General features: G+C 31.4%; 2 protein-coding genes and 2 long non-coding RNA genes across 10 annotated transcripts; 2 read left to right on the top strand and 2 right to left on the bottom strand.

Moving 5' to 3' along the window:
* The first annotated feature begins 34,024 nt into the window (after positions 1 to 34,024).
* On the top strand, positions 34,025 to 69,125 carry LOC142332230 (low-density lipoprotein receptor-related protein 5-like). 4 transcript variants are annotated; one of them, XR_012758230.1, is made up of 5 exons: positions 34,046 to 34,279; positions 44,568 to 44,782; positions 53,794 to 54,019; positions 62,609 to 62,737; positions 63,164 to 63,297. XR_012758230.1 is itself a non-coding variant. In XM_075378524.1 (5 exons), the coding sequence occupies exons 2-5, from the start codon at positions 48,696 to 48,698 to the stop codon at positions 67,574 to 67,576; spliced, it is 1,362 nt and encodes a 453-aa protein (XP_075234639.1). In that variant the 5' UTR covers positions 34,048 to 34,279; positions 48,621 to 48,695; the 3' UTR covers positions 67,577 to 69,125. The 4 variants fall into 4 exon arrangements, 3 of the variants coding, with proteins under 3 accessions (XP_075234640.1, XP_075234639.1, XP_075234638.1); XM_075378524.1 differs by lacking the exons at positions 44,568 to 44,782; positions 53,794 to 54,019 and adding exons at positions 48,621 to 48,821; positions 66,605 to 69,125 and having other exon boundaries at positions 34,048 to 34,279; positions 63,164 to 63,298; XM_075378523.1 differs by lacking the exons at positions 34,046 to 34,279; positions 53,794 to 54,019 and adding exons at positions 48,621 to 48,821; positions 66,605 to 69,125 and having other exon boundaries at positions 44,645 to 44,782; positions 63,164 to 63,298.
* On the bottom strand, positions 64,133 to 74,507 carry LOC142332231 (uncharacterized). The gene is made up of 3 exons (XR_012758231.1): positions 74,344 to 74,507; positions 73,627 to 73,704; positions 64,133 to 65,225 (listed from the first exon to the last, which is right to left on the bottom strand). It is a non-coding gene; the product is annotated as an uncharacterized LOC142332231 (long non-coding RNA).
* Positions 74,508 to 93,693: 19,186 nt separating this feature from the next.
* LOC142332239 (uncharacterized) lies at positions 93,694 to 104,074 on the top strand. Its single transcript, XR_012758232.1, has 3 exons — positions 93,694 to 93,857; positions 94,497 to 94,574; positions 102,978 to 104,074. It is a non-coding gene; the product is annotated as an uncharacterized LOC142332239 (long non-coding RNA).
* On the bottom strand, positions 99,077 to 134,155 carry LOC142332238 (low-density lipoprotein receptor-like). 4 transcript variants are annotated; one of them, XM_075378540.1, is made up of 5 exons: positions 133,922 to 134,153; positions 119,381 to 119,581; positions 105,466 to 105,594; positions 104,905 to 105,039; positions 99,077 to 101,598 (listed from the first exon to the last, which is right to left on the bottom strand). In XM_075378540.1, exons 2-5 carry the CDS (start codon positions 119,504 to 119,506, stop codon positions 100,627 to 100,629), a joined length of 1,362 nt encoding a protein of 453 aa, XP_075234655.1. In that variant the 5' UTR covers positions 119,507 to 119,581; positions 133,922 to 134,153; the 3' UTR covers positions 99,077 to 100,626. The 4 variants fall into 4 exon arrangements, with proteins under 4 accessions (XP_075234655.1, XP_075234654.1, XP_075234657.1 ...); XM_075378539.1 differs by lacking the exon at positions 133,922 to 134,153 and adding an exon at positions 123,420 to 123,557; XM_075378542.1 differs by lacking the exons at positions 99,077 to 101,598; positions 119,381 to 119,581 and adding exons at positions 114,183 to 114,408; positions 123,420 to 123,634 and having other exon boundaries at positions 104,906 to 105,039; positions 133,922 to 134,155.
* Between the last annotated feature and the right edge of the window lie 10,024 nt (positions 134,156 to 144,179).

Raw genomic sequence — 144,179 nt, 5'->3', positions numbered from 1 at the left:
ATGCATTGTATAAACATAGAGAGAATGGCTTTTTCAGATATGCCAAAGAGAATCTTAGTAACTAGAACAGATAATTGTAGTTATTGTTGAAAAGTAAATTAACTAATTTTGAAAAAGATTTACATAAATTCCTCCTTCCATTATTAAATACCAAATATTTTGAATACTTTTATTTAGAAAATTACTAATGAACATATACTAAATTTGTTAAATTGCATTTTTATACATTGAAAAATATCTATTTCATAAAAATAATCTATAATTACTTTAAAAAAATTAAAAAGTAATTTTAATATTGTTCCACCACTTTCCTAAAAAGCTGGAACCAGTCTATCAGTCTTCAATTAACGACTTGTATATATTAACCCAATCTCTGACAAATGTCCCATAGTGTGTTACAAAACCGGCAGCATCCCAAGGCAAGATGGTTTGTTTTCTCATTTATTTAATACCTTGAATGCCTAGTAGAGTACAGCAGTTACGTTATATCGATAGGTTACATTTCATTTTAGATATTTTTCACACATACGATAGATTTATCTAACAAATTTCCCTTTTATAACCCTATTCTTTGTAACCTTGTAAGTTTGGTTATGTCCGCCATATGTCATTGTTATTGTCTACTTCGTGCATGTTTGTGTTTGGTTATTCTACTTATCTGTAATATTACAGATAAAAATAACGTAGTGAACTTACGTTCTACTTACCAAGATTTATGGTTTCTGTGGGGAAAAGTAAGTGATAATTAAAAACTACTAATTTTTTGTTACTTTAGAGTCAATTACATCGTATTGCAGCAAGAGTTTTGAGACTTGTTGCCAGGTGAATTGTGCTACTTACATTATATGTTATGTGTGATCTGTTGGATATCACATTGATATTGTTGGATATATCACATTGTTGCAGGGGATTTATCATGTAAGTTATTTGTATGTCTGTTACGTTAAGTGATATATCCATAATGGTTGTAGGTGACTTGACTTGAATTTTAAGTTATTCTTGAAATTGATGTAGCCATCTTCAAGTATAACTAGGGAAAGTGAGGAGTGTAGTTGTTTCCCAATGATTTTTCTGAACCAAATGTGTGATTGCTTAAAAGCATGCCAGGTCTATTAAAATGCAGGCAGTAAGTATTAAGCCATACAAATGACACTTTCATTCTGTTCATTACGGAACTGACTACAGTGAATATTGTACTCTCAGAGTACAAAATATTGCTAATGGTGCATCTTTTACATCAGGTCGTTTATATATGTCTCGCTTAAAAGAAAAACTGGGATAGATAATATAAAGAAACTAATTAATTACTCCTTTTTATAGCTATTATACTTACTCCTCACTATATTATATTACTCCTTTTAAGCTGGAAGCTTAAATATAAATTAATCAATGTATTATTTATATATTATATTCAGTTTATGAAATAAATTATTGTAATACAAAACTAACTTCCTTGACACAATAACAAAAGAGAAGTTAGCTTCAGAATCAATGAATTGCTAAGGAGGATTTATAGAATTCAAAATTCTTCTAATTTTTATTATTGTTTACCACTTGATTTGACCCATGTGTTTTGCCTATATGTTTGTTTAATTATAACTACAAGGCCAAAAAAAAAGCGTATATATGATCCTAAGTGGATAAACAGTATTTTCAGTATCGATTTATTTTTATCAAAAATAGTTGTGTTTTAAGATCTGCTACGAAATTGAATGAATGAATTATAGTAGTAAAATTTATTTTATAATTATTGTTAAAATTATTTTAGTATTTTAAAATACTATATTTAGTATTTTAAATATTTTAAAATTTAGTATTTTAAAATTATTTTTAAGTATTTTCAGTATCGATTTATTTTTATCAAAAATAGTTGTGTTTTAAGATCTGCTACGAAATTGAATGAATGAATTATAGTAGTAAAATTTATTTTATAATTATTGTTACTGTTCTTATATATTGTTTATAAACATTTAAGAAAAAAATGGACGATTTCTTTACGGGCAGTATGTTCGATCAAGTAAGCATGTTCTCAGCTGAGGGGGACAGACACACATACAAATGCCCTTCAGTAGGGTAGAATTAATGGAGAAGAAAGATATTAATCCAAGTAACTTAAATGAAAATTAAACCGAGTAACTTAAATGTTAATTTCATTCAATGTGTAATGATATAAATTCAATAATTTGTGTGATTCTATGTAATTATTTATTGACAGGTTCATGCAGTTGATCCTAGTAATCAAAGAGGTATCGATATATTAGCTGCTTTATTAGCAAATTTCAGAAATGGAAAGACTGATACCTGTTTCTTGGACTCATGAGGAACATGGTCTCCAGGCATGGACTGCTCTATCATATTTATTATATGTAAATAATAATTTATCACGCGCTGCATATTTAGCACAAAAAAGGTAATGGAAACAAATCAACAGTTTATTCATTATTAGCATTTATTTGATATATATGTTTATTTATATATGTTTATTCATTTTAAATATATATGTTTTTTTTTATAGATTTATAGATTAGCTTAACCCTATCACTGGTAATGTACTACTTTTGACTGGCAAGCAGTTTTTAAGCAAAAAATAACCTATTGAAACAGTAATAAAATTATTTTTAATGAACCGTCAGTTTTAACTCATTTTATGTCATTTCAATTACAAAAATATAGGCTGTAATTAAACATAAAAACCAATTTACTTAGCTTTTGCAACAAAATCAGTAGTAAAGTCACACTCAAATTTCCTTTTTTTTATAACTACAGAAAAAATTCATTTTTATAATCCATAAAAAAGTTTAAATAACTTATAATTATATTATAATTTCCAGGCTATACAAAACACCTTATATCCACATGCGTTAATATAGAAACTTGAAGGAAAAAAAACATAATTAGCATATTTACATAACTATATTTATGTTTGGCCTAATTTATCCTTCGTTCCCTATTTATCACGGTCTGTTTCAATGCATCTGTTCTTTTATCATATGTTTTATTGTCAATATCTCATCATCATTTAAAAATCCCATTCTTAAAACTTATAAAATAAATTATAATTCAGTAAAACATACAATAAATGTCACTGAAAAGTAGAATAACCAAACACAAACATGCACGAAGTAGACAATAACAATGACATATGGCGGACATAACCAAACTTACAAGGTTACAAAGAATAGGGTTATAAAAGGGAAATTTCTTAGATAAATCTATCGTATGTGTGAAAAATATCTAAAATGAAATGTAACCTATCGATATAAAGTAACTGCTGTACTCTACTAGGCATTCAAGGTATTAAATAAATGAGAAAACAAACCATCTCGCCTTGGGATGCTGCCGGTTTTGTAACACACTATGGGACATTTGTCAGAGATTGGGTTAATATATACAAGTCGTTATTTGAAGACTGATAGACTGGTTCCAGCTTTTTAGGAAAGTGGTGGAACAATATTAAAATTACTTTTTAATTTTTTAAAAGTAATTATAGATTATTTTTATGAAATAGATATTTTTCTATGTATAAAAATGCAATTTAACAAATTTAGTATATGTTCATTAGTAATTTTCTAAATAAAAGTATTCAAAATATTTGGTATTTAATAATCGAAGGAGGAATTTATGTAAATCTTTTTCAAAATTAGTTAATTTACTTTTCAACAATAACTACAATTATCTGTTCTAGTTACTAAGATTATCTTTGGCGTATCTGAAAAAGCCATTCTCTCTATGTTTATACAATGCATCTCTGATACAATCAAATTTGGGCTGTAGGCCAATGATGAAAAATTATAGCAAAATTAGTTTATCATAATATCCCAAGTGATTGATCATTTTTCTCTGTACAGTTAGATGCTTACTATTTCTTAAAGTAAGCCAGCCTGTGTGGCGTGAGTGGTAGGATCTCAGCCTTTCATCCCGGTCAGGCATGGCACTTTCACATGCTACACGCTACAAAATTGCCATTTCACCTCATTCTCTGAAGAAATACCTAATGGTGGTGTTCATGGAGGCTAAAGTAAAAAAATCTTAAAGAAAGCCTAGTTACATGTGTAAAAAGGTTTTAAAATTACCTAACATATTATTCAAATGAATTTTATAGCATAGCTTATATATCACTTCTGGTGGTTAAAAAAAAAATATTTTATATGTAATACTACTAAATGTCAGGAAAAGATTTTTGAAAGTGTATGTTTGGAGTGTCGGTTTATATGGAAGTGAAACTTGGACAATCGGAGTATCTGAGAAGAAAAGATTAGAAGCTTTTGAAATGCGGTGCTATAGGAGAATGTTAAAAATCAGATGGGTGGATAGAGTGACAAATGAAGAGGTATTGCGGCAAATAGATGAAGAAAGAAGCATTTGGAAAAATATAGTTAAAAGAAGAGACAGACTTATAGGCCACATACTAAGGCAACCTGGAATAGTCGCTTTAATATTGGAAGGACAGGTAGAAGGGAAAAATTGTGTAGGCAGGCCACGTTTGGAATATGTAAAACAAATTGTTAGGGATGTAGGATGTAGATGTACTGAAATGAAACGACTAGCACTAGATAGGGAATCTTGGAGAGCTGCATCAAACCAGTCAAATAACTGAAGACAAAAAAAAACTACATTCTTACTTGCAAGCTAAAATACATTAAAGTAAATATATTTATAAAACAATCATTCAGTTAAATTGCTTAGTAAACTATCGTATAGCTAAGTGTTGTTTTAAATAAAACTTTTTTATCTTACATTATTGGCAAATTTTATATTTTACATTCTAAAAACTGGTCCACTGTTGGTAAAATTTTCATACTTTTAATTTAAACCATGAAGCATCCCGTGGATTATTTGTTTTGCTTAGGTTGATTTTTCCCCCTTTAAATCTGAGTGTTGCCATTGTGAATCTCCAAATTGTAAATTGATCTCAAGATCATAAATCATTGAACATTTTTCACGAATTTCATTTTTAAAGCATGACATATAGATGGGTGAATCATGGGAGCCTGATAATGGTTAACGAACTGAATCAGTAATCGGTAATCAGAATGGCTGTGACCTTGCATACCATGTCATTTCAGTAACAATAGAGCAGTAGATTGCTGAATACTGTTTGTTTATAGTGGAAACATATTTTAAAATTAGTGACTATAGTGATTACTAAATGATTATTCCATTAGCATTTCAATATTCCATGTTATGGTGCTGTTCCTAGCTGCAATATGATAAAGTCATGGGTAAAAAAAACTCTCAATTACTGTTTCTGCTATGAAAAACAAACCACCAGCTCCTGTTCGTTCCATTAGAACTCCTCCAAACGATGTCAGAATCAGCCAGCTAATGAAGTGGAGCCCTCAGGGATCAATGCATGCTGTATCCCTTCGTTTATCCCACTGCATTGATAAAACTGTTTTACATTAGGATTTGAAATTTCATCCTTATAAAATGATAATGGTGCAAAATCTAATTGAGTATGATAAAAATGAGAAAATTGGGTGACATATTGTGCAAAATTGATTAACTTGCTTACCAGTGAAATGGCGCTGCTGATGGGTGATGAAGTGCATTTTCATTTATCGGGCAGAGTGAACAAACAAATTTTTCATTATCGGTCTGATAAAAATCCTAACAGCTTCGTATACATCCTCTGAACAACCCATGTGTAACCATCTGGTGATCTCTGGCAAGCTTTTGGAATCATAGAGAATTATTTCTTTAAATAGGAACTAGGAACTACAAGTGGTGACAGTCAATCTAACTGATATCTAGTGATGTTACAAGATCTACTTGCTCTTGAACTGCTTTGTTGTATGATCGACTTGAATGCAGTGTGAAGCAATTGACCGTATTGCCGTATTCCTTGTAAATAAATTTACAAGCCATAGTAAATTTAATAGTAGGTTATTGTAAGCTTTATTTTAAGTTTTATTTATTGCTATTAAAAGTGCAGTATTTATTTACCTTAGGTTGGCGATGAGAATAAATTCTCTACACAAATAAATATCCATTCATTCACTCATACTCTATTGGCATACATTATTTAATTTGTCATATAAGTTTAACTATTATGGTGTCTCCCTGTTCAAAAATAGTCATATTAAATTGAATAATTAGTATATGTATCTTTACACAAACAACAATCCCCTAACAATCTAACAATGCCCTGGGAAATAATGGTTTTCATCAGGTTGTCATTACTATGATAATTTTCTCCTTAATTGAATATTTTATGATGATTTAATAATTTTACTATATTTATTTCTATGCCAAATTTGCATGTTTTTTGTTGCTTATTTAACAACTATATTTATAAGAAACATTATCTGCTTATTAAAATCCAAGTTTCTAATTTGTTACCTTATTAAAATCATCATAAAATGAATATAAATAAGATCCAATCGGTATACTTTACTTTTTAAGAAAAAGTGGCCTTTTATATTTTAATATTTAGTTCTTATTAAAACAGCTTCATTAATGTTGTGTGTGTTTTTTTAATTTATTTATATCTGTTTATGATATTACTTTGTAGATTTAGTTTATACTTTGTAAATGTTTGTACTTAATCACAGGCTAGGTCTGTGAATCTACTGGATGTACATTTAGAAAGTATTCTAAGTGTCTTACTGATTCTACATTTCGTGGTCATATTGTTTTAATTCTTATATAGCAACTACATTGAATATAATACTGTACCAAGCTATAGCATTATTCTTCTTTATAATACCATATCTACACACATGTAGATACAAAATATGAAGTACACATACATAAGTATGGATCATGCATCACAAATATGTAGTGTATATATATACTCTTAAGTAATGATATATATCCATGCATGATCCTTAAGTAATTTGTTAATAATTAAATTCAATAACCAATAATGCTTTTCCTCAAAGCTTGTATCAAAACCAAATTAGGACTACCAATTTAGTCGATTAAAAAAATACTTCAAAAAATGTTATCTGCTTTGGCCAAACCACCTAAGTCTTATTTCTCTGTATTCTCTTTCACGCCTGCAGAAAATAAATAATGTCCCAATCACATTATTTATGCAAACATGTTGCCCAACCCTAATTTAATATAATATTATAAAAAAGGTCTATAACGATTGGACAAACTAACATGCACAATCCAGTGTCATTTCTTTCACTCACTCTCCAGTAAAGCATTTAGTCGGGCTTACCAGTGTTCTTTATATCTTAAACCATTCTTCAAATAAAAATCATGTTTTTTGAAAGGTGTAGGTAGCCACTCCTCAAACCAACTGACCCGTTTTTGTTATATTCTCATTTAATCTACTAAACTTTAAAGAAAAAATTGCTGAAAAGGATACAATCCTTCTGCATTCTTTTACTCTCTTTTCAGCAAAACAGAGATTTAATATTAAAGTGACAACTTTTTCCATGCATATTTTCAGCAAATTTTGCCATGATAGTACTATCATATCACAGCGTCATATTATGTAAAATATAATTTGATGATTCTTTTTCAATGGGCAAATCATGCATTTAAGATATAATGATTCTGTTCTATTATACTTTGTAATTAACAAGAATAATTGTTTTTGAAACACAACATTAAAGAACTAGTCTTGCATTTGGAAAAAAATTAGTTTTCATTTTATTCTTAGAATCCCTGTCAAGTTTTTTTTTTTAACCATAACTGATACATTAACTGTAAGAAAAACCCCATAACTTTTTTATCAGGTTTCTGAATTATTCTCATTCTTCTTCACCTGACAGATTTTGTTGTACTCATTATGTTATAAAAGCGGGGTAGGTATAAATTATTTAATTCTCTTCATAATAAAGAAAAAATAATCTTGATTAGATTAATAAATAAAATTGAAATAAGAAGTGAAATTATATAATAAACTATAGTAACCTGATGTATATTGGCTCTTAATGAACCTGTTGTAGTGGAAGTAAATCACAAAGAAACTTGTGAATAACATGAAAAGATGAATAAACAAATGACTTTAATAAAATGAAAGTATAATAAAATGAGTTAAATGAAAGAAATTACAAAAATAACTGGAAGTAATTGTACTAAAAATCATTCAGTTAGTAAGATTTAGCTTAATGATATTAAGCTAAAGATTAGTATTTTGTATTAAAAGTGATGATGGTGTGTTTGCAGATAAAAATGAGATTTGTTTAGGTAAAGAATAAAAAATAATTCATATTTGCTCTTTATCAAAATATAATTGCTGTGGACATCCTCTTACTGGTCTTTGTAAGAATAACTAAATTTGGCTTAGGGCAGATTGGCTTAGATTTTCTAATTTTATTGAGTCCGGGCTTGAAGTCTTTTCTCAAAGCCTGGACAAGCTCCCATTGGATGACCTGGCAGAAAATTTTACTTCTGTGGTGGTAGCAGCTGCTGATAGTTCCATTCCCCAGGGCTGTGGCCGGGAACATGTAGCAGGCTGGTGGACTCGGTTTGACTGTGATGAAGTGGTCTGTGTGTCAACTCAGGAGAGCTGTACAATATGAAGGCGATCCTGGTTGGTGCATGGCTCTACTAGCAAATTATCGCAGAGAGAGAGCCAGGTACTATCATTATATTAGGTTCTCTAAGCTTAATTCCTGGGGCTCATTTGTTCAGAAGCAAGCAAATAAGGACCCCTGTGATGTTGTGTACAGAGTCCTTGGACATAATCATAGGAAGGAAGTCCTTTCAGCTTAGGATGGTGTTGTGATGGACAAAGATCATGTTCTCCACTTTGTTAAATGAATTACTTCCTGATGACACTGAGGCTGGTCAAATTTTATATCACCAACATGTTCAGCAAGGAATCGCTGAGTTCCATACTGAGGTACAGTCTCTTGAGATTACCAAGGCGGAGGTTCATCAGGTGGTCTGTAGTATGGCACAACATAAACCTCCTAGATATGATTGTATCACAGTAGAACTCCTTGTTCACTCATTGCCCATGATTCTCAGTTCCGTGACTAGGGTTTTTAATAGGATGCTTTCTACTGGATATTTCCCAGCATGTTGTAAGCATGGAGAATTGATATTGTTTTTTAAAGGTAACAAGGACCCTTCTTTTAGTTCTTATCAGCCTTTGATGCTCTTGCGTGTAATTGGAAAGGTTTTTGGGAAAGTTTTGTATCTCCTTATTATTAGTAGGTTAACTACTGAGCACTTATTGATGGACAGCCAATATAGCTTCCGGCCCAGCAAGAGCACAGAAGACACCATATTGAAGGTAATGAATATTGCTTCTTCCAGTGTATGTAGGTATGTGTTAGGTGTTTTACTGGTTATATCCAGGGCATTTAATAACTTATGGTGTCCCTCTGCCGTTTCAAATGCAGAAACGTAGTTGTATGTAGAATGAAATAAAAGATTATCTCAAGTTATATTAGTCATCGAACTGTCTCCCTCCATGATAGCAGCTCGGAAGTAGGGAAGACCCTATCTAAAGGGTGCCTGCAGGGCAGTGTATTGAGTCCCCTTCTTTGGATAATTGAGTTTGATTCTATGTTACAGTTGAGGTTGCCACATTATTGCTTATGCAGATGATGGGCTATTGCTGGTTGAGGGGGGACTCGTGGAACACGATAAAACTCCAAGCTGCTCGTACATGTGAGATTCTGAGGTTGTGGAGTCTCTAGCATAAGAAGAGTTTTGGTCCAGAAAAGACCACGATGATGTTGAAGGGTCGGCTGGCCAATTCACGCTGAACATGGGTTTCAGTAGCCAGCCTTCCCATTAGGTATGTTCCGCTCAGAAACACTTGAGTGTAATCCTTGATGAGAACTTCAATTCAAGGAACACCTTCAATATATTGCCAAGAAGGGCGTTGCTGCCATTTTGGAATTCACAGAGTTATCTATCCCGATTGGGGGTTGAATTTCTGTACCATGCGTATCCTCTTCAAGGGTGTAAGTGAGACTATTATGTTATACACTTTAGGTGTTATAGGAACATTCTTTTGAGAGACCTGCATCTCCTTCTGTTGGCTGTTGTCAGTGGTTACATGACTGTGTCATGGGAGGCAGTCTGTGTTATTGTTGGCATTAAGCTGATAGATATTCTTGCCGTAGAATGTAAGGAATGTTATATTTCCAAACAGGATGGTCTCCTTACTTTGGAACATATGCAGGAAATTGAAGACCAGGGTTACATCTTGGCAGGCCAGGTGGGACAACTCGAAGGTCTATGCCCGGATTGCAGGGTTGATGATACGAAGAACCATGTCCTCTATATCTGTCCTCGTTATGAGGCTGAGCTTACCATAGTAGTTAGAGAACTTGAGAGTGAATTTCTTTCTGGATCTCCGAGTTAATTGGAAGGTTCGTGGAGAATGGTCAATAGAGGTTGGTTTCCTTCTATTACATAAATCAGCTGAAGTTGTTTGAAGGGAGTAGGATCCTGAATGGCTAGGGTTACGGCTGAGACATTTGATTGGCCGGAGGTAGGCATTTTGGCAACGAGCCTTGGTTAATTCAAAAGCAGTGATTATTGAAGTTGAGTGGTGAAGCCACTGTCAGTATGAGGGGGGGGGGGGTGACTACACTACTGAGGGTATGGTTGCAGTCCTGAGATGTGGTACTCTCTTGCCAATAGCACTCTTCAAATGTCACACAGTTAATTTAGAGCAATAGTTGTTAAAGTTGGGTGGTAGTGCCACTGTCGTTGGTGGGTGGGGGTGACTGCGCTACCGAGGGTATGGTATGCCACACCTCACAGCAAGCAGCTGTGAGGTGTGGCATTGTCTTGCCAAGGGCGGTCTTCAGGTATGATGTTTATTGTAGGTGATGGGATGTAGGTCTGAATTTGTTGTTACGTATAACACATTTTGAACGGTATGAGTTTAGCATTGTATTGAGTCGTTACTTTGTCGATTGTCGATGTATATTCTAGACTAACTCCCTCCGTTTGCTGTTTCATACTCAGCTTTACTTCACTATAAATTATTAACTTTTAAAATTATAAATATTCCATTAATATATTCATATGAAATATTTTTATATAAAAATTTAACTACACTATATATACTGAAATTCTATTAAAAAACCACCTAGTACAGAATATTAAGATGAGATGCATCTTACCTTAATTCTTCATGAAAGTATGCTCATTACTAGGTGGTGTATTTAATCAAATTTAAATGTTATTTAACAATATGTATCTTAAAAAGATTAATTTCAGTAAAATAGTAATAAATATATATATATATATTAATTTTTTAAACATGTTATCCTGTGAGTTGAATTAGCATTTACAAATCACCAGATATACACATATAAAGCCTTTACTAATCCTTTAGATTCATCATCAGTTATTAGAAATACTATAATTAACATTAGCATTGAGATACTTTGTCAATATGTCATGATTAATTAAAATTATTAGTCAGAAGTTAAAATTCTATTATACAGGCCTACCAATTTAACAAATTATCTGCTCAAAATTTATATAGGTAAAACTGATAGATCATTTAAAGCAAGATTTTCAGAACATGTAAGACCATTTAAAAATAAAAACAAAATTTTTCAAATATGGCAGATCACTTGATTTCAAATTGACATAAAATTAGAGTTAGTAAATAATCTTAAAATATTAGAAATTCGTAATGTTAAAAACAAATTGGAACATTTGAAGAAATATATTTATAAATATAAAAATTAGAATTTTAACATCAGACTAATAATTTTAATCAATCTTGACATGGTTGACAAAGTATTTCAATACTAATGTTGGTATTTTTAATAACTGATGATGAATCTAAAGGATTTGAAAAGGCCTTATTAGATTGAAGGTAAGATCAGTCATGCTTTATATGTAGTTTTTAAATACTATATATATATAACTGACCAGTTCTCATTAATAGAACATATTTTTATTTGGCTGTTGTTTATGATGGTGTCAAAAAAATGTAATTGTTTTGATTATTATAGGTGCTGTTTATATATGTACCGAAGACAAATTTCCTTCTCCAAGACTACAACAGTTGTTTACTACATTTCCATTAAGTACACATGAAGATAAAACAAAATTGGGTGATAATGTTTTCATAGAACACATTGCAGACGTTGTTAGTATATTTATGTTTCAAATCCATTAGTAATACATAGATAACATTATTTTTATATTCTGTAATAAGTTCTTACACTAAAATGTTTCCTAAACTGTATTCCCTAACAGTAAATCACAGTATCACAAAAGATTTAACTTTACATCCCAATAGTTGCAGTCAAAGTTACTGAACTCTTGTTAGAAGTAAAAAAAAAACTGAAAGTTTTATTTAATTGCTTGTGGAATGATTAAGTAATATAAAAATATAGTAGTCAAAAGAGGAGTAGAACTCCTTGTCTTCATTGTAAGATGTTGTCCAAACATTACATAAAATTTTTATGTATTTAACTTTTATATCTCTTAATCTTCTGAGAAATGTATTCTCAGAGAGTATGCTACCCATAAAATATATATATCTGCTTAAAGTATTATAAATTCTTTAAAACACAATTTAGCTGTATTACAATTTTATAAATAGATACATATATATATATATAGTATAAATCTATAATTAGACTAGAATTTTCATTTTATAATGAATGTTATTAGATCAATTTTTTCAATATTGTTACCAGGATGGTTTAAAACAGTGTGTAATGACTCAGTTGCCACATTTACTTACTCGGCAATCTATTGGTCTTGTAGTAATTGATTCAATTACAGCTGTATTTCGTGCTGATTATGATCAACATGATATGCTACAAGGGCAAAAGATCTTCGTACTGTCGGTCTGCAGCTCCATTCATTGGCAAATCAATTCCATGTATCTGTATTATGTGTTAACCAGGTAAGATTGCTAAAAATATGTATATTTAAAGCTACTAACAGCTTTTAATGACCAGATGATCAAAACATATAAAATTTCTGTAGTAACATTATAAAATAATTTCCTTAGAATATTGTAATTTCTTAATCTGTTTATAATTCACTATTAGCATTCTTCTCAGTCACCATAACTGAGCTCAATATATAATATGTCAGTGCTTCACGTGAATTTATATGCATTTCTACATACTTTTTTCAAACGTTATTTTAATTATTCTGTTATAAATATCAAACAATTTACTCATTCCTCTTTTACTTCTAATCAATTTTCATGAAACCACATTGCATATTCTGCTCCTTAAATCATTAAGAATAAACTGTACAATTGGGCTGCAATGTGTTTAACTTGTCAGATAAATATTAGATTTTTTACTAATAGTTCTCAAGCTTGTCAGTTTATCAATTTTTTTGACCGATTTGGAATAAGAATGTAGAAATCTAAATCATTTGAGAATAAAAAGAAATGATTTAGTTAATGGGAATACTTCAGTAACATGTCCGATCTGTAGGCTAAACCTGGATAGATTATGATGTATAATTCATAATTTTAATCATCTCCAAGATAAATACTTTGCTACCTGACCAGTCATAGAATTTCAAGAAATCCATGGTTCTGTAGATCTTAGCTTCCTGACAGTTGGCATTTGCAGTTAAATGAATGATATTGATAGAAATTTAATTTTCTCTAAAGTTTTAGCTGGATATTTATGAAAAGATTCCTTTTACTTTTTCTAAAATACTAAAAGGAAACAGATTTTCTGCTACTTAACTTAATAATAGTAACTCATCTTTTAATTTGATTAAAGGTATAAATTAAATTGCTTAAACAGCTTTTCACATTTAGTTTTTAGTGTGGATTTTTCATGACCAATAGCATAGATTAAGAAGACAGCAGGAGATTTCACACATGTAGAATGAGGCATGATTAAAAGTACAATGTTTATACTGAGGACATAAATTACTAAAATTTCCTTTTCCTTCACTTTTTTTTACAAATAAAGTGAAGGAAATATTTATCACTGTAAGTTATAACAGTGATGAATATACAAGCAGTTGTAAAAGCCAATAATGTTGATTGTTGCTATTGTGAATATTAGTCAGATCAGGTGACTTTTATGCTAAATGGCTATACTTCAAGTATAATAATCGTAATATTTTCAGTTTTATTAAGTAAGAAAACCTGCTTGGTTTCTTGTGTATATTAGGTCATATTTAAACCTGAATTATAAGACTAGTTAACAAATAAAATAAAGACTTGAAAAATACTCTGTTGTATCAGATTTAAAATTGAAAATAGATTACATAATAGAATTATAATTATACATCACCAACATCTTAATTATTTACACAGGAAAAATATATGTTTATCACTACTTGGTTAAATAAGTAAAAAATAATGACGGAAGAAAAATCTAAATGAGCTTAAAAGTAGTACAACCACCTGCAAGTGCAGTAAAGCTGTCAAATAATTCTACGCCTTTACAGGGCTACTTACCACTGAATTTAAGAAATTGATTAGCAATATTGAACAATGAAAAATTTTGATAATATTGCAATCAAATCGTATTTTACTCCCTTCAACCCAACGAGTTTGATTTATATCCCCAACAAGAAAGAGTCAAGATTGATTATAAAGTTCAGTAAGCTTCTAAAGAAATAAATAAATGCATTTTGATTAAAAGGAAATATTTTTATGACGCTGTAGGAATTCAATCATCATAAATAATGTATTTTCCTTCGACCAGGCATGTAGTTTTATTTTATGAAAATCACCTGGATCGCAAAGGTAATTTTATACAAGTTTTTACTCTAGATGCCTGTACACAATAGTCTGTGTAATCACAAGTACAGGCAATAAACAACATGCAAATTTTACAAATAACACATAGAAACTAAGATAGATCTCAATATATATGGATCATTCAATAATTAAAGAGACAAATGACTAGAAAAGCTATTATTTGTCAATGACAATGAAACTAATATTTCTTTTCAGCATATCTGACTACACTTAGACACTTGTCCCATCTTTATGTGAACTTTCTTATTCCAGTTGTAAAGAATTGTTCACCTTGGTGTATAAACTGTTCTTATATCATGGAACTGTAAAGATGTGGCAACACCTCCCCATCCAACTTTTGAGCTTCCCATGTCTGTTCAGTGGTTTGGGAATGGGCGTAATTATGCCTTTTGAGAGAGAACCAAGACATTTTCTCCATGTTGCAGATTCACTTTACTTTATAGTGTCACAGTAGTTCTCACTTTTCTGCCAAATAATCACAATAAATTGGACCTCTTCATACTCCCAAAGCACCATTAGCATAATTTAACTGGGTGATATGTTGGTTTTGAATTTTTTCCTGGCAGACAAACTCTGATGCAAAATGATGAATCTAAGTTTCAAGATAAATTATTGTGGGATTTAAGAAAGAATTACCTTGCTCTAAAGACATTTAAGACATAAATGTGAATTCAGATATCGCTATGATTTTGAGTCAACTGTCCTAAAATCCACCTTGAACATAGTTTGGGGTAAATTCAGCTTATTATGGATAATGAAGTGGATAGTGGTGATAATTACATTAAAAATTTCAACAATTTCCCAAATTTTTATGAGTTTGTCCTTGCGAATAAGATCATTATTAGAATTTTTGTAAAACATCAGTAAAACTTCCACTATGATGAAATCGGTTATATCTGTCTACAAGATTTAAACTGTTCAATCCTCTTATTAAAAATGTTTAACAGTTAATACTCTTTTTATTATCTATAAGTGAATTTCTGTTTGTTTCAGCTTCAAATGAAGCAGACATTTTCAAGAAAGCAAAAGAGGTTATAATAATAAATATCCTTTTCTAACAGCCAGTATTTTCTACATCAGCGTGGCCAACTTTTACATCAAAGTTGGCCCCACTGACATAGAAAATATCTGTTTATATCAAATTGCAATTAATTCTGTTACAGTTTTTCTGCTGTTGCCATTTATTTCTAATAATTGAATGGCCCTTATACTATAGCAATATGAAATTTACAAAGCCACAAGATCTGAAATAAAGTGAACTTAAGATAGATCAAATACATTATTCAGTTACATTCAGATGTGCTTTCTAATCCCTTTAAACTAGATACTATTTACTATACCAGTAGTAATTTCAGTGAAGATGTTTCTAATTAGATTTGAAAAGGCTTTAAAAGATAATTTCCAGTATTTTGGAAGCAAGTTATAGAATATTTTATAATTTTAGTCTTATTTCATTTCATCATGCTCTTCAGTGGATCTCCTTTTTAAAATAAATTGATAATAAAAATTGTTTATTTCACAGGTTAGTTCTCTCATCCAACAAGACAACAATTGTAGATCAATATTAGTACCAGCATTAGGACTTGCATGGTTCAATTTAGTAATTCAAGGTGAAACTGACAACAGAGCTTTACATGTCATTTTTTCACCCGAATTACCACAAACTTCATGCCCTTATAAAATAAGTGCTAGTGAGATTTCAGGAAGTGAAACAATTTAAAATTCATTTTTTTTATTATTTCTCTCCATTTATATTTTTGAAATTCATTTTTGTACATTTTTATTATTAAAAAGATAATAAAGATATTCCAAAATATTAAGAATAGGAGGAAAATTCTTTACTTATGGTATGGATTTTATTTTATTGATTTCTGATAATAATTATGAAAGTGGTGTGATCAACTAAACATCACAGGTGTGTTACATTAATCCTGTCATGACACATTAGACCAAAAGTTGTAGATAAGTTCTTATTTTACATTACACAGGATTTTTTTAAATTAATATCTTTATTATATTGAACGAACTGCTAACAGTGGAAGTACCTCTGAAATGCATAAACAAGAATGATTCAATAAGATAAGAATATCTTCCATCAAGTCTACTATATTGGCAAATAATTTGAATTTTATATACATACATTATTATTTATTTATGTACAACATATATTGTTTTATATATATATATATATAATGGTTATATCAACTGATATTATTTACTTTAAATATTTAACTGTTTTTAATTATTAGTTATTGTTTATTATTATCAATGTTGCAGCAATGTTTAAAGTTCGTTACTGTATGCATTATGAATGTAAAATGCAATAAAATTGTTCATGCAATGCATTTTACTTGGTTTTTTTGATTACATGATTTTTCCATCAATGCAACTTTGAATGCTTATAACTCAATAATAAAGGCATTAAAAGAAAAATGGGTTTTACCAGTTTTTCTTTTAAAATGTTTAATGAAAATCATGTCTTATGTCATATTTTAAAAAAAAATTAAGTTCGATTCAATTAGGCTGATAAAAATTAAAAACCCACCATAATGGTTTTTTTAACTAGGTAGAACCCAATTTCAATTTCTTTCTGCCTTCAAATACCTCTCAGACATGCAGTATAAAGCTGTTTCCATACTTAAATATCACCTGTATACACATGAGGCATGTATTTTCAGTAAGTACAGTTTTGATAAAAAAAATAACAAGCAAATTTTTTTTGAAAATATTCATATTCACCTGAAGTATCTACAATTCTACATAATTTCTGCCTACATTAAGGCACTTGTGTTGAGTGATCAATTTCTGCTTTCCAGCTTTATAGTAATCTACCACCTGAGAAGATAACTACTGCTGAACGGCTGTTTTGACACTAATCATCGTCGTGTCATTGACTGCTGAGGTGCTGCTTTAAATGCAGGAACTAGTGATAGTCACTGGGCACCAGGTCAGGACTATATATGGGTGATTAGTTTGTTGCCAGTCAAATGATGCAGTGAGATCTTGGATGACATAAGCCACATGTGGCTGAGTATTGTCATGAAGCACCACGATTCCCATATATTTCGGTTTATCCAGGTCTCACAATATGTATTATCATTATTTATCATTTTACCCGAAGGCAAAAAATCAACAAGCATTTTACAATCAGTGGCATTGTGTATAGTATACACATTTTAAACAAACAGTAAACAGTAAATAAATACTAACAATCACATAATGGCATGTATAGCAAGCCAACAGATGTAGTTACTCAAGGCACATGCTTGAAACAGCAACAGCTGTGCTGCAGCAGTTTTATATCGAAATGGTACTTACTTAAAAAACATACTTTGCATGCATTCATACAATATGTATCATATATCAGTATTGAATGATTAAGGCTTCTTGTGAAGTTTCAGATTTGTGCATTTAGTTACTTGTTTGTGGCAATTGAGTAATTCAAAGTATTGAATTTTCTGAAAAATGGATAAATTGAAGTTTGAGCTGTTATAAAGTACTTTCTTTTGAAAAGTTGAATCCCAACAGACATACAAAAATTGTGATAGTACTTTAAAGGATTCTTCTGCTTTTTTTACAGTAAAAAGTGGGCTGCTGAATTTAAACATGGTCATAAATCCGTTCAACATAATGAATGCTTGGGGTGCCCAAAAACTGCTATAACCAATGAAATCAAAAATTTTTTTATAACAGTAGATGAAAGATGGACTCACCATCAAATGCCAGAGACCAAACACTGGATGGGAGCAGGTGTTAGTGCACCAAAGAAAGCAAAACTGTTCCATCTGCAGGAAAAATCATGACTACATGTTTTCTTTTTGGATCTCATGGTGCTGGAAAAGGCAGGTCCATCACCAGGGAGTATTTCACTTCAGTTCTGGACCAATTAAATTGTCCTATTCAGGCTAAGTCCAGATCTGGGCAAAAAGAAAATGCTCTTTCACTGTAATAATGCACACACAGGTGTTGGGTTGTTGCTGCAAGTGCTTTCCCAGTGATTATTTTCTCTTCTCAGTTATTTTTGTCTTAGTTTGCAGTGTTGAAGAAATCATATTATACTGAGAGTATTAAAACATAGATAGTCAATCTAAATGTATAGAATTGCAAGATGACTATATTGAAATTTTAAACAATTCTGAAAAATCTTGTGTTTTCTTTGTCGGGTCGAGAACTTTCCAAATGGCCTTTGTAACTAGTTGAATGAACATCTCAGGTAGTAGCATTCTGAAAACCAATGTCATGTTAAATAAACTTATGTTACTATTTTGTCATCAAAAGCCAAATTAAGAGCTTTAGATTTTACAATTGGCAAGTATTTATTATAAGTTGATCATAAAGAGCACCTAACTGTAATTAGTATGCCCATTACCTGACAACTGATATAAACAAATTCATTATCTTGATCCCAAGAGTAAATTGGGAAAAAACTTAAAAGTGACTACTGAAGAAAGAGCCCCTCATGTTTTATTCAGTATATTGTGTTATTTTATTTCTTATAAAGATCTCAGGACCTCCTAAAATGTTAAAAAAAAACCTTTTTTCATATAAAAACCACTACTTATGGCAGGAAATTCATGAATCAAATGTTAACAACCACTAAGCAGTGGTACAATTGTTACAATATATTACCAACGTTTGTGAGAAACACACTACACTTTATCTACAATTCTATCAACTAAATTCTTAACACATGGCCAATTCGTAAATAATCACAGTAAGATTAAAAGTGCAGTTTATTTCATGGATCTGTTAAGAAGGATTGTAACTTTTCTACAATAGCAATAAAGTCCAGTAGAAAATTTTAAAATAAACTATAACCTATAACCTAATTCAAGGTTAAAGACATCTTGTAAGTTTTATATAATCGATTTTTGAAATTATTTGTCAAATCTGAACAGATAAGAAAGGTAAACAAAAATTGAAATGGCATATTTATCAGGAATTACTAAAATACAAAAATGTTTTCTATGTGCAGGCAACATTAATAAATTATATTATAAGAATATGCACAATATTTTAAATAATTTACAAATTTTACTAAGTTACTAAATGATATAGTATTCATTTATACAACAAATACTTTTTAATAAATTAACTTTCATAATTTGCATATAAATTACTCAATATTAAATAATACCAGTTTATTTTAAACTAATTTTAATTTCATTTCTAGATGAAATTAATACACTGTTTGGCCCATTGTGTGTTTACCATCCCAACGATTTTCAAATTAAAAATGAATACATAATTATTTAAAATAAAAAGTTACTTAAAATTGAACATACTTATTCAGCCCAATGATTCAAATTGGAATTATTGCTTTTTGAATTAATATCTCTGTTAGTAATGATAATTTGTTGGATACTCTGTCATTCCCTCCACTAGTGAAATAACATTCACTAGCTTTAAAATTTTTCTAGCCTAGAACATCTGTGTCTAAAGGTTAATTTCTGTCTGTTGTAGGTATGTTTTGCCAGTATTGAAATATCATATATAGCATGAAACAATTTTTTCTTGTTACAATAATTTATTTTGGCCATTACTTGAATAAGTTTAACGATATATACTTATTACAAACAAAAAACATTTTTGTGATTTCAACTGGAATCATCAGGCACCAGCTACAACTCATACTATTAGATTTGTATTAGGAATTTGAGGATTTATTTTATTTACATGTAATAGTTCCTCTGTCATTTTTAGAAAAATAGTTAAATTAAAAACAATTTTAAATTTGTGGTAGATTGTAATTTATAATAATAAAAAAAACTGAACTGTAGTTTGCTGTAAAATATTTTTAATTTTAAAAGAATGCCATCACTAAAAATAATGGTTAATTTTCTTGGCTCTTCATAAGTATAAAGAAAAAAATTTTTTGCCTGATAATTTGAAATAATGATTTTTCAAGAGTAAATCATATTATACTGAGAGTATTAAAACATTGATAGTCTATCTAAATGTACAAAATTGTAAGATGACTGTATTGAAACTTAAAAATTTTTTTAATTTTTGAAGTTTGCTCTAGAGAAAAAAAATTTGTACATTTATACACATCAGGACACAAGTGGTGCATTACCTGATTCTTAAATAATTATACACTACAACTGTATTTATGAATGAATAATTTTTATGTTATAATATTACATTTCAGTAAATTTAAAATAAATTCTATTTTTTATGTCTAATTATCATTTCTCCCTCTATGAATCATGAGACCTTGCTGGTGGAGAGGGGGCTTGAGTGCTCAGTGATACAGAGCAGCTGGACTTAAGGTGCAACCATATCGGAGAGGTTTCTGTTGAGAGCCAGACTAAGGAATGATTCCTGAAAGAGGGCAGCAGTTCTTTCAGTAGTTATTAAGGACATAGGTTAGGAGGACTTAAACGGCCATATCAATATCACTCAATCTTTCGAGTACTGCGCAGCTCAAAGCAATAAAAAACTACGGCTGTTTTTTTTCCAAGAAAATCTAGCTTTCTGCATCTTCATGTACCAAAAATAGAGGAGCCTTCCTTGGTAAAATATTCCAGAGGTAAACTAGTCCCCTGTTTGGATCTCCGGGTGAGGACTACTAAGGAAGGGATCACCGGAAAATTAAAAAATAACATTCTACGAGTTGGAGCATGGAATGTTAGAAAGATTGGTAGGTTAGAATATTTAAAGAGGGAAATGGATAGGTTAAATGTAAATTAGTGAGGTTTGGTGGGAATAAGAAAATGACTTTTGGTCAGTTGATTTTAGAATAATTAACTCAGTATCAAATAATGGGCAGGCAAGAGTAGGTTTTTGTAATGAACAAGAAGATAGAGAAAAGAGTGTAGTATTTCAAAAAGCTTAGCGTTAAGACTCATTGTAATAAGGATAAAATCAAAACCTAAGCCGACAATGATTGTTAACATCTATATGCCTACAAGTGCCCATAATGATGAGGTAGAGTGTGTATATGAAGAAATTGATAGACCAGTTAAATACATAAAAGGGAATGAAAGAAAATTTAATAATAATTGGAGATTGGAATGCAAGCATTGGAAAAGATAAGGAAGAAAATATTGTGGGTGAATACGGGCTGGGCAAAAGGAATGAAAGAGGGGACCAACTTATTGAGTTTCGAACAAAGTATAATTTAGCAGTTGCCAATAAAATTCATTTTTCAGGAATTAGAAGATGCTGATTTGATTGCTCATATGAATTTTTGTCAAGAAATGTTGCAGAATTTAAATGGTGATGAAAACTTAATCCATATGTTTCTGTTGGATGAAGCTTATTTTCACTTGAATGGCTATACAAATGTACAGAATAATTGATATTAGTGCCCTGAAAACTTATTTCTGATACATGACAATCTATTTCCTGTGTGGGAGTCTGAAATTACCAGTTGTTATCAGGTTGAGTCTCGAAGAAAGTTACAACTTTAAAATTTGTTTGAAAAATGTCTGATTAAATGCAATGGTAAACTATATTAAGTTTATATATTGTGCATGTGTTTCTTCAGATAAACTTGTCTGAGCACTTTCAATCACCTTCCCCCCCCCCCCCCCACCGTATATATATATACACAAACCATCCCAAATTTCATTTAAATCGTTTCATCCAGTCTCGAGATATCAACCAAAACCAGGTCGATAAATATACATTTCTGGAATTCAGAAATGTAATTTTTCTGTTAAAATTGTGTTTTTTGATTAGAAGGGATCATGAATTGTCTGCAAATTAACCTGACATGCAGAAAATTGACCCAATTAGAATACTTTCCTTTTTGTAGTACATTATAAACTATAAAGGTGGGAAAGTAATAACATGGCTATTGTTGGTTTTATATATATATATATACTGTTGGTATTAATTTTGGATCAAAAGTTATTTAAATTACAATTCATTTTTTCAAGGAAAAAAGAGCAATTTGGTGAAAAAATTTAAAAGCTTAGTTATTCATTTGATATTAAGGAGAGAGTAGTGAAAATTTGATGATATATTATCAGCCAATAAATGTCATCCACTAAGCAGTGTTCAGGTGCACATCATGCTTTCTGTGCTAAATCACTTTATAAAAATAATGACCTCAAAATAGGATCAATAATCTGCATAATGGGTGGATATTGTCTGTTCAAGTAATTAACTTATGGGTTAAAAAGTTTGAGGAAACTAGTCCACATCAAATTTAAAACATAAAAGTAGCAAAAAAAGTTGGAATGTCAGAAAACATTGATAAGAGTTTGAATGTTGTGATATGTATGCAAAATGTTCTGATTAAACATGCATTATATCAGTGAATCATCGAATCTTACATAAGGACTTAATTTTTCATTCCTATGAAATTCATTACTCAGAGATTAAAAGAAGCATCTTTTAATTCTTGATTTGGTTGCTCGTAAATGTTTTGTCAAGAAATGCTGCAGCATTTAGATGAAGAAATCTTAATCCACCATTCTGTCATATGAAGCTCATTTTCACTTGAATGGCTTTGTAAATAAGCAGAATTGTTGATATTGGAGCACTGAAAACCCACTTCAGATACATAAGAAACTGTTGAGTAGTACAAAGGTCACAGTGATGTGCACTTTTGTTTTCTGGCATTATTGGACCATCTCTTTTTCCTTGAAAAATAAACTATTAGAGAAACACTGCAACACATTACACAAGCATGGTCACAACATTTTTGAGGTAAGAATTAGTTCAGTTTCCACAAATTACCTGGTTCCAGAAAGATGATGCCACAAGTCATAGCACTGTTTTAAGAAAATTTTTTCAAATCATATCTTCAAAAATAGGGACAATGCCTGCTAGATTGTAAGAAATATTCACGTTAAAATAAAACCTTACTTAACTACAGAAGTTTTAAATTCTCCTGCAACACTGACTTATCCTTTATAAAAGAAATATTTTATTAACATTTAAGTGATTTTTGGATCCCAGTATCCAAACTCCCAATGATTCTAATTTGAATTACTAATTTTATCTTTTATTACAAAAAGAAAATCTCAGAATAAAAACTAGGTTTATTTAGGGCAAAATAAATAGATTATTCATTCTGGAAAGGGTTAAAACAATAAGTAGAATTAGTTGCATTTACAAATGCATTAAATATACACCAATGAAATTATCATCACAGATAAATCTGTAACAGTGTTTCTTGCTTCATTATAGCATGCCAGTTGCTACTTTTTTTTTTTTAAAGTTGTTGATGTCCAGTATTTTTACATTTCTGGATTGTTAATATATTCTAATAAATATACTTTTAAAACGCACAACAAAATTTAAGATTAATATTTCATCTTTTAAAAAATGTAATAACTTAGTAATGCATAATTTGATTATTTATTGATATTGCATTATGTGATATCTTAGCTAGATATTCTTATTTTCTTTCTATAAAACTTCACTACATAATCAACTAACTTTTCTTTCTAATGTACTCATTTTGTGTATTAGTAAACAAAATTAATTCATATGCATATGGCGTTAAATTCAACCATATAGATTTCTAATACGTTCACAATTATAGTTTACATTTTATTGTTAAACATTTTTAACTGGCTTTATAACTTGATTCAATTCACTCGGCTCTTTTAGTTAAAAGTAACCAAAACGTACTCTTAATATTACCTAATGTCTGATAAAAAAATATGTATTTATCGTTTACACTGAATGCTTTCTATCAAGTAACTGTTCATAAGCTGCAATTTAATGTAACAAATAGTGATCTTTTAATATTGAAATGAATTCTGTAGAATTACTAAGAGATGAATATTTAACTTCTAGACTCATGATCATTTTTATAAATAAAATAATACAATATGTCAGTGTAACAAGCATTCAAATCGCTTGTATTTTGTAATCTAATTCTAGTCATTAATTTTTTTTTTTAGACCGACTAGTAAATGATTGAACACAAAAGTCATATGCAACTGATAACATTTGATTTTACTTGAGTAGCAAAAACCAGACACTAGATTAGAAGACTGATTCACATTATGAGTTGAAATATCAATTTTAGGTTTGATATGGCACCTGAGTAACAAACAAGCATATAAAAGGTTATTTTGGTCATGGTCTTTAGATTAATAAGGTGTTGAGATAATAACTTCATTTATTTTATTCAGAGTGTCAGGGCTAAAGGTATCTAAAAGTAATGGCTTATATTTAGAAAACCAGTTGCCATAATCTCTTAACAGAAAATATCTCCAAGATTTCTTCTGTAAACTCAGAAGTGGAATAGCACATGTACAATAGTACATGAGTACAGTAAATGTAACACATGAACAGGCAAGCTGACACAATGCAGTTGTAGTCAGTTGAGAAGTAGAGCCCACAACAGAAGCTTCAGTGCACCCTTTGGTTACTGGAGTCTCAATCAGTTACGTGTGCAATGATGTGTACAAACTGAATGGAATATCATCAACCTTCCAACATCCAACCAAGTCTATTCATTAGTGGGATACAACTTTAAGAGAGATTGAAGCCTTCGTTTCACAAACCGGAAATCATACAAAAGTTTCAGTAAGTGGTAAGACTGTAGATTGTGTTGCATTGCATTCACTGCCAGTCCTAGAAAGTCAATTAGGCAGGTTACTTACAAACTGAAAATTCCTCATTCCATTGTTCACAACATTATCATCAGCAGTTCCAGTTGTGACGCTATCAGTTTGCTGCAGAGGTAATCCACTGTCGAAGACAATCCTAATTATCTTTATAAGTGGTTATTTAGTGGCCTTTCATACGTGAGGGGAAGTTAACAGGCACAGTTGTCAAATTTGTGTTATAAAAACCACCATACAGTAACTGAAAATGAAAAGGAGATTACAGAAGTCAATGTCTGGTTAGGACTGCACAAAAATGGTGTTATTGGTCCATTTTTTTTTTCATGAAGCCCTCTGTGACAGGACACATGTACCTCGATATGCTTGAGAACTTTACTGTCCCTCAGATTCCTGCAGACTTCAGTTTCCAACAAGATGGTGTTCCACCAGTTTCATCAAGATTTTACTATGTTCTTCAACAACACTTTCTCTGTATGTTGGATCAGATGAGGAGGTCAAACTGCATGGCCACCTAGATCTCCGGTAACACTTCTTTGGATTTTGTTGCTTAGAGATTTATTAAAAGTTGTGTGTGCCAAAGAAAAGTTTGAGATTTGAACGATTTAAAGAGAATTCTTCAAATCTTTTATAGAGAATTGTTGAAGCTGTAATAATGCCACAGATGCTTCTTAACAACTTGAAAGAATTAGATTATCGTCTAGTCTGCCAAGCCGCAAAAATTATATTAACTGATCTCTTAATATAAGCTGTTATTTTTGGATACCTCTAACTTGATCACCCAGTATAAAGAGAAGTCTATATTGTAATTAACTACTGTATTACATTCATCAATCAGTCTACCTTGACATTACTGGTTTCCATAATTGGTTCTCATGTACTAAATTAAAATTTCCAGTTTTAAATTTCAAATTATAATAATTAATGATAAAGTTCATTATTTTTATAACAGAGATGTCAATTATTATGGATTATCCATTAATATAATTCCTACTGATTTTTTTATTTAATTAAAAAGTTCTAGATAGCCCTACTTTTATTATGGACTTCACAGCTACATTAATGTTAATAAACTGCTTAATAATGAATAAGTGGCATAGTCTAAGCAAGAACTTCACAAGAGATGATCCTGGAAGTTTTTTTAGAACATAAATTGATGTCTTATTTGTATAAGATACATCTTAACCCAATGATGTCATATTTAAATTCCCTGGCAGTATGTTGGAGAACACAGTAATACATAAAAAATCAACCAATAAATATTTTTCTCTGAAAATGTCCCACAGTTTCAATTATATTTGTTTTTCTCTCTGTTAGCCTTCTATATAAATATGGAAAAAATTCCAATTATCTTAAAACAGTGTGTGACCTTGGTCCAACAATGGTTCACACATGTCATTCACAACGTTAGTACTGGCAGGAAGAGGTACTGAGGTAGTACTAGCATATCATCACCTAAATAAATTTTGAAACATAAACAATAGCTTAAACTAGATTCACAAATTTTGTAAAATTTTATTCCAAATCTTGTCGTTTAGATCTACTACATTGCAAAAATGAAAGGCGACCTCTGAATTTCATTAGACTTTCATCCAAACCTATTTTCTGAGAAGGGAGATGTAATTTGGAAAATTTTGTATGGTAGGCTTAATTTTTTTTTAGTTTATAATTTTCATTGTTGTTGCTAGTGAAATGCAAAAAACTTGAAAATAGATTGAATCTCTCTCTGCTCATTGTTTCGCGAAATATGGGTGTGTCAATGCATCTATTTTTACTACGAAACAATTGGATATGCGATTTTTACACTTACAACATCAAAATAACATATATCATAGTTTGAAACCATTTATTATCATCTTTCTGTTTCTTAATGTGATTGTTCAGTTGCTTCGTAGCATATTTAGCTTCGTCACAAATTTTATTAAACAAAGGTTCCATATATTCTGAAAAAATTTTTAATTCTGAAGGTGGATCTGACTCAAACTTATTCAATATATCTTCATAAACGCCACTATGTTTAGTAAAAGAATATATAATGGAGTTATTTTGAGTTTTTATCCAATTCCAATCACTTTGTTTTTTCTATACAATACTCCTTGCCAGATTATACTATCTGAAGAGAATACAGCTAGAAAATCAAACTTAGTTTATGGTTTCAAATGGTATTGCCAACAGCTCTTCTATGAATGCTAACATTATTCATGTACAGTTAAAAAACATAAAATAATACATTTTACAATAAACAACATACAGGTGAATTACGTCGCATATATGGTAAAACAATACTTAAAGTTAACATATAATTGGACAGGATTTACAAAGGAAGATATAGGTTCCAAGTTAATATTAAATGCATACATATATAAAATGATATAATAAAGGAATTTATGTAATCAGTTTAACTGTATATAGTGATAACTCTTTATTACTCAAATTAACTGAGAAAACAGATTAATTATATAGACAAAAACTCTGATAAAGACTTAAATAATTAAACATACTGCTTTAATAAATAAGGAAATTAGAATTTTTTGCTTATAGAACTACTCTGCAGTACATATTTTCTTACTGTATGCCAATTAAATGTGCTTAAAATAAAGACAGTATAATTTAATTATGTAAATCCAAATGGTTGAAACTAAAAAGGTGGAGACCCAATTTTATTGTTATTTTTGTAATTTGATAGTGTTAATGATTATTTTTGTACATTTTATAATAGAGGTATAAGATGACTGATTACAAATCTGTGGTAAAAAAAAAGAAAATAATCACTATTAAAACAAAATTAGAGAAGATAGAAACAATATATACAAAAAATGATGTAGCAAATGAATTGGGGGCTTGTAAAATTTAACTAGTACAACAATAAAAAACCAACTCAATTTTTAATTTTTGCAGAAAAATGCTACTTTCAAAATTTTATAAAATTTATTAGAAAATATTGAACATCTTTAAAGAAGGTGGTACTCAAAAACATATCTGTACTACATATTTTTTTAATTTATAAAATATATTAAACTAGCACCAGTTTCTACATCCAATATAAACCATGCTGATGATCAAAACTTTTCATAATAAGTAAAGTATGATTCTCAACACAGATATTGTAAATTTAATAAATCTAAAAAATTTTTAAATAATGTTATAGTTGTCATGGGAAAGAAACCTAAGCATCGCAACAACTTATTCAATGGTGATATCATTTTTATTGGATTCTGTGGTTTTCAAAATATTTTAAGTAAGAAACCCTTCAGACTTCAACATAGGAGAAACCAGAAAACAAATTACAAGAGAGTATGTGGTCAGGAATATAGCAGAACTAATAATGTGGTCAGAATATAGCAGAATCAATAACATTTGAGGAATCTGAATAAAGAATTAAAAACATAAATAGAGACCTGTAATATGACTGACTACCTTTCCACCTCCAAGAGATAAATTCAGATGGTGGAAATAACTTATAAAAATGAAGCATGTCAATATTAGCAGAATCAGTCAAAGAATCACAAGATGTTGGTTTAAATAGTAATGATCCACTTGATAAAATTTTATAAATACCTTTCTTTTTCCTGTTTAGCCTCTGGGAATTATTGTTCAAATATTACTTCAGAGGATGGATGAGGATAATATGTACGAGTGTAAATGAAGTGTAGTTTTGTACAGTCTCAGGTCGACCATTTCTGAGATGTGTGGTTAATTGAAACCCAACCACCAAAGAACACCAGTATCCACGATCTAGTATTCAAATCCGTGTAAAATTCAAAACCTTTAGATGGACTTGAACACTGGAACTCTCGATTTCCAAATCAGCTGATTTGGGAAGATGCATTCACCACTAGACCAGCCCGATGGGCAAGTTTATAAATACTGCATGACTGTAAAACTACCTTCTACGCCACGATTAACAGTGAAAGAATTATCAGAAGTTTTGAGACTCATTAAAAAGTTTGTAACTGTTGTTCCAAATAATCCTGCACATGATCCAAGTATGAAAAATAATAGACTATTTTAAAATGATATAAAATTAAACTTTGTGAACTACAACAAACAGTAGAGCATTAAAAACCAGACCATTTATTTTAAAACCCGAAAGTTTTTTTATAATTTCAATTCTAATAAAAGTAATAATTTTATTATTCAGCAATATTTAACTCAATATAATTTAGTATTTTGTATTATTAACTTTATTCAGTTATAATAAATAAACTAAATGATTAGCACATCACATTCTAAATAACATCCTAAAATTCTTGTTTCCTATGAACCAAACTGACGTCGAATATTAAAAATTAGGTCTCTCATAGGAAAATTATCAAGTAATTAAAAACACATAAATCAGGGGATGCCTGCATGTTTAGAAATATAGCATTAATATAATGTTCATAATCATTACAACCAAAATAAGCATCAGAAAAAGCAATCACTCAAGCTTATTAATTGTGAAAACTAGTAGTTCAGTACCTGAAAACAAAATATAATAATTTATAGAAATGACAATTAATTTTAGATGCATTTAATAAAACCCTTTATTGTTCACTAATATAACCATTTGGTATAAATATATTTATTTTCAAAATTATTCAATTATTTAATGTTTATTATTTTTTTTATAACAGTCAATAAAATCTATTATTAATTGACACATTCAGAAAATTAATTAAATAACATTGTTTAAATTACAATGATTTTATTCAATTATTACATATAAATACGACTTAAAAAGAAATTAAATGCAGAAATTTAAAAAAAACTCAATTTAGTAATTATCTCATTCATAACATTTAAAAATAATACTGTCCATTATTTACAGATGACAAAATTAATTGAGACTTACATAATCTGACATGGTAAAGAGCAAAGAACTAAAAAGAGGAGAATAAGATTTGGTATAAACACAATCAGAAATAAGGAAAATGGCTTCTCTAGGGAAAAAAGATTACTAAAAAACAATAATGTAAAAATGACAAATTAAATAACAGTTAAATTAAAAGATAAGATGAAATGAAGTAGATTGCACTGGAAATTGATATTCTTTCTTTTAACCATAATTGCTGATACAGTTACTTATGCTTAACATACATCTAACCTCACTAACAGATTCTTAAGACAATAAACTGCATCAGCTTACAACCTGATAGTTCTGTAATGAGTGGATGTCTCAGGGATTAGCATTCTGGAAATTGAAAGGTGTAAAGCAAGTTAAAAGTCAATGCCCTAAGCCACATTTAACCGCTTCCCAGCCTCTGATATAATCATGCTGTCATAAAATGTTCCAATATAGTATTAAGCTGTTACCTTTTGGCCAAATTGTTTCTCTCAAAAATGACATCAGGCTGTGTGTTCATAGTTCCTCTTAATCACTGTTCAGAAGTGATGTATTGACTATCAACAGAAATAATATTTTTTTAAATTTTACATCATTACAGTAAAATAGTGTTGACATATTAAACGTTTTAAAACGCGTGCCACTTTCATAATAGGATAAAATGTGATACCACAATTGTTAAAAAATAACTTTGACTTCTATTTTTATGTTTTGATAAATTTTTATTTTAAAAAGAAATGTTCTGTTTATCTTACATTTAGTGAAAAAGTAGTTTGTTATATTTTGTAAACTAAAATTACCAGAAACCAATATTTGTGGACTTATAGTGTTTACATTTGTTTTAGATATAGAAAATTTTTTAATTAATAATTTATGGAAAAATTGAAATTTTGAGTGGAATAAAATGAAAACTGGAAAGGAATTAATAATCAAATTTTTACTAAAAAATTAAAACACAGAGTACACTTTTCCTGCATGTTGTTAGCATTTATTAGTGGCTAATGACAATAAGATGCAACTTAATTTATTTAAAAAGAACTCACTACTGTTAAGAGTTTTCTGGAGTTACAAAAAAAAAAATATTTGAAATTGCATTATTACAACTCAGTACAGAGGGTTGTAGGAGAAATAACTGTCACTTTTTGGCCGTCAAATTTCTCTAAAATTGTATTAAAATAAAGTTAAGACAGCTACTCAACAAGTGATTTTTAAAACATTAAAAATCCCAAGCGACACCAAAAAGGATATATCTTTCAGTCAACACACTTTTACCTGTCAGTAAGAAAAAATTACCCTGTAAACATTAACATTGATCACAAATAACTATTGAAAAAATTAATGAGCAATAAGAATTAATCATAGCGAGTTACTTTATCTCGATCTCATACAAATTAAAATCTATTGTTTACTTTTTTTAGATAATATTCTATTAATGACTGTCTCAGTTAGCCAAGAAGGAAGAATATCTTCATATAATCTGATAAAAAAATAGATCATTTCTGATGACGACAGAAAATAGGCCAATATCAGGGTTAAACTTCAGTATCTGTTAAATAATGACAATTCATAATTAAAACGGAATGAAAATAATACAAATAAATTTAGAAGAAAAAAATTGGTTTAAAAACACACCAAACAACTCATTCACATGTCCTATTTGTCAACTTCAAATACATTTTAATGCATTTTTTTTTTTTTTTTTTATAGTTTTACCTGTGTGATTTTAGGTAATAAATAAAACTGCATAACAATATTAACACATTTATTTTTGGAATTGTCATTTCATTTAATTTCTGGATTGTCCCTCCCACAATCATCTAATTATATTCCTACTTTGGAATACTCCAATCTGAAACCAGTATGAAGCTGGCTGGACATGGCAAAGATACACCAGTTGGAATCAGTGGTATTATTAAAAGGATGCCAACAGATTAATGTCAGAAGGGAATATTATTAGTAGTATCAGCACTTTTTAACTTAAGTCTTATTCTTGAGTAAAATAAAAGTAAACAACACATTTATGTATGCCTACATAAACTTTACCATCTACTTATACTACATGTGTCAGGCATGTTTTTCAGTAAAACAAAAGGAAAGTAATGGTATATGTGCAGTATTATGGACGACTATAAATAAAAGAACAAGAATTTCATAAAGTAGTAAACGAAACCGTTATAAAAGTAATTGCATTTTTTATGAAATACATGGCACTTTAAATTCAAGTGAAGATATAATTAAATTACTGCCAGATTTACAAAATGAGATAATTACAAAAATGAGAATGATAATTCATAAATTTTCACAATCAGATGTATTAAAATTTGTTTAAACTTCATGAATATTACTTTTCAGTTATGTGACATAATCTTACATATTTTAGTGGAGTAAGAACTCTCGTGGCGATAAAGGATGTAACTTATTGCTCCGCTGTGTTGGTGCTTTTTTTTTCTTTTTGTAGGATGAGAACTGAAGGTGGTAATTTTATTGGTTATCTCTATATGATTATTGTGTTTTAGTTTACGGACAAATTTTTTGTGTTTGATCTTATTGCCATAGGCAATAAGGACGATAGTTGACATTACTTTGCTGTGCAGACACAGACAAGTAGTCTGGACGGTAAACAAACACTTAGAAAAATCACTCGCCTCTTATAATAGAAAAATTGAAGAAATTTTTCTAAGCCCTCGTCCATTCAGAAAGGTGATTACTTTTCCTCTGTTTCTCCTCTCCTATCACCGCTATCCCCAAACTCCTTCAGTTTTATGGAAACATAAGCCCTTCCCTTTTGGTTGACTTTTTTTTTAGAAGGCAGATAGTGTTTTGGAAAAACAAAGCTATAACACAGCAATACTCTGATTTTTATTAAGGGTGCAGGAAGGAGGCTATAGACTTACTGGAGCTTAATTCACCGGGTTAGTCTAGTGGTAAATGTGTCTTCCAAAATTAGCTAGTTTGGAAGTTAAGAGTTCCAACACTGAAACTAGTAAATGCAGTTACTTTTATACGGCTTGAATACTTGATCATGGATACCAGTGTTCTTTGGTGGTTGGGTTTCAATTAACCACACAGCTTTGAAATGGTTGAACTGAGACCATACAAGACTACACTAATATATATCATCCTCTTCTTTTTTTTTTCTGTTTAGCCTCCGGTAACTACCGTTTAGATAATTCTTCAGAGGATGATATGTATGAGTGTAAATGAAGTGTAGTCTTGTACAATCTCAGTTCGACCATTCGTGAGATGTGTGGTTAATTGAAACCCAACCACCAAAGAACACCGGTATCCACGATCTAGTATTCAAATCCATGTAAAAATAACTGGCTTTACTAGGACTTGAATGCTGTAACTCTCGACTTCCAAATCAGCTGATTTGGGAAGACGCGTTAACCACTAGACCAACACAGTGGGTTAATAGTGTGTAATAGGGTTAATAGGAGTGTAATTTATATAGGATCCATGTATGTTTGTTCCACAGTAGCAGCTGAAAAATTGAACCAATTTAGATGTATGACCCCAAGTTGGAATCATTTTACCAGGAGTCATAGGTTATATATATACACACGTTTCAAAAAATTATACTATATACAAAATTATCATTCACACGCTCTTTAATTAACCTATATTAAAGAATTGTTAGTTGTTTTTTTTGAACAATCGTTTTATTTAATATTTTTGGTACTGCAAATAATTCAGAGGAAGTTTATTTTTGAATAATTTAATTTTAACCACCGTTAGGTATTGCCAATGTATCTTTCCAAATTTATCTTATGCTTCGTAATTGATAGTAGTTTAATGGTATGTTTAGTGGTGGCAAATTTAGTAACTTATTTTAATTTTAATTTAATTTTTTTTTCCAAATTTAAGTATAATTTTTCAGATATACCTAAATTACAGCTTTGGTATCACAGTTACTGATTTTTATTCCTCCGAAAGATTATCTTGCGCGTATTTTAGTATTATCTCTGAATAATATACAATATTTTTATAATTTCTAATACTGACTTCCAGAGAGCTATTTTACGTTAAAAAGAATTAATATTTCATTTTTTGAATTTGCAGCTAGAATTATTATTGCAGCTTCAAGTGAGCACTGGATGTGAATGTTTAGTGATAGTTTGAGTTTATCGTTCGCTTGTTATTTTGCTTATTTTGTTAACTACAAAAAGTCCTCAAACACCAAATATTTAGTTTAAAAACTGCAACTCGTCCAGGAAGATATGAAAAAAGCACGTGCTAATATAGAAGGAAGTGCTGGTTTATTTTTAAGTTCAGGTAACATTTGTAGGTTATGCCAAATTTCAAACAATGTTTTTCTAATTTAACATACACACATTTAATCATATTAATATGTCGATAAGTTTAACCCACTGTTTTTGATATTACTGTAGTTGTATATAAGAATATTTTACCTACAAACCAAAAGCTTGATCGTAGGTAGGGTTATCACATTGTATTTAGAGAAAAAAAGAATAAAAACTATCTTCTTGCACACCCAGATTTCTTCAGTTATCTCTTCCAGTACTCCCCCCACACAGATACCTACAGAACACAATATTTACACCAATCATGTATATTATCATAATATTTAATATTGACTACTCTATCATTTAAACTAAATCACCATTGAATACAGTGCTTCCATCTCTAAAGTAGGAAATCCATTCTTTTTAAGTTAAATTTAAATTAAAGTTACAGGTACTTCTTACACTACTTAGCAGGGAGTTAAAGAACTTAGGTGTTAAAGATTTTTGAAACGGTGCACAATAAGGCCTTGGAAGAGTAACATTTACAGCACATGTCTGCCTAGTTATATAATAGCGTTCCCCTTTAGCTATCACCACCCTGTTTTTACCACTTCATTGAAAAAGGTTAGAAGATCTTATAAACAAAGAAATCCAATGCAAAATACAGATATTTACTGAAAATAAAGGGAAAGAATGTTTACCTACTTGCACCACACATTACCAGTACACTAGCATTTTGTAAAATTATAATCAAATCAAGAGAGCCAAAATGTTGATCTGTAGCAATGCAATCCAACCCATAGTTTAATTTTGAATGAATTAGAGAAATGATTTGTCAAACATCCATAGAAAAAATATTTTTTAATATATGTAAACAAATATTTCTTATAAACTACTATCAACCATCAACCCCTAGTATTTAATAGAATTTACCCAAGATATTACTGAAACTGGCATTGTAGTTGTATAAGAGCACAGTCAACACTGGTATGTTAATGGAGCTAATAACCTGGAAGCATATTATAAAGAAGAAATTAGATATTTGATTTTTAACGCATTCCAGATCAATCTAAAACCTATCACTATTCTTAACATCTGCAATAAATATTAGCTTTCTCTTACCATAAAATTTATGTGAAATAGGTCATTAACAAATTATAAATAGAATAGGTTCTTAATAACTGGGCCCTGGGGAATATTCAATTAACCTGAAAGTTATTGCTCACACTGTCGCGCATAATTATGGAAAATAGGAAAATAATTCTTGAAATTTTGTCGCATCTGGGAATTACCTTTCAAGTATTACTTCAGATGATGTATGTATGAGTGTAAATGAAATGTAATTTTATGCAGTCTCAGTTCTACGATTCCTGAGATGTGTGGTTAGTTGAAACCCTACCACCAAAAGTGGTAGCGTTTTGACCTTTTGTACAGAGGTCCGTCCCGGTCAGGTATGGCATTTTCACACACGCTACAAATCATTTATCTCATCCTCTGAAGAAATACCTAATGTTGTACCCATTAGACCCTAACTTTGGACCACCAACACTGCTATCCACGGTCTAGTATTCAAATCCCTATAAAAGTAACTGCCTTTACTAGGACTTGATCGCTGGAACTGTGGAATTGCCAAATCAGCTGATTTGGGAAGACTCGTTCACCATTAGACCAACCCAGTGGGTTGAGATGGAAAACCTAAGCTAAACAAACTCAACTTTACTAAATTAGAATTAAATATTCTTTTGTTAAGTAAAATTTCAAAAGTGGAATGACATAAGGAAGGTATCAAAAGTAAACTTTTGCTTTTTTTCAAAATCAGAGGGCTAGTGTTAAAAATCAATTTTGGAATAGGAAAAAAATTCTTGAAATTTTATCTTGGTCAGAATTGGAATTTTTCATATTCAAATTTTCTCATTTGTAGCTGTAGTAGGAAGACATTCTGTAAGCTTAAGGAAATAAATAAAAACTATTTGTTTGATCGACTGTATGGTTGGTGGTAAATAATATTATTTATCAACGTTTAGAAAGCTCATTTTTGAGGGATTATAGATGGATGGTTTCAAACTTCTTGCTACCTATGGTGTCCAGTCACAGTACTCTATCCCCTCGAAAGTTCTGTTAGCAGTGTCAACAACTCTACATCAGATACCCCTTGTAGAAATAGTGAATATTATATGTTAACTTTTTGTAAACTTTACTAAAGTGGTTTTGATCGACTGAAGAAATGTAATTGATCTTGAAAAACATATGTGTAAAAAAGAGTAAATTTAACTTAATCCATTTTGATTCTGTTTAAGTTCTGCAATGAAGGAATAGTGGGAATAAGTTAAAACATTTTTACTGTTAGGATTCCTGTAAGGGAAGATGACAAACAGTCCTGGCTAAGACGATAAAATATCCAGACCTTGTAAGGAAATACCTTTGTGGGTTGATCATTTCTTTTCTTCATTTGTAGCGTTTAATTAATTTTTTTTCTGGATAAGAGGACAATAGGAATAAGGTTACCTGCAGCACTGCATTATTTGGAGACAGTTGGTGAAATTGTTTCCTGAATGATTAGAAAATTGACTCTGGCAGTGAGATAATAACTAGAAATCATAAAACAGATTTACATCCCAACCCCTGTAGGGGAAGACGCCCATCTTGTTACAATTCCAGTCACCATACCTCCTCCCCTTGTCTTAATGTAGGTAGGAGTCTGTCATACGATTTCTGGTCATGGTACTATGTTGTAGTGTAATTTTTCTATATTGAGGACTTCTTTTCGTATACGGGCCATATTAGTTTCTGTGAAAGGTCTGACCTTATTGATTCTATACTTGATTGTTGGTTTTTCATTTGGTTCTTGATATTATCTCTCAGATATTCTTTTTGACTATCAGTTTATTCTTTATGATTGGTATTATTTCAGCCGTTGTAGGTCCAAGGTTTGAATTCCGGTTAGGCATGTCAATTTTTATTCGCTGTTACATACCATTTTCATATCCCACATATAAGCTTCATGCTTATGGGGCGAAAGCATAAAATAATAAATATAGAAATTAACATACTAAAGGTCTGGATGAGTTTTAACAAAGCCTTATTTTACTACCTGCAATTTTTAATGAATCATGTATTTGCACTAAATACTTGGTGTTTTGGGGGTGGCTATAATTTTTCAGATTCTACTTGCAAAATTAAACAAAATATATACTTAGGAAAAGTGGCAGAAACGTTGCAATTTCGCCTTCATTCTCACTGTCGATGACTCTAAGAAATACCATTTACATATCCACCATAAATAGGAGAGTGTCGGACTAGCACTGTCTGCAATTTAGTTAAATCACATTAATATTTTGAAAACGTCTTGTTAAAACTTTTTAAAAATTAGGATTCTAAATACCTTCGCAAATTACAAAATGGCGGCCATGTTTATTGTTATCTCTGTAAACATTAACCCTAATGTAATATAAAATATTAACCCTTTTCTTTTGAACAACATGACCTAGCATAAACAATACTTGATAGTATTTTGAAAAAATTCCCAAATTGGGTCAAGATAGTATAAAATAGTAAATAATACTTTATCCATAAGTATAGGTGAGGGTACAGATGACCCTCAAATCCGCTAACCTGATGATAGAACCCATCGTGTAACGTTTTTAAATTACAACCACTTAAATTTTTTTCATCATTCACGGAACAATTAAGAAATAAGTTGTTGGACCTGTATTTGATACCTAAGACGAATGTCATTTCATATTGAACCAGATGTGAAATAAATAAATGACGTTCTAAATGACAAAATGAAATTACATTACAGAAGAATCAAATACTGACCCTCAACATTACTCAAGCAGAACTGAGGCGACCTAATTTGTGAGTTGTGAACCCAGGAATTTGCACGTTTCAACAAATACTATGTCAAAAAAGGGATTTATTCTCGGGTCACCAAAGTGGCTTTACAAAATGTTACACTGGCCAAAAAATGTTTTTACCATCTCTACTCATAAAACTAGGCCTGATGAAGAATTTTGCTAAAACATCATATGCTTTATGATTATTTAATATTACTTATTGATATTTTTTAAATATGAAATATTTAACAAGTTAACAGGTCACTTATTTAGCATAACAATTTAGTGATTTTTCAGTTCCATTTACTAGGTAGAACTTTCGAATAAACAAAATGTTGATTCAGCAGCCTTTTTTCTACAAGGTAGTGCTAATTGGTCTTTGAGTTTGATATATTCAACATGAAAGTTTTTTAAAAGGTACATTTATTACTGATTTTTTATGAAAGTCTTAACATATAGATCAGGAAGAGCTATGTGACAAATTTCATCCAGTTTATCTGGAATAGTTTGAGAAAAAGATACCTTAAATTTACGGTAATGCAAATTTACAGTAATTTGAAAAATCTGTTACTGATTTGAGTGAAGCATGATATCATTATTAAATTTACAATTCAAATGAAGACCTTCATCATACTTAGGTCTACTAACACTTCATTAAAAAGGCCTCTTTTTACATTTCCTTTTATAGTTTCTTTCACTAGAGAGTAGTCTAATGCACACCGCATACACCGAAGTGCAATTCTCAGTTGATCTATTTTTTCAGTCCCAAGATTTTTTTTGTCTTCAGTCATTTGACTGGTTTGATGCAGCTCTCCAAGATTCCCTATCTAGTGGAATCTCAGTATACCCCTTACATCCTACATCCCTAACAATTTGTTTTACTTATTTTATTTTATTTAATTTGTTTTACATATTCCAAACATGGCCTGCCTAAACAATTTTTTCCTTCTACCTGTCCTTCCACTGTTATAGCGACTATTCCAGGATGCCTTAGTATGTGGCCTATAACTCTTTCTCTTCTTTTAACTATATTTTTTCCAAATGCTTCTTTCTTCATCTATTTGCCGCAATACCTCTTCATTTGTCACTTTATCCACCCATCTGATTTTTAAAATTATCCTATAGCACCGCATTTCAAAAGCTTCTAATTTTTTCTTCTCAGATACTTCGATTGTCCAAGCTTCACTTCCATATAAAGCGACACTCCAAACATATACTTCCAACATTTTTTTCCTGACATTTAAATAAATTTTTGATGTAAACAAATTATATTTCTGACTGAAGGCTCGTTTCGCTTGTGCTATTCGGCATTTTATATCGTTCCTGCTTCGTCCATCTTTAGTAATTCTACTTCCCAAATAACAAAATTCTTCTACCTTCATAATCTTTTCTCCTCCTATTTTCACATTCAGTGGTCCATCTTTGTTATTTCTAATACATTTCATTACTTTTGCTTTGTTCTTGTTTATTTTCATGCGATAGTTCTTGCATAGGACTTCATCTATGCCATTCATTGTTTCTTCTAAATCCTTTTTACTCTCGGCTAGAATTACTATATCATCAGCAAATCGTAGCATCTTTATCTTTTCACCTTGTACTGTTACTCCGAATCTAAATTGTTCTTTAACGTCATTAACTGCTAGTTCCATGTAAAGATTAAAAAGTAATGGGGATAGGGAACATCCTTGTCAGACTCCCTTTCTTATTACAGCTTCTTTCTTATGGTCTTCAATTATTACTGTTGCTGTTTGGTTCCTGTACATGTTAGCAATATTTTTAAAATGCTGAACATTTTATTCCAGTCTACGTTATCGGATGCCTTTTCTAGGTCTATAAACGCCAAGTATGTTGGTTTGTTTTTCTTTAATCTTCCTTCTACTATTAATCTGAGGCCTAAAATTGCTTCCCTTTTCCCTATACTTTTCCTGAAACCAAATTGGTCTTCTCCTAACACTTCTTCCACTCTCCTCTCAATTCTTCTGTATAGAATTCTAGTTAAGATTTTTGATGCATGACTAACTAAACTAGACTAACTAAACTAATTGTTCTGTATTCTTCACATTTATCTGCGCCCCTGCTTTCTTTGGTATCATGACTATAACACTTTTTTTGAAGTCTGACGGAACTTCACCTTTTTCATAAATATTACACACCAGTTTGTATAATCTATCAATCGCTTCCTCACCTGCACTGTGAAGTAGTTCTACAGGTATTCCGTCTATTCCAGGAGCGTTTCTGCCATTTAAATCTTTTAATGCTCTCTTAAATTCAGATCTCAGTAATGTTTCTCCCATTTCATCCTCCTCAACTTCCTCTTCTTCCTCTATAACACCATTTTCTAATTCATTTCATCCGTATAACTCTTCAATATATTCCACCCATCTATCGACTTTATCTTTCGTATTATATATTGGTTTACCATCTTTGTTTAACACATTATTAGATTTTAATTTATGTATCCCAAAATTTTCATTAACTTTCCTGTATGCTCCGTCTATTTTACCAATGTTCATTTCTCTTTCCATTTCTGAACGCTTTTCTTTAATCCATTCTTCTTTCGCTAGTTTGCACTTGCTGTTTATAGCATTTCTTAATTGTCGATAGTTCCTTTTACTTTCTTCATCACTAGCATTCTTATATTTCGTACGTTCATCCATCAGCTGCAATATATCGTCTGAAATCCAAGGTTTTCTACCAGTTCTCTTTGTTCCACCTAAGTTCGCTTCTGCTGATTTAAGAATTTCCTTTTTAACATTCTCTGATTCTTCTTCTTCATTTTCTACCTTATCTTTTTTACTCAGACCTCTTGCGAAGTCCTCCTCAAATATCTTGTTTACCTCCTCTTCCTCAAGCTTCTCTAAATTCCACCGATTCATCTGACACCTTTTCTTCAGGCTTTTAAACCCCAATCTACATTTCATTATCACCAAATTATGGTCGCTATCAATGTCTGCTCCAGGGTAAGTCTTGCAGTCAATAAGTTGATTTCTAAATATTTGCTTAACCATGATATAATCTATCTGATACCTTGCAGTATCGCCTGGCTTTTTCCATGTGTATATTCTTCTATTATGATTTTTAAATTGGGTGTTGGCAATTACTAAATTATACTTCGTGCAAAACTCTATAAGTCTGTCCCCTCTTTCATTACTTTTGCCTAGCCCGTATTCACCCACTATATTTCCTTTTTTGCCTTTTCCAATGCTTGCATTCCAGTCTCCAACTATTATTAAATTTTCATCTCCTTTTACGTGTTTAATTGCTTCATCAATCTCTTTGTATACTCACTACCTCATCATCATCATGGGCGCTTGTAGGCATATAGACGTTAACAATCGTTGTTGGCTTAGGTTTTGATTTTATCCTTATTACAATGATTCTATCGCAATGCGTTTTGAAATACTCTACTCTCTTCCCTATCTTCTTGTTCATTATGAAACCTACTCCTGCCTTCCCATTATTTGAAGCTGAGTTAATTATTCTGAAATCACCTGGCCAAAAGTCGCCTTTCTCTTCCCACTGAATCTCACTAATTCCTACTACATCCACATTTATCCTATCCATTTCCCTTTTTAAATTTTCTAGCCTACCAACCTTTTTCAAACTTCTAACATTCTACGCTCCGACTCCTAGAATGTTATTTTTTAATTTTCTGGTGACCCCTTCCTTAGTAGTCCCCACCCGGAGACGTGGGGATGTAGTCCCAAGATATACAGTTTATATATAGACAGACTCCCAACACCATTTTCAATATATCACTACAAAAACTGAGTATGACCTCCCGTTTTCCATCAAATGCAGTAGAAATTTCATTGTATCCACCTTCTTCAATAGCTTCAGCAGCAGCCTGCTTCATTCAAATTTGAGAAACACTTTCTATGGCTGGACCCATAATTTCAGGAGGTGCTAAACCAATCATACAACATTCTACTTGCAGAGCTACTACTCTTCTATTAATATGCAGGGTATATGCTAATTGTAACACTAGTTTTATAATATTTTTACTCTCAAAATTACAAAACAGTTTGTGTACCACAATTTTTGCACAAAATTTTAAATGAAACAGCTAGGCCAAATCAAGTAGTAAATTCGCTTAGGCAATATTTACAAACAAGAATTAAACATTGCTCTAAGCAAACTATCTAGTTAGTTGGTTTCACATCTTTAGGATCGAAACAGAATATCTTCATCTCTGTTCAATCAAAGACAAACCAGTGAACGTCATGACAAACTATGAACATTTTCTTCTGCCTGCTGCAGTAATGAGTATGAGGCATTTTACTTTTCATAATCTAGTTAATCCTAATCTCTTGAGGATATTTGCTTCATTAAACTCGGAGCCCAAATGAAATGAGTCTTTTTAATAAAAAATAAATAAAAATTGTGCATAACCTAACATTTCAGTGGTAAACTGAAAGTTTCTGAGTATGTATTCCGAAATAATCGGTCACGATTAACTTACACCTCTTAGATTTGTTTCATTGTTCGTGGAACAAATAATACTAGTTAGTTCATCTGTATATTTGATACACAAGTTGAATGTCATTTCATTGTAAGCCAGACATGTATGTCAGAGTCAATAAATAATTCAAAACTAATGACAGAACAACTCTTGTTAATTTTAAGTTTGTGTGTGTTTTAAGTAGTGAAGTATTCAGTAGCAGTTTTGAGGATATTTGTATCCCTCAACTGTGAATTAGTTCAGTAGGTTTTGAGTCTTATTCAGCCCGTTAGACCATATGGTTGAATAATGGCTTTGTTATGATGAAATGAAAGTAAGTAATCCAAGGGACCAGTTAGGCTGCTTAACCCGGGAAATTTTCCTACAAAGATTATATATGTAGTTTTACCTTCTTTATGAAGTTGAAATAAATTACAAATTATCCTTGATGAATTTTATAACTTATATAAAATAACTTAATTCAGTTATGTGGTATTATAGTTATGATATTTTTTTTGCTCGTGTTAAAATTTGGCTGATACCACAGGCAATTTTTTGTTCATAGGCCTTCACACAGTAACCAAATTAAGAAACTATTGGAACAAAAAATGACCCATGTGAATTATCTTCCACTAATGATGGGTTCTACAAATGACAAAACTGGGAACAGACTGCAAAATTCATCATCGTACAATTTAGACGCATAATTTTTTGTCAATTCAATTAAAATATATAAAATGTGCCAAAGATTTCTATACATTGAGCTATTATATATATGCTTGTAAGGAGACACTTATGAAAGGAGACATTTAAGAAACTCATAGAACCATATTTAAATTTTGGTCACACATTAGCAGCAGACAACCAGTATAATAGCGTAGGTCAGGCAGAAAAATTAAGGAATGTACACACTGCAGGAATCTGAGAAGTAATAGGGTAGTTATGTTGTACAGATATTACCGAAGTATTTGCACTGTAAATTTGTACACATGTGGTAGCCTTGAAATGGAAGGCTGCAAAAAAGGTCGTACAACAAACCTTCCAGTACCATCTACAAAGCATGGAGAAGAAATATTTGATGTAATTAAGCGTGGTGGTAGTATGAAAAACCGTGAACCTGAATTTGTTGTATATTTGTTATTTACAACAAAGGGGCAGGATTTTCAAATATTAATATCCTCAAAAGTTTGATGTATAAGAAAATTATGGGTCCAGCGATAGAAGTTGTTGCTCAAATTTTAATGAAGCAAAAATTTTAATTCAGAATTTTGAAAATTTTCAAAGCAGAAATTTCAAATTTCAGTAATTTTCAAATGGCAGAATTTTCTCATTATCTGTGCTGCTCAGTTAATTGTACAGAAAGGTAGCCTTCGATATGATAATTGGAATATGTGTTGTAAATGCATACTCATTGTTTGAGGTCACCCACAGAAAAAGCCAGAATCTGTAAATTTTGAACGTCTGATAAAATCATATTTTATAAAAATATTGTAAAAACAGCGAATATTTATTTTCATGTCAGTGTGGTTAGACTAAATTGTCTTTGGAAATAGACAGAAAACTTTTACACTTGCAGTTACAGTTCTGGGAAGTATTGTATCCTATTTCCCAGCTTAAATTAGATATAAAACCACCAACATTTTTCCTTAATTTGGATTCCAGAAATTACAGTAGGACCTTTATTAGAAGAGTTGAAATCCGGGTGAAATTTTTTGCTAGCCATAACTCGAAAACAAAGCATTTCCAAACCTATGTTTATATGAACTTTTTTCATTAGTTTCACCAGTAGAACATGTCCTTAAGTTTCTCCATTTCTTTGTGGGAATTCTGTATAAAATAGATTTATTTTAAAAGAAATTCTTTTAAACGTTCTAAAAATTAATCATGCTGTAATAAATACCATTCATCCTGAATTTCATATTCGTTTAAGTTCTATTTTGGAAGAATGAAACACCACTCTCTTTATTCACAGGTTTTAACTCTCAAAAAATAATAATTAAATGACCTAACTTTTAACATAACTATTCATTTTTGTATAGGTAATGGAGGTTGTGATCAACTCTGCTTTTCATTCCCACCTGATTATTCATTAAGTACATTCCAATTCAAATGTGATTGCGCTATCGGACAGTTAGTAAATAATGTTGGACATAAATGTGAAAACGTTGATGAATATTTGTTATTCACCACTAGAACTGAAATACGTGCTATAAATCTGGATCCAAAATCAACTAGTGTACCTATCAGACCAGTTGTAAGTATATTTTATTCATTTTTGAGATTGATGTTTATAAATTGTTACTATTTTTATTTGTCATTTTCAATTAATTTTGTTTACTTCAGGTTGTAACATTTTCCATATAACTTTTTCATGCTTTGTTTAAAGGAAAGAGTAATATAATCATAAACATTTCTGGTATTGACATTTTGCATGGTTTATGCAGTTTTGTCATCCCTAAATCTTTTCAATTAAATTAAAAAAAAAAACAATTATTCATGCATAATAATAAATTTTTGGTTCTTAGTTCTAGGAACCAATGGATCAATTTGGATAAAAATCTCTTGTACATGTTTCTTACCATAGATGGTCTTATTGCATTTGAGTACAATAATTGAAATTCTTCTATTGAATGGTTGATTTATTTGCCTGATATTCTGGAATTTTCTAAATATCTAATGTTGCATTGTTGATACAAAGCTCACAGGCAGCTGGATCCCTTGGTTGTGTCATAAATATTATTTTACTTGTTATATTTATGGATCACCAAGCAAAGGTGTGTTAATTAACATCTGGCAACAGATGTACACTAAAAGACAGTATTGACAAGTCATTAGTGTTAAAATATAACTGGTCCAGCCAAGTCTCAAACATTCTACCTCCTGGAAGGAAGACAAGTTAATCCATTTCACCACCTCAGTACACTGTGTTGTTAACCTAAGGTAATAAAAATTGTACTATTAATAATATTGAAAAAGAAAAATCTAGAAGGAACTAAAAGGGATTCTTTTCTTAGAATAGCAGGTCCATTTAACAATTTGTTCCTTGTAATACAGACAATGGCATCACCAAAAGCTTTTGTTCGACCAGAAGAATTACCAGATCGGGAAAAGAATTTATAGAAAAATGTAAGGGCACGGACAATGAAAATTATTACACTACAACAATTAAAGGGACGAGTCAGGTACTGATTTTGTAGGCCAGGGAATATAAATACTGCCAGGGATCAGCAGATAGAATCAGTAGTACTGTGAGGCCACATTCGGTGCAGTTGTGATAACACTGACAGTATTCCAATGTGCGCAGGAGTTGTTCGTTGTGTTATTGGTAACAGAAATGAAAATGACAGTATTATATTCATTCATATAGGGTAGTTTTTTTATTAAGGGTAAAAGTAATAATGGTTGCTGAAAGTGAATGGTATGAACTTTAGACTTTTCTATTGTTTTCTAGTTGTTAATGCAATATTAGCTTCTAGCAGTCATTATAACATATGTAGTAAATTTGACTTTATTTTGGTATTTATTTATTATTATTTATTTGTCTTTTGGATAATAAATTGTATTTGCAAAAAATTTTACATTGTTACTCTATCCTTGATGAACCATAAACACGCGACAATATTTTCATGAAAAAAAAAAATATGTAACTTTCTTTACATTGGTTAATTTAAAATAAGAATAAATTTGGTTTTTATACATTTTTATTTTCACTATTAAAGTAAGGCTACTGACTGCTAAGAATGCCAAAGATAGCTACAAATTAGATAACAAGCTAATGTTGTCATGAAAATAGAAGAGAAGAAAATAGAGCTACGTGACTATCCTTCTCTAGTAGGAGTTTGAGGCTTGGTTGAATCAGGTGTATCTAAACACTAATGATTCATTGTTTTTGTATCCAACCAACATTATTTTCTTGGGTTCTAATTAATAATAAATTCTTAAATTCTTATCTGGTGACTCATAGATGTAAAAAGCTACATGAACAAGGGCTGATGCTTCTTATAGGCCCAATCAAGAAAAATGTACAAGGTATCTGGATGCTAACAATATAGCATACAAATCAATCAGTCTTGATTGGATGGAGTCTTGTACAATAGAAATCATTCTGATTTCTATGTTGAATTTTAAATCCAATTCGCCAATATTAATTTTAATTGAATCTGGATGCCATTGTTAGCACTCTTTAATATTTTAGTTGTTGTAGTTCGGTAAATGGAACAGTTGTAATCAGCCAGCTCATGTGACTCCCTCCAGAAGGGAGAGTGCTTTGCTTCCTCCAAACATTAGGGTTCCTGGAAGATGTATTCCTGTTAGGCTAAAAGACGATAGCACCAAAAGGACTTCAAGGGATGAACTAAAGGGGAATCATTCTGGGAGTATGAAGCTATATGCGCTTAGTCTCCCATGATCAGCCCCAGTCAGTGGAATACACAAGGGGGAGTTACCAGGTTTGAACCCGCCCCCTTGAAGGTTCAAGTACTTTTCAATATTATGCCTATATAAAATAAAAATACTATAAACTTACACATATATATTGGAACATCTTTTTAAAAATCCATTGCATTCTCTCCTCTAATTTCTCACTGTCAGAGTAACAAAATCTATTAACATAAGATCCCATTCCTTCTTCAATAATGTAATCCCTGTACTTGGAGCTGCGTCACATACAGTACATCACTTAACATATGACACAGTAGCCGTCATTCAGCATTCTGAAAAGGCGGCAGTGCTGTCACTGGCATGGTTGGTGTCAAAGCGTATACCCCTCCTGGTCTACTGAAAGAGAGGGAAGATCATCAAAGAGAGGGAAGATTAATAAGAAGGTATGATTATAATACCAACCTTGTATTAAAATTAGGCTGACACCATATAAACTTACTTGTAAAACATATTGTTAGGACAGCTCTGCAGTGGCAGCAGTGCATATATGAAATATTGTGCATTGTCAAATGGTATTCACTCATTAGTTTGAGTTCAAATTTTGTTGTGGAATGTTTGTTTAACATTGTGTGCATTTCACACTTCATATTTTTAAATAGAAACTTCACATTATCGTTCCGTGTTCTTTAATATATTTAAGTGACCTCAAAGTTCAATTTTACAATTTTTTAGGAAAAGTGGCATGCCAGTAGTGATTCTTGTAATGTTAGTGAAAATTTCACATTGCCAAATATTTCTTCGCTGACGCAACATGTCGATGCTGTCGCAAACATTCTTCTCAAAACTAGTTTCACACCCTCTTGTGTAAACTTGGCTGGTATTGAATGTACATTGACATCACTCAATAATGTTAACATGCTCGCTGAATCATTTAGAAGTGATAAGTGTATTGTTCTGGTTCTGGAAGCTTCAACATCTTCAAGTTCCAGTGGACTACACACTTATGATATTAGTGTTTACGTGTTTCTTGTCTAATGAACAAGAAACTGGATGTTTGAGCAATATCTGGGAACCAAATCCAGGGTTTGTTTTTCCAACAAAAGGAAAGAGAAATCTGCGATTTTTGTTTAAATGGCTTTACTGCTGGAAGTGTCTTACATATTCTGAATTTAAGGGAGGGAGTTTTTGTAAATTTTGTGCACTTTTTGCTCCAAGAAATGGTGTTGCATCTAGCATGCAACCCTTAGGTAAACTTTGTAGTGAGAAATTTAACAACTGGAAGGATGCCATCATCGATTTTCAGAACATGAGAAGTGTCTGTCTTTGACAAAGAAAGTTTGGAGGTAGCCGGTACTTTGACTGAAATTTCATGTGAGACGAAAAAAATGATAAACCTTTATCAACTGCAAAAAGTGCAGCTTTAGTACACGTAAATAGTAATAAAAATAAATATTAAAATACATATAAACGTTTTTATAAGTAATTCAAAGTTTGTCCAAGTTGCATGAAATGTGTTTTGGATAATTATTTATGAAATATTTACAAAATGGTCATATCTATCATACAAAAATTATATAAGCTTTTGCATTCAGTTTAGAAATTTTTATTTAGATTTATATATCTATTCGTTCTGTAATATTTTATAAGTATTTGAATTAGATAACTTGAATTAAAAGCATGAATTATTAATGAAACTAAACAATGGTTTTTAGGTTATTATACTGGATTGATTATGGTCATATCCACGTATCGGTAAAGCATATCTTGATGGCAGTCACTGGCAACCTATGGTTACATCTGGTATTGGTACACCTCGTGATTTAACTGTTGATATGTTAACACATGATGTTTACTGGGTTGATGTAAAACTGGATAACATACAAAAAGTTTCATTCAATGGACAAAATAGACAGGTAATATAATATAAAGAAAGATCTATGCTAATAACCTATTGAATCCAAAATTACAAGTTGTTTGAAACAGTTCACAAAAGATGTTGTACATGGTTCCCAGTAAAAATACAGCAAAAAAATCCCATCAGACTAAAAGCAAAGTACTGACCATTATATTTTAGAATGGCAATTTTATCAAAAGATTTTATATAAAAGAATATCTGGTATTCTATAGTCATTATGTGGAGATACACATATTATCTAGTAAATGTTTACCTTTTTATAAATATTTACAAAAAATGGTTCTTTGAAACAGTTTTTAATATTTTTCATTTTTAAAATTTAGGTAAGAAATTATATCATCATATAATGATAATTATTATTTCAAATTTTTACTCTTTCTGTTTAAATGCCTTATATAATTTGATGTTCTACACACTTTCTGGTATTGTAATAATCATAAACTGTTGAAACAATGAACAATTTATACCTACACTACTATTACTACTATTACTTAAGCCACCGGGTTGGACTAGTGGTTCAAATCATCGCAAATCAGCTGATTTCAAAGTCAAGAGTTCTAAGATTCAAATCCTAATAAAGGCAGTTACTTTTATACAGATTTGAATACTAGATCGTGGATATCAGTGTTCTTTGGTGGTTGGGTTTCAATTAACCACACATCTCAGGAACAATCGACCTAAGACTGTACAAGACTACACTTCATTTATATTCATACATATCATCCTCATTCATCCTCTGAAGTAATACCTTACGGTGGTTCCGGAGGTTAAACAGAAAAAAGAAAAAAAGAACTACTTCTGTTACCTAATCTTTTATATTGGAAGATGAGAGTTTGCGTTATTTTCTTTTTTTTTTTTGTCTTCAGTCATTTGACTGGTTTGATGCAGCTCTCCAAGATTCCCTATCTAGTGCTAGTCGTTTCATTTCAGTATACCCTCTACATCCTACATCCCCAACAATTTGTTTTACATACTCCAAATGTGGCCTGCCTACACAATTTTTCCCTTCTACCTGTCCTTCCAATATTAAAGCGACTATTCCAGGATGCCTTAGTATGAGGCCTATAAGTCTGTTTCTTCTTTTAACTATATTTTTCCAAATGCTACTTTCTTCATCTATTTGCCGCAATACCTCTTCATTTGTCACTTTATCCACCCATCTGATTTTTAACATTCTCCTATAGCACCACATTTCAAAAGCTTCTAATCTTTTCTTCTCAGATACTCCGATCGTCCAAGTTTCACTTCCATATAAAGCGACACTCCAAACATACACTTTCAAAAATCTTTTCCTGACATTTAAATTCATTTTTGATGTAAACAAATTATATTTCTTACTGAAGGCTCGTTTAGCTTGTGCTATTCGGCATTTTATATCGCTCCTGCTTCGTCCATCTTTAGTAATTTTACTTCCCAAATAACAAAATTCTTCTACCTCCATAATCTTTTCTCCTCCTATTTTCACATTCAGTGGTCCATCTTTGTTATTTCTACTACATTTCATTACTTTTGTTTTGTTCTTGTTTATTTTCATGCGATAGTTTTTGCGTAGGACTTCATCTATGCCGTTCATTGTTTCTTCTAAATCCTTTTTACTCTCGGCTAGAATTACTATAACATCGGCAAATCGTAGCATCTTTATCTTTTCACCTTGTACTGTTACTCCGAATCTAAATTGTTCTTTAACATCATTAACTGCTAGTTCCATGTAAAGATTAAAAAGTAACGGCGATAGGGAACATCCTTGTCGGACTCCCTTTCTTATTAGGGCTTCTTTCTTATGTTCTTCAATTGTTATTGTTGCTATTTGGTTCCTGTACATGTTAGCAATTGTTCTTCTATCTCTGTATTTGAACCCTAATTTTTTTAAAATGCTGAACATTTTATTCCAGTCTACGTTATCGAAAGCCTTTTCTAGGTCTATAAACGCCAAGTATGTTGGTTTGTTTTTCTTTAATCTTCCTTCTACTATTAATCTGAGGCCTAAAATTGCTTCCCTTGTCCCTATACTTTTCCTGAAACCAAATTGGTCTTCTCCTAACACTTATTCCACTCTCCTCTCAATTCTTCTGTATAAAATTCTAGTTAAGATTTTTGATGCATGACTAGTTAAACTAATTGTTCTGTATTCTTCACATTTATCTGCCCCTGCTTTCTTTGGTATCATAACTATAACACTTTTTTTGAAGTCTGATGGAAATTCCCCATTTTCATAAATATTACACACCAGTTTGTATAATCTATCAATCGCTTCCTCACCTGCACTGCGCAGTAATTCTACAGGTATTCCGTCTATTCCAGGAGCCTTTCTGCCATTTAAATCTTTTAATGCTCTCTTAAATTCAGATCTCAGTATTGTTTCTCCCATTTCATCCTCCTCAACTTCCTCTTCTTCCTCTATAACACCATTTTCTAATTCATTTCCTCCGTATAACTCTTCAATATATTCCACCCATCTATCGACTTTACCTTTCGTATTATATATTGGTGTACCATCTTTGTTTAACACATTATTACATTTTAATTTATGTACCCCAAAATTTTCCTTAACTTTCCTGTATGCTCCGTCTATTTTACCAATGTTCATTTCTCTTTCCACTTCTGAACACTTTTCTTTAATCCACTCTTCTTTCGCCAGTTTGCACTTCCTGTTTATAGCATTTCTTAATTGCCGATAGTTCCTTTTACTTTCTTCATCACTAGCATTCTTATATTTTCTACGTTCATCCATCAGCTGCAATATATCGTCTGAAACCCAAGGTTTTCTACCAGTTCTCTTTATTCCGCCTAAGTTTGCTTCTGCTGATTTAAGAATTTCCTTTTTAACATTCTCCCATTCTTCTTCTACATTTTCTACCTTATCTTTTTTACTCAGACCTCTTGCGATGTCCTCCTCAAAAATCTTCTTTACCTTCTCTTCCTCAAGCTTCTCTAAATTCCACCGATTCATCTGACACCTTTTCTTCAGGTTTTTAAACCCCAATCTACATTTCATTATCACCAAATTATGGTCGCTATCAATGTCTGCTCCAGGGTAAGTTTTGCAGTCCAGGAGTTGATTTCTAAATCTTTGCTTAACCATGATATAATCTATCTGATACCTTGCAGTATCGTCTGGCTTTTTCCAAGTGTATATTCTTCTATTATGATTTTTAAATTGGGTGTTGGCAATTACTAAATTATACTTCGTGCAAAACTCTATAAGTCTGTCCCCTCTTTCATTCCTTTTGCCCAGCCCGTATTCACCCACTATATTTCCTTCCTTGCCTTCTCCAATGCTTGCATTCCAATCTCCAACTATTATTAAATTTTCATCTCCTTTTACGTGTTTAATTGCTTCATCAATCTCTTCGTATACACACTCTACCTCATCATCATCATGGGCGCTTGTAGGCATATAGACGTTAACAATCGTTGTCGGTTTAGGTTTTGATTTTATCCTTATTACAATGATTCTATCGCTATGGGTTTTGAAATACTCCACTCTCCTCCCTATCTTCTTGTTCATCACGAAACCTACTCCTGCCTGCCCATTATTTGAAGCTGAGTTAATTACTCTAAAATCACCTGACCAAAAGTCGCCTTCCTCTTCCCACCGAACCTCACTAATTCTCCTACTATATCCACATTTGTCCTACCCATTTCCCTTTTTAAATTTTCTAGCCTACCAACCTTTTTTAAGCTTCTAACATTCCACGCTCCGACTCGTAGAATGTTATTTTTTAATTTTCTGGTGACCCCTTCCTTAGTAGTCCCCACCCGGAGATCCGAACGGGGGACTATTTTACCTCCGGAATATTTTACCAAGGAAGGCGCCTCCATTATTGTTATGTGAAAATGCAGAGAGCCACATTTTCTTGGAAAAAAAGCAGCTGTAGTTTTCCATTGCTTTCAGCTGCGCAGTACTCAGAGGACTGAGTGATGTTGATACGGCCGTTTAAGTCGTCCGGACTCACGCCCCTAACAACTACTGAAAGAGCTGCTGACCTCTTTCAGGAATCATTCCTTAGTCTGGCTCTCAACAGATACCTCTCCGATATGGTTGCACCTTCGGTCCAGCTACTCTGTATCCCTGAGCACTCAAGCCCCCTCACCAACGGCAAGGTCTCATGATTCATAGAGGAGGATTATTGCGTTATTAGCAGTTATAATTGTGTTAAAAATAAATTAAAAATTCCCTTTTATTCAAACAATATTAATGCACTGATGAGGTTTTAAGAGTATTTTGAAAAAGCTAAATTTGTTGGATATTCATTTCATATTTATTATACATTTTCAAATATTTAGAAAAAAAATGCATGAATTTTTTATTATTATTATTTGCTGATTATACTTATTTATTATTTTTTCATAGCTGCTCACTATTAATTTATAAAATTAATATTTTATTAATATTTAATAAAATTTATTAATATTTATTATTTTTATCCACTAATGTGGATTATTACTACCTCTGTTTTTTGTCTATAATTTTGAACTGTGTGATGGTGCTTTCAGATTTTTCCATCTGATTTCCTTTAACAAATGATAAAGCAGTTCCTTTTTGATATTGAAATGCAAAAATACTATACCTGATGTAATTTATGTGATGTTTAATTATGTTATGACCTGACTAAAGTTTTTGTTTATTTATGTCTGCTGATCCTTTAAGGTACAAGTTAAAAATACTATTCCTTTTAATTGGTTTTAATTTCCCTTGTTACCAGTGTTCAATGGATTCTCTTCACGGTACTATCTAAGGTAAAATCAGGCTATTTAAATTTACAATCCTTTGAGAATTTAATTTAAAAGAAAAAAATAAAATAAATTAGCTGTTATTGTCTACAGCTCTTTTAAAAACCTAATTATATAATGTTATTGTGATTCTAGACCTAATATTTAAGTAAATATATGTAAAATTTGTTTACTGATAGAAGGAAATTTGAAGTAGTGATATATTTTTTAAATTTGAGTCTTTGTTTATATTTTAGATAATTAGAAGAAATCTCCCAAATCGTATGGGGGTAGCAGTTCATAGAGGTGAAGTATACTGGGTTGATAGAAATCTACAGACTGTGTTTAAAGCATCTAAAATAATAGAAGAAAATGCAACTTTACCAACACAAGTAAGATCAGGATTACAACGTCTTCGTGATATTGCAATTTATGACATTAGTAATCAACCAACTGATGAAAATAATCCATACAGACGATTAGGTAATTAAATCTGTCAACTGTTTTATAGCTCTTAAATATTATATTTTTTATTTTTATATATACTTAAAATATACCTGATGTCTGATTAAAAGAAGTATTTATTTAATAGAGAATCTAAATTGCTCACAAAGTAAGTAATAGAAGCTCTTATACTAACATAAAAGTAAAGGTTCGAGAACTGCGTGAAATTCTGTGTAATATTAATAAGTCATTAATAACTTATATAAGTGTCCCAGGAAGAAATGGAGAAACTTTCAGGACATATTCTAATGGTGAAAATAATGAAAAAAGATTCATATAAACATAGGTTTGGAGACATTTTGTTTTCGAGTTACGGCTAGGGAAAGATTTCACTTGGATTTCAGCTCTTCTAATAAAAAGAAGCGCTACTGTAATTTTTAGGACCCTAAATAAGGAGTAAAGTTGCTGGTTTCTTAAGTAATTTCAGCTGGGGAATTGGAAATGTAAAATAAGTCCGAGAACTGCAACTCCATTACTTTTTAAGATTCAGACACAAAATTTGGTGTTGAAAAACAAGTTTTTTTTACGTTTGTAGTAAAGCTTTGTTAAATGACTTATAAATGCAGAATATTTAGTAACAAAACTTGTAGAGATTTAATTTTGAGTGAATTAATGTAAATACAACCAATAAAACTTAGATAAAAACATTAAAGATTTCTTTTGAAATCATCTGAAAAATCAAATAAAATCGGTTCTAGAATTGTATCTTCAGTAGCTTTTGAGAAATCTACAGTGAAAATCAATAAATTCTGGTAAAAAAAAACTTTTTTTTTATGTTTGACATACAATAGTTAGTTAACACAAAAAACTTTGAAACAAAACTTGTAGAGAATTTAATTCTAAAAAACATGATGTAAGATAACTTATACATGCTTCCCACAGGCAGGAAATATAAAATTAGTCAGGAATACTCAAGAATTTTTAGAAAAATATCAGGAAAAAATTTCAGAGAATTGGATTTTTGTTACCAAATTAAGATTGTGTTAATTATCTATTGATAATTAACACAATCTTAATTTTATTTAAATTTTAATTTAATTTTTAGTTATGCCAAAATATATTTGATATACTTTCCTGGCATTGGGAAGTGGTGATCCCATCGCCCAGCACATTGCAACTACATGCTTCAAGCAACCATTAACATGTTCTGTTCTCTTACTTTCATACCCCAATTATCCTTTATATTAAAGGTGGAATATTCCAAATTGCAGTTAATTTTTTCACCAGTGAAATTTTAACAAAAAGTTATTGAAAAATTTATATGTTGTTTTCTTGAATTTCTCCCAAACCACCCTGAAATTTTTTTGTGTTTTGGTTATTAATTGCTTATAAATTTTTCTTAAAAGACTATTTAATCAACAGTGGTTAGATATAAACTTACACCTAGAATTCAGTCGGTTGAGAAGAGGTAGACATATGTATCATGCTTTCTGCAATGTGTGTAAAAAACATCTTCGGACTGGGCAATATGGGCCAAAAGGCATTGTCTTCGCACAATAAAGAAAAGCAGTATAATGAAATAATTAAGATAAGGAATTCCAGCCTTCACTGAAAACATTTTTATCTCCCAGTGGTACTTCAACTCGGTGGACTAAAATTTTGATCATCTGTTGTGAGAACAGTGGTCGTGATACATCTGTGTGTCCTTTGCCTGGATCTTCTGATCAGAGTTATAGCATTTCAGCAGCAAATTATATATTTGAATCTTAGATTTCATATACACAAAATGACAACAAAGTTACTTTTTTTTCTTAAAAAGACTATGTTTCTAAGGCCTAGATTAAGTGGGTTCTCAATGTTGTATAAAATAAGTTATCCTTAAATTCGTGTGAAGATATTTGTGCATCTTTTAAAATTGTATTTCCTGATATTTGTACAGCATCAAAATTTTAGCTTGGAGCTACTAAATACTCTTATGTCATTAATTGGCACCAAACTGTGATTGCATTCTGCAAATAGGTACACATTCGTGCATCGATCTGTCGTGTTCAGCATTCTTACTGTCGTAAACGGCATGTTTCCAAAAACATTTTTGGAAGCGATCACAGACTGGTTGTTATCTTGGTTGATAGTAAGGATTTGCCTCAGATGGGTGGTTGGGTAAGCAGACTGGATCGGATACAAAGATACAATTAGCCATTTCAGTTGAAGTGGTGATGCGATCCACCAACTTTCCAATTTTGCACACCTGATATTTGACAGTGCAAGTGAATATAATAGCAGGTGCCTTGACTTTCCAGATGGTAGAAGAACAGAAATTGGTGGAACAAAGAATGCAGAAGTGCATTAAAGGATCGTTGCAGGGCTTTATGTAATTTCAATCATGGCCTATGATAGAAGTGCTTTGCGCCTACCACAGTGTGAAAGCTGTGCGCTATCGAATGTTGCAGTGTGCTAAATAGAAATCATGGCTAAATTATGTCAATACCATTTTTCGGACAACTCAATCATTGTTGTTTGGAGAAAAGTATAGGCCATGTGTGGGTCAGGACAGTCACCACTGTTGAACTGAAAAGCAATGGCATCCTCGTTATAGCATCAATTGATGTGGTGACATTTTTAATTACTCTTTTAGGTCAGTTTCACTTAACATCATCATACTGTCCTGAGTTTATGAGGTATAAGTTGCAGGTAAAAAGTGTGCCTTTTATTATCGGAGAATCGCATAATGTGTTAAATGTCCTTTTTCTTTTCAATACCTGAGGTATGCCTTGAATATTTTTCATGATACTTCCACTGCAAATGGTAATATCATGTTTAGTATAACTTATCTAACCTCCTGTTTACTATTTGTCTATTTACAATAAAATATTCTCTGACCAGGTGTTTCCCACTTCTTGATCAGAAGCATTGGTGATTCCTGTACTAAAACCTGGTAAAGATAAATTTTGTTTTTCAGGTTGCCATCTTATATCCTTGACCAGTACCCTGTGCAAGTTGATGAACAATAAACCAACATCTAGTCTGGTACCTTGAGATAAACACCCTAATTGCCCCTGAACAATGTAGTTTCCGGCAAGGTAGCTATCGATCATTTAGTTGCCCAGGAATCTGTTATTCAAAACATCTTTCTACTTTGCCATCACCTGGTTGCTGTATTTTTTGATGTCCAAAAGAAGTATGACATGGCTTGGAGGAGAGGAATCCTAAATACATTGTGTGAATGAAGTATACAAGGAAATCTTGAATTTATCAGTGGTTTCATCAGTAGTCAGCCCTTTTGAGTTGAAATATGATATCCGAAAGTTTCACACTAGAAAACTGAATACTACAGGGAAGTGTCCGAAGTGTTACTTTTATTTGCCGTAGCTATAAATATTAAAACAAAAAGTATGAAAACTAGTCATGTGTTCTTTATTTGTTGATGATTTTTCAGTTTACATAGCATCTAGAACTTTTTATCTATTAGCGAGAGACTTTCTTTTCCTGTTTAGCCTCTGGGAATTACTGTACAGGTATTACTTCAGAGGATGATATGTATGAGGGTAAATGAAGTGGGTAGTCTCAGTTTGACCATTCCTGAGTTGTGCGGTTAATTGAAACCCAACCACCAAAGAACACTCGTATCCATGATCTAGTATTCAAATCTGTATAAAAGTAACTGCCTTTACTAGGGCTTGAATGCTGGAGCTGTCCCAAATCAGCTGAATTGGGAAGACATGTTCATCACTAGACCAACCCAATGGGTACTAGTGAGAGACTGCTCTTAAAATAAAATAACCCATTTAGAATCGTGGCGTAAAATGACTGGATTTGCGTTTTCTCTGGAGAAGATGAAATACATCTGCTTTTCATGTTTGAGGAAAAATACTGACTCTCAACTGTTTGCATGGTGAACCAGTTGAAATATATACAGAGGTTAGATTTTTAGGAATGTGGTTTGACCAATGACTAATGCGTGTAATATATTTAAAGGAGCTGAAAGTAGAATTTAAAAAAATGATAGACATGCAGAGAGAGTTTTATCTAATACTCAATGGGGAGTTGATTGAGTATGCATGTTGCGCTTCTACTGTGTTCTAGTCCATTCCTGCTTGGAGTACGGCAGTGTTGCTTATTCATACACTTGATCCACCGCTGTTAGAATGCTAGATGTAGTTTATCATTCATTCATCTGTCTTGCTACAGGTGCATTTTATTCAAACCCTGTGGAAAATGGTGAGATGACTTTGGAAGACAAACCAAATGATCTACACTTACGTAGCAATGAAGTCATCTAACTTTTGATGCAGTGTTCTCTAACACACACATCTGAATCAATACGAGGAACAGTCGAGATCTACTGCTGGTTTTATTTTACTTTTGGGTTTTTAATATTTATTTACATACTATATGAATTTCCTAACAGGGAATGAAAATTACACTTTGTTGTGTGCCCAGGAAAAAAGAAAATGGAAAGGATTCCAGAAAACAAAAAATCTTTCACTACAGTAACCCATTCCATCAAGGCATTTTAGAAAAACACAACACAGGGAAGGAAACTTAATGAACCAAAGAATGAACAGTTTAAAACTGACAACAGTAGATTCGTGTTATAATGTACATAACCAATAATGGTGCTAATAGAAGCAACCATTGATCATGAAAAATCATGATAATGAAGTTTCTATCAAAGGTTTATGAGATAACAAAATTAGTCATCTCATTTCACAAAACTTGAGTGTGAGTGTGCTGTGCTGAAGCAGTCAAGACGAAAGAAGGCATCGCACACAGAACACTTTGTTGTCACACTGACAGTTTTTGCTGAGCTTTTTTTATCTTTGCCTCTTTACTTTACAGCAGCCACTGCACCTCCGTCTTGCTGTTGACTTCTTAGCTCTTCATTGATCAGCCTAGGTACTGATGCAGTCTTTTGTACATCCAACTTGACTGATCCAGTTACCTGTACACCATGATCAAACATCTGTAGGAAATGAACCCTCTCTTCTGTTTTGTTACTGTTTCATCTTTGTCATGTTGAAATCATAACAGGGATGTGTTATCCCTGTTTTTTTCCATTTCAAAACTATATATATATATATATTTTTTTTCTTTTTTAACCTCCGGGTCTACTGTTAGGCATTACTTCAGAGTATGAGATGAATGATTTATATTGTGTATGAAAATACCATGCTTGACGGGATTTGAACCCGGGACCTCTGGATGAAAGGCCGAGATGCTACCACTCACTCCACAGAGGCCGGCTTGCTATTGAACATTGGACTGTAACTACTTTACCTTTTTTCAGTTTGGTCTGTTACTTGTTTTGGATTTAGCATTTTCATTGACCCTTAAGGTACCAACATGTGTACATCAGTCAAGTACCTGAGAAGCCAACAATACACTTATGTAAAAATTGTTAACGATAAATTGTTCCTCCAGCTCAAGTAATGGTCTAGCAAGCTTCAACACATAATTTTCTGCATTCCCTTTGCCTGAAATTGCTTCTTTTCCAGCATTTATCATGAGATTCCATGTGTAGCTACAGACAAGGCATAATTTGAAAAGTTTCACCCCATGGTGATGTCTTTTGCTTGTATTGATTAAAACAAGCTGTACTGTGAAAGGAATTATTTTCACATCTCTTCCTGGGAATTCATTACATTTTGAATGTTTGGGAGAAGCTAGTCAATGAGTTGTTGAACTTTGTACAGTCTGTCACCTTCTGGTGCATTCTCATTATTTGAACCATGAAGTACTCTCAGAAGAATCTCGAATCTGTTGTGAGGCATTAGCTTACTATCCTGGTTAGAATATAACAGACTTGTAGAATATAACAGACCTTTTTATCAAGACCCATCCAAAAAATTATCCCAAAGAAATTTTCATTTTATTTATATTGGTTGTATTGAATCTTTTGGTCTGCATAACAATTTGTTTTGTTGACTAATAAATTGTAAATGGTATAATTGATGAAAGTGTATTACACTATTCTTGGGGGTTTGCGTCTGTACTTTTGCTGTTATTTCATCATTAACTAACAATGAAAAGGCATTTGGAAAAAATAACTGGTTTTCAGCAGCAGGTCCCCATAAAATGTCATCTTATATATAAGTTATTAACTGCAGTTAGATTAGATTAATTGTCTCACTGTTATCATTGTCTAGTGCATTGTTGAAAACATTGGAGCGTTGGAGGCTCCAATGATGCATACTTGTCTACTTCAAAATACTCTATTTGATCAGGAATACAATAAATCTTGAGTATTGCTGCCATTACTTATATCAGCTGAATTACCAACAGAATCAGACAAATTCATATTTCTATCATAACTTTCCTCTGAATCACTCTAATTGTTTGTCCTTTCATTTATATCTGGTTTGTCAAATTTTGATCCGTATTCAGAGTTTTCATCAGAATCGGTGCCAAATTAGTATTATCACTAAAATCATTTAAAAATAAATCACTTAATACGCAAGGTGATTACAAATTGCACAGCAATCTCTTGGAAGATGATTATATCGCCAAAAATATGAAAAAAGTTCATAAAAACATAGGTCACAAAACTGTTCATTTGTGAGATTTGCCTCACAAACATTTTGCTGTACTTTCTGCTTCCTTTGTGAAATTAAACTGTACAAAAATTTTTGTGCTTCCTTATGGTGTTTGATGTAAGAAATTAGGTAATTGTAATACACCTCTCTTTCACTTAGTTTTTAAGAAGAATGCGGTAAAACATGAAACATTTTTATCAGAAAGTACACTTGTTTTAGGTTTGGAATAAAATAACTTTGTTAATTTACCAATAAATAAAGAAAGATTTCTAGTTAACTTTGCAGAGAATTTGCGTCTGAGAAAATTTATGTAAATAATGTCTATTAAATTTAAATACAAATCTGAAAAGTTCAACTTTAATTAGAAACAAAACACACAGTCTTGATTGGGAAAGTGATTTGATGTTAAATAGAACAATTTTCAGCAATGTTTGGACAACATAATGTAAATGAAAACAAATAGAAAACTTATCAATAACAGAAAAAAAGAATAAAAAATAGATTTCAAAAAATAAAAACCACATATTTTTTGGTTTTTTTCTAAAAATTATTGAAAACTTGCTAAATTTGCCAACGTTTCTTCAAAGCAGTTGTTTAATGTGACCGCCATTCTGTTCAACGCATAATTCAGCTCAACAAATCCATACTAGTCGGGCATGTTTAATATCATCATCATTATTACTCCCAATAGTAGCTCCTGCTTCTATCTCTATACACAGAGCTCAAGTCGATTTGAAGTAACTGAATATCAGCTAGATTTGTAATAAGCTTAAACAATTTCATATCATCCGCAAATAATAAAAAAATTGCAAATAGCTTATAATTAAATTTGTTAGATATTTTTCTTATGTGTGTGGTGTGGTGGGCGTTCTCCCCCTCCCTTGTTTATGTGTGTTGCTCGCTCAGTGTAGTTGAGTTGGATTCATGTAGTGGACATAACATCATTGGTTATAATCACAGTTTCTTTTGTGTAATGGTGTACAATAGTGTCAGTCTATACAATCAAAATGTCAATCAGTGTCAGTTTCATTCAAAATGTGTATTTTATTATACAGTCCACTTAACCGACTTATAACCAGCATCCAAGACTAAACTCATTTATAAATAGTAGGAAATTTGTTGAAGCCAAATGCATGCCTTGTCTTACTCCAGATCTAACATAAATAGGCTTAGAAATGAAATTATCAATTTTAACTCAGAGAATTCTGTTTGTACAAAATGAATGTATCTAAGACAATAATTTATTATTAAATCCACACGCTGCAAGTTTTCTAATTAATTTTATATTAACTATATCAAACGCATAATGAAAATCTTTATAGATTGCATGAATATAAGATCATTTAGCGCATCAACAATATCTTCCATATGTGCACATAAATTCTATTTGCGTAGATTTACTTTGTAAAAAACCATTTCTTTTAGAACTATAAATTTCTGTACGCAAGATCTAATTTTCATACAAACTTAACTTATCTAAGAGTTTGGCAAAAACATTCCATTTGCTGATAGGACAATAATTATTGATATCTGAATGTCACCACCAATAAATAACTATTATTTGGAATCAAACTTTCTTTTAGTAAATCCTGAATCTTACAAAATTAATATTTTTATTGTCTGGCATGTATTTATCCGATGTAAGAGTAGAATTCAAAATCTTAGGTAATGTTATCTCTAAAGGTAAATGATATTTATCGTGATAAAAAATTTCATCATAAGCAATATTAACACTAATGTCAGTAAGATTAAATCAAGAGAATTACCGCGACAGTTTAACAGCTTATTTGATTGTAAAAGATAACAATTTGTAGAAAAATTTGAGGTGAATAGCAGTATTTTTAAATTTGGATAACATTAAGCAAAAGAAACATTTTCTAGGTTTTCCTATACAAAACCTGACACATTAGTCACCTAATAATAGTAATAATTTAACTATGGCTGTACTGTTAATATATGTGGTAAGTGAATTGGAAATACAATTTATCTTTGTAACATAAATTATCCAAAAATCATAAACATAATTACTTTGTAGCATTCATTTTTTGTTTTTGTGTTGCAGCAAAAAGATTCATTTTTTGTTTTTGTGTTGCAGCAAAAAGATTTAGTACAACTTAAAGAGGAACCGCTTGATGTTATTAATGATGATATTCCAAAAGATCCTTTAGCAATTGAAGAGACCAATTTAGTTAAATCAGAAAATTTAAAAGTTGAAAATGACGAGGTAAGGGTTTAGATTTTTCATACAGTGGAACCCAATTATCCAGATGGACCTTTGCAAGGCAAAATCTGGATAATTTAGAAAGGTTTTATCATATATATTGAACTAATCATTCTATTTTTTAATGGGTAACATTCTAAGTAAAAAAAAAAATAAAATATTTCAGTAAATTTAAAAAGAAACGTACATATTACAAACATATACATTACATAATTAAAAAGAACATACATACATAAATAAATGTAGAATCAAACTAGAATAGAATAGGTTTTGAAAGTTCCAGCAGAATCGTGCGTGTGCGCAATTGCATGCATGTTTCTATTATTAATTTATTTTGTGATGTGTGATTTTTATATAATGGTATTATTAAGTTTATCAGAATAAAAAAAAAAAAATTATTAACTGTATATAATTTTCACATTTTTCAAGGAATCTGAGATCTCATTGAATAATGAAGTTTCAACACCGTTTAATTTTAATATGAAAACGAATGAACTTCAAATAAATGATAAGCATTTACACACGGTGAACACAGAAGAACAGATCAGATTTGATCCAGGTCATGTAAGTGTTTAAGAATTTTTTTTTTTAATTCTATTTAGTTCTGTTTAATTAATTCATACTTAACTAAGGTGTGTGAATAATAAATGGTCAATGTGTGAGAGCAAAAGTGTTGTTTTGAAACTTCAGTGATAACTAAAATGTGTGCATTTTTATCTTGTTCATCGAATTAACATTTTAATAAGCTTTGGGTGATTTGTTGTTAATTGCATTTGGTTATTGTATTTGAATATTTATTAAAAATTTGTTAAGCAATTTAAAACAGACCCCGATACATACTAAACATCTTCAGTTAGTGACAGAGACTCTAAGTCTCAGTTAGTGACAGAGACTCTAAGTCTCTGTCACTAACTGAAATGTTTGGATGATTTCCAATTTGTGAAACCAAGCTTCAGTCTCCATTAACACGTCCGTTCAGTGCTAATGGGGTATCAAGAAACCGATCAATGTGGCTCTTTTTTTTTAAATTCACTTCTTTCAGACCTTTATCAATGCTAATATTGGTTTTTTTTAAATTTAGTAATGCTTTTTTGGCCAGAAAATGACGAAATATTTAAGACACCGTAGTGAAGTTGCCCGCCACAGAATACAGACCTAACATCATCCTTTCTTCTGTTATATAGTCTGCTATTATTTGTAAATAATATTTATTGCATTGAAATAATTTATATTCTTTATCAAAATAATAGGCCTGTTTATTAAATATAAATTATTGTTATATTTTCATTTGTTTTATTCATACTGCACAATCTACAGTAATAAAAGCATATTAGATATGAATTTTATAGACAAAACTGAGTGTAAATTGTTATACTGGGTGAGATGTAAATTAAAAACACAAATATCAGAATTGATTGTTATTAATTTTATTATAATCAAACAGTATTAATATTTTATCAAATGCAATTATAATACAGCACAGTACTGAAAAAGCAGTCCAAAGGAATAACATAAACAGTAGTAAATATAATACAATACTAAAATGGAAATAATAACAATAAGAAATTTTAATTAAATGTAAACTAGCCAATTAGGCTAGTTTACATATAGTAGATTTCAAATAAGGAGATTTCAAAACAAAAAGCTGATTGCGAAGGACACAACGAACAATAACATTGGGATTCTCTGTGGTTTTCTATCAGATTCATTCTTTTTTATTTTCTGTGGAATATGAATTTGGGTCTTGCCAGTCCCTCTAAAACTGCTGTTTCTGGCTTTATTTTCTGTTGGTTAATGTAAATTAATTTTTCATTAAAACGTCCCAAAATTTTAACAATGTCATTTTCTTGTTAGGCCTATATGTTTTATACAGTAGATATGCGTTATTCATAATCACATGAATAGCAACTTTTGCATACCATCACAAAGTTTTTCTTTCCAGGGACTAGTAAGCCACGAGTTGATCTGCTTGATCAATTCTGTCCATACTTTGTTATATTTTGCGATAGCCTTGGGCTTAGCTTTTTGTTTTCCAGATCTGATTTTGACTGTTGTTATTTGTGTACTGTGTTGAAAAGAAATCATTATTATCTGGCATTGTCGAACCACTTAAATACACAGATAGCTTTTTTGGTGTAACCTTGCTCAGTTTCTCTCCTTGAAATTTTTTTATTAATATGAACTGGATTTCCTTTACGGTTTGGCTTCAGGGTCCCCGTTATTTAAAGTTTTCTTCCCAACAATTCATCAGAGGTACACTATTATAAAAATTATTCGTTTATACACTGTGCCCTACATCTAAATAATCCTGGAGCAGGTGTTTTACTCTACCTTTTCTACATGGCCCTTATCACCTGTTATCTTTGATACCTGAATTCATTAGGAAATTAAACACTTCTTCTGATTACAAGATTTTTTCTTGTGCGGTAATGGACAGGTTTCTTTTATTTATTCCTGAAGGGCCTGGGAGCTCAGAATTGTCATCATATTTCTAAAAAAAGAAGTTGAAATAATCAGGAATGTTAACAAGGAAATAATCTTATATATTTTTATAAGAAATGATTACAAAAAATGATTTTATAAAAAAAAGCATTTTATGAATTCAAAGAAAAATATGTAAAAGTGATAAATCAATTAACATAAAGGAATATTTTCAAAGAAATTGAAATCATGTACATGCTTATGTGATATAAAAATAAGAACTATTCTCATTATGTGACAGATTTTTTAAATTTAATTTTTTATTAGTTTCAAAACAGTGTATATGTGATTATGTGGAGTTATGTATTAAAATTGTTTAGTATTAATACTAAAATAAACATTGAAAAAATACAATCAGGAGATGAACTTACCCTTTTTGATGTTATTGCTGGGGTGATTTTCAATGAAGAGCTTATTATATTCAATATTCCTATGTTCTACTTATATTAAATTCTAATAGAAAAAAATTAAAAAAGTAAAAACTATAACAAAAATGGTTAGAAAATTTAAAGATCTGTAAAAAACCTTATTTAAGAAAGGAATTGTAAACTAAGCCGTGAATACGCAAGTCAAACCTTCCTTGAGGTAATAATGAATTAATTGTTGCTGATAAGTATTGGTGTTTGTTCAGCCCTGTAGCTGAACCCATGATGATGTCAGTGAGAACGTCTCGCTGACGTTCCAAGGTTAAAAGGACTGATTCCAAGGAACACGGATAACATATCTGTGTTCCTTGGAATATGAATAATCTTGGATGTAGGAGACTGCGTCAAGGCGTTGAACATGTGTAACCATGTGAAACGCCACTGACCAAAACGCATACTAAACTTTTTATTAAGGGGTCCACACCTTAACTGATTATAATTGGATTGGAGTCAGCATGTCTGCACATGCATATTCAGCTGAAAGAGAATACTGAACAAATCTTGGAGATATCCTGTCATTTGAGCGTACATTTAAGAAATTACAATGACTAAATATAAACCATTAGTTTTGGATACCTTTAGACCAGAAAATGTACATGTACATATGTATGGAAAATGTACATATTTAAAAATATGTGGGTTTGTAAATCTGATCAACATGGATATAGAACTAATAAATATATTTATGTGCTGTTATAATTTGCTAAATAGTTTTGCTGGTTTTCTTAAAATAAGGATATGATAATAATTTCAGCCAAGTGTATAAACATACTACAAGAGATGTAAAGTTCCTTATTTTAATGATGATTAATATTCAAAACCATGTTGATTATGAATATAGTATATTTAGTTGCTTATAGTTTATTAGTGGCTTTTTACAAGATATAACACTTAATGTTGTAATTGATATATTACATTAATTCATAATTATCTTTTAATTATTAGTTATTTTTAATTTTTACAGGTTACTATTGATGAAGAAATCATCAAGGGAAGTACCAAGAAAAATTATATTTGTAACTTTTGTCAAAAGTCATTTAATTTCAAAAGCGGTTTAAAGAGACATCTTATTATTCATTCAAAAGAGAAAAATTATGTTTGTAACATTTGTCTGAAGTCATTTAATCTAAGTTCTACATTAAAAGTACATTTAAATATTCATACTAAGGAGAAAAATTATATTTGCGACTTTTGTCAGAAGTCATTTAATTTCAGAAGCGGTTTAATCAGACATCTTATTATTGATTCAGATGACAAAAATTATGTTTGTAATTTTTGTCAGAAGTCTTTTAAACAAAGTTCTGATTTAAAAATGCATTTAAATATTCATACTAAGGAGAAAAATTATGTTTGTAACTTCTGTCAAAAGATTTTTAACTGTTATTCTAATTTAAAGGTTCATATTAATTTACACACCAAAGAGAAAAATCATGTTTGTAACCTCTGTCAAAAGTCATATAATCGTAAATATGATTTAGAGAGACATTTTAAGACTCATAAAAACGAGAAAAATTATGTTTGTAACTTTTGTCAGAAATCTTTTAATGAAAATTATACTTTAAAAGTACATTTAAATATTCATACTAAGGAGGATAATTTTATTTGTAACTTTTGTCAAAAATCATTTAATTGTAAAAACCATTTAAAGAGACATCTTAATATCCATTCAAAAGAAAAAAGTTACATTTGTAACTTTTGTCAGAAGTCCTTTAATCAAAGTTCTACTTTGAAATCACATTTGAATATTCATACAAAAGAAAGAGAATATGTTTGTAATTTCTGCCAAAAGGTTTTTAATCATCGTTCAAGTTTAAGGTTGCATATTAATTTACACACCAAAGAGAGAAATTATGTATGTAAATTTTGTCAAAAGTCTTTTAGTCGCATCTATGATTTAAAAAAACACATTAATATCCACACTAAAGAAAAAAATTAATGTTTGTAATCTTTTTAAAAAATCTTTTAACGAGAGTTACATCGTAAAAAGACATCTTAATGATATCATATTAGAAAATCGTGACCTTTAAAAAAGTGTAAAATATGCATAAACTAAAACAAGTATAACCAAATTTATATAATGTTTTTAATTTAACGTTATCTCATTTTTGTATATATTACAACTTTGCAAGGAGGTTTCTACCTTGTACGCCTCGAAGACAATTTAAAAAAAAATATATTAAAAAAGTAATAAAAATGTGCAATTAATTTTATATCTAATTGATATATATATTTATTGAGTAAAAATAATACTATTAAGTTTTTTGACCAACACAAAAAGGTAAGGAAAACTGATCAGTCAAGGTATCGCTAAACGTGATAATGGTAGGTAGTCAGTGGTGTAAGGGATAATTATTGAAGTATTATCTGAAATTAAAAATCGAGCAGTTTTGCATTAAAAATCGATTTACCTTTTGTATGTAATGTTTACCTTTTCGATTAAAAATCGAACAGGTAAACATCAACAAATAAAATACATTAGAATGGAATAAAAAAAACTATTTTTTGGCTTATAGTGATTTTAACCTGTAGGACCATTGTTAGGTATTGCATCAGAGGATGAGATGAAATGGCAATTTTGTGTAACGTGTGAAAAATATTACGCCTGATTGGGTTTCAAACCCAGGAATCCAGATGAAAGGCCAAGACACTACCACCCCAAGCCACAGAGGCCGGTCAAGGCTACAAACTACTTGAATAGAATTTTTTAATTTGTATTACTACATTAAAAAAAAAATTAGATTTATATATTATTCTAGTTATAATATGCAGGTGATATTTATGAACCAAAAATATCTTATCTTGCAACCATGCCAATATGATAATTTGTAGGCGGTGAGAAATTCCACGAGTTCAGAAAAAGTGCTATATAGAAATGTGTGTAAAGTTCACAAGTGAGACATGTTGTAAAAATCTTAAGTTGCATGTGTTTTTCCTGAACATGGTTTTCTCAGTCAGATTCTCAAATACATTTTCACAAATAACGCTGATCTTGAATCTAAAGCACATTCTGATTTTGTGTTAAAGTTTACTTAACATCACATGTCTAACCATTTTAGTAATGTTTTCAAATATTAAAACCAGACAAGAAATATATAATCTGATATTTGTGCCTGTTATCAATATTAACCTCAAAATCTGTATTAGTTTTTAATTTTTTACAAATACACTTGAAAATAAAGTAAATATTTTGAAATTTATGTCTCAAATTATTTAAATAGTCCTATTACATTTTCTGTATATATTCTGTAATATATTCTGTTCGCAATAGAAAAAGGTTTTGGAAAGTGTAAGAGTTGCAAACCTTAAACAATATAGGGCAGCGACTTGAGATGCCAGGTCTCTCACTGTGCTCTGAAATTCTGTACTACTTTAAGTTGTTATAACTGAGCAAATATAATTTATGCTTGAAAATTTACAAAGATATTTTTGAAAATATATACCGCCAAAATGTAAAAAAAAACTTTTTTTTACTTGCGAAGGTAAAAGCCTCTAAAAAAATTAAGAATCTTTTAAATGAAAAATCTACTTTGTTGTCACTTGTATTTGTGATAGATTTTTTAAATCAATCTTTTTATTTTTATATATAAATAAAAAGATTCTATATATATATATAAATAAAAAGATTCATATTGTTTACGCCATGCATAAAGTTCTGTTATTTCCAATGAATTCAAAGCTAGGGTTGGGTCATGTTGTTTGTTACAGGCATGATAAATTTTACTATGTTTCGTATTTTGGGCTTGTCATTTGTACCTGTTTGATTATTTGTTCTCGTGTTTGACACTTCTGGTGCCGGCCAGACTGTCTGCTTCTGTCATCCTTAGTGACCGTGTGTATTCATTTCTCGAATTATTTATGGCTACTTTTCACACACCCGTTATTCATTCGTTCCCATACTAATACATGCACACATCTCTTGTTTTTTACACACACTCTCTCCTGTCCACTACCTAGGTTTGGTTTCCCCCTCTTTTCTTTCACGCCATCTTTTCGGCAGAGTAGATCCAACATTCCTCCTGTACAGTCGCCTATGGCCATTCTCTCTCAAACTTTATGATAATATTTTTCATCGCATTCATACCCGCATAAACGTTGCAGTATTTCTCTGTCAAAATATTCTCTAGCTCTACTCGGCAGTGTCTCGTAATTTCACCGATCTCTATGATTTGTTTTTGCCTCGTTTCTTCGTTAAGTTTTTCTTCAAATTCTACATTACGTCTCTGTGGAAAATGTTTCAATCACTACAAGCTGCCAATTCTATCGACGCCGAATCTACTCGAGCTGCTGATTACATTTCATCGATGCAGAATTTCTCCAAACTCGCTGCTACATATTTGGGACGCCACGTCCTGCTCAACCTCTAAAACACGTCTCACCCCTGTATTCCTGATACACCACTGCAGGCTACGCCCAGGATTACTGTATGTATTCATTTACCTTCATTCACGAGTTCGTCTCTTGCTAATATTTGTATGCTACAGGCAAGTTCAATTTTCATTATTTATTACGTTAAACAGTTCTTTTATCATTAAAATTTGTGGAACATTCAGTTCATCATACAAAAATTCAAATTTGTATTTCATGTTTAGTTTAAAACCCCATTTATTCACTTAAGTGCAGTCACAACAGGTGACTTATATAAGGTTGTGTCCTTGTTCAGCTGCAACCTACTTTACGTGCTTAATTATTTCAATTTGTTGTTATGGTAATTAACTGTATAATTTAATCTTGTAACTTGTTAATCACCGAGATTAATCCTTTTCTATTCATGAACTGTATTCATAATACTTCTCTAAATTAACCTAAAGCAAATTACTCATGATGTGCAGTTATGTTTTAGGACTTTGTAATTTTATATTTTCAAGAATGCTTATTTACCAAAATGAACTCTATTTATATTATTACTTACTTTAATGTGATTATATTGTAATTAACTCTTTTTTTATACTGAAATTATTGTAATTTATTTTTCTACGTTAATGACATCTGTTCATTGCTAATTTTTCAATATTACAGCATATGACAGTAATGTAATAGTTTTCCAGTCATACTATGTTTATTGATGTTTTGTTTTTCTACGTATATAGTTGAAAATAAGGTGTTTTATGTTCTCTTGTTTTCAGGCTTTGTTACATTGTGTATTTAAAAAATGTATATTCATGTATTTTTGCATTTAACATCATTGTTCATGTTGATTCAGCTGATATTTTAAGTATCATTAAGTTATGTTAATTTCATAATTTCTCTTTATGTTTTAAGGTTATGATTTTAACATAAGTTCATTTGTTTTATTTCCAATTAAAGTCCAATCTCTTTTGGCAAATACTAGCTGTGTGTTTTTTGTTAACTTTACCCAACACAAATTCTTTTTTTTACTGATGAATTAATTCACCACAGAAGCTTACAAAGAAGGTTGTGCATGGGAATATGAAAGTGGAAATTTGTAATGTATGAAATGTAATAAAGGCAAAACAATCTACTCCTTGTAACCTAAACTTATTGTTTCTACCACATTTAATAATCTTGTTACCTTGTTTTTTGTTTTTTTTTTGTTTATTTTAATGGCTCTAATAATTCCAAATAAATTTAATTTTAGAAAAGGCATTGGAAATTGATTGTTCAGTTAAAACATTTATTCTCATTTCTACCCGCAGAATCATATACCTCTTTGAATTTGCAAGAATTGCATAATTCTTGCATTTCACCATTCTATCTCAGATAATTAATTCTACACAAACTATTTGTTCCGCACAAGATCTTCCCTTTCTAAACCACCCTGATATATAAGTTACTAAAAGAAAAGAAATTCCTCTGTATTTATTTAAATAATATTTTCTCCTTTTTTGGGTAGAGGATGAATTAGGAGGACAGACTGCCATTTTTGTGTGATTTTTTTCTGTCTTGTAAATGTTTTCAAATAATTTTTCTAATAGATCATACTTTATAAGCTGCACAGTTATTGAATCCTCACCTGAAGCTGTTTATATGTGCCAGTGAAAGGAAAAGTGATGAAAGTCATGCTTACATGGTTTTGAGATATATAGTCCTTTATAAGAAATGATACTATAAATAAAAAAATTGTTTTGGAATATTGTTATTTATTTTAAATATTTCCAAACTAATGGTTTTATCTTGTTAATTTTTTTAAATTTGAATTTTCTTTAATGTAAAACTAAGTTGCACCACATGTACTTGTGGTGCAACACATGTACGTGTAACAACACTGCAGGAAAAATAACTTACATATTAAATTTTAGAATAACGTACTATAATCAAATAAAGTTAACGTAAACAAATATAAAATACTTCTAATCAGTAATTAAACATAAAAGGGGACCTTCTGCTGTATCCCAGTCCTAATCTGCCATGAACTGGTGGTATGAAATGTAAACTTTTTTTTTTGCTTGCTGATGGGACGATGTTAAGTTCTAAGTTAGTGCTATCTTTAATGTTTCAGTTTTAATGGCAACAATCGCTAAACATGATTGTAAATGTTTAACGATGCAGGAACCTATTTTCTTGAGACCCTCTTGAGGCTACTTGTTCATCTCAGACATACGAGGTGTGATCAAAAAATACGGTGAATAAATTTTTATAGCGGCAACTGCCGACGCTACATCCATATGTTGTAATTTGTCCAATAGCTTGATCAACTGAGACAGGCAGGGACAAGTTGTAACATTCGAGCTTGCCAGTCAACTGCCAGAGCCGCTAGAGTGAGGTTGTGTTTATCGTGTCAGTCACGCAACATGGATTTTGAACAACGCATTAACATTAAGTTTTGTTTTAAGTTGCAAAAGAGTGCCGAAGAAGCTCACGAAATGTTAAGAGTCAGTGTACGGCGATAATGTGGTAACTTTGAAAACTGTGTACAAGTGGTATGACCGATTTAAAAACGGAAATGAGTCTGTTGAAGACGAGCAGCGTGCAGGACGTCCAGTAACCTCAAAAACAGTTGAAAATGTGCAAAAAGTGGAAACAATGGTTCGTTCAAACAGACAAATGACTATTCGAGAGCTATCAGAAGACCTTAACATCTCGTACAGATCCGTTCAAAGCATTTTAACTAATGAATTGCAAATGAGACGAGCGAGTGCAAAATTTGTTCCCAGACTTCTGAGTGATGAACAGAAGGAAAATCATGTGTCAATTTGCACGGAGTTGAAGGGTCATCTTCATGCAGATCCGGACTTCATGGCCAAAATTGTAACTGGAGATGAAAGTTGGGTCTATGGCTACGACCCTGAGACCAAAATGCAGAGTTCCCAATAGAAAACCAGTTCATCTCCTTGCCCTAAAAATGCACATCAGTCAAAATTCAACATCAAGGTCATGCTCGTTGTTTTTTCGATGGTGAGGGCATAGTGCGATCAGAGTTCGTTCCAAGGGGAACAACTGTAAACTCTGAATTTTATAAGGGTGTACTGCAACGTTTACGAAACGACATATGAAGAAAGCGACCAGAAAAATGGACCAATGGCTTCCTTCTTCACCACGACAACGTGCTGTGTCACTCAGTGGCGTATAAGCCACTGAGCATATTACAAGTGTAATATGTTCTTTGTGTACATAATGCATCAACTGAATTTTCAGTGTCTGGCTGGAATTGTCTATTTGAATTATGAGCTCTCGTATAGTGTGACGGAAAACAAGGAAAAAAAGAAGCAATGTGACCAGCCATCAGATATTTGAAATGCTTCTAAAAAATGTTTTTTACAAAAATTTATATTGTCATGGAGATTCCGTTTAGTACCTCTACTACCATCTCTTAGACAATGCATTTTTGGCACAGTTTGACGACAAATTTCAGTAATGTAAGCAGTTTGAGCTTGAAAATTTCTCATTTTGTAAAATGCATTGAACATGGAATTTCTCTGCACTTCAGTAATTTTCTCACCATACTTTAATTTATGCAGGCATGGTGAATTAAAAAATATTTTATCACAATAATTTTCCTTTAAGTAAAATACTCTTTATCAGAATTACATTTTCGCTTACGCTGTTATTTGACATTTATATCGCTTTGCTGCTTTTGGATCTTCACATTCAGATAATCTACATTATCTGTAACAAAAATTGTTAACATAAAGGCTGTTAGAATTTTTATTTAAATAAATAAATTTTAGTAAAATTAAAATACAGTAGTTTGGGTATAAAGATTAATTTATAAGATTGACACATTAGCACTTGATTTATTCCATAATAAAGACAGTACACAGATGCTCAAAATATTTTAAAGCTGTTACTAGCTCAAAATACTGGTGTAATAAAAAAATATTTTAAAATTAATAGTTTTAGCATGTTATTGAAACTTTTTTCTTTTAAACTCTTATCATATCTTCATTGACACAAACGGGTGGGGCCAATTTGTCCTAGTCTACAGAAATATAGCCTACTTTTATGGTTATAATAATATTACTGTAAAACTATTATCTTTATTAATATACTGTTCATTATGAGAATCTGTTTTGCAGTTTATTTTGCCATTTGAAGTGCAGTTGCGTAGTAATTTAACCTATTTTGTTTAACATTAGCCAGGAAAATCTTTGAGGTCGACTGCATTAACGCATTCACAAGTTAAATAATTATTTTAGAGCTACAAACTTTTTACTCACATTGTATAACAAAACATATTGGATTGTAAAGCAAAGTGCTTACAGTTTGTGAATAAGTTAGTGTCAAAATATTTTATTAAAAACTTACCTGAATTGTTATTTTCTGATTATTTATATTCTGAGCCAGAATCTTGAAGAATAGAAGGTTCAGACTCGCTACTGTCCATAAGATCTTATACTATATGTTTATCAGTTTAGGCAGGATGGGCGAGTGGGGTTTGTTGTACTATCTGACTAGATGACATCATCCGATTACTATCACACATCTGTATATAAAATGCAAACACAACAGACAGTACAGTACAGTGACTAGTAGTCACAGTAGTTTGTGAGGAAAAAACTTTCAGCTCATGTGTTAATAAAATACCAATTATATGTTCAGATTTTATAATCTGTACAATTTAATACATCAAAATAATAAATAAAAAATGGGGATTAGATATTTTATCTCTTACAAGTTGTGTAATACATACTTTTTTCAGCTAAAGTGCTGACTGTTATAGGTCTTCCTTGTTATTGTTATGAATAGCTGCTCATGTGTAGTACTCAAATACATTATGTTGCTATTTAGTTGATTTTACAGTAGAATAATGACGTGCACAAAACAGTTTGATTGAAAACAAACAATTTCACGTATAATTGAAATATTAATTATATAATAGTATATTTATTCATTCTAAAATGCTTGTGCTTATCATATTTCTCTATAATCACTCTTATTTTCTACATTTTCAATTTTGGTGGTATTTTTCTTTACCATGTCTCTTTTCATGAGTTATCTTTAAAGTTTTATTGTACAGGTGATTCAAACAAACGGGAAATTTACAAATTAAATGTTAATGAAAAATTTTTTTTAGAAAATGAATTTTATTTCATGTAATTGTACAAATGTTGCCATTTTAGGATACATACATTTTAGTTTATTTTTTTAAGATGACATCTTCCAGGTGACCTCCTCTTCTACGTAAACACTCACGAAGTCTCTTCGTTAAATTGTTCGTGGTTTGACGTAACATCTCAACTGGAATTTGCCTTCAGTTCTTATGTTGTAGCAGATCTACTGTGGAACACTTTGCTTTTAAGGTGACCCCACAAAAAGTAATCGCAAGCTGAGAGATCAGGCGATCTGGGAGGCCATCTAATGTCACCGTTTCGTGAAGTGACACGTTGTCCAAACAATCGGCGTACAGCTGCCATCGATATTCATGCAGTATGTGATGTTGCTCCGTCTTGTTGAAACAAGGCTGTGTTAAGAATCGGTAGAAGTCTCTTTTGTTGTTCCACAACAAAGGTTTCAAGCATGGCTACGTAACGAGCCGACGTCACTGTAATCGCAAGACCGTTGTCATCCTCAAAAAAATAAGGGCCTATAACACTGTAAGATGACATAGCACACCACACGGTCACTTTCTGGCTGTGCAACGGACGCTGGTGTAGCTGCGTAGGATTTTCTTGTGCCCGGTATCTGAAATTTTGCTTGTTAACAAATCCACTGAGGTGGAAATGCGCTTCGTCTGACATCCACAGTTCATGAACAAACTCTTGGTTATCATTTATCTTCTGAAGCATTACATTACAGAATTGTGCTCGCACAACTGCATCGTTCGGTTTCAGTTCCTGAATGATCTGCAACTTGTATGAATGTAATTGCAAGTCCTTCACTAACATTCTTCGAACACTTGAACTGTGCAATTGTAAAGATGCTGAGAGACGACGGATTCACCGACTTCGTGTGACAGCATCTTGCAAAGCTTGAAAATTCTGTGGTGAACGGACGGTTTACTCACGGCCTGGAGGTTTCTTTTCTCATGTGCTGATGGAACACGGTCGTGCCATCCCAGATTAAAATGGCGGTGAAATTCTCTACGCGCTCCCTCCACACTGTCATTGTTTTTGTAAAACGCTTTGATAGCAAATGCACATTGCGCACCACTCCAAGGATCCATGACAACTAAATGGCAGATTAGGTTAGAGAGGCTGGCGCCACTTATCAAGTGGTACCAATCGCCCACGGTTACCAATACAACTTTCAAAATTCCCGTTTCTTTGAATCACCTGTATATATAAACGTTTGAACTGACGGTGGTTCTGGGGTCTCGGATATGTGAAATGCAAAGATATGTCGAAAGTTTCCTGAAATCGAATTATGGTACCCATTACAATAGGTAACTTTCTTATGAAATCTACCTTAAAAATAATTCTGTTACTTCATTATATTTCTGTTGCCATGGTGACAGAAATGTAATGAAGTAAAAGTACCAATTTTTTTCTTAAATTATTATCTTTAATTCACAACTTCATGCCCAAGGGTGCTAAAGCCTCGATCTATGGTTAACTGATACTTAGGGAAGATCATGAACAGCTTCACTTTTAATGTGTTTGTCTGTTATCACATCTCCCCTTTTATCTAAGGATGGTGTGCTTGACTTTGATTCTATATTCTTTTTTAAATATAACAAAGAATATATTCTTTGTTTTCACCCTTTCTCTTTTGTTTTCTAAGCCAGGAATAATCTTAATGTTTTAAAAAATTTCCTGCAGTTTTTTTTTATTTTCCTACAAGGTGAATCTACTTTAATAATAATCATAGATTTTCTACTTTACTACACCCTTACATCAACCAGTTTTACTTTGCTGTTATTTTCATTTTATTAATTATATTTCTAAAGAGCTGATATAGTTTCCTACCTCCATTTTTATACTTTTTATAGCATGCTGTATCTTTTATTAGCCAAGGTTTTTGACAAAATGTTACATTTCTACTTAAAAATTTCTCTTTTAATTTCGTTTTAAACTGATCAATTAATTTTTAGTTGAATAAACATTTGTATTTAGTTCTGTATACATGATTTGATTGTATTTTCACCTCTTGTTATTCTCTTTTAGTCTTTTTGTATTCTATTTCTTAGTCACTTTTTTTATCTTCTAAAAACTGGTAGTCTACAGTTTCTTATAATTAAATTATGGTCAGAATCAATATCTGCTCTTGGGTACACTTTACAATCTTAGGGATTTAGTTTCAAAATCCCTGCATAACCCTTGCTACATCTCTTGATTCAAAAATGTTTTTCTTTTATGATTTTTAAAAATGCTGCTCAAAAACATTAGTTTATTTTAATACAAAATTCTGAAGACTTAAATCCTCATTTATTTCTCTGATCTAACCCATACTCCCCAAGCATTTTCTCTTGTACTTTTTCTGCTATAACATTCTAATCTAGTAATATTAAATTACCATCCAATGAAGTGCCTTATACATATTTAATTAGCTCATCTACCTTTTACTGGATCCTTTAAGCATAATTCCTGGTGCTCATTTGGTTCAGGAGCAAGGAAATAAAGCTTACTCTTGGGGTGTTGTGTACAGAGTCCTTGGACATGAATGAGCATAGGAAGGAAGTCCTTTTATCATCAGCTCTTTTGGCTCAGAATAGTGTTGTGATGGATAACCCACATCGGGTTGGTCTAGTGGTGAACGCGTCTTCCCAAATCAGCTGATTTGGAAGACGAGAGTTCCAGCGTTCGTCCTAGTAAAGCCAGTTATTTTTACACGGATTTGAATACTAGATCGTGGATACCGATGTTCTTTGGTGGTTGGGTTTCAATTAACCACACATCTCAGGAATGGTCGAACTGAGAATGTACAAGACTAGACTTCATTTACACTCATACATATCATCCTCATTCATCCTCTGAAGAATTATCTAAACGGTAGTTACCGGAGGTTAAACAGGAAAAAAGAGTGTTGTGATGGACAAAGGTCATGTCCTCCACATTTTGTTAAATGATAAGCTTCCTGATGATACTTAGGCTGGTAAGACTTTGTATCACCAACATGTCTAGCGAGAAATCGCTGAGTTCCATACTGAAGTACAGTCTCTTGAGATTACTGTGGCGGAGGTTTGTAAGGTGGTCTGTAATATGGCAAAATATAAAGCCCCCAGGTGTGATTGTATCATGGTGGAACTCCATGTTTGCTTGTTGCCCATGATTCTTGGTCCCATGATTGGGTTTTTAATAGGATGGTTTCTGCCGGATATGTCCCAGCATGTTGGAAGCATGAAGAATTGATATTGTTTATTAAAGGTGGCAACAAGGACCCTATTAGTTCTTCTTATTGGCCTTTGACACTCTTGCCTGTAATTGGAAAGGTCTTTGAAAAAGTTTTGTATCTCCATAGTAGGTTAACTACTGATCAATTATTGATGGACAGCCAATATGGCTTCTGGCTCGGCATGAACATGGAGGATGTCATATTGAAGGTGATGAATATTGCTTTCTACAGTGCCTTAATGTAGGTATGTGTTTTTCAGAAAAGATGTAATTTTTAAAGAATTTTTTTTTTTTATTTGCTACAGTATATTTAATATCTTTCAAAAAACAGCAAAAATTTAATTTCTAATATTAAAAAGTAATAAAAACTTGTTGAAATGTTTCACCCATTACAAATAATAAGTCATATACAAGGAGAATTAAAGAAAATTAATTATCACATAATTCATGTTTAATGTAATAATATTTCATTTTATTCATATCTCCAATTTATAAAAAAGTAGCATTTGATGTATAAAATAAAAAATAATTTGATAATTTTGCACAAAGCTAGACAAAACAAACCTTTAATGGTATCACTCACTAAAATTTAGCTAAATCGAGATAGTAGTAATTAACCAAAACATATTCACATAACTGATCAGAATGTTCAACACTACAATTATCCAATTCAGCTTGCACATCACGAAGTTCTGGGCGGGAGAGAATTAATCCGTGGTGGACAAGAGAGTTTTCTGATGTGAAGCAGTCTGTGAATCGTCTTAGGAAATTTCTCAGGGTGACCTGAGCGACTAGTAGAACTCACTTCTGAGTGTAGGGATTTGAGGACCCAGTATTTTCGTATGATTCGAACATCAAAATAGGGTGGTCCTTGGTGTTCTCTTGTGCAGGATCAGAGAAAAAAGGTTCCCTGGGTTGTCGGATTTTGGGTTTGCTCCCTCGACCTGGCAAGGGGCACTGACTGACATGACAAAAATATTGCGCACTCAGTTGAATGATTTACTGCTAGATGATGATGTGGAGGTGAGTGTCAGTATTATCTGCGTGAGGTCGCTTCTTTTCATTTGGGTGTAGCTTCTTTGAATATTACTGAGCCTTTGGTGAGGCAGGTTGTTTGCAATTTTGCAAGTCATAAGGCTACTGGTTATGACAGGATCACTGTGGAACTCCTTGTTCCACAGTGGGTGTAAGTGTAGATGTAATGATGAAGGTTCTGAATAGAATGTTTTTTGCTGGTTATTTTCCGGTTTGTTGGTTCAATAAGAGGTGTTATTAAGCTTCACTTTAAAGGTGGTGACAAGGATCCTATTGTCAGTTTGTCGTACAGATCTCTGATGCTTCTTCCAGTGCTTGGTAAGGTGTTTGAGTAGGTGCTGTATGTGGAGGGTTGGTTTCGCGAAATCTCTTGATGGAAGACCAGTATGGCTTTCGACCGGGAAAAGGTACAGAGAATGCAGTTTTAAAAGCGATTGACATCATTACCAACTCCGATTCTCCGTATGTCCTGGATATATTCGGGGCATTTAACAACTTGTGGTGGCCTTGTATAAATTACAACGGTGGGCGTGTTCACGTGACGAGATCGGGGTGCTACAAAACTACTTTTGTAACTGATATGTATTGCTTTGTGATTGTGACACTGAGGCAAGTAAGATGCTGTCAACAGGATGTCCCCAAGGAAGTGTGCTGGACCCTCTGCTTTGGGTTGAGGAGTTTGACTCTCTCATGCGGTTGAGGTTGCCCAGTGGATGTCGTGTCATTATCGCTTATGCCGATGATGGTCTTCTACTGATTAAAGGAGACTCACGGAACGGGATCGAATTCCGGGCAACTCAAGCATGTAGAGTTCTAGAGGTATGGAGCAATCAACACAAAATTGTATTTAGCCCAGAGAAGATTACCATGATGCTGCTAAAGGGCCGTTTGGTCGTTACGCAGCGAGCCCGTGTTTCGATGATCGGCCACTCTATTCGTTATCTTTCGTTGCAATAATATTTTGGTATAATCACGGATGAGAATTTCAGATTCAAGGACCATTTCAGAGTGTCACTAAGAAGGCCTGTGATGCCTTCTTCTGCAATAGAAGGGTGATCCATCTCGGTTGGGTCTAGATTTTAAAACAATGAAAATTTTTATAAAGGTGTATGCGAGGTGATTATGCTTTATGCAGCACCTGTTTGGACAAACAGAACAAGGCATTTGGTTTGTATGTATTATGGCGCTAATTTAAAAAAGTGTCAAGGAATTAATTAAGTATTTGGACATAACTGTTTCTTCATTTTAGCACATTTTGATGTTGGTTCAGTTTTTTTAAAAATAATTATTTTGTAGTTTTCTGTGTCTGATTAAAAAGCTATTGATGAATCGCTAGAAGCTGAAACATTAGGAAAACTCCCCTGGGAATGTTATTCCGGTAGACATCAATAATTATGGTGGCCTGTTGCATAACGTACAAGTGTAGAGGGTTCAAAAGTTATGTTAAACTGTGGTTTAGTTAACAGCTCTATGGGAATTGTGAAGAAATTCAAATGGCCTGCCCTATAGAGGTACCAACTGGAAAGGGGTGAGTTACCAAAAACTATGCTAATAAAATTTAATGATGAACCAGTAGGTACAAATATAAAAGATGTAGGTGGATTGTACCTATTACACCAGTAAGTACAACATTTCAATCTACTAAAGGATAGGGAGATGTAGAAAGACATATGCTGCCTTTAATTTTATGTTTAACTGTAACAGTGTACAAATTGCAAGGTACAAAATTAAATAGAGAAGCTTAGATAGTTTAACTTTGAGTGATTTAGATCAGAGTCCTTAATAGCCCACATGATGAAAAGGTTTTTGCTGAGATGGAAACATTAGAAACTTTGCACAGGATTGAATAATATCTACACTTCACTCATGCTATCGATATGTTGATTACTAATGATATGTCAATAGTGTTATGATTATTATGAAGAAATTTAGATGTCTAACCTTGCGAGAGGCCGTAAAAGTTCATGTACTGTGATGCACGTATACAGAATTATAAGATTCCCCCTGTCACTACCAATGCTGTATATTATATATAATGTATATTGATTGGATCTGAAAGGATTTGTCAAGACATGTCGATTTTTGATAATTTTATTAACGGTGCTACATATCTTGTTTAGAAACTCACATTTCCTGGCCTACAGAATACCATAAAACATCGTCTAATGTGATGCATACATATAGAATATCAAGATTTCCACTGTTCCTACTTGTCCACCAGATGGCAAAAAAAATATTTTTATCAATTTTCAAACCAATTTTTTGGGTCTAAAAAGTTTTTCCATCATCTTAGTACAATCGCAAAAAGCAGCTGTGTTGATTGCAACAAGATTTATTTGAATCAGATTAAAAGGAAGAAAGTTACACGTGAACAAACACAAAAAAAATATAGAGGTCAAATACATAACCTTCTTTTTTGAAATCTGTTAATAATGAATAATATATGAAAAATGTTAAAAAGATTCAAAAACTTATATTTAAATCAATAATTTAAAAAGAAATCTTTTAAAAATTATTCAAAGAAATTTCGGTTTTTAAGGAAGGGAAAAATTTTTAAATGGCATATTTACTTCCTTGTACAAAGTAAAGGAAGTATTGCGATGGCAAAAAATTGTGGTTTTCAGATTTTCACAGAAATATCCATCCCTGAATCCATTTTGAGTAGTTTTGGCATGACGTCTGTACGTACATATGTATGTATCTCGCATAACTCAAAAACAATTAGCCGTAGGATGTTGAAATTTTGGATTTAGGACTAGATGTTACAATAACATCTAGTTATGCACCTCCCATTTTGATTGCAATCATGGTGTATTTTTCTTAACTGCAATAATAAGCCCTCATGAAAGTTTTTCAATGATATATCATAAGTAGTTTATATTTTCATTGGTTCCAGAGTTATAGCCAAATAAAATTTTAATTAATAAAATATTCGGATCTTACAAGGGCAAGGCACATTAGTTTGAATTCGACTTCATCTCCTTTTTTTTTTAATTTAAATATATTGATTTATTAATAATTATTAACCTCCAGTTGTAAAAAAATTGTTACAATAAATAATTATTCAATAATAAAAAAAAATGAAAAAATATCAGAAGTTATTAATGAAATGAAACTTCATGTACTTTTCATTCTTTTTAAGCGTGTATATGTAATTTAATAGGCATACTAGGAAGTCATGTGCTGTCCTCATCAGATATTTTTTAAATAAGCATATAGGCATGTACTGACTTTAATAAAAAGTTGAGTTGTAGTTGAAAATTTTGAGAACATAGACCCTGAAGAAACTATCTTCCCCACCCACTGCAGATACTGACCCAAACTTAGCCCAAGACTTACCCCATTATCACTTGTCTGATGTGCCAAATTTCATCAAAACCTGTTTAACCAATCAAACGTTATTAAGCTTCAAACATGTAAACATATGTGAATACTTGAAGCAACTGCTTTTGTTCAGTGCTGCTTGGGGACTCCTAGGGTCAAGGGACCCACATGGCTGCATAGCTCACTTTGCTCCCCATTCCCAATTTTCCAGGGGAACTGGCATCCTGGACACCCACAGCTTGCTTCAGTCACCATTCCCTTCTACCCAGACAACTCTGCCCCGCTATTTTATTGCCATGGTGGCGGAAGTATAATAATGAAGTAAAAGGATTAATCTAATTTTCCTTAATGAATATCTTTAATTCACAACTTCATATTCCTTGAGGGCGAAGAAATAATGAAAATTTTAAATATATTAACCTCTAAGGGTGCTAGGACCTTGGCTTAAAACCTTCCTGGAATAACACAAATGTGTTCTGCAAATCTGAAAGTAGTCGGTTGGTGGTTCTCATGTGATGCAACAAAAACACAAACACACAAATTTTATATGTATGTACACACACACATACATTTGCAAATAACTGTGATGTGTTAGATCGAGAATATATCAGATGTATACATAAGTTATCCTTCAAACTACTAACAAATACCGATTAAAATTTTGAAAATCAGATGATTGTTTGCAGAGATATGAGAGCACCCATTGCATCTCCTAAATCCGTGCCCCAGAGACACCTGATTGTTACCAGTTGATAGTGATGATTGGGCTACCCACCCACAAGGTGCTGGCATACTTCATCGCTAGCCTCATACCCAGTCCCCATGGGAAACCCATTATTTTTAAACAAATTTTTTTAATTTATTTAATGTAAATTTTATTTTTATTATTTTTATAATATTATCCGATTCATTAAAGTTTGTGCTTTAACCAGCAAATCTCCACTGCTATATTTTTTTTTCAAGATGAAATATATCTAAAACCTTCTCAGGTATTCCAAGAAACATGGCTAAAACTTTGGTTGAAATTAATCAAGTAGTTTTTTTTGTTTAACCCGAACAAACTAAAACCTTCATCCTCTTTACACAATAGTGTAGATAAAATCTTAATTATTTTATTTACTTTATTTATTTTCATAGCTTTTTCAACACTTAGCATTGAAACTGCTACGGAAAGAGTTGATCATCTTTACATATATATATATATATATATATATATATATATATATATATAAATCGTTAGAATTTTCCTGAATTGCTACAATTGTTTGATTTTTACATACCTGGTCATTTAAGAGGTAATAATTATTATTTTTACTTGCCCAGGGTTGTAATTTGCCGTTCAAATATTAGTTTTCAATCATAATTTTCTAATCAACAAAGCGTATGATTTGATATTTATAATTAATTTATATTTTGTTGATTTAAAATCGACAAATGTTTTGGGGTGTGAAGAGTTACTTTATACTGTTACTTAACATTATTTATTTTATTGTTATAATTTCATTTTTTCAATGGGTTTTTTCCCATACATTAAGAAAAAATTGATTTTAATAATGTTTCAAAATGAACAGTATTTAGATTTAAATAATACGCAACATAAATTTACATTAAAAATATTCAATTTAATTTTTCAGATTCAATAATCTCTAGTAAAATCAAATCAGAAGTAAAGAAGTTTCAAAAGAATATTAAAGATGATTCCAAGTCCTTCAAAACATAACATTAAGGTGTGTTACGATAATATTGTTGAAGTAATTGTTGATGATGATGTTGAAATATTGGAAAGGAATACGAATGAGATCAAAAGGATAATGACAAATTTTAAATTATATTATTTATTTTATAAGAGAAAAAGTAAAGAAATGTTGATAATATTATTGGATTATTTTGATGTTAAAAATATATGATATTTCCAATAATTTACCATAGATTATTACTGCTGCTATAAGGGTTGATATGGATATCAAAATGATACAACGATTGATTGACAGAGGTGGAAATATTAATCATACAGATGTAAAACATGTTTCACCATTATTGTAATCTATAAAAAGTAAAAGAAATGTAAATTTCATAAAAGAAATATTAGAAATGGGTGCATATGTTAATGAAATATGTGATCATGCAGGAAACTCAATATTACAAATAGCAGCAAGTAATTTTTGTTACGGTGATGATTTCAAAGTTATTAAATTGTTGACAGATTCAGGTGCAGATGTCAATGCTGAGAATTTTTGTCGTGAACTACCTTTATTGAAATTGCCATTGGATGCATGTGAAGATTTGTGGTTAGAACTTATAAAGGGAAGACTACATATCTATCAATACACAATAGATTATTCGTTACGCGACGCGTTTTTAACTAACGTAGTATCAAAAACAAGTAGAATTGAACAATTTTTAGATATACTTTATGATAATTGATTCCTTATAGATACAGTGAATAAAATATGTAATCGTCTTCTATATTTGGTACTGCATAATAATTGTTGTACCGATTGTTTTATAGAAATCATTAATAATGGTGCAGATGTTAATGAAATGAAATACCATGATGAAATGTTAAACTTTTCGGCAGATAAAAATCATTGTACTAAACCATTATTAATAGCTTTACAGCTCAATAGAGATAAGGAAATTATATCAGCACTTCTTGATAACGGTGCAGATGTTAATGCGATTGATGGACACGGATTAACACCATTAGTATATGCAATAAATAACAATTATAAAGTAGAAATAATCAATAAATTGATAAATTTAGTTGCAGATGTCAATAAATGTGATTTTAATGGAGTTACTCCTTTACTGTGTGCTATTAAGAAATAATTAGTAATGAGGTTATCGGTAGATTAATTAATACAGGAGCCGATGTAAATGCAATGGATATTAATGGCAGAACAAGTTTATGTTATGCTGTTATGTATTGTAATGATGAAGATGTAATTAATGTACTTATTAATAAAGGAGCTGATTTTAGTAAAATAAGTGATAGTTATGATCAGTTATGGTTCAATATAGAAGTTGTGAAGAAAAGCGATGATAGATTTATGGCTGAACTTATTACTAATAGATGCAGGGATATAAAAACAGGTGTATTTGGTCAAACATTTTTAATGTACGCAATAGAATTAAATATGAATAAAAATATTATTTTTAATATCATACGTAATGGGGGCCGACATTAATGCCACAGATAACAAAGGATATTCAGCTCTAATTTACTCTATAAAGTATGAATGTGATATCGATGTAGTTATTAAGCTAATAGAACATGGAGCTGATGTTAATGTAATCGATAAAAATGGATTAACACCTTTAAAGCATGCTGTTCATTCTCATATGTTTAAAGAAATAATACAAATACTTATTGATAATGGTGTGAATATAAACACTCATAATGAAAATGATAATACACTTTTATTGTATATATTGGAACATGTTAAATATAATAAAGAACATGTGAGTTTTGTGATTCAGAAAGGTGCTGATGTAAATATTTGTGACAATAATGGTTTAACACCAATAATGTATGCCATATTATTTGGTGAAAAAACTATTAAAATACAGATTATATCTACATTAATTGAAAATGGTGCCTATACAGATATTATTGATGAAGATGGTCTTACAGCTTTACACCATGCATTTTTTCAAAGGGACTATCATAATGAGGAGATTCTGGTTTTACTATTACATAATGGAGCAAATGTTCTTAAATATTTGGCAAATCTTTGTGAAGGCGAAATACCTTTAATTTACGCTCTAGATTATAGTGTTAAAATTGTAATTGAACTTTTATATGGTAAAGAAGATATTAATGAGAATGATGTTGAAAATCATACATCATTTTTGTGTAAATTATTTTCTTCTTCTGTTGAACTTGCCTTTTTGCTTGTCTGTGATCATAAGGATTTAGTAAAGAAAGATAAGCCACTGATTCTCAATATTTTTAGAAAAGCTCTGGAAATTTACGTTAAAAAATTATTTTATAGCGACTTGGATATTAATGATTTGGATGAATTCCATCGAAGAGAATTTATGTACATGGTAAATTACAAAGGAATTGTTAAATTGTACAGAGCAGTTTTAGAGAAAAATGGTTATGGCGAATTGACAGATTTTGATTTGAATACACCACTTCATTTAGGTTCTTCACAAGATGAAATCAATACGTTAATTATATATGCTAATGTTGATGTTACTGCAAGAAATAAGTATGGAGTAATAACGTGTGACCATGTGTTATAATCCAATTACGGCATGTATCGAAATGCAGAAGTACCATTTATAAAACATTTACTTATAGTTCTTCCTGAAGAATTGGATAGATACACTGAAGTAAAAGTAGATTATACTGATTTTATTAGTGATTGTAATGCTGAATTAAATAAGATGCAATCAGTGAATATAGTGGATAATTTATCTTTTTTTAAATTTTGTTGTAAATTGTCTGAATATGAGATGAATCTAATAGCAAAATCTGATAATTTTGTGTTTATAATGATGAGAAAATTAAACAACTATTTCCAATTTATTATGATATAATTATTATGAAAATGAAGAAATGTTTGATCGATTTAAGGAAAAGACATTTAATAAATGCTTTAGCGGGATTAATTATATCAAATAGAATTATTAAATCGTATGACCCTAAAAAATATGAAGCTGAATTGGATAATTGTAGCGTTGAACATTCTGATCAATTATGTGAATGTGTTTTTCTTAATTATGATGTATTATATTGTGTTTCTAAATATTTATATGTTAGACATGTTGTTAATTTATTGCTTCCTTCATTATAGTTTTGATATGAAATAGTTATTCTATTGTAAGGAGTATAATTCAAGTAACGACTGATATTGTAGATTTGTTTTTTTGGTTTTGATTTCTGAGGACTGGACAGTAAGATACCACTATTTCTATGTAGCTAAATTTTAGTGAATCTCATACAATTAATGGTTTGTTTTGTTTAACTTTCTGCAACATTATTAGATTATTTGTTAAATATCATCTTATTTTCTTTGACCACATTGTATATGACTTATTATTTGTAATGGATGTACATTTTATTATTATTATACATTACATTTTTCTACTTGTTTACTGGTAGACATTAAATATTCTTTCCTAAATAAAAAAATTTAAAAAACATTGTTTAATGATTACATTTTTCCTGCGTTACATTTTAATTGATTATCATTTTTTCAGATTTATGAATTACTACATTGGGTGTTTTCCTTTATAAAGATTTTCAATTACCTTTAAACAAGTACATTTTGTGTTGTAATTTCACCAAAGTAACAAATATATTTTTCATCAAGTTACAATGTACCTTGGATCATTTTAGCTTCATCAAACTATATTTGGTGAAATTTTCATAATTATCAAAATTATAGTAAGAAATATCTACTTTAGTGGCCAATTAAAAGTAAATATCCTTTACTAGATAATAAGGCAATTGGACCAAGCAGCATAAGTTGCATGTAAAATCATTTAATAGTTGTAAAATTACCTCAAGAGATTAAAGATATCAGTGTGATTTGGTACTCTACTTCTAGTTATTAATAAAATATATTTTTATATTCACTTGTAACAAAAATTATTTTTACAACTACAAGTTTGTTAGACTCATTAATTAATAAAAACTATTATATTTTTAATAAAATGTTGCGTTTATTGTGCAACTTTATTTTGATCTATTTTTCGTATCGATAACACTGTGGAACAATGATTTTGCTTCCTGCAAAACTCTACAATTGAAATACTTAAAACATAACGGCAAAATGCCTAAAATCCTTAAATTTTATTCCCATCACCCTCAGTTTTCATGAAATACATTTTTATAGATGTTTTTTGTAACTCATACCTTGATGCACAATGATGCTTCACAAAATGTTGTAGATAAATAATAAAAAGCAATACTGGTTATACATAAGCTTCATTATTGGTAATTTTCATAATATTTTGGAGTGATAGATAAAAATAACAACTTCATCAGGAGTGAATATAGTAAAGTTGAATGCCCCAGTATTTCAACATGTCATCTCAAAAGTGTGTGAGTAACAGCAATGTTTTTTGTTATATTTGTAGACAATTTACATTGAAATCTCAGGAGGACAATATTTTCATTAATTTAGAAAGCTTATAAACTTAAATTTGGTAGTCCAGTTAAGAGAGTAAGATAAACTATAGCTCCAGTATTGTTTACCTTTTGCAACTGACCTTGGAGCTGGAAAAAGAAGTTTAATGCCTTTTGCTGTGCCTGTGAATTGGAGGGAACACTATGATCGATTTTCAGACTGTTACTTTTGTCTCACACAGGTTGCTGATCATGCGAGGTGTGTGAGAAAAGTAATGAGACTGACTTTTTACTTACCAAAGTTTTTATTTTTTTTCTAACAACAATATTATCCCCTTCAAAGTAGTTCCCTTGGGCAGCTATACACCGGCAGAGTCGTTGTTTCCACTCCTGGTAGCAGCGCTGGAAGGCTTCAACTGATAGGGCTTTTAATTGGTCACTGTCTTTTGAATGTTCTCCAGAGTTCCAAAATGACTTCCTTTTAAGACATGTTTCAATTTCGGGAAAAAGTCACAAGGACAGGTGAATAGTGGGGTTTGAGGAACTACGGTTCCTACGAATGCATTTTGAAATCAAAAACTCCGTGATGGAAATGGCCGTGTGACACGGGGCATTTTCATGATGAAGCATCCACTTGTCTGCAATGTCTGGTCTCAAGTGAATCACTCTTTCCTGAATCTTTCAGACATCTTTGTAAAACACTTGGTTGACAGTTTGTCCTGGAGGAACAAATTCTTTATGCATGATACCCCTACTGTGAAAAAAGAAAATCTGCATGGTTTTGATCTTTGATTTGCTCATATGACTTTTTTCAGTCGAGGAGATGATGGAGTGTGCCACTCTTCGCTTTGCCACTTTGTTTGAGGATCGTACTTAAATATCCGGGATTCATCACCTGTAATCACACGAATGAAGAATTCTTGGTCATTGTCAATCCTCTCAAGAAGATCAATGCACATGTTTCTTCGATTGTCCTTCTGTTCCATTGTGTGGTTTTTTTCGGCACCAATTTCGCACAAACCTTTCGCGTGTCCAAATCGTCTGTCATAATTTGATGTATGGTGAAAGTGTTTAAATTTAACTCTTCACTCATCATCTTTATTGTTAAACAACAGTCTGATCTCACAAGAACCCTCACACGGTCAAAGTTTTCGTCAGATTTTGAAGTTGAAGATCACCCTGAGCGATGTTGATCTTCAACTTGTTGTCCCCTTCCAAAAATGATTTGTGCCAGCGGAAAACTTGTGCTCTTGATAAGCAATGTTCCCCATAGGTCTGTTTCAACTTTTCAATGTTCATATTCGCGGATTCCTCAAGTTTAACACAAAACTTGATTACACAACATCGCTCTAAATTCTGATGCTCCATTTTCATAACACAACTTTACTGATGGCGCTGTCAAAAATAATGTGTTGGCTGAATGGAGTTGAAACTAATACTGAGCATTTGGAAGGAATGAACAAACCGGTGAATGAACAAACAGCATTGCCAGATCGCTTGCAGTGTTACCAATTATATTACTTTTCTCACACACCTCGTATATCTAAATACAAAAAACCACATACCCAAGAATTCCATCAGCTTTGAGACTTGTATCACATGATGAAAAGGCCAACAGAAGATAATCTTAGAAGTAAAGGATCAGAAAATTTACAAACAGATCAAGTTGCTGAAAATGCTGAGGACTATTTGCCACCCACCTAATTTTTCAAATGGACTGAAAGAAAACAGAGCTTCTAGCTTCCAGACTATAGTAATGGCATCTACTGCAGGAAAATGTCAAAACATCTGTTTGCCACAATCAAAAAAAACATTTACTAACATTTGTTTCTTAAAAGGATAAAATGATCCTTTTCCACAGATATTGATATATCTGATATCAGATATTATGAAATATCTGAGATGTGAACATAAACCAGAACAATGGCAACTGTTTATAGATGCTTCCAAGGCAGTTTTGAAAGGAATTCTATTACTAGATTAGAATGTTATAGCAGAAAAAGTACAAGAGAAAATGCTTGGGGAGTATGGGCTAGATCAGAGAAATAAATGAGGATTTAAGTCTTCAGAATTTTGTATTAAAATAAACTAATGTTTTTGAGTAGCATTTTTAAAAATCATAAAAGAAAAACATTTTTGAATCAAGAGATGTAGCAAGGGTTATGCAGGGATTTTGAAACTAAATCCCTAAGATTGTAAAGTGTACCCAAGAGCAGATATTGATTCTGACCATAATTTAATTATAAGAGACTGTAGACTACCAGTTTTTAGAAGATAAAAAAAAGTGACTAAGAAATAGAATACAAAAAGACTAAAAGAGAATAACAAGAAGTGAAAATACAATCAAATCATGTATACAGAACTAAATACAAATGTTGATCAACTAAAAATTAATTGATCAGTTTAAAACGAAATTAAAAGAGAAATTTTTAAGTAGAAATGTAACATTTTGTCAAAAACCTTGGCTAATAAAAGATACAGCATGCTATAAAAAGTATAAAAATGGAGGTAGGAAACTATATCAGCTCTTTAGAAATATAATTAATAAAATGAAAATAACAGCAAAGTAAAACTGGTTGATGTAAGGGTGTAGTAAAGTAGAAAATCTATGATTATTATTAAAGTAGATTCACCTTGTAGGAAAATAAAAAAAAACTGCAGGAAATTTTTTAAAACATTAAGATTATTCCTGGCTTAGAAAACAAAAGAGAAAGGGTGAAAACAAAGAATATATTCTTTGTTATATTTAAAAAAGAATATAGAATCAAAGTCAAGCACACCATCCTTAGATAAAAGGGAAGATATGATAACAGACAAACACATTAAAAGTGAAGCTGTTCATGATCTTCCCTAAGTATCAGTTAACCATAGATCGAGGCTTTAGCACCCTTGGGCATGAAGTTGTGAATTAAAGATAATAATTTAAGAAAAAAATTGGTACTTTTACTTCATTACATTTCTGTCACCATGGCAACAGAAATATAATGAAGTAACAGAATTATTTTTAAGGTAGATTTCATAAGAAAGTTACCTATTGTAATGGGTACCATAATTCGATTTCAGGAAACTTTCGACATATCTTTGCATTTCACATACCCGAGACCCCAGAACCACCGTCAGTTCAAACGTTTATATATACAGGTGATTCAAAGAAACGGGAATTTTGAAAGTTGTATTGATAACCGTGGGCGATTGGTACCACTTGATAAGTGGCGCCAGCCTCTCTAACCTAATCTGCCATTTAGTTGTCATGGATCCTTGGAGTGGTGCGCAATGTGCATTTGCTATCAAAGCGTTTTACAAAAACAATGACAGTGTGGAGGGAGCGCGTAGAGAATTTCACCGCCATTTTAATCTGGGATGGCACGACCGTGTTCCATCAGCACATGAGAAAAGAAACCTCCAGGCCGTGAGTAAACCGTCCGTTCACCACAGAATTTTCAAGCTTTGCAAGATGCTGTCACACGAAGTCGGTGAATCCGTCGTCTCTCAGCATCTTTACAATTGCACAGTTCAAGTGTTCGAAGAATGTTAGTGAAGGACTTGCAATTACATTCATACAAGTTGCAGATCATTCAGGAACTGAAACCGAACGATGCAGTTGTGCGAGCACAATTCTGTAATGTAATGCTTCAGAAGATAAATGATAACCAAGAGTTTGTTCATGAACTGTGGATGTCAGACGAAGCGCATTTCCACCTCAGTGGATTTGTTAACAAGCAAAATTTCAGATACCGGGCACAAGAAAATCCTACGCAGCTACACCAGCGTCCGTTGCACAGCCAGAAAGTGACCGTGTGGTGTGCTATGTCATCTTACAGTGTTATAGGCCCTTATTTTTTTGAGGATGACAACGGTCTTGCGATTACAGTGATGTCGGCTCGTTACGTAGCCATGCTTGAAACCTTTGTTGTGGAACAACAAAAGAGACTTCTACCGATTCTTAACACAGCCTTGTTTCAACAAGACGGAGCAACATCACATACTGCATGAATATCGATGGCAGCTGTACGCCGATTGTTTGGACAACGTGTCACTTCACGAAACGGTGACATTAGATGGCCTCCCAGATCGCCTGATCTCTCAGCTTGCGATTACTTTTTGTGGGGTCACCTTAAAAGCAAAGTGTTCCACAGTAGATCTGCTACAACATAAGAACTGAAGGCAAATTCCAGTTGAGATGTTACGTCAAACCACGAACAATTTAACGAAGAGACTTCGTGAGTGTTTACGTAGAAGAGGAGGTCACCTGGAAGATGTCATCTTAAAAAAATAAACTAAAATGTATGTATCCTAAAATGGCAACATTTGTACAATTACATGAAATAAAATTCATTTTCTAAAAAAAATTTTTCATTAACATTTAATTTGTAAATTTCCCGTTTGTTTGAATCACCTGTACAATAAAACTTTAAAGATAACTCATGAAAAGAGACATGGTAAAGAAAAATACCACCAAAATTGAAAATGTAGAAAATAAGAGTGATTATAGAGAAATATGATAAGCACAAGCATTTTAGAATGAATAAATATACTATTATATAATTAATATTTCAATTATACGTGAAATTGTTTGTTTTCAATCAAACTGTTTTGTGCACGTCATTATTCTACTGTAAAATCAACTAAATAGCAACATAATGTATTTGAGTACTACACATGAGCAGCTATTCATAACAATAACAAGGAAGACCTATAACAGTCAGCACTTTAGCTGAAAAAAGTATGTATTACACAACTTGTAAGAGATAAAATATCTAATCCCCATTTTTTATTTATTATTTTGATGTATTAAATTGTACAGATTATAAAATCTGAACATATAATTGGTATTTTATTAACACATGAGCTGAAAGTTTTTTCCTCACAAACTACTGTGACTACTAGTCACTGTACTGTACTGTCTGTTGTGTTTGCATTTTATATACAGATGTGTGATAGTAATCGGATGATGTCATCTAGTCAGATAGTACAACAAACCCCACTCGCCCATCCTGCCTAAACTGATAAACATATAGTATAAGATCTTATGGACAGTAGCGAGTCTGAACCTTCTATTCTTCAAGATTCTGGCTCAGAATATAAATAATCAGAAAATAACAATTCAGGTAAGTTTTTAATAAAATATTTTGACACTAACTTATTCACAAACTGTAAGCACTTTGCTTTACAATCCAATATGTTTTGTTATACAATGTGAGTAAAAAGTTTGTAGCTCTAAAATAATTATTTAACTTGTGAATGCGTTAATGCAGTCGACCTCAAAGATTTTCCTGGCTAATGTTAAACAAAATAGGTTAAATTACTACGCAACTGCACTTCAAATGGCAAAATAAACTGCAAAACAGATTCTCATAATGAACAGTATATTAATAAAGATAATAGTTTTACAGTAATATTATTATAACCATAAAAGTAGGCTATATTTCTGTAGACTAGGACAAATTGGCCCCACCCGTTTGTGTCAATGAAGATATGATAAGAGTTTAAAAGAAAAAAGTTTCAATAACATGCTAAAACTATTAATTTTAAAATATTTTTTTATTACACCAGTATTTTGAGCTAGTAACAGCTTTAAAATATTTTGAGCATCTGTGTACTGTCTTTATTATGGAATAAATCAAGTGCTAATGTGTCAATCTTATAAATTAATCTTTATACCCAAACTACTGTATTTTAATTTTACTAAAATTTATTTATTTAAATAAAAATTCTAACAGCCTTTATGTTAACAATTTTTGTTACAGATAATGTAGATTATCTGAATGTGAAGATCCAAAAGCAGCAAAGCGATATAAATGTCAAATAACAGCGTAAGCGAAAATGTAATTCTGATAAAGAGTATTTTACTTAAAGGAAAATTATTGTGATAAAATATTTTTTAATTCACCATGCCTGCATAAATTAAAGTATGGTGAGAAAATTACTGAAGTGCAGAGAAATTCCATGTTCAATGCATTTTACAAAATGAGAAATTTTCAAGCTCAAACTGCTTACATTACTGAAATTTGTCGTCAAACTGTGCCAAAAATGCATTGTCTAAGAGATGGTAGTAGAGGTACTAAACGGAATCTCCATGACAATATAAATTTTTGTAAAAAACATTTTTTAGAAGCATTTCAAATATCTGATGGCTGGTCACATTGCTTCTTTTTTTCCTTGTTTTCCGTCACACTATACGAGAGCTCATAATTCAAATAGACAATTCCAGCCAGACACTGAAAATTCAGTTGATGCATTATGTACACAAAGAACATATTACACTTGTAATATGCTCAGTGGCTTATACGCCACTGAGTGACACAGCACGTTGTCGTGGTGAAGAAGGAAGCCATTGGTCCATTTTTCTGGTCGCTTTCTTCATATGTCGTTTCGTAAACGTTGCAGTACACCCTTATAAAATTCAGAGTTTACAGTTGTTCCCCTTGGAACGAACTCTGATCGCACTATGCCCTCACCATCGAAAAAACAACGAGCATGACCTTGATGTTGAATTTTGACTGATGTGCATTTTTAGGGCAAGGAGATGAACTGGTTTTCTATTGGGAACTCTGCATTTTGGTCTCAGGGTCGTAGCCATAGACCCAACTTTCATCTCCAGTTACAATTTTGGCCATGAAGTCCGGATCTGCATGAAGATGACCCTTCAACTCCGTGCAAATTGACACATGATTTTCCTTCTGTTCATCACTCAGAAGTCTGGGAACAAATTTTGCACTCGCTCGTCTCATTTGCAATTCATTAGTTAAAATGCTTTGAACGGATCTGTACGAGATGTTAAGGTCTTCTGATAGCTCTCGAATAGTCATTTGTCTGTTTGAACGAACCATTGTTTCCACTTTTTGCACATTTTCAACTGTTTTTGAGGTTACTGGACGTCCTGCACGCTGCTCGTCTTCAACAGACTCATTTCCGTTTTTAAATCGGTCATACCACTTGTACACAGTTTTCAAAGTTACCACATTATCGCCGTACACTGACTCTTAACATTTCGTGAGCTTCTTCGGCACTCTTTTGCAACTTAAAACAAAACTTAATGTTAATGCGTTGTTCAAAATCCATGTTGCGTGACTGACACGATAAACACAACCTCACTCTAGCGGCTCTGGCAGTTGACTGGCAAGCTCGAATGTTACAACTTGTCCCTGCCTGTCTCAGTTGATCAAGCTATTGGACAAATTACAACATATGGATGTAGCGTCGGCAGTTGCCGCTATAAAAATTTATTCACCGTATTTTTTGATCACACCTCGTATGTCTGAGATGAACAAGTAGCCTCAAGAGGGTCTCAAGAAAATAGGTTCCTGCATCGTTAAACATTTACAATCATGTTTAGCGATTGTTGCCATTAAAACTGAAACATTAAAGATAGCACTAACTTAGAACTTAACATCGTCCCATCAGCAAGCAAAAAAAAAAGTTTACATTTCATACCACCAGTTCATGGCAGATTAGGACTGGGATACAGCAGAAGGTCCCCTTTTATGTTTAATTACTGATTAGAAGTATTTTATATTTGTTTACGTTAACTTTATTTGATTATAGTACATTATTCTAAAATTTAATATGTAAGTTATTTTTCCTGCAGTGTTGTTACACGTACATGTGTTGCACCACAAGTACATGTGGTGCAACTTAGTTTTACATTAAAGAAAATTCAAATTTAAAAAAATTAACAAGATAAAACCATTAGTTTGGAAATATTTAAAATAAATAACAATATTCCAAAACAATTTTTTTATTTATAGTATCATTTCTTATAAAGGACTATATATCTCAAAACCATGTAAGCATGACTTTCATCACTTTTCCTTTCACTGGCACATATAAACAGCTTCAGGTGAGGATTCAATAACTGTGCAGCTTATAAAGTATGATCTATTAGAAAAATTATTTGAAAACATTTACAAGACAGAAAAAAATCACACAAAAATGGCAGTCTGTCCTCCTAATTCATCCTCTACCCAAAAAAGGAGAAAATATTATTTAAATAAATACAGAGGAATTTCTTTTCTTTTAGTAACTTATATATCAGGGTGGTTTAGAAAGGGAAGATCTTGTGCGGAACAAATAGTTTGTGTAGAATTAATTATCTGAGATAGAATGGTGAAATGCAAGAATTATGCAATTCTTGCAAATTCAAAGAGGTATATGATTCTGCGGGTAGAAATGAGAATAAATGTTTTAACTGAACAATCAATTTCCAATGCCTTTTCTAAAATTAAATTTATTTGGAATTATTAGAGCCATTAAAATAAACAAAAAAAAAAACAAAAAACAAGGTAACAAGATTATTAAATGTGGTAGAAACAATAAGTTTAGGTTACAAGGAGTAGATTGTTTTGCCTTTATTACATTTCATACATTACAAATTTCCACTTTCATATTCCCATGCACAACCTTCTTTGTAAGCTTCTGTGGTGAATTAATTCATCAGTAAAAAAAAGAATTTGTGTTGGGTAAAGTTAACAAAAAACACACAGCTAGTATTTGCCAAAAGAGATTGGACTTTAATTGGAAATAAAACAAATGAACTTATGTTAAAATCATAACCTTAAAACATAAAGAGAAATTATGAAATTAACATAACTTAATGATACTTAAAATATCAGCTGAATCAACATGAACAATGATGTTAAATGCAAAAATACATGAATATACATTTTTTAAATACACAATGTAACAAAGCCTGAAAACAAGAGAACATAAAACACCTTATTTTCAACTATATACGTAGAAAAACAAAACATCAATAAACATAGTATGACTGGAAAACTATTACATTACTGTCATATGCTGTAATATTGAAAAATTAGCAATGAACAGATGTCATTAACGTAGAAAAATAAATTACAATAATTTCAGTATAAAAAAAGAGTTAATTACAATATAATCACATTAAAGTAAGTAATAATATAAATAGAGTTCATTTTGGTAAATAAGCATTCTTGAAAATATAAAATTACAAAGTCCTAAAACATAACTGCACATCATGAGTAATTTGCTTTAGGTTAATTTAGAGAAGTATTATGAATACAGTTCATGAATAGAAAAGGATTAATCTCGGTGATTAACAAGTTACAAGATTAAATTATACAGTTAATTACCATAACAACAAATTGAAATAATTAAGCACGTAAAGTAGGTTGCAGCTGAACAAGGACACAACCTTATATAAGTCACCTGTTGTGACTGCACTTAAGTGAATAAATGGGGTTTTAAACTAAACATGAAATACAAATTTGAATTTTTGTATGATGAACTGAATGTTCCACAAATTTTAATGATAAAAGAACTGTTTAACGTAATAAATAATGAAAATTGAACTTGCCTGTAGCATACAAATATTAGCAAGAGACGAACTCGTGAATGAAGGTAAATGAATACATACAGTAATCCTGGGCGTAGCCTGCAGTGGTGTATCAGGAATACAGGGGTGAGACGTGTTTTAGAGGTTGAGCAGGACGTGGCGTCCCAAATATGTAGCAGCGAGTTTGGAGAAATTCTGCATCGATGAAATGTAATCAGCAGCTCGAGTAGATTCGGCGTCGATAGAATTGGCAGCTTGTAGTGATTGAAACATTTTCCACAGAGACGTAATGTAGAATTTGAAGAAAAACTTAACGAAGAAACGAGGCAAAAACAAATCATAGAGATCGGTGAAATTACGAGACACTGCCGAGTAGAGCTAGAGAATATTTTGACAGAGAAATACTGCAACGTTTATGCGGGTATGAATGCGATGAAAAATATTATCATAAAGTTTGAGAGAGAATGGCCATAGGCGACTGTACAGGAGGAATGTTGGATCTACTCTGCCGAAAAGATGGCGTGAAAGAAAAGAGGGGGAAACCAAACCTAGGTAGTGGACAGGAGAGAGTGTGTGTAAAAAACAAGAGATGTGTGCATGTATTAGTATGGGAACGAATGAATAACGGGTGTGTGAAAAGTAGCCATAAATAATTCGAGAAATGAATACACACGGTCACTAAGGATGACAGAAGCAGACAGTCTGGCCGGCACCAGAAGTGTCAAACACGAGAACAAATAATCAAACAGGTACAAATGACAAGCCCAAAATACGAAACATAGTAAAATTTATCATGCCTGTAACAAACAACATGACCCAACCCTAGCTTTGAATTCATTGGAAATAACAGAACTTTATGCATGGCGTAAACAATATGAATCTTTTTATTTATATATATATATAGAATCTTTTTATTTATATATAAAAATAAAAAGATTGATTTAAAAAATCTATCACAAATACAAGTGACAACAAAGTAGATTTTTCATTTAAAAGATTCTTAATTTTTTTAGAGGCTTTTACCTTCGCAAGTAAAAAAAAGTTTTTTTTTACATTTTGGCGGTATATATTTTCAAAAATATCTTTGTAAATTTTCAAGCATAAATTATATTTGCTCAGTTATAACAACTTAAAGTAGTACAGAATTTCAGAGCACAGTGAGAGACCTGGCATCTCAAGTCGCTGCCCTATATTGTTTAAGGTTTGCAACTCTTACACTTTCCAAAACCTTTTTCTATTGCGAACAGAATATATTACAGAATATATACAGAAAATGTAATAGGACTATTTAAATAATTTGAGACATAAATTTCAAAATATTTACTTTATTTTCAAGTGTATTTGTAAAAAATTAAAAACTAATACAGATTTTGAGGTTAATATTGATAACAGGCACAAATATCAGATTATATATTTCTTGTCTGGTTTTAATATTTGAAAACATTACTAAAATGGTTAGACATGTGATGTTAAGTAAACTTTAACACAAAATCAGAATGTGCTTTAGATTCAAGATCAGCGTTATTTGTGAAAAATGTATTTGAGAATCTGACTGAGAAAACCATGTTCAGGAAAAACACATGCAACTTAAGATTTTTACAACATGTCTCACTTGTGAACTTTACACACATTTCTATATAGCACTTTTTCTGAACTCGTGGAATTTCTCACCGCCTACAAATTATCATATTGGCATGGTTGCAAGATAAGATATTTTTGGTTCATAAATATCACCTGCATATTATAACTAGAATAATATATAAATCTAATTTTTTTTTTAATGTAGTAATACAAATTAAAAAATTCTATTCAAGTAGTTTGTAGCCTTGACCGGCCTCTGTGGCTTGGGGTGGTAGTGTCTTGGCCTTTCATCTGGATTCCTGGGTTTGAAACCCAATCAGGCGTAATATTTTTCACACGTTACACAAAATTGCCATTTCATCTCATCCTCTGATGCAATACCTAACAATGGTCCTACAGGTTAAAATCACTATAAGCCAAAAAATAGTTTTTTTTATTCCATTCTAATGTATTTTATTTGTTGATGTTTACCTGTTCGATTTTTAATCGAAAAGGTAAACATTACATACAAAAGGTAAATCGATTTTTAATGCAAAACTGCTCGATTTTTAATTTCAGATAATACTTCAATAATTATCCCTTACACCACTGACTACCTACCATTATCACGTTTAGCGATACCTTGACTGATCAGTTTTCCTTACCTTTTTGTGTTGGTCAAAAAACTTAATAGTATTATTTTTACTCAATAAATATATATATCAATTAGATATAAAATTAATTGCACATTTTTATTACTTTTTTAATATATTTTTTTTTAAATTGTCTTCGAGGCGTACAAGGTAGAAACCTCCTTGCAAAGTTGTAATATATACAAAAATGAGATAACGTTAAATTAAAAACATTATATAAATTTGGTTATACTTGTTTTAGTTTATGCATATTTTACACTTTTTTAAAGGTCACGATTTTCTAATATGATATCATTAAGATGTCTTTTTACGATGTAACTCTCGTTAAAAGATTTTTTAAAAAGATTACAAACATTAATTTTTTTCTTTAGTGTGGATATTAATGTGTTTTTTTAAATCATAGATGCGACTAAAAGACTTTTGACAAAATTTACATACATAATTTCTCTCTTTGGTGTGTAAATTAATATGCAACCTTAAACTTGAACGATGATTAAAAACCTTTTGGCAGAAATTACAAACATATTCTCTTTCTTTTGTATGAATATTCAAATGTGATTTCAAAGTAGAACTTTGATTAAAGGACTTCTGACAAAAGTTACAAATGTAACTTTTTTCTTTTGAATGGATATTAAGATGTCTCTTTAAATGGTTTTTACAATTAAATGATTTTTGACAAAAGTTACAAATAAAATTATCCTCCTTAGTATGAATATTTAAATGTACTTTTAAAGTATAATTTTCATTAAAAGATTTCTGACAAAAGTTACAAACATAATTTTTCTCGTTTTTATGAGTCTTAAAATGTCTCTCTAAATCATATTTACGATTATATGACTTTTGACAGAGGTTACAAACATGATTTTTCTCTTTGGTGTGTAAATTAATATGAACCTTTAAATTAGAATAACAGTTAAAAATCTTTTGACAGAAGTTACAAACATAATTTTTCTCCTTAGTATGAATATTTAAATGCATTTTTAAATCAGAACTTTGTTTAAAAGACTTCTGACAAAAATTACAAACATAATTTTTGTCATCTGAATCAATAATAAGATGTCTGATTAAACCGCTTCTGAAATTAAATGACTTCTGACAAAAGTCGCAAATATAATTTTTCTCCTTAGTATGAATATTTAAATGTACTTTTAATGTAGAACTTAGATTAAATGACTTCAGACAAATGTTACAAACATAATTTTTCTCTTTTGAATGAATAATAAGATGTCTCTTTAAACCGCTTTTGAAATTAAATGACTTTTGACAAAAGTTACAAATATAATTTTTCTTGGTACTTCCCTTGATGATTTCTTCATCAATAGTAACCTGTAAAAATTAAAAATAACTAATAATTAAAAGATAATTATGAATTAATGTAATATATCAATTACAACATTAAGTGTTATATCTTGTAAAAAGCCACTAATAAACTATAAGCAACTAAATATACTATATTCATAATCAACATGGTTTTGAATATTAATCATCATTAAAATAAGGAACTTTACATCTCTTGTAGTATGTTTATACACTTGGCTGAAATTATTATCATATCCTTATTTTAAGAAAACCAGCAAAACTATTTAGCAAATTATAACAGCACATAAATATATTTATTAGTTCTATATCCATGTTGATCAGATTTACAAACCCACATATTTTTAAATATGTACATTTTCCATACATATGTACATGTACATTTTCTGGTCTAAAGGTATCCAAAACTAATGGTTTATATTTAGTCATTGTAATTTCTTAAATGTACGCTCAAATGACAGGATATCTCCAAGATTTGTTCAGTATTCTCTTTCAGCTGAATATGCATGTGCAGACATGCTGACTCCAATCCAATTATAATCAGTTAAGGTGTGGACCCCTTAATAAAAAGTTTAGTATGCGTTTTGGTCAGTGGCGTTTCACATGGTTACACATGTTCAACGCCTTGACGCAGTCTCCTACATCCAAGATTATTCATATTCCAAGGAACACAGATATGTTATCCGTGTTCCTTGGAATCAGTCCTTTTAACCTTGGAACGTCAGCGAGACGTTCTCACTGACATCATCATGGGTTCAGCTACAGGGCTGAACAAACACCAATACTTATCAGCAACAATTAATTCATTATTACCTCAAGGAAGGTTTGACTTGCGTATTCACGGCTTAGTTTACAATTCCTTTCTTAAATAAGGTTTTTTACAGATCTTTAAATTTTCTAACCATTTTTGTTATAGTTTTTACTTTTTTAATTTTTTTCTATTAGAATTTAATATAAGTAGAACATAGGAATATTGAATATAATAAGCTCTTCATTGAAAATCACCCCAGCAATAACATCAAAAAGGGTAAGTTCATCTCCTGATTGTATTTTTTCAATGTTTATTTTAGTATTAATACTAAACAATTTTAATACATAACTCCACATAATCACATATACACTGTTTTGAAACTAATAAAAAATTAAATTTAAAAAATCTGTCACATAATGAGAATAGTTCTTATTTTTATATCACATAAGCATGTACATGATTTCAATTTCTTTGAAAATATTCCTTTATGTTAATTGATTTATCACTTTTACATATTTTTCTTTGAATTCATAAAATGCTTTTTTTTATAAAATCATTTTTTGTAATCATTTCTTATAAAAATATATAAGATTATTTCCTTGTTAACATTCCTGATTATTTCAACTTCTTTTTTTAGAAATATGATGACAATTCTGAGCTCCCAGGCCCTTCAGGAATAAATAAAAGAAACCTGTCCATTACCGCACAAGAAAAAATCTTGTAATCAGAAGAAGTGTTTAATTTCCTAATGAATTCAGGTATCAAAGATAACAGGTGATAAGGGCCATGTAGAAAAGGTAGAGTAAAACACCTGCTCCAGGATTATTTAGATGTAGGGCACAGTGTATAAACGAATAATTTTTATAATAGTGTACCTCTGATGAATTGTTGGGAAGAAAACTTTAAATAACGGGGACCCTGAAGCCAAACCGTAAAGGAAATCCAGTTCATATTAATAAAAAAATTTCAAGGAGAGAAACTGAGCAAGGTTACACCAAAAAAGCTATCTGTGTATTTAAGTGGTTCGACAATGCCAGATAATAATGATTTCTTTTCAACACAGTACACAAATAACAACAGTCAAAATCAGATCTGGAAAACAAAAAGCTAAGCCCAAGGCTATCGCAAAATATAACAAAGTATGGACAGAATTGATCAAGCAGATCAACTCGTGGCTTACTAGTCCCTGGAAAGAAAAACTTTGTGATGGTATGCAAAAGTTGCTATTCATGTGATTATGAATAACGCATATCTACTGTATAAAACATATAGGCCTAACAAGAAAATGACATTGTTAAAATTTTGGGACGTTTTAATGAAAAATTAATTTACATTAACCAACAGAAAATAAAGCCAGAAACAGCAGTTTTAGAGGGACTGGCAAGACCCAAATTCATATTCCACAGAAAATAAAAAAGAATGAATCTGATAGAAAACCACAGAGAATCCCAATGTTATTGTTCGTTGTGTCCTTCGCAATCAGCTTTTTGTTTTGAAATCTCCTTATTTGAAATCTACTATATGTAAACTAGCCTAATTGGCTAGTTTACATTTAATTAAAATTTCTTATTGTTATTATTTCCATTTTAGTATTGTATTATATTTACTACTGTTTATGTTATTCCTTTGGACTGCTTTTTCAGTACTGTGCTGTATTATAATTGCATTTGATAAAATATTAATACTGTTTGATTATAATAAAATTAATAACAATCAATTCTGATATTTGTGTTTTTAATTTACATCTCACCCAGTATAACAATTTACACTCAGTTTTGTCTATAAAATTCATATCTAATATGCTTTTATTACTGTAGATTGTGCAGTATGAATAAAACAAATGAAAATATAACAATAATTTATATTTAATAAACAGGCCTATTATTTTGATAAAGAATATAAATTATTTCAATGCAATAAATATTATTTACAAATAATAGCAGACTATATAACAGAAGAAAGGATGATGTTAGGTCTGTATTCTGTGGCGGGCAACTTCACTACGGTGTCTTAAATATTTCGTCATTTTCTGGCCAAAAAAGCATTACTAAATTTAAAAAAAACCAATATTAGCATTGATAAAGGTCTGAAAGAAGTGAATTTAAAAAAAAAGAGCCACATTGATCGGTTTCTTGATACCCCATTAGCACTGAACGGACGTGTTAATGGAGACTGAAGCTTGGTTTCACAAATTGGAAATCATCCAAACATTTCAGTTAGTGACAGAGACTTAGAGTCTCTGTCACTAACTGAGACTTAGAGTCTCTGTCACTAACTGAAGATGTTTAGTATGTATCGGGGTCTGTTTTAAATTGCTTAACAAATTTTTAATAAATATTCAAATACAATAACCAAATGCAATTAACAACAAATCACCCAAAGCTTATTAAAATGTTAATTCGATGAACAAGATAAAAATGCACACATTTTAGTTATCACTGAAGTTTCAAAACAACACTTTTGCTCTCACACATTGACCATTTATTATTCACACACCTTAGTTAAGTATGAATTAATTAAACAGAACTAAATAGAATTAAAAAAAAAAATTCTTAAACACTTACATGACCTGGATCAAATCTGATCTGTTCTTCTGTGTTCACCGTGTGTAAATGCTTATCATTTATTTGAAGTTCATTCGTTTTCATATTAAAATTAAACGGTGTTGAAACTTCATTATTCAATGAGATCTCAGATTCCTTGAAAAATGTGAAAATTATATACAGTTAATAATTTTTTTTTTTTTATTCTGATAAACTTAATAATACCATTATATAAAAATCACACATCACAAAATAAATTAATAATAGAAACATGCATGCAATTGCGCACACGCACGATTCTGCTGGAACTTTCAAAACCTATTCTATTCTAGTTTGATTCTACATTTATTTATGTATGTATGTTCTTTTTAATTATGTAATGTATATGTTTGTAATATGTACGTTTCTTTTTAAATTTACTGAAATATTTTATTTTTTTTTTTACTTAGAATGTTACCCATTAAAAAATAGAATGATTAGTTCAATATATATGATAAAACCTTTCTAAATTATCCAGATTTTGCCTTGCAAAGGTCCATCTGGATAATTGGGTTCCACTGTATGAAAAATCTAAACCCTTACCTCGTCATTTTCAACTTTTAAATTTTCTGATTTAACTAAATTGGTCTCTTCAATTGCTAAAGGATCTTTTGGAATATCATCATTAATAACATCAAGCGGTTCCTCTTTAAGTTGTACTAAATCTTTTTGCTGCAACACAAAAACAAAAAATGAATCTTTTTGCTGCAACACAAAAACAAAAAATGAATGCTACAAAGTAATTATGTTTATGATTTTTGGATAATTTATGTTACAAAGATAAATTGTATTTCCAATTCACTTACCACATATATTAACAGTACAGCCATAGTTAAATTATTACTATTATTAGGTGACTAATGTGTCAGGTTTTGTATAGGAAAACCTAGAAAATGTTTCTTTTGCTTAATGTTATCCAAATTTAAAAATACTGCTATTCACCTCAAATTTTTCTACAAATTGTTATCTTTTACAATCAAATAAGCTGTTAAACTGTCGCGGTAATTCTCTTGATTTAATCTTACTGACATTAGTGTTAATATTGCTTATGATGAAATTTTTTATCACGATAAATATCATTTACCTTTAGAGATAACATTACCTAAGATTTTGAATTCTACTCTTACATCGGATAAATACATGCCAGACAATAAAAATATTAATTTTGTAAGATTCAGGATTTACTAAAAGAAAGTTTGATTCCAAATAATAGTTATTTATTGGTGGTGACATTCAGATATCAATAATTATTGTCCTATCAGCAAATGGAATGTTTTTGCCAAACTCTTAGATAAGTTAAGTTTGTATGAAAATTAGATCTTGCGTACAGAAATTTATAGTTCTAAAAGAAATGGTTTTTTACAAAGTAAATCTACGCAAATAGAATTTATGTGCACATATGGAAGATATTGTTGATGCGCTAAATGATCTTATATTCATGCAATCTATAAAGATTTTCATTATGCGTTTGATATAGTTAATATAAAATTAATTAGAAAACTTGCAGCGTGTGGATTTAATAATAAATTATTGTCTTAGATACATTCATTTTGTACAAACAGAATTCTCTGAGTTAAAATTGATAATTTCATTTCTAAGCCTATTTATGTTAGATCTGGAGTAAGACAAGGCATGCATTTGGCTTCAACAAATTTCCTACTATTTATAAATGAGTTTAGTCTTGGATGCTGGTTATAAGTCGGTTAAGTGGACTGTATAATAAAATACACATTTTGAATGAAACTGACACTGATTGACATTTTGATTGTATAGACTGACACTATTGTACACCATTACACAAAAGAAACTGTGATTATAACCAATGATGTTATGTCCACTACATGAATCCAACTCAACTACACTGAGCGAGCAACACACATAAACAAGGGAGGGGGAGAACGCCCACCACACCACACACATAAGAAAAATATCTAACAAATTTAATTATAAGCTATTTGCAATTTTTTTATTATTTGCGGATGATATGAAATTGTTTAAGCTTATTACAAATCTAGCTGATATTCAGTTACTTCAAATCGACTTGAGCTCTGTGTATAGAGATAGAAGCAGGAGCTACTATTGGGAGTAATAATGATGATGATATTAAACATGCCCGACTAGTATGGATTTGTTGAGCTGAATTATGCGTTGAACAGAATGGCGGTCACATTAAACAACTGCTTTGAAGAAACGTTGGCAAATTTAGCAAGTTTTCAATAATTTTTAGAAAAAAACCAAAAAATATGTGGTTTTTATTTTTTGAAATCTATTTTTTATTCTTTTTTTCTGTTATTGATAAGTTTTCTATTTGTTTTCATTTACATTATGTTGTCCAAACATTGCTGAAAATTGTTCTATTTAACATCAAATCACTTTCCCAATCAAGACTGTGTGTTTTGTTTCTAATTAAAGTTGAACTTTTCAGATTTGTATTTAAATTTAATAGACATTATTTACATAAATTTTCTCAGACGCAAATTCTCTGCAAAGTTAACTAGAAATCTTTCTTTATTTATTGGTAAATTAACAAAGTTATTTTATTCCAAACCTAAAACAAGTGTACTTTCTGATAAAAATGTTTCATGTTTTACCGCATTCTTCTTAAAAACTAAGTGAAAGAGAGGTGTATTACAATTACCTAATTTCTTACATCAAACACCATAAGGAAGCACAAAAATTTTTGTACAGTTTAATTTCACAAAGGAAGCAGAAAGTACAGCAAAATGTTTGTGAGGCAAATCTCACAAATGAACAGTTTTGTGACCTATGTTTTTATGAACTTTTTTCATATTTTTGGCGATATAATCATCTTCCAAGAGATTGCTGTGCAATTTGTAATCACCTTGCGTATTAAGTGATTTATTTTTAAATGATTTTAGTGATAATACTAATTTGGCACCGATTCTGATGAAAACTCTGAATACGGATCAAAATTTGACAAACCAGATATAAATGAAAGGACAAACAATTAGAGTGATTCAGAGGAAAGTTATGATAGAAATATGAATTTGTCTGATTCTGTTGGTAATTCAGCTGATATAAGTAATGGCAGCAATACTCAAGATTTATTGTATTCCTGATCAAATAGAGTATTTTGAAGTAGACAAGTATGCATCATTGGAGCCTCCAACGCTCCAATGTTTTCAACAATGCACTAGACAATGATAACAGTGAGACAATTAATCTAATCTAACTGCAGTTAATAACTTATATATAAGATGACATTTTATGGGGACCTGCTGCTGAAAACCAGTTATTTTTTCCAAATGCCTTTTCATTGTTAGTTAATGATGAAATAACAGCAAAAGTACAGACGCAAACCCCCAAGAATAGTGTAATACACTTTCATCAATTATACCATTTACAATTTATTAGTCAACAAAACAAATTGTTATGCAGACCAAAAGATTCAATACAACCAATATAAATAAAATGAAAATTTCTTTGGGATAATTTTTTGGATGGGTCTTGATAAAAAGGTCTGTTATATTCTACAAGTCTGTTATATTCTAACCAGGATAGTAAGCTAATGCCTCACAACAGATTCGAGATTCTTCTGAGAGTACTTCATGGTTCAAATAATGAGAATGCACCAGAAGGTGACAGACTGTACAAAGTTCAACAACTCATTGACTAGCTTCTCCCAAACATTCAAAATGTAATGAATTCCCAGGAAGAGATGTGAAAATAATTCCTTTCACAGTACAGCTTGTTTTAATCAATACAAGCAAAAGACATCACCATGGGGTGAAACTTTTCAAATTATGCCTTGTCTGTAGCTACACATGGAATCTCATGATAAATGCTGGAAAAGAAGCAATTTCAGGCAAAGGGAATGCAGAAAATTATGTGTTGAAGCTTGCTAGACCATTACTTGAGCTGGAGGAACAATTTATCGTTAACAATTTTTACATAAGTGTATTGTTGGCTTCTCAGGTACTTGACTGATGTACACATGTTGGTACCTTAAGGGTCAATGAAAATGCTAAATCCAAAACAAGTAACAGACCAAACTGAAAAAAGGTAAAGTAGTTACAGTCCAATGTTCAATAGCAAGCCGGCCTCTGTGGAGTGAGTGGTAGCATCTCGGCCTTTCATCCAGAGGTCCCGGGTTCAAATCCCGTCAAGCATGGTATTTTCATACACAATATAAATCATTCATCTCATACTCTGAAGTAATGCCTAACAGTAGACCCGGAGGTTAAAAAAGAAAAAAAATATATATATATATAGTTTTGAAATGGAAAAAAACAGGGATAACACATCCCTGTTATGATTTCAACATGACAAAGATGAAACAGTAACAAAACAGAAGAGAGGGTTCATTTCCTACAGATGTTTGATCATGGTGTACAGGTAACTGGATCAGTCAAGTTGGATGTACAAAAGACTGCATCAGTACCTAGGCTGATCAATGAAGAGCTAAGAAGTCAACAGCAAGACGGAGGTGCAGTGGCTGCTGTAAAGTAAAGAGGCAAAGATAAAAAAAGCTCAGCAAAAACTGTCAGTGTGACAACAAAGTGTTCTGTGTGCGATGCCTTCTTTCGTCTTGACTGCTTCAGCACAGCACACTCACACTCAAGTTTTGTGAAATGAGATGACTAATTTTGTTATCTCATAAACCTTTGATAGAAACTTCATTATCATGATTTTTCATGATCAATGGTTGCTTCTATTAGCACCATTATTGGTTATGTACATTATAACACGAATCTACTGTTGTCAGTTTTAAACTGTTCATTCTTTGGTTCATTAAGTTTCCTTCCCTGTGTTGTGTTTTTCTAAAATGCCTTGATGGAATGGGTTACTGTAGTGAAAGATTTTTTGTTTTCTGGAATCCTTTCCATTTTCTTTTTTCCTGGGCACACAACAAAGTGTAATTTTCATTCCCTGTTAGGAAATTCATATAGTATGTAAATAAATATTAAAAACCCAAAAGTAAAATAAAACCAGCAGTAGATCTCGACTGTTCCTCGTATTGATTCAGATGTGTGTGTTAGAGAACACTGCATCAAAAGTTAGATGACTTCATTGCTACGTAAGTGTAGATCATTTGGTTTGTCTTCCAAAGTCATCTCACCATTTTCCACAGGGTTTGAATAAAATGCACCTGTAGCAAGACAGATGAATGAATGATAAACTACATCTAGCATTCTAACAGCGGTGGATCAAGTGTATGAATAAGCAACACTGCCGTACTCCAAGCAGGAATGGACTAGAACACAGTAGAAGCGCAACATGCATACTCAATCAACTCCCCATTGAGTATTAGATAAAACTCTCTCTGCATGTCTATCATTTTTTTAAATTCTACTTTCAGCTCCTTTAAATATATTACACGCATTAGTCATTGGTCAAACCACATTCCTAAAAATCTAACCTCTGTATATATTTCAACTGGTTCACCATGCAAACAGTTGAGAGTCAGTATTTTTCCTCAAACATGAAAAGCAGATGTATTTCATCTTCTCCAGAGAAAACGCAAATCCAGTCATTTTACGCCACGATTCTAAATGGGTTATTTTATTTTAAGAGCAGTCTCTCACTAGTACCCATTGGGTTGGTCTAGTGATGAACATGTCTTCCCAATTCAGCTGATTTGGGACAGCTCCAGCATTCAAGCCCTAGTAAAGGCAGTTACTTTTATACAGATTTGAATACTAGATCATGGATACGAGTGTTCTTTGGTGGTTGGGTTTCAATTAACCGCACAACTCAGGAATGGTCAAACTGAGACTACCCACTTCATTTACCCTCATACATATCATCCTCTGAAGTAATACCTGTACAGTAATTCCCAGAGGCTAAACAGGAAAAGAAAGTCTCTCGCTAATAGATAAAAAGTTCTAGATGCTATGTAAACTGAAAAATCATCAACAAATAAAGAACACATGACTAGTTTTCATACTTTTTGTTTTAATATTTATAGCTACGGCAAATAAAAGTAACACTTCGGACACTTCCCTGTAGTATTCAGTTTTCTAGTGTGAAACTTTCGGATATCATATTTCAACTCAAAAGGGCTGACTACTGATGAAACCACTGATAAATTCAAGATTTCCTTGTATACTTCATTCACACAATGTATTTAGGATTCCTCTCCTCCAAGCCATGTCATACTTCTTTTGGACATCAAAAAATACAGCAACCAGGTGATGGCAAAGTAGAAAGATGTTTTGAATAACAGATTCCTGGGCAACTAAATGATCGATAGCTACCTTGCCGGAAACTACATTGTTCAGGGGCAATCAGGGTGTTTATCTCAAGGTACCAGACTAGATGTTGGTTTATTGTTCATCAACTTGCACAGGGTACTGGTCAAGGATATAAGATGGCAACCTGAAAAACAAAATTTATCTTTACCAGGTTTTAGTACAGGAATCACCAATGCTTCTGATCAAGAAGTGGGAAACACCTGGTCAGAGAATATTTTATTGTAAATAGACAAATAGTAAACAGGAGGTTAGATAAGTTATACTAAACATGATATTTCCATTTGCAGTGGAAGTATCATGAAAAATATTCAAGGCATACCTCAGGTATTGAAAAGAAAAAGGACATTTAACACATTATGCGATTCTCCGATAATAAAAGGCACACTTTTTACCTGCAACTTATACCTCATAAACTCAGGACAGTATGATGATGTTAAGTGAAACTGGCCTAAAAGAGTAATTAAAAATGTCACCACATCAATTGATGCTATAACGAGGATGCCATTGCTTTTCAGTTCAACAGTGGTGACTGTCCTGACCCACACATGGCCTATACTTTTCTCCAAACAACAATGATTGAGTTGTCCGAAAAATGGTATTGACATAATTTAGCCATGATTTCTATTTAGCACACTGCAACATTCGATAGCGCACAGCTTTCACACTGTGGTAGGCGCAAAGCACTTCTATCATAGGCCATGATTGAAATTACATAAAGCCCTGCAACGATCCTTTAATGCACTTCTGCATTCTTTGTTCCACCAATTTCTGTTCTTCTACCATCTGGAAAGTCAAGGCACCTGCTATTATATTCACTTGCACTGTCAAATATCAGGTGTGCAAAATTGGAAAGTTGGTGGATCGCATCACCACTTCAACTGAAATGGCTAATTGTATCTTTGTATCCGATCCAGTCTGCTTACCCAACCACCCATCTGAGGCAAATCCTTACTATCAACCAAGATAACAACCAGTCTGTGATCGCTTCCAAAAATGTTTTTGGAAACATGCCGTTTACGACAGTAAGAATGCTGAACACGACAGATCGATGCACGAATGTGTACCTATTTGCAGAATGCAATCACAGTTTGGTGCCAATTAATGACATAAGAGTATTTAGTAGCTCCAAGCTAAAATTTTGATGCTGTACAAATATCAGGAAATACAATTTTAAAAGATGCACAAATATCTTCACACGAATTTAAGGATAACTTATTTTATACAACATTGAGAACCCACTTAATCTAGGCCTTAGAAACATAGTCTTTTTAAGAAAAAAAAGTAACTTTGTTGTCATTTTGTGTATATGAAATCTAAGATTCAAATATATAATTTGCTGCTGAAATGCTATAACTCTGATCAGAAGATCCAGGCAAAGGACACACAGATGTATCACGACCACTGTTCTCACAACAGATGATCAAAATTTTAGTCCACCGAGTTGAAGTACCACTGGGAGATAAAAATGTTTTCAGTGAAGGCTGGAATTCCTTATCTTAATTATTTCATTATACTGCTTTTCTTTATTGTGCGAAGACAATGCCTTTTGGCCCATATTGCCCAGTCCGAAGATGTTTTTTACACACATTGCAGAAAGCATGATACATATGTCTACCTCTTCTCAACCGACTGAATTCTAGGTGTAAGTTTATATCTAACCACTGTTGATTAAATAGTCTTTTAAGATAAAATTTATAAGCAATTAATAACCAAAACACAAAAAAATTTCAGGGTGGTTTGGGAGAAATTCAAGAAAACAACATATAAATTTTTCAATAACTTTTTGTTAAAATTTCACTGGTGAAAAAATTAACTGCAATTTGGAATATTCCACCTTTAATATAAAGGATAATTGGGGTATGAAAGTAAGAGAACAGAACATGTTAATGGTTGCTTGAAGCATGTAGTTGCAATGTGCTGGGCGATGGGATCACCACTTCCCAATGCCAGGAAAGTATATCAAATATATTTTGGCATAACTAAAAATTAAATTAAAATTTAAATAAAATTAAGATTGTGTTAATTATCAATAGATAATTAACACAATCTTAATTTGGTAACAAAAATCCAATTCTCTGAAATTTTTTCCTGATATTTTTCTAAAAATTCTTGAGTATTCCTGACTAATTTTATATTTCCTGCCTGTGGGAAGCATGTATAAGTTATCTTACATCATGTTTTTTAGAATTAAATTCTCTACAAGTTTTGTTTCAAAGTTTTTTGTGTTAACTAACTATTGTATGTCAAACATAAAAAAAAAGTTTTTTTTTACCAGAATTTATTGATTTTCACTGTAGATTTCTCAAAAGCTACTGAAGATACAATTCTAGAACCGATTTTATTTGATTTTTCAGATGATTTCAAAAGAAATCTTTAATGTTTTTATCTAAGTTTTATTGGTTGTATTTACATTAATTCACTCAAAATTAAATCTCTACAAGTTTTGTTACTAAATATTCTGCATTTATAAGTCATTTAACAAAGCTTTACTACAAACGTAAAAAAAACTTGTTTTTCAACACCAAATTTTGTGTCTGAATCTTAAAAAGTAATGGAGTTGCAGTTCTCGGACTTATTTTACATTTCCAATTCCCCAGCTGAAATTACTTAAGAAACCAGCAACTTTACTCCTTATTTAGGGTCCTAAAAATTACAGTAGCGCTTCTTTTTATTAGAAGAGCTGAAATCCAAGTGAAATCTTTCCCTAGCCGTAACTCGAAAACAAAATGTCTCCAAACCTATGTTTATATGAATCTTTTTTCATTATTTTCACCATTAGAATATGTCCTGAAAGTTTCTCCATTTCTTCCTGGGACACTTATATAAGTTATTAATGACTTATTAATATTACACAGAATTTCACGCAGTTCTCGAACCTTTACTTTTATGTTAGTATAAGAGCTTCTATTACTTACTTTGTGAGCAATTTAGATTCTCTATTAAATAAATACTTCTTTTAATCAGACATCAGGTATATTTTAAGTATATATAAAAATAAAAAATATAATATTTAAGAGCTATAAAACAGTTGACAGATTTAATTACCTAATCGTCTGTATGGATTATTTTCATCAGTTGGTTGATTACTAATGTCATAAATTGCAATATCACGAAGACGTTGTAATCCTGATCTTACTTGTGTTGGTAAAGTTGCATTTTCTTCTATTATTTTAGATGCTTTAAACACAGTCTGTAGATTTCTATCAACCCAGTATACTTCACCTCTATGAACTGCTACCCCCATACGATTTGGGAGATTTCTTCTAATTATCTAAAATATAAACAAAGACTCAAATTTAAAAAATATATCACTACTTCAAATTTCCTTCTATCAGTAAACAAATTTTACATATATTTACTTAAATATTAGGTCTAGAATCACAATAACATTATATAATTAGGTTTTTAAAAGAGCTGTAGACAATAACAGCTAATTTATTTTATTTTTTTCTTTTAAATTAAATTCTCAAAGGATTGTAAATTTAAATAGCCTGATTTTACCTTAGATAGTACCGTGAAGAGAATCCATTGAACACTGGTAACAAGGGAAATTAAAACCAATTAAAAGGAATAGTATTTTTAACTTGTACCTTAAAGGATCAGCAGACATAAATAAACAAAAACTTTAGTCAGGTCATAACATAATTAAACATCACATAAATTACATCAGGTATAGTATTTTTGCATTTCAATATCAAAAAGGAACTGCTTTATCATTTGTTAAAGGAAATCAGATGGAAAAATCTGAAAGCACCATCACACAGTTCAAAATTATAGACAAAAAACAGAGGTAGTAATAATCCACATTAGTGGATAAAAATAATAAATATTAATAAATTTTATTAAATATTAATAAAATATTAATTTTATAAATTAATAGTGAGCAGCTATGAAAAAATAATAAATAAGTATAATCAGCAAATAATAATAATAAAAAATTCATGCATTTTTTTTCTAAATATTTGAAAATGTATAATAAATATGAAATGAATATCCAACAAATTTAGCTTTTTCAAAATACTCTTAAAACCTCATCAGTGCATTAATATTGTTTGAATAAAAGGGAATTTTTAATTTATTTTTAACACAATTATAACTGCTAATAACGCAATAATCCTCCTCTATGAATCATGAGACCTTGCCGTTGGTGAGGGGGCTTGAGTGCTCAGGGATACAGAGTAGCTGGACCGAAGGTGCAACCATATCGGAGAGGTATCTGTTGAGAGCCAGACTAAGGAATGATTCCTGAAAGAGGTCAGCAGCTCTTTCAGTAGTTGTTAGGGGCGTGAGTCCGGACGACTTAAACGGCCGTATCAACATCACTCAGTCCTCTGAGTACTGCGCAGCTGAAAGCAATGGAAAACTACAGCTGCTTTTTTTCCAAGAAAATGTGGCTCTCTGCATTTTCACATAACAATAATGGAGGCGCCTTCCTTGGTAAAATATTCCGGAGGTAAAATAGTCCCCCGTTCGGATCTCCGGGTGGGGACTACTAAGGAAGGGGTCACCAGAAAATTAAAAAATAACATTCTACGAGTCGGAGCGTGGAATGTTAGAAGCTTAAAAAAGGTTGGTAGGCTAGAAAATTTAAAAAGGGAAATGGGTAGGACAAATGTGGATATAGTAGGAGAATTAGTGAGGTTCGGTGGGAAGAGGAAGGCGACTTTTGGTCAGGTGATTTTAGAGTAATTAACTCAGCTTCAAATAATGGGCAGGCAGGAGTAGGTTTCGTGATGAACAAGAAGATAGGGAGGAGAGTGGAGTATTTCAAAACCCATAGCGATAGAATCATTGTAATAAGGATAAAATCAAAACCTAAACCGACAACGATTGTTAACGTCTATATGCCTACAAGCGCCCATGATGATGATGAGGTAGAGTGTGTATACGAAGAGATTGATGAAGCAATTAAACACGTAAAAGGAGATGAAAATTTAATAATAGTTGGAGATTGGAATGCAAGCATTGGAGAAGGCAAGGAAGGAAATATAGTGGGTGAATACGGGCTGGGCAAAAGGAATGAAAGAGGGGACAGACTTATAGAGTTTTGCACGAAGTATAATTTAGTAATTGCCAACACCCAATTTAAAAATCATAATAGAAGAATATACACTTGGAAAAAGCCAGACGATACTGCAAGGTATCAGATAGATTATATCATGGTTAAGCAAAGATTTAGAAATCAACTCCTGGACTGCAAAACTTACCCTGGAGCAGACATTGATAGCGACCATAATTTGGTGATAATGAAATGTAGATTGGGGTTTAAAAACCTGAAGAAAAGGTGTCAGATGAATCGGTGGAATTTAGAGAAGCTTGAGGAAGAGAAGGTAAAGAAGATTTTTGAGGAGGACATCGCAAGAGGTCTGAGTAAAAAAGATAAGGTAGAAAATGTAGAAGAAGAATGGGAGAATGTTAAAAAGGAAATTCTTAAATCAGCAGAAGCAAACTTAGGCGGAATAAAGAGAACTGGTAGAAAACCTTGGGTTTCAGACGATATATTGCAGCTGATGGATGAACGTAGAAAATATAAGAATGCTAGTGATGAAGAAAGTAAAAGGAACTATCGGCAATTAAGAAATGCTATAAACAGGAAGTGCAAACTGGCGAAAGAAGAGTGGATTAAAGAAAAGTGTTCAGAAGTGGAAAGAGAAATGAACATTGGTAAAATAGACGGAGCATACAGGAAAGTTAAGGAAAATTTTGGGGTACATAAATTAAAATGTAATAATGTGTTAAACAAAGATGGTACACCAATATATAATACGAAAGGTAAAGTCGATAGATGGGTGGAATATATTGAAGAGTTATACGGAGGAAATGAATTAGAAAATGGTGTTATAGAGGAAGAAGAGGAAGTTGAGGAGGATGAAATGGGAGAAACAATACTGAGATCTGAATTTAAGAGAGCATTAAAAGATTTAAATGGCAGAAAGGCTCCTGGAATAGACGGAATACCTGTAGAATTACTGCGCAGTGCAGGTGAGGAAGCGATTGATAGATTATACAAACTGGTGTGTAATATTTATGAAAATGGGGAATTTCCATCAGACTTCAAAAAAAGTGTTATAGTTATGATACCAAAGAAAGCAGGGGCAGATAAATGTGAAGAATACAGAACAATTAGTTTAACTAGTCATGCATCAAAAATCTTAACTAGAATTTTATACAGAAGAATTGAGAGGAGAGTGGAATAAGTGTTAGGAGAAGACCAATTTGGTTTCAGGAAAAGTATAGGGACAAGGGAAGCAATTTTAGGCCTCAGATTAATAGTAGAAGGAAGATTAAAGAAAAACAAACCAACATACTTGGCGTTTATAGACCTAGAAAAGGCTTTCGATAACGTAGACTGGAATAAAATGTTCAGCATTTTAAAAAAATTAGGGTTCAAATACAGAGATAGAAGAACAATTGCTAACATGTACAGGAACCAAATAGCAACAATAACAATTGAAGAACATAAGAAAGAAGCCCTAATAAGAAAGGGAGTCCGACAAGGATGTTCCCTATCGCCGTTACTTTTTAATCTTTACATGGAACTAGCAGTTAATGATGTTAAAGAACAATTTAGATTCGGAGTAACAGTACAAGGTGAAAAGATAAAGATGCTACGATTTGCCGATGTTATAGTAATTCTAGCCAAGAGTAAAAAGGATTTAGAAGAAACAATGAACGGCATAGATGAAGTCCTACGCAAAAACTATCGCGTGAAAATAAACAAGAACAAAACAAAAGTAATGAAATGTAGTAGAAATAACAAAGATGGACCACTGAATGTGAAAATAGGAGGAGAAAAGATTATGGAGGTAGAAGAATTTTGTTATTTGGGAAGTAAAATTACTAAAGATGGACGAAGCAGGAGCGATATAAAATGCCGAATAGCACAAGCTAAACGAGCCTTCAGTAAGAAATATAATTTGTTTACATCAAAAATGAATTTAAATGTCAGGAAAAGATTTTTGAAAGTGTATGTTTGGAGTGTCGCTTTATATGGAAGTGAAACTTGGACGATCGGAGTATCTGAGAAGAAAAGATTAGAAGCTTTTGAAATGTGGTGCTATAGGAGAATGTTAAAAATCAGATGGGTGGATAAAGTGACAAATGAAGAGGTATTGCGGCAAATAGATGAAGAAAGTAGCATTTGGAAAAATATAGTTAAAAGAAGAAACAGACTTATAGGCCTCATACTAAGGCATCCTGGAATAGTCGCTTTAATATTGGAAGGACAGGTAGAAGGGAAAAATTGTGTAGGCAGGCCACATTTGGAGTATGTAAAACAAATTGTTGGGGATGTAGGATGTAGAGGGTATACTGAAATGAAACGACTAGCACTAGATAGGGAATCTTGGAGAGCTGCATCAAACCAGTCAAATGACTGAAGACAAAAAAAAAAAAGAAAATAACGCAAACTCTCATCTTCCAATATAAAAGATTAGGTAACAGAAGTAGTTCTTTTTTTCTTTTTTCTGTTTAACCTCCGGAACCACCGTAAGGTATTACTTCAGAGGATGAATGAGGATGATATGTATGAATATAAATGAAGTGTAGTCTTGTACAGTCTTAGGTCGATTGTTCCTGAGATGTGTGGTTAATTGAAACCCAACCACCAAAGAACACTGATATCCACGATCTAGTATTCAAATCTGTATAAAAGTAACTGCCTTTATTAGGATTTGAATCTTAGAACTCTTGACTTTGAAATCAGCTGATTTGCGATGATTTGAACCACTAGTCCAACCCGGTGGCTTAAGTAATAGTAGTAATAGTAGTGTAGGTATAAATTGTTCATTGTTTCAACAGTTTATGATTATTACAATACCAGAAAGTGTGTAGAACATCAAATTATATAAGGCATTTAAACAGAAAGAGTAAAAATTTGAAATAATAATTATCATTATATGATGATATAATTTCTTACCTAAATTTTAAAAATGAAAAATATTAAAAACTGTTTCAAAGAACCATTTTTTGTAAATATTTATAAAAAGGTAAACATTTACTAGATAATATGTGTATCTCCACATAATGACTATAGAATACCAGATATTCTTTTATATAAAATCTTTTGATAAAATTGCCATTCTAAAATATAATGGTCAGTACTTTGCTTTTAGTCTGATGGGATTTTTTTGCTGTATTTTTACTGGGAACCATGTACAACATCTTTTGTGAACTGTTTCAAACAACTTGTAATTTTGGATTCAATAGGTTATTAGCATAGATCTTTCTTTATATTATATTACCTGTCTATTTTGTCCATTGAATGAAACTTTTTGTATGTTATCCAGTTTTACATCAACCCAGTAAACATCATGTGTTAACATATCAACAGTTAAATCACGAGGTGTACCAATACCAGATGTAACCATAGGTTGCCAGTGACTGCCATCAAGATATGCTTTACCGATACGTGGATATGACCATAATCAATCCAGTATAATAACCTAAAAACCATTGTTTAGTTTCATTAATAATTCATGCTTTTAATTCAAGTTATCTAATTCAAATACTTATAAAATATTACAGAACGAATAGATATATAAATCTAAATAAAAATTTCTAAACTGAATGCAAAAGCTTATATAATTTTTGTATGATAGATATGACCATTTTGTAAATATTTCATAAATAATTATCCAAAACACATTTCATGCAACTTGGACAAACTTTGAATTACTTATAAAAACGTTTATATGTATTTTAATATTTATTTTTATTACTATTTACGTGTACTAAAGCTGCACTTTTTGCAGTTGATAAAGGTTTATCATTTTTTTCGTCTCACATGAAATTTCAGTCAAAGTACCGGCTACCTCCAAACTTTCTTTGTCAAAGACAGACACTTCTCATGTTCTGAAAATCGATGATGGCATCCTTCCAGTTGTTAAATTTCTCACTACAAAGTTTACCTAAGGGTTGCATGCTAGATGCAACACCATTTCTTGGAGCAAAAAGTGCACAAAATTTACAAAAACTCCCTCCCTTAAATTCAGAATATGTAAGACACTTCCAGCAGTAAAGCCATTTAAACAAAAATCGCAGATTTCTCTTTCCTTTTGTTGGAAAAACAAACCCTGGATTTGGTTCCCAGATATTGCTCAAACATCCAGTTTCTTGTTCATTAGACAAGAAACACGTAAACACTAATATCATAAGTGTGTAGTCCACTGGAACTTGAAGATGTTGAAGCTTCCAGAACCAGAACAATACACTTATCACTTCTAAATGATTCAGCGAGCATGTTAACATTATTGAGTGATGTCAATGTACATTCAATACCAGCCAAGTTTACACAAGAGGGTGTGAAACTAGTTTTGAGAAGAATGTTTGCGACAGCATCGACATGTTGCGTCAGCGAAGAAATATTTGGCAATGTGAAATTTTCACTAACATTACAAGAATCACTACTGGCATGCCACTTTTCCTAAAAAATTGTAAAATTGAACTTTGAGGTCACTTAAATATATTAAAGAACACGGAACGATAATGTGAAGTTTCTATTTAAAAATATGAAGTGTGAAATGCACACAATGTTAAACAAACATTCCACAACAAAATTTGAACTCAAACTAATGAGTGAATACCATTTGACAATGCACAATATTTCATATATGCACTGCTGCCACTGCAGAGCTGTCCTAACAATATGTTTTACAAGTAAGTTTATATGGTGTCAGCCTAATTTTAATACAAGGTTGGTATTATAATCATACCTTCTTATTAATCTTCCCTCTCTTTGATGATCTTCCCTCTCTTTCAGTAGACCAGGAGGGGTATACGCTTTGACACCAACCATGCCAGTGACAGCACTGCCGCCTTTTCAGAATGCTGAATGACGGCTACTGTGTCATATGTTAAGTGATGTACTGTATGTGACGCAGCTCCAAGTACAGGGATTACATTATTGAAGAAGGAATGGGATCTTATGTTAATAGATTTTGTTACTCTGACAGTGAGAAATTAGAGGAGAGAATGCAATGGATTTTTAAAAAGATGTTCCAATATATATGTGTAAGTTTATAGTATTTTTATTTTATATAGGCATAATATTGAAAAGTACTTGAACCTTCAAGGGGGCGGGTTCAAACCTGGTAACTCCCCCTTGTGTATTCCACTGACTGGGGCTGATCATGGGAGACTAAGCGCATATAGCTTCATACTCCCAGAATGATTCCCCTTTAGTTCATCCCTTGAAGTCCTTTTGGTGCTATCGTCTTTTAGCCTAACAGGAATACATCTTCCAGGAACCCTAATGTTTGGAGGAAGCAAAGCACTCTCCCTTCTGGAGGGAGTCACATGAGCTGGCTGATTACAACTGTTCCATTTACCGAACTACAACAACTAAAATATTAAAGAGTGCTAACAATGGCATCCAGATTCAATTAAAATTAATATTGGCGAATTGGATTTAAAATTCAACATAGAAATCAGAATGATTTCTATTGTACAAGACTCCATCCAATCAAGACTGATTGATTTGTATGCTATATTGTTAGCATCCAGATACCTTGTACATTTTTCTTGATTGGGCCTATAAGAAGCATCAGCCCTTGTTCATGTAGCTTTTTACATCTATGAGTCACCAGATAAGAATTTAAGAATTTATTATTAATTAGAACCCAAGAAAATAATGTTGGTTGGATACAAAAACAATGAATCATTAGTGTTTAGATACACCTGATTCAACCAAGCCTCAAACTCCTACTAGAGAAGGATAGTCACGTAGCTCTATTTTCTTCTCTTCTATTTTCATGACAACATTAGCTTGTTATCTAATTTGTAGCTATCTTTGGCATTCTTAGCAGTCAGTAGCCTTACTTTAATAGTGAAAATAAAAATGTATAAAAACCAAATTTATTCTTATTTTAAATTAACCAATGTAAAGAAAGTTACATATTTTTTTTTTTCATGAAAATATTGTCGCGTGTTTATGGTTCATCAAGGATAGAGTAACAATGTAAAATTTTTTGCAAATACAATTTATTATCCAAAAGACAAATAAATAATAATAAATAAATACCAAAATAAAGTCAAATTTACTACATATGTTATAATGACTGCTAGAAGCTAATATTGCATTAACAACTAGAAAACAATAGAAAAGTCTAAAGTTCATACCATTCACTTTCAGCAACCATTATTACTTTTACCCTTAATAAAAAAACTACCCTATATGAATGAATATAATACTGTCATTTTCATTTCTGTTACCAATAACACAACGAACAACTCCTGCGCACATTGGAATACTGTCAGTGTTATCACAACTGCACCGAATGTGGCCTCACAGTACTACTGATTCTATCTGCTGATCCCTGGCAGTATTTATATTCCCTGGCCTACAAAATCAGTACCTGACTCGTCCCTTTAATTGTTGTAGTGTAATAATTTTCATTGTCCGTGCCCTTACATTTTTCTATAAATTCTTTTCCCGATCTGGTAATTCTTCTGGTCGAACAAAAGCTTTTGGTGATGCCATTGTCTGTATTACAAGGAACAAATTGTTAAATGGACCTGCTATTCTAAGAAAAGAATCCCTTTTAGTTCCTTCTAGATTTTTCTTTTTCAATATTATTAATAGTACAATTTTTATTACCTTAGGTTAACAACACAGTGTACTGAGGTGGTGAAATGGATTAACTTGTCTTCCTTCCAGGAGGTAGAATGTTTGAGACTTGGCTGGACCAGTTATATTTTAACACTAATGACTTGTCAATACTGTCTTTTAGTGTACATCTGTTGCCAGATGTTAATTAACACACCTTTGCTTGGTGATCCATAAATATAACAAGTAAAATAATATTTATGACACAACCAAGGGATCCAGCTGCCTGTGAGCTTTGTATCAACAATGCAACATTAGATATTTAGAAAATTCCAGAATATCAGGCAAATAAATCAACCATTCAATAGAAGAATTTCAATTATTGTACTCAAATGCAATAAGACCATCTATGGTAAGAAACATGTACAAGAGATTTTTATCCAAATTGATCCATTGGTTCCTAGAACTAAGAACCAAAAATTTATTATTATGCATGAATAATTGTTTTTTTTTTTAATTTAATTGAAAAGATTTAGGGATGACAAAACTGCATAAACCATGCAAAATGTCAATACCAGAAATGTTTATGATTATATTACTCTTTCCTTTAAACAAAGCATGAAAAAGTTATATGGAAAATGTTACAACCTGAAGTAAACAAAATTAATTGAAAATGACAAATAAAAATAGTAACAATTTATAAACATCAATCTCAAAAATGAATAAAATATACTTACAACTGGTCTGATAGGTACACTAGTTGATTTTGGATCCAGATTTATAGCACGTATTTCAGTTCTAGTGGTGAATAACAAATATTCATCAACGTTTTCACATTTATGTCCAACATTATTTACTAACTGTCCGATAGCGCAATCACATTTGAATTGGAATGTACTTAATGAATAATCAGGTGGGAATGAAAAGCAGAGTTGATCACAACCTCCATTACCTATACAAAAATGAATAGTTATGTTAAAAGTTAGGTCATTTAATTATTATTTTTTGAGAGTTAAAACCTGTGAATAAAGAGAGTGGTGTTTCATTCTTCCAAAATAGAACTTAAACGAATATGAAATTCAGGATGAATGGTATTTATTACAGCATGAAAATTTTTAGAACGTTTAAAAGAATTTCTTTTAAAATAAATCTATTTTATACAGAATTCCCACAAAGAAATGGAGAAACTTAAGGACATGTTCTACTGGTGAAACTAATGAAAAAAGTTCATATAAACATAGGTTTGGAAATGCTTTGTTTTCGAGTTATGGCTAGCAAAAAATTTCACCCGGATTTCAACTCTTCTAATAAAGGTCCTACTGTAATTTCTGGAATCCAAATTAAGGAAAAATGTTGGTGGTTTTATATCTAATTTAAGCTGGGAAATAGGATACAATACTTCCCAGAACTGTAACTGCAAGTGTAAAAGTTTTCTGTCTATTTCCAAAGACAATTTAGTCTAACCACACTGACATGAAAATAAATATTCGCTGTTTTTACAATATTTTTATAAAATATGATTTTATCAGACGTTCAAAATTTACAGATTCTGGCTTTTTCTGTGGGTGACCTCAAACAATGAGTATGCATTTACAACACATATTCCAATTATCATATCGAAGGCTACCTTTCTGTACAATTAACTGAGCAGCACAGATAATGAGAAAATTCTGCCATTTGAAAATTACTGAAATTTGAAATTTCTGCTTTGAAAATTTTCAAAATTCTGAATTAAAATTTTTGCTTCATTAAAATTTGAGCAACAACTTCTATCGCTGGACCCATAATTTTCTTATACATCAAACTTTTGAGGATATTTATATTTGAAAATCCTGCCCCTTTGTTGTAAATAACAAATATACAACAAATTCAGGTTCACGGTTTTTCATACTACCACCACGCTTAATTACATCAAATATTTCTTCTCCATGCTTTGTAGATGGTACTGGAAGGTTTGTTGTACGACCTTTTTTGCAGCCTTCCATTTCAAGGCTACCACATGTGTACAAATTTACAGTGCAAATACTTCGGTAATATCTGTACAACATAACTACCCTATTACTTCTCAGATTCCTGCAGTGTGTACATTCCTTAATTTTTCTGCCTGACCTACGCTATTATACTGGTTGTCTGCTGCTAATGTGTGACCAAAATTTAAATATGGTTCTATGAGTTTCTTAAATGTCTCCTTTCATAAGTGTCTCCTTACAAGCATATATATAATAGCTCAATGTATAGAAATCTTTGGCACATTTTATATATTTTAATTGAATTGACAAAAAATTATGCGTCTAAATTGTACGATGATGAATTTTGCAGTCTGTTCCCAGTTTTGTCATTTGTAGAACCCATCATTAGTGGAAGATAATTCACATGGGTCATTTTTTGTTCCAATAGTTTCTTAATTTGGTTACTGTGTGAAGGCCTATGAACAAAAAATTGCCTGTGGTATCAGCCAAATTTTAACACGAGCAAAAAAAATATCATAACTATAATACCACATAACTGAATTAAGTTATTTTATATAAGTTATAAAATTCATCAAGGATAATTTGTAATTTATTTCAACTTCATAAAGAAGGTAAAACTACATATATAATCTTTGTAGGAAAATTTCCCGGGTTAAGCAGCCTAACTGGTCCCTTGGATTACTTACTTTCATTTCATCATAACAAAGCCATTATTCAACCATATGGTCTAACGGGCTGAATAAGACTCAAAACCTACTGAACTAATTCACAGTTGAGGGATACAAATATCCTCAAAACTGCTACTGAATACTTCACTACTTAAAACACACACAAACTTAAAATTAACAAGAGTTGTTCTGTCATTAGTTTTGAATTATTTATTGACTCTGACATACATGTCTGGCTTACAATGAAATGACATTCAACTTGTGTATCAAATATACAGATGAACTAACTAGTATTATTTGTTCCACGAACAATGAAACAAATCTAAGAGGTGTAAGTTAATCGTGACCGATTATTTCGGAATACATACTCAGAAACTTTCAGTTTACCACTGAAATGTTAGGTTATGCACAATTTTTATTTATTTTTTATTAAAAAGACTCATTTCATTTGGGCTCCGAGTTTAATGAAGCAAATATCCTCAAGAGATTAGGATTAACTAGATTATGAAAAGTAAAATGCCTCATACTCATTACTGCAGCAGGCAGAAGAAAATGTTCATAGTTTGTCATGACGTTCACTGGTTTGTCTTTGATTGAACAGAGATGAAGATATTCTGTTTCGATCCTAAAGATGTGAAACCAACTAACTAGATAGTTTGCTTAGAGCAATGTTTAATTCTTGTTTGTAAATATTGCCTAAGCGAATTTACTACTTGATTTGGCCTAGCTGTTTCATTTAAAATTTTGTGCAAAAATTGTGGTACACAAACTGTTTTGTAATTTTGAGAGTAAAAATATTATAAAACTAGTGTTACAATTAGCATATACCCTGCATATTAATAGAAGAGTAGTAGCTCTGCAAGTAGAATGTTGTATGATTGGTTTAGCACCTCCTGAAATTATGGGTCCAGCCATAGAAAGTGTTTCTCAAATTTGAATGAAGCAGGCTGCTGCTGAAGCTATTGAAGAAGGTGGATACAATGAAATTTCTACTGCATTTGATGGAAAACGGGAGGTCATACTCAGTTTTTGTAGTGATATATTGAAAATGGTGTTGGGAGTCTGTCTATATATAAACTGTATATCTTGGGACTACATCCCCACATCTCCGGGTGGGGACTACTAAGGAAGGGGTCACCAGAAAATTAAAAAATAACATTCTAGGAGTCGGAGCGTAGAATGTTAGAAGTTTGAAAAAGGTTGGTAGGCTAGAAAATTTAAAAAGGGAAATGGATAGGATAAATGTGGATGTAGTAGGAATTAGTGAGATTCAGTGGGAAGAGAAAGGCGACTTTTGGCCAGGTGATTTCAGAATAATTAACTCAGCTTCAAATAATGGGAAGGCAGGAGTAGGTTTCATAATGAACAAGAAGATAGGGAAGAGAGTAGAGTATTTCAAAACGCATTGCGATAGAATCATTGTAATAAGGATAAAATCAAAACCTAAGCCAACAACGATTGTTAACGTCTATATGCCTACAAGCGCCCATGATGATGATGAGGTAGTGAGTATACAAAGAGATTGATGAAGCAATTAAACACGTAAAAGGAGATGAAAATTTAATAATAGTTGGAGACTGGAATGCAAGCATTGGAAAAGGCAAAAAAGGAAATATAGTGGGTGAATACGGGCTAGGCAAAAGTAATGAAAGAGGGGACAGACTTATAGAGTTTTGCACGAAGTATAATTTAGTAATTGCCAACACCCAATTTAAAAATCATAATAGAAGAATATACACATGGAAAAAGCCAGGCGATACTGCAAGGTATCAGATAGATTATATCATGGTTAAGCAAATATTTAGAAATCAACTTATTGACTGCAAGACTTACCCTGGAGCAGACATTGATAGCGACCATAATTTGGTGATAATGAAATGTAGATTGGGGTTTAAAAGCCTGAAGAAAAGGTGTCAGATGAATCGGTGGAATTTAGAGAAGCTTGAGGAAGAGGAGGTAAACAAGATATTTGAGGAGGACTTCGCAAGAGGTCTGAGTAAAAAAGATAAGGTAGAAAATGAAGAAGAAGAATCAGAGAATGTTAAAAAGGAAATTCTTAAATCAGCAGAAGCGAACTTAGGTGGAACAAAGAGAACTGGTAGAAAACCTTGGATTTCAGACGATATATTGCAGCTGATGGATGAACGTACGAAATATAAGAATGCTAGTGATGAAGAAAGTAAAAGGAACTATCGACAATTAAGAAATGCTATAAACAGCAAGTGCAAACTAGCGAAAGAAGAATGGATTAAAGAAAAGCGTTCAGAAATGGAAAGAGAAATGAACATTGGTAAAATAGACGGAGCATACAGGAAAGTTAATGAAAATTTTGGGATACATAAATTAAAATCTAATAATGTGTTAAACAAAGATGGTAAACCAATATATAATACGAAAGATAAAGTCGATAGATGGGTGGAATATATTGAAGAGTTATACGGATGAAATGAATTAGAAAATGGTGTTATAGAGGAAGAAGAGGAAGTTGAGGAGGATGAAATGGGAGAAACATTACTGAGATCTGAATTTAAGAGAGCATTAAAAGATTTAAATGGCAGAAACGCTCCTGGAATAGACGGAATACCTGTAGAACTACTTCACAGTGCAGGTGAGGAAGCGATTGATAGATTATACAAACTGGTGTGTAATATTTATGAAAAAGGTGAAGTTCCGTCAGACTTCAAAAAAAGTGTTATAGTCATGATACCAAAGAAAGCAGGGGCGCAGATAAATGTGAAGAATACAGAACAATTAGTTTAGTTAGTCTAGTTTAGTTAGTCATGCATCAAAAATCTTAACTAGAATTCTATACAGAAGAATTGAGAGGAGAGTGGAAGAAGTGTTAGGAGAAGACCAATTTGGTTTCAGGAAAAGTATAGGGAAAAGGGAAGCAATTTTAGGCCTCAGATTAATAGTAGAAGGAAGATTAAAGAAAAACAAACCAACATACTTGGCGTTTATAGACCTAGAAAAGGCATCCGATAACGTAGACTGGAATAAAATGTTCAGCATTTTAAAAATATTGCTAACATGTACAGGAACCAAACAGCAACAGTAATAATTGAAGACCATAAGAAAGAAGCTGTAATAAGAAAGGGAGTCTGACAAGGATGTTCCCTATCCCCATTACTTTTTAATCTTTACATGGAACTAGCAGTTAATGACGTTAAAGAACAATTTAGATTCGGAGTAACAGTACAAGGTGAAAAGATAAAGATGCTACGATTTGCTGATGATATAGTAATTCTAGCCGAGAGTAAAAAGGATTTAGAAGAAACAATGAATGGCATAGATGAAGTCCTATGCAAGAACTATCGCATGAAAATAAACAAGAACAAAGCAAAAGTAATGAAATGTATTAGAAATAACAAAGATGGACCACTGAATGTGAAAATAGGAGGAGAAAAGATTATGAAGGTAGAAGAATTTTGTTATTTGGGAAGTAGAATTACTAAAGATGGACGAAGCAGGAACGATATAAAATGCCGAATAGCACAAGCGAAACGAGCCTTCAGTCAGAAATATAATTTGTTTACATCAAAAATTTATTTAAATGTCAGGAAAAAAATGTTGGAAGTATATGTTTGGAGTGTTGCTTTATATGGAAGTGAAGCTTGGACAATCGAAGTATCTGAGAAGAAAAAATTAGAAGCTTTTGAAATGCGGTGCTATAGGATAATTTTAAAAATCAGATGGGTGGATAAAGTGACAAATGAAGAGGTATTGCGGCAAATAGATGAAGAAAGAAGCATTTGGAAAAAATATAGTTAAAAGAAGAGAAAGAGTTATAGGCCACATACTAAGGCATCCTGGAATAGTCGCTATAACAGTGGAAGGACAGGTAGAAGGAAAAAATTGTTTAGGCAGGCCATGTTTGGAATATGTAAAACAAATTAAATAAAATAAAATAAGTAAAACAAATTGTTAGGGATGTAGGATGTAAGGGGTATACTGAGATTCCACTAGATAGGGAATCTTGGAGAGCTGCATCAAACCAGTCAAATGACTGAAGACAAAAAAAATCTTGGGACTGAAAAAATAGATCAACTGAGAATTGCACTTCGGTGTATGCGGTGTGCATTAGACTACTCTCTAGTGAAAGAAACTATAAAAGGAAATGTAAAAAGAGGCCTTTTTAATGAAGTGTTAGTAGACCTGAGTATGATGAAGGTCTTCATTTGAATTGTAAATTTAATAATGATATCATGCTTCACTCAAATCAGTAACAGATTTTTCAAATTACTGTAAATTTGCATTACCGTAAATTTAAGGTATCTTTTTCTCAAACTATTCCAGATAAACTGGATGAAATTTGTCACATAGCTCTTCCTGATCTATATGTTAAGACTTTCATAAAAAATCAGTAATAAATGTACCTTTTAAAAAACTTTCATGTTGAATATATCAAACTCAAAGACCAATTAGCACTACCTTGTAGAAAAAAGGCTGCTGAATCAACATTTTGTTTATTCGAAAGTTCTACCTAGTAAATGGAACTGAAAAATCACTAAATTGTTATGCTAAATAAGTGACCTGTTAACTTGTTAAATATTTCATATTTAAAAAATATCAATAAGTAATATTAAATAATCATAAAGCATATGATGTTTTAGCAAAATTCTTCATCAGGCCTAGTTTTATGAGTAGAGATGGTAAAAACATTTTTTGGCCAGTGTAACATTTTGTAAAGCCACTTTGGTGACCCGAGAATAAATCCCTTTTTTGACATAGTATTTGTTGAAACGTGCAAATTCCTGGGTTCACAACTCACAAATTAGGTCGCCTCAGTTCTGCTTGAGTAATGTTGAGGGTCAGTATTTGATTCTTCTGTAATGTAATTTCATTTTGTCATTTAGAACGTCATTTATTTATTTCACATCTGGTTCAATATGAAATGACATTCGTCTTAGGTATCAAATACAGGTCCAACAACTTATTTCTTAATTGTTCCGTGAATGATGAAAAAAATTTAAGTGGTTGTAATTTAAAAACGTTACACGATGGGTTCTATCATCAGGTTAGCGGATTTGAGGGTCATCTGTACCCTCACCTATACTTATGGATAAAGTATTATTTACTATTTTATACTATCTTGACCCAATTTGGGAATTTTTTCAAAATACTATCAAGTATTGTTTATGCTAGGTCATGTTGTTCAAAAGAAAAGGGTTAATATTTTATATTACATTAGGGTTAATGTTTACAGAGATAACAATAAACATGGCCGCCATTTTGTAATTTGCGAAGGTATTTAGAATCCTAATTTTTAAAAAGTTTTAACAAGACGTTTTCAAAATATTAATGTGATTTAACTAAATTGCAGACAGTGCTAGTCCGACACTCTCCTATTTATGGTGGATATGTAAATGGTATTTCTTAGAGTCATCGACAGTGAGAATGAAGGCGAAATTGCAACGTTTCTGCCACTTTTCCTAAGTATATATTTTGTTTAATTTTGCAAGTAGAATCTGAAAAATTATAGCCACCCCCAAAACACCAAGTATTTAGTGCAAATACATGATTCATTAAAAATTGCAGGTAGTAAAATAAGGCTTTGTTAAAACTCATCCAGACCTTTAGTATGTTAATTTCTATATTTATTATTTTATGCTTTCGCCCCATAAGCATGAAGCTTATATGTGGGATATGAAAATGGTATGTAACAGCGAATAAAAATTGACATGCCTAACCGGAATTCAAACCTTGGACCTACAACGGCTGAAATAATACCAATCATAAAGAATAAACTGATAGTCAAAAAGAATATCTGAGAGATAATATCAAGAACCAAATGAAAAACCAACAATCAAGTATAGAATCAATAAGGTCAGACCTTTCACAGAAACTAATATGGCCCGTATACGAAAAGAAGTCCTCAATATAGAAAAATTACACTACAACATAGTACCATGACCAGAAATCGTATGACAGACTCCTACCTACATTAAGACAAGGGGAGGAGGTATGGTGACTGGAATTGTAACAAGATGGGCGTCTTCCCCTACAGGGGTTGGGATGTAAATCTGTTTTATGATTTCTAGTTATTATCTCACTGCCAGAGTCAATTTTCTAATCATTCAGGAAACAATTTCACCAACTGTCTCCAAATAATGCAGTGCTGCAGGTAACCTTATTCCTATTGTCCTCTTATCCAGAAAAAAAATTAATTAAACGCTACAAATGAAGAAAAGAAATGATCAACCCACAAAGGTATTTCCTTACAAGGTCTGGATATTTTATCGTCTTAGCCAGGACTGTTTGTCATCTTCCCTTACAGGAATCCTAACAGTAAAAATGTTTTAACTTATTCCCACTATTCCTTCATTGCAGAACTTAAACAGAATCAAAATGGATTAAGTTAAATTTACTCTTTTTTACACATATGTTTTTCAAGATCAATTACATTTCTTCAGTCGATCAAAACCACTTTAGTAAAGTTTACAAAAAGTTAACATATAATATTCACTATTTCTACAAGGGGTATCTGATGTAGAGTTGTTGACACTGCTAACAGAACTTTCGAGGGGATAGAGTACTGTGACTGGACACCATAGGTAGCAAGAAGTTTGAAACCATCCATCTATAATCCCTCAAAAATGAGCTTTCTAAACGTTGATAAATAATATTATTTACCACCAACCATACAGTCGATCAAACAAATAGTTTTTATTTATTTCCTTAAGCTTACAGAATGTCTTCCTACTACAGCTACAAATGAGAAAATTTGAATATGAAAAATTCCAATTCTGACCAAGATAAAATTTCAAGAATTTTTTTCCTATTCCAAAATTGATTTTTAACACTAGCCCTCTGATTTTGAAAAAAAGCAAAAGTTTACTTTTGATACCTTCCTTATGTCATTCCACTTTTGAAATTTTACTTAACAAAAGAATATTTAATTCTAATTTAGTAAAGTTGAGTTTGTTTAGCTTAGGTTTTCCATCTCAACCCACTGGGTTGGTCTAATGGTGAACGAGTCTTCCCAAATCAGCTGATTTGGCAATTCCACAGTTCCAGCGATCAAGTCCTAGTAAAGGCAGTTACTTTTATAGGGATTTGAATACTAGACCGTGGATAGCAGTGTTGGTGGTCCAAAGTTAGGGTCTAATGGGTACAACATTAGGTATTTCTTCAGAGGATGAGATAAATGATTTGTAGCGTGTGTGAAAATGCCATACCTGACCGGGACGGACCTCTGTACAAAAGGTCAAAACGCTACCACTTTTGGTGGTAGGGTTTCAACTAACCACACATCTCAGGAATCGTAGAACTGAGACTGCATAAAATTACATTTCATTTACACTCATACATACATCATCTGAAGTAATACTTGAAAGGTAATTCCCAGATGCGACAAAATTTCAAGAATTATTTTCCTATTTTCCATAATTATGCGCGACAGTGTGAGCAATAACTTTCAGGTTAATTGAATATTCCCCAGGGCCCAGTTATTAAGAACCTATTCTATTTATAATTTGTTAATGACCTATTTCACATAAATTTTATGGTAAGAGAAAGCTAATATTTATTGCAGATGTTAAGAATAGTGATAGGTTGTAGATTGATCTGGAATGCGTTAAAAATCAAATATCTAATTTCTTCTTTATAATATGCTTCCAGGTTATTAGCTCCATTAACATACCAGTGTTGACTGTGCTCTTATACAACTACAATGCCAGTTTCAGTAATATCTTGGGTAAATTCTATTAAATACTAGGGGTTGATGGTTGATAGTAGTTTATAAGAAATATTTGTTTACATATATTAAAAAATATTTTTTCTATGGATGTTTGACAAATCATTTCTCTAATTCATTCAAAATTAAACTATGGGTTGGATTGCATTGCTACAGATCAACATTTTGGCTCTCTTGATTTGATTATAATTTTACAAAATGCTAGTGTACTGGTAATGTGTGGTGCAAGTAGGTAAACATTCTTTCCCTTTATTTTCAGTAAATATCTGTATTTTGCATTGGATTTCTTTGTTTATAAGATCTTCTAACCTTTTTCAATGAAGTGGTAAAAACAGGGTGGTGATAGCTAAAGGGGAACGCTATTATATAACTAGGCAGACATGTGCTGTAAATGTTACTCTTCCAAGGCCTTATTGTGCACCGTTTCAAAAATCTTTAACACCTAAGTTCTTTAACTCCCTGCTAAGTAGTGTAAGAAGTACCTGTAACTTTAATTTAAATTTAACTTAAAAAGAATGGATTTCCTACTTTAGAGATGGAAGCACTGTATTCAATGGTGATTTAGTTTAAATGATAGAGTAGTCAATATTAAATATTATGATAATATACATGATTGGTGTAAATATTGTGTTCTGTAGGTATCTGTGTGGGGGGAGTACTGGAAGAGATAACTGAAGAAATCTGGGTGTGCAAGAAGATAGTTTTTATTCTTTTTTTCTCTAAATACAATGTGATAACCCTACCTACGATCAAGCTTTTGGTTTGTAGGTAAAATATTCTTATATACAACTACAGTAATATCAAAAACAGTGGGTTAAACTTATCGACATATTAATATGATTAAATGTGTGTATGTTAAATTAGAAAAACATTGTTTGAAATTTGGCATAACCTACAAATGTTACCTGAACTTAAAAATAAACCAGCACTTCCTTCTATATTAGCACGTGCTTTTTTCATATCTTCCTGGACGAGTTGCAGTTTTTAAACTAAATATTTGGTGTTTGAGGACTTTTTGTAGTTAACAAAATAAGCAAAATAACAAGCGAACGATAAACTCAAACTATCACTAAACATTCACATCCAGTGCTCACTTGAAGCTGCAATAATAATTCTAGCTGCAAATTCAAAAAATGAAATATTAATTCTTTTTAACGTAAAATAGCTCTCTGGAAGTCAGTATTAGAAATTATAAAAATATTGTATATTATTCAGAGATAATACTAAAATACGCGCAAGATAATCTTTCGGAGGAATAAAAATCAGTAACTGTGATACCAAAGCTGTAATTTAGGTATATCTGAAAAATTATACTTAAATTTGGAAAAAAAAATTAAATTAAAATTAAAATAAGTTACTAAATTTGCCACCACTAAACATACCATTAAACTACTATCAATTACGAAGCATAAGATAAATTTGGAAAGATACATTGGCAATACCTAACGGTGGTTAAAATTAAATTATTCAAAAATAAACTTCCTCTGAATTATTTGCAGTACCAAAAATATTAAATAAAACGATTGTTCAAAAAAAACAACTAACAATTCTTTAATATAGGTTAATTAAAGAGCGTGTGAATGATAATTTTGTATATAGTATAATTTTTTGAAACGTGTGTATATATATAACCTATGACTCCTGGTAAAATGATTCCAACTTGGGGTCATACATCTAAATTGGTTCAATTTTTCAGCTGCTACTGTGGAACAAACATACATGGATCCTATATAAATTACACTCCTATTAACCCTATTACACACTATTAACCCACTGTGTTGGTCTAGTGGTTAACGCGTCTTCCCAAATCAGCTGATTTGGAAGTCGAGAGTTACAGCATTCAAGTCCTAGTAAAGCCAGTTATTTTTACATGGATTTGAATACTAGATCGTGGATACCGGTGTTCTTTGGTGGTTGGGTTTCAATTAACCACACATCTCACGAATGGTCGAACTGAGATTGTACAAGACTACACTTCATTTACACTCATACATATCATCCTCTGAAGAATTATCTAAACGGTAGTTACCGGAGGCTAAACAGAAAAAAAAAAGAAGAGGATGATATATATTAGTGTAGTCTTGTATGGTCTCAGTTCAACCATTTCAAAGCTGTGTGGTTAATTGAAACCCAACCACCAAAGAACACTGGTATCCATGATCAAGTATTCAAGCCGTATAAAAGTAACTGCATTTACTAGTTTCAGTGTTGGAACTCTTAACTTCCAAACTAGCTAATTTTGGAAGACACATTTACCACTAGACTAACCCGGTGAATTAAGCTCCAGTAAGTCTATAGCCTCCTTCCTGCACCCTTAATAAAAATCAGAGTATTGCTGTGTTATAGCTTTGTTTTTCCAAAACACTATCTGCCTTCTAAAAAAAAAGTCAACCAAAAGGGAAGGGCTTATGTTTCCATAAAACTGAAGGAGTTTGGGGATAGCGGTGATAGGAGAGGAGAAACAGAGGAAAAGTAATCACCTTTCTGAATGGACGAGGGCTTAGAAAAATTTCTTCAATTTTTCTATTATAAGAGGCGAGTGATTTTTCTAAGTGTTTGTTTACCGTCCAGACTACTTGTCTGTGTCTGCACAGCAAAGTAATGTCAACTATCGTCCTTATTGCCTATGGCAATAAGATCAAACACAAAAAATTTGTCCGTAAACTAAAACACAATAATCATATAGAGATAACCAATAAAATTATCACCTTCAGTTCTCATCCTACAAAAAGAAAAAAAAAGCACCAACACAGCGGAGCAATAAGTTACATCCTTTATCGCCACGAGAGTTCTTACTCCACTAAAATATGTAAGATTATGTCACATAACTGAAAAGTAATATTCATGAAGTTTAAACAAATTTTAATACATCTGATTGTGAAAATTTATGAATTATCATTCTCATTTTTGTAATTATCTCATTTTGTAAATCTGGCAGTAATTTAATTATATCTTCACTTGAATTTAAAGTGCCATGTATTTCATAAAAAATGCAATTACTTTTATAACGGTTTCGTTTACTACTTTATGAAATTCTTGTTCTTTTATTTATAGTCGTCCATAATACTGCACATATACCATTACTTTCCTTTTGTTTTACTGAAAAACATGCCTGACACATGTAGTATAAGTAGATGGTAAAGTTTATGTAGGCATACATAAATGTGTTGTTTACTTTTATTTTACTCAAGAATAAGACTTAAGTTAAAAAGTGCTGATACTACTAATAATATTCCCTTCTGACATTAATCTGTTGGCATCCTTTTAATAATACCACTGATTCCAACTGGTGTATCTTTGCCATGTCCAGCCAGCTTCATACTGGTTTCAGATTGGAGTATTCCAAAGTAGGAATATAATTAGATGATTGTGGGAGGGACAATCCAGAAATTAAATGAAATGACAATTCCAAAAATAAATGTGTTAATATTGTTATGCAGTTTTATTTATTACCTAAAATCACACAGGTAAAACTATAAAAAAAAAAAAAAAAAAATGCATTAAAATGTATTTGAAGTTGACAAATAGGACATGTGAATGAGTTGTTTGGTGTGTTTTTAAACCAATTTTTTTCTTCTAAATTTATTTGTATTATTTTCATTCCGTTTTAATTATGAATTGTCATTATTTAACAGATACTGAAGTTTAACCCTGATATTGGCCTATTTTCTGTCGTCATCAGAAATGATCTATTTTTTTATCAGATTATATGAAGATATTCTTCCTTCTTGGCTAACTGAGACAGTCATTAATAGAATATTATCTAAAAAAAGTAAACAATAGATTTTAATTTGTATGAGATCGAGATAAAGTAACTCGCTATGATTAATTCTTATTGCTCATTAATTTTTTCAATAGTTATTTGTGATCAATGTTAATGTTTACAGGGTAATTTTTTCTTACTGACAGGTAAAAGTGTGTTGACTGAAAGATATATCCTTTTTGGTGTCGCTTGGGATTTTTAATGTTTTAAAAATCACTTGTTGAGTAGCTGTCTTAACTTTATTTTAATACAATTTTAGAGAAATTTGACGGCCAAAAAGTGACAGTTATTTCTCCTACAACCCTCTGTACTGAGTTGTAATAATGCAATTTCAAATATTTTTTTTTTTGTAACTCCAGAAAACTCTTAACAGTAGTGAGTTCTTTTTAAATAAATTAAGTTGCATCTTATTGTCATTAGCCACTAATAAATGCTAACAACATGCAGGAAAAGTGTACTCTGTGTTTTAATTTTTTAGTAAAAATTTGATTATTAATTCCTTTCCAGTTTTCATTTTATTTCACTCAAAATTTCAATTTTTCCATAAATTATTAATTAAAAAATTTTCTATATCTAAAGCAAATGTAAACACTATAAGTCCACAAATATTGGTTTCTGGTAATTTTAGTTTACAAAATATAACAAACTACTTTTTCACTAAATGTAAGATAAACAGAACATTTCTTTTTAAAATAAAAATTTATCAAAACATAAAAATAGAAGTCAAAGTTATTTTTTAACAATTGTGGTATCACATTTTATCCTATTATGAAAGTGGCACGCGTTTTAAAACGTTTAATATGTCAACACTATTTTACTGTAATGATGTAAAATTTAAAAAAATATTATTTCTGTTGATAGTCAATACATCACTTCTGAACAGTGATTAAGAGGAACTATGAACACACAGCCTGATGTCATTTTTGAGAGAAACAATTTGGCCAAAAGGTAACAGCTTAATACTATATTGGAACATTTTATGACAGCATGATTATATCAGAGGCTGGGAAGCGGTTAAATGTGGCTTAGGGCATTGACTTTTAACTTGCTTTACACCTTTCAATTTCCAGAATGCTAATCCCTGAGACATCCACTCATTACAGAACTATCAGGTTGTAAGCTGATGCAGTTTATTGTCTTAAGAATCTGTTAGTGAGGTTAGATGTATGTTAAGCATAAGTAACTGTATCAGCAATTATGGTTAAAAGAAAGAATATCAATTTCCAGTGCAATCTACTTCATTTCATCTTATCTTTTAATTTAACTGTTATTTAATTTGTCATTTTTACATTATTGTTTTTTAGTAATCTTTTTTCCCTAGAGAAGCCATTTTCCTTATTTCTGATTGTGTTTATACCAAATCTTATTCTCCTCTTTTTAGTTCTTTGCTCTTTACCATGTCAGATTATGTAAGTCTCAATTAATTTTGTCATCTGTAAATAATGGACAGTATTATTTTTAAATGTTATGAATGAGATAATTACTAAATTGAGTTTTTTTTTAAATTTCTGCATTTAATTTCTTTTTAAGTCGTATTTATATGTAATAATTGAATAAAATCATTGTAATTTAAACAATGTTATTTAATTAATTTTCTGAATGTGTCAATTAATAATAGATTTTATTGACTGTTATAAAAAAAATAATAAACATTAAATAATTGAATAATTTTGAAAATAAATATATTTATACCAAATGGTTATATTAGTGAACAATAAAGGGTTTTATTAAATGCATCTAAAATTAATTGTCATTTCTATAAATTATTATATTTTGTTTTCAGGTACTGAACTACTAGTTTTCACAATTAATAAGCTTGAGTGATTGCTTTTTCTGATGCTTATTTTGGTTGTAATGATTATGAACATTATATTAATGCTATATTTCTAAACATGCAGGCATCCCCTGATTTATGTGTTTTTAATTACTTGATAATTTTCCTATGAGAGACCTAATTTTTAATATTCGACGTCAGTTTGGTTCATAGGAAACAAGAATTTTAGGATGTTATTTAGAATGTGATGTGCTAATCATTTAGTTTATTTATTATAACTGAATAAAGTTAATAATACAAAATACTAAATTATATTGAGTTAAATATTGCTGAATAATAAAATTATTACTTTTATTAGAATTGGAATTATAAAAAAACTTTCGGGTTTTAAAATAAATGGTCTGGTTTTTAATGCTCTACTGTTTGTTGTAGTTCACAAAGTTTAATTTTATATCATTTTAAAATAGTCTATTATTTTTCATACTTGGATCATGTGCAGGATTATTTGGAACAACAGTTACAAACTTTTTAATGAGTCTCAAAACTTCTGATAATTCTTTCACTGTTAATCGTGGCGTAGAAGGTAGTTTTACAGTCATGCAGTATTTATAAACTTGCCCATCGGGCTGGTCTAGTGGTGAATGCATCTTCCCAAATCAGCTGATTTGGAAATCGAGAGTTCCAGTGTTCAAGTCCATCTAAAGGTTTTGAATTTTACACGGATTTGAATACTAGATCGTGGATACTGGTGTTCTTTGGTGGTTGGGTTTCAATTAACCACACATCTCAGAAATGGTCGACCTGAGACTGTACAAAACTACACTTCATTTACACTCGTACATATTATCCTCATCCATCCTCTGAAGTAATATTTGAACAATAATTCCCAGAGGCTAAACAGGAAAAAGAAAGGTATTTATAAAATTTTATCAAGTGGATCATTACTATTTAAACCAACATCTTGTGATTCTTTGACTGATTCTGCTAATATTGACATGCTTCATTTTTATAAGTTATTTCCACCATCTGAATTTATCTCTTGGAGGTGGAAAGGTAGTCAGTCATATTACAGGTCTCTATTTATGTTTTTAATTCTTTATTCAGATTCCTCAAATGTTATTGATTCTGCTATATTCTGACCACATTATTAGTTCTGCTATATTCCTGACCACATACTCTCTTGTAATTTGTTTTCTGGTTTCTCCTATGTTGAAGTCTGAAGGGTTTCTTACTTAAAATATTTTGAAAACCACAGAATCCAATAAAAATGATATCACCATTGAATAAGTTGTTGCGATGCTTAGGTTTCTTTTCCATGACAACTATAACATTATTTAAAAATTTTTTAGATTTATTAAATTTACAATATCTGTGTTGAGAATCATACTTTACTTATTATGAAAAGTTTTGATCATCAGCATGGTTTATATTGGATGTAGAAACTGGTGCTAGTTTAATATATTTTATAAATTAAAAAAATATGTAGTACAGATATGTTTTTGAGTACCACCTTCTTTAAAGATGTTCAATATTTTCTAATAAATTTTATAAAATTTTGAAAGTAGCATTTTTCTGCAAAAATTAAAAATTGAGTTGGTTTTTTATTGTTGTACTAGTTAAATTTTACAAGCCCCCAATTCATTTGCTACATCATTTTTTGTATATATTGTTTCTATCTTCTCTAATTTTGTTTTAATAGTGATTATTTTCTTTTTTTTTACCACAGATTTGTAATCAGTCATCTTATACCTCTATTATAAAATGTACAAAAATAATCATTAACACTATCAAATTACAAAAATAACAATAAAATTGGGTCTCCACCTTTTTAGTTTCAACCATTTGGATTTACATAATTAAATTATACTGTCTTTATTTTAAGCACATTTAATTGGCATACAGTAAGAAAATATGTACTGCAGAGTAGTTCTATAAGCAAAAAATTCTAATTTCCTTATTTATTAAAGCAGTATGTTTAATTATTTAAGTCTTTATCAGAGTTTTTGTCTATATAATTAATCTGTTTTCTCAGTTAATTTGAGTAATAAAGAGTTATCACTATATACAGTTAAACTGATTACATAAATTCCTTTATTATATCATTTTATATATGTATGCATTTAATATTAACTTGGAACCTATATCTTCCTTTGTAAATCCTGTCCAATTATATGTTAACTTTAAGTATTGTTTTACCATATATGCGACGTAATTCACCTGTATGTTGTTTATTGTAAAATGTATTATTTTATGTTTTTTAACTGTACATGAATAATGTTAGCATTCATAGAAGAGCTGTTGGCAATACCATTTGAAACCATAAACTAAGTTTGATTTTCTAGCTGTATTCTCTTCAGATAGTATAATCTGGCAAGGAGTATTGTATAGAAAAAACAAAGTGATTGGAATTGGATAAAAACTCAAAATAACTCCATTATATATTCTTTTACTAAACATAGTGGCGTTTATGAAGATATATTGAATAAGTTTGAGTCAGATCCACCTTCAGAATTAAAAATTTTTTCAGAATATATGGAACCTTTGTTTAATAAAATTTGTGACGAAGCTAAATATGCTACGAAGCAACTGAACAATCACATTAAGAAACAGAAAGATGATAATAAATGGTTTCAAACTATGATATATGTTATTTTGATGTTGTAAGTGTAAAAATCGCATATCCAATTGTTTCGTAGTAAAAATAGATGCATTGACACACCCATATTTCGCGAAACAATGAGCAGAGAGAGATTCAATCTATTTTCAAGTTTTTTGCATTTCACTAGCAACAACAATGAAAATTATAAACTAAAAAAAAATTAAGCCTACCATACAAAATTTTCCAAATTACATCTCCCTTCTCAGAAAATAGGTTTGGATGAAAGTCTAATGAAATTCAGAGGTCGCCTTTCATTTTTGCAATGTAGTAGATCTAAACGACAAGATTTGGAATAAAATTTTACAAAATTTGTGAATCTAGTTTAAGCTATTGTTTATGTTTCAAAATTTATTTAGGTGATGATATGCTAGTACTACCTCAGTACCTCTTCCTGCCAGTACTAACGTTGTGAATGACATGTGTGAACCATTGTTGGACCAAGGTCACACACTGTTTTAAGATAATTGGAATTTTTTCCATATTTATATAGAAGGCTAACAGAGAGAAAAACAAATATAATTGAAACTGTGGGACATTTTCAGAGAAAAATATTTATTGGTTGATTTTTTATGTATTACTGTGTTCTCCAACATACTGCCAGGGAATTTAAATATGACATCATTGGGTTAAGATGTATCTTATACAAATAAGACATCAATTTATGTTCTAAAAAAACTTCCAGGATCATCTCTTGTGAAGTTCTTGCTTAGACTATGCCACTTATTCATTATTAAGCAGTTTATTAACATTAATGTAGCTGTGAAGTCCATAATAAAAGTAGGGCTATCTAGAACTTTTTAATTAAATAAAAAAATCAGTAGGAATTATATTAATGGATAATCCATAATAATTGACATCTCTGTTATAAAAATAATGAACTTTATCATTAATTATTATAATTTGAAATTTAAAACTGGAAATTTTAATTTAGTACATGAGAACCAATTATGGAAACCAGTAATGTCAAGGTAGACTGATTGATGAATGTAATACAGTAGTTAATTACAATATAGACTTCTCTTTATACTGGGTGATCAAGTTAGAGGTATCCAAAAATAACAGCTTATATTAAGAGATCAGTTAATATAATTTTTGCGGCTTGGCAGACTAGACGATAATCTAATTCTTTCAAGTTGTTAAGAAGCATCTGTGGCATTATTACAGCTTCAACAATTCTCTATAAAAGATTTGAAGAATTCTCTTTAAATCGTTCAAATCTCAAACTTTTCTTTGGCACACACAACTTTTAATAAATCTCTAAGCAACAAAATCCAAAGAAGTGTTACCGGAGATCTAGGTGGCCATGCAGTTTGACCTCCTCATCTGATCCAACATACAGAGAAAGTGTTGTTGAAGAACATAGTAAAATCTTGATGAAACTGGTGGAACACCATCTTGTTGGAAACTGAAGTCTGCAAGAATCTGAGGGACAGTAAAGTTCTCAAGCATATCGAGGTACATGTGTCCTGTCACAGAGGGCTTCATGAAAAAAAAAATGGACCAATAACACCATTTTTGTGCAGTCCTAACCAGACATTGACTTCTGTAATCTCCTTTTCATTTTCAGTTACTGTATGGTGGTTTTTATAACACAAATTTGACAACTGTGCCTGTTAACTTCCCCTCACGTATGAAAGGCCACTAAATAACCACTTATAAAGATAATTAGGATTGTCTTCGACAGTGGATTACCTCTGCAGCAAACTGATAGCGTCACAACTGGAACTGCTGATGATAATGTTGTGAACAATGGAATGAGGAATTTTCAGTTTGTAAGTAACCTGCCTAATTGACTTTCTAGGACTGGCAGTGAATGCAATGCAACACAATCTACAGTCTTACCACTTACTGAAACTTTTGTATGATTTCCGGTTTGTGAAACGAAGGCTTCAATCTCTCTTAAAGTTGTATCCCACTAATGAATAGACTTGGTTGGATGTTGGAAGGTTGATGATATTCCATTCAGTTTGTACACATCATTGCACACGTAACTGATTGAGACTCCAGTAACCAAAGGGTGCACTGAAGCTTCTGTTGTGGGCTCTACTTCTCAACTGACTACAACTGCATTGTGTCAGCTTGCCTGTTCATGTGTTACATTTACTGTACTCATGTACTATTGTACATGTGCTATTCCACTTCTGAGTTTACAGAAGAAATCTTGGAGATATTTTCTGTTAAGAGATTATGGCAACTGGTTTTCTAAATATAAGCCATTACTTTTAGATACCTTTAGCCCTGACACTCTGAATAAAATAAATGAAGTTATTATCTCAACACCTTATTAATCTAAAGACCATGACCAAAATAACCTTTTATATGCTTGTTTGTTACTCAGGTGCCATATCAAACCTAAAATTGATATTTCAACTCATAATGTGAATCAGTCTTCTAATCTAGTGTCTGGTTTTTGCTACTCAAGTAAAATCAAATGTTATCAGTTGCATATGACTTTTGTGTTCAATCATTTACTAGTCGGTCTAAAAAAAAAATTAATGACTAGAATTAGATTACAAAATACAAGCGATTTGAATGCTTGTTACACTGACATATTGTATTATTTTATTTATAAAAATGATCATGAGTCTAGAAGTTAAATATTCATCTCTTAGTAATTCTACAGAATTCATTTCAATATTAAAAGATCACTATTTGTTACATTAAATTGCAGCTTATGAACAGTTACTTGATAGAAAGCATTCAGTGTAAACGATAAATACATATTTTTTTATCAGACATTAGGTAATATTAAGAGTACGTTTTGGTTACTTTTAACTAAAAGAGCCGAGTGAATTGAATCAAGTTATAAAGCCAGTTAAAAATGTTTAACAATAAAATGTAAACTATAATTGTGAACGTATTAGAAATCTATATGGTTGAATTTAACGCCATATGCATATGAATTAATTTTGTTTACTAATACACAAAATGAGTACATTAGAAAGAAAAGTTAGTTGATTATGTAGT

This window comes from Lycorma delicatula, chromosome 11 (assembly GCF_047948215.1).
Source record: "Lycorma delicatula isolate Av1 chromosome 11, ASM4794821v1, whole genome shotgun sequence".
Classification (NCBI taxonomy): domain Eukaryota; kingdom Metazoa; phylum Arthropoda; class Insecta; order Hemiptera; family Fulgoridae; genus Lycorma; species Lycorma delicatula.
This window is presented reverse-complemented; position numbering and strand designations above follow the sequence as displayed.

Bases quoted from the DNA above. Each gene is read 5' to 3' on its own strand.
- LOC142332238 (XM_075378540.1), bottom strand. From the start codon at position 119,506: ATGGTTACATCTGGTATTGGTACACCTCGTGATTTAACTGTTGATATG. The intron at 105,595-119,380 runs GTAATATAATAT...TTTGTGTTGCAG, and splicing joins TCAATGGACAAAATAGACAG to CAAAAAGATTTAGTACAACT. The intron at 101,599-104,904 runs GTAAGTGTTTAA...TAATTTTTACAG, and splicing joins TCAGATTTGATCCAGGTCAT to GTTACTATTGATGAAGAAAT.
- LOC142332230 (XM_075378524.1), top strand. From the start codon at position 48,696: ATGGTTACATCTGGTATTGGTACACCTCGTGATTTAACTGTTGATATG. The intron at 62,738-63,163 runs GTAAGGGTTTAG...ACATTTTTCAAG, and splicing joins TAAAAGTTGAAAATGACGAG to GAATCTGAGATCTCATTGAA. The intron at 63,299-66,604 runs GTAAGTGTTTAA...TAATTTTTACAG, and splicing joins TCAGATTTGATCCAGGTCAT to GTTACTATTGATGAAGAAAT.